The following is a 117,500-nucleotide window of genomic DNA, read 5'->3' as shown; positions in this document are numbered from 1 at the left end:
TTTCCTTGAATGGCTTGCTCCCGCGGTGTGTGTGTGTGTGTGTGTGTGTGTGTGTGTGTGTGTGTGTGTGTGTGTGTGTGTGTGTGTGTTCGCGCGTTGCCCCCGCGGCTCTGGGGGGAAGAGATCTCTGTCCGTTCTGTAATGAGTCTGAAATGGATTACTGTAAAATCGCCAAGCCATTTCCGCGGGAGGCGGCTGCTTTTGGGTCCCGTGGCTGTGACTTCTCTCGGTCTCTGTCGCCACTTAGTGGTCGGTAAAATAGATTACACACATGCTCTTGCTCCAAATAGTTATCTCGAAGATGTAAAAGGGGTTGATTGATGTCCCACCGTCAAAAAAAAAAAATGTTTATGTAAGACGAGTTAGCTCGTCCTTGGCACTTAAGCGCTGGATTATGTAAGACGAGTTAGGTCGTCTCTGGCACTTAATGTGTTAAAAAAAAACATTTTATTTTTTATTTTTATTTTTTTAAATAATCAAATAAAATATAATGGAAGTACATGCAGTTGTTTATTTTAATTATGCATCATAATACAATGCAATTCCAAATGCACTTCTTTTAGCCACACAGTGAGAAAAAAGAAAGTGAGAAAAAATAAATCATGTATTGGGGAAAAAAAGTGATGCATCGATTTAAGATGCATCGAGATGCATCGATAATCGTAATCGAATCGAATCGTAGCCCTCTGAATCGTAATCGAATCGAATCGTGAGGCCAGTGAAGATTCACAGCCCTAATATACAGTAAGACTGATATATCAGTTGGGGTAGTTTCCCAGCATTTAGCCTGTATCTTCTTTCTCCTCGGCCATAACCCCCTTCCCCCCTCCCGGTGTGTGTCCAGCATGCGGAGGTACGTCTTCACGGAGGGCACGAACATCCAGAGGACCAGACTCTTCCTGGAGAGGGAGAGCAGCCGGCTGATGGACAGACAGGCGGCTCTGCGGGTGGCCCAGGCAGCCTCCTCTCAGGACCCTGGCCACAGACAGGCAGCTCAGCGGGCAGCCCAGGCAGGCTCCTCTCAGGACCCCGGCCAGGAAGCAGGCCTGACCCAGGACATGGTGAGGAGCCTCCAGCAGGTAGGAGTAATGATGCGTTTGTTTATGACTCGGAGGTCACAAAAATTGCCACTTGCTACTAGGGCTGTCCCGAATGCCATATTTAGAGCGCCGACGCTTCGCGGAGATAAAATCGATCATAATCTAAGCTTCTACGCCGGTCTCCATCGGGGTGAGGGGGCTGGTCACACAAAAAAATAAAAACTCTGATAAGTGTTGTGCGCGTTCTCGGCTGTGGTGATCCCGCTGAGGAACAAACATGTTGTAGGCTACTCACAGAGTTGAAAGCACTCTCAGCTCAGCACTGTCCGTGGCCCCATAGTAAACTTCCTTCCAAGGGTGAAAAGGGTGACTGTCACCTAAAGGTGACTAGTTTACAAAGTGACTAACGTTATACTAACAAACACGTTCCACGTCTCATCCCAAATGACGTGCGCTCCGGCTGTATGTACATCCATGTGATAGACGGAGCCAACTCCACTTTCACTACCAGTCGGTAATAACAAATCCATGTGATAGACAGAGCACGTTCTGTGACTGCTGCTAATTCATAACATTATAAACAAATTAAACAACTTGAATTCACTTGTAACGTTACTCACACTGGGTTGGAAAGAAGTGTAGAAGTTTCGTGTTTACAACAGCTCCGCCCACACAGCTCACCATCTGTGTGGCTACTGGCTGTTGGGTGCATTTGTTTGTGCTCACGGCGCGTGCGGGTGGGAGTTCCCCGTGTTAAAAACAGTGTTGGCCCGAAGGACCCCGCCCAGCCACAAAACTAGAGACTGTCTCACAAAGTTACACCCCATGTTAGATCTTATGGAGAGAGAGGAGAGGAGGGGGAAAAACAATAACAACAAAGCGTCGATTGCTGATTTGAGCGTCGATTACCATCATGGTAACGATTGAAGCTTCCAAGCGTCAACTTTTTTTGGGGTCAGCCCTACTTGCTACTATGAGAAATCAAATAAAACGGGCATGATTTCTCAACCCCTAGTTGCTCCCAGCTCGTAATTTGACGTCATTTAAACATGGCCACCCACATCGTATGGTGAAGAAAATAAGATTGTATGAATTTATGAAACACATTTTGGTCTTTTTTTTTTTTTTACTAGGTATCTAGCGCGCTACCGAGCTGGCCCTGCAGCTCGCCGAGCTGGCCCTGCAGCTCGCATACGCAGCTCGGCCACTGCATGCCCTCGCCTGCCCTATTGGCGCACGCGGGCGTGTGTGTTTCTCACAAAATGTTATTGCCCTTAAGTTTACATGCGTGACATCACTGGTGACAACACCAATTGTAGTGATGAAATCATGAGTGATTTATGACAGACACTGATGGTGTCGTAGACAACATTGTGACATCATCAGTGATGTCATAAATCCTTCCCTGCAGAGGCTATAAATAGGAACGGTGCAACTCAAGATTTAGACATCACCCATTTTTTTGCCTCCACTCGGCTCAACGCACCCAAACATTATACATTCCGCACCATGGCTGACGCGTACATTGGAGAGCGTACCCTGACCTTGGGCAGCGATTTTGGATTTAGATGCCTGCCCGATCAACTGGTCAGTAAATTGGTTACACAGGGTTTCTCCTTCAACATCCTCTGCGTAGGAGAGACGGGTATCGGCAAGTCGACGTTAATGAACACACTCTTCAACACCACCTTCGAGCACAAAGAGGCCGATCACAACCAGAAGGTTGTCCTCCTGGAGCCGCGAACCTATGATCTGCAGGAGGGCAAAGTCCATCTCAAACTGACCATTGTAGACACTGTGGGCTTTGGCGACCAGATCAACAAAGACGACAGCTACAAGCCCATCGTCCACTACATTGACACTCAATTTGAAAACTATCTTCGGGAGGAGCTCAAGATCAAGCGCTCTCTGTTTAACTACCACGACACCAGGATACACATCTGCCTCTACTTCATTGCGCCGACAGGACAGTCGCTCAAATCCCTCGACCTTGTCACCATGCAACAACTGGACAAAAAGGTCAACATAATCCCGATCATCGCCAAAGCGGACACAATCTCGAAGAGCGAGCTTCACAAGTTCAAAGTGAATATTATCGGCGAGCTCGTGAGCAACGGCGTTCAGATCTATCAGTTTCCGACGGACGACGAAGCCGTCACCGAGATCAACGCCTCCATGAACGCCCATCTGCCCTTCGCCGTGGTGGGAAGCATGGAGGAGGTCAAAGTGGGTAACAAAAAGGTGAGGGCCAGGGAGTATCCCTGGGGCGTCGTGCAGGTCGAGAACGAGAGCCACTGCGATTTTGTCAAGCTCCGAGAGATGCTGATCAGGGTGAACATGGAGGACCTGAGGGAGCAGACCCACACCTGCCACTACGAGCTGTACAGACGCGGCAAACTGGAGGAGATGGGCTTCAAAGACACAGACGCTGACAGCCCACCGGTCAGTCTTCGGGAGAATTACGAGGTCAAGAGGAAGGAGTTCCTGTTGACTATACAGCGTGAGCAGGAGGTGAAGAAGCAGAAGTTCATGGATAAAGTGGAAGAGACAAGTGCACACCTGAAAGAGAAGGAGAAAGAGCTGCACCGCAAGTTTGAGCAGCTGAAGATGGAGCACCAGGAGAAGCAGAAGAAAGTGGACAAGAAGAGGAGAGAGCTGGAGGAGGAGATCAGAGCCTTCAACAGGTGAAAGGGGGCAAGCTCCCGTCAGGCAAGCTGCATAAAACAGCCCCAGGCACTGCTCAAAGTGCTGCTCCGGCAGCTTTTAGCGAGCCACGGACTCCAGGACCGCGGGGCAGCCTGTCACTCAAACCTGAAGGATTTTCTTTCCACCACCCGGCAGGCGCAGACAAAATATCCACAAGTCACTTGTCCTCAGGTAGTTTAGTAATCCAGTTCCTACACTCACAACATGTACATTTCAGCTGGTAGATTTGCTCCTGACCTCCAGACATGTACAGCCAGTCGCCCCCCCCGGGCAAAACAAGAGCGTGACCTAGCTCCCCTCTCTCAAGAGCGAGGTGAATCTCTCTCTCGCACCGGTGGTATGGTAAAAGCTGTGACCTCGAGCATGTTTGGCCGGAAAGGGAAACCAAATCATTATGGGGTTCATAGTTGAGTGTAACACCGGCCAGTATCCGGTTCAGGACTTGTGAAGATGATTTAATTTCCAATAATGCATTTTTCTCAGCTTTTTGGGGACAGACGGACGTTTTCAGTGAACACTACCTACATTCAAGTGTCAATAACTAAAGTACGGATTAAGGTTGAATCTAACTTTTTTTCTATGAAAGTAGATGCTCCTTTTGTCTCACTGATGATGTCATAGTGATGGCATAAGAGCAAAATCATCTTATGACATCACTGATTATGTCATAGGCACTGATGATCTTATAGTGATGTCATAGGAGCTAGGGATGGGCGGGAGTACTCCTCGTTTGTAACGTCAGTACTCGAGTAACGTTTCAGCTGTTCGGGTACTCGCCACGTGGATCTGGTGATACAGCTAGGCACCATTGCGCCGCATAAGATTAATGTTTGGAGGTATTTTGACAAACACGACGAAACAACTGCAGTGCAAGATATGCATCAACTTGTAAAACAGAGATATGCCAATTCGGTGCTTAACCACGTGCGCATAAAGCACAAGGAGAACGTCAACGGGGCAGATGAAAATCAGTCTCGCATTACCTAGTTTACTAGCAAGGGGGACACGGTGGAGCAGTGGTAGCACTGTCGCCTCACAGCTAGAAGGTCCTGGGTTCGAGTCGACACTCCCTGGGTTCGACACTGTGGGCACTGAGGGTGTGTCCCCCCCATGTCCTCAGTGCCCACTGCGCCTAGGTGGGCTATCTCGTCAAAAGGGCCTTTCTGTGTGGAGTTTGCATGTTCTTCCCATGCTCCCCTGGGGTTCCTCCATACAACATCGACATGCCCCCCCCCCTGCATGGGATAAATGCAGAGACTATATTTCACCGGCCACCATCAGCATGAGTGTGTGTGTGTGGCTGGTTGCATGCGTGTGTTGGGTTGTCGCATGACAAATGAAGACGGGTTTGTTCATCCAGTTCTTCTTCTTCTTCTTCTAGCAGTAACAAACAGCGTTGTTGTGATGCCGTCAGGGCAGAGAAGATTTCCGAGCTCATCATCAGGCAGCGCTTTTTCCATGCCAAAACGCTAATGTGCGAACAGCCCCTACACAGCAGATCACCCCTGCCCTGTCATTATTACCATTGTAATAGATATTCTTAAATGATGCATGCCCTATGCGAAACCCGCTTAAACAATGTTCATCTTGCCTTGGTGTCTGCAAACAGTTCTCTTCACAGCTGGGTTTGGGTTTGGCCAAGGTGGCGTTGCCTGGCGGAGATCTGCACTCTATACTGAGTGCACTTTTCTAGTTAAGAAGGGATGTCTACATGACTGTGAGTCAACTGCCATCACAAAGTGTTGTTTGTATTGTAATACTTATTCTGAACTTCTTAAATCTTGCCCCTAACAAATACCCCACATGTTGTAGACAAATAAAAAATAAAATAAAACAACCTCAAACAATAAAAACTCAACTGAAACGAGCAAACCCACTCTGGAAACGAACTGAAACTTAACTGAATTGAAAAACAAAACAAAAATAAAAACGAATGGAAAAATACAAAACTACAACTCTGGTGCATGTGGGGGTTAAAATATGTGAGCCCGTTTTTAAATTTTGCTGACTGTCTTTCTCCATCCACCTCCCTTCTTCCATCCCTCCATCCTTGACTCAGGAGGCCAGGAATGTGGCGGAGCTGCAGCTGACGGTTCAGAGAGGGAGCGTACTGCTGCGGAGGAAAGAGGAGCAGCTGCAGCAGCTGGAGAGCTCTATAGCCGAGGAGGTCAGCAGAAAAGATTGTCTATAGCCGAGGAGGACAGCAGAAAAGATTATCTATAGCCGAGGAGGACAGCAGAAAAGATTGTCTATAGCCGAGGAGGTCAGCAGAAAAGATTGTCTATAGCCGAGGAGGACAGCAGAAAAGATTGTCTATAGCCGAGGAGGACAGCAGAAAAGATTGTCTAAAGCCGAGGAGGACAGCAGAAAAGATTGTCTATAGCCGAGGAGGACAGCAGAAAAGATTGTCTATAGCCGAGGAGGACAGCAGAAAAGATTGTCTATAGCCGAGGAGGACAGCAGAAAAGATTGTCTATAGCCGAGGAGGTCAGCAGAAAAGATTGTCTATAGCCGAGGAGGACAGCAGAAAAGATTGTCTATAGCCGAGGAGGTCAGCAGAAAAGATTGTCTAAAGCCGAGGAGGACAGCAGAAAAGATTGTCTATAGCCGAGGAGGTCAGCAGAAAAGATTGTCTATAGCCGAGGAGGACAGCAGAAAAGATTGTCTATAGCCGAAAAGATTGTCTAAAGCCGAGGAGGACAGCAGAAAAGATTGTCTATAGCCGAGGAGGTCAGCAGAAAAGATTGTCTAAAGCCGAGGAGGTCAGCAGAAAAGATTGCCTAAAGCCGAGGAGGTCAGCAGAAAAGATTGTCTATAGCCGAGGAGGTCAGCAGAAAAGATTGTCTAAAGCCGAGGAGGACAGCAGAAAAGATTGATTATAGCCGAGGAGGACAGCAGAAAAGATTGTTTATAGCCGAGGAGGACAGCAGAAAAGATTGTCTAAAAAAGTGTATTTGTAGTCTCACGTTAAAGCATTGACTGTATCGTTAAAGTGATATCTCACTTTGGTTGGGCATGTTCTACCACCAATACTGGCTGCTCTGGGTCTAGTGTCTGAATGCAGCTGAAGTAATGTGTTCACAGGAAATGCCCAGGGCAGATAGTGTTGGAGGTCAACTGCTCCTGAGTCTCTGTGGCGATGAAGAGTAAAATGGTTATATCAACAACAAATATCACTTCAAGCCTAAAGTTGATACAGAATGTGCCATTAAATTCATATAGAATATTTGATCAACGTGAGCTGCGTTTGATTCTGTGAACGTGATTCATTCTGTCATTCCCAGTACTTTTGCAAAGACAAATCAAGTGCACCTCACATTGTGATGAATAATAAACGATAGAGGTGCTGTTAGCAGGCTGTTCTAGTGTGTCTCGTTGTTCTCTGTGCTCAGCCGCTGTTTGAGGATCTGTCTCGGCTGGCAGCAGACAGGAAGGTGACCTTCGATGTGAGCGAGTCGGACCTCAGCAGCACCGTGGACCCGCAGGATGGGACAGGTGAGACTCACTGGAATTGACCAAAACACATGGACAAATACACGGCTGTTCACAGTAGTAGAATCACCTGCTCCACGCTCTATGGTTTAACACTGGAGCCAACACACATTCCTTACAGTACTGTTATTTTTGATGATTGATTCATAACTCTAGTACATGAGAGCAAATGTTTTGGAAACTGTGGAATATCCGTTTTGGCATTAGCTACCTAATGATTAAATCCAGTAGTACTGCTTTGTTTGTTGTCTGTTAACTCATCTATTTCACTAGAGCAAGTATTTCTGTGCTTGCTTTTCATCTCCTGTCCTTCAACACCATTCCCACGCTTGTCTCTGTGCCTCCACCCCACCCCCCATCAGGAAGCCATCCTACCGTCCCAGCCAAAGTCCAGCAGCTGGCGGAGTCCCTGCAGCAGATCTCAGGTCAGCTCGGCACCGTGCTGAGCGCGTTGGGTTCTCTGGCCCAGAAGCAGGGCGCGGCCGCGCCGTACCCCGGCTTCCTTCTGCCTCTGTCTCTGGTCCACTCCATCCCGTCAGCCACCGCCTCCACCCCCACCCCCCAGAGCCAGACCTCAGGGCCCAGCGCCTCAGCCGCACCTCCCCCCCTCGGGCTCTCGGGGCTGTCCTGGGCGTGGGGGCCCCACGGAGGCTCGGCGGCCACCCCTCTCTTCGCCACCTCCATCTCTGGCGTAGCGAGGGCCTCCGAGGACCTCGCCAACAGCCGCTGGGCCCAGCTCTTCCCCGGTAATCAATAACGACCTGTGCTGTCAAACTGATCGGGGGGCTTTATTGAGTGTGTGAATAACAGTTTGTAATATTTGTTATGTTGCTATTCTCCAGGCGCCGCGATGGACCCAGTCGCCTCCAGCACCATGAGAGCCAGTTCAGCTTACTCTGCATACACTCCTGTTAGGTATCCTGCAATACGTGTTTCATGGCAGCATCGCTATAATGATGCCTTTTACATCTGCCATTGGCTCAAACCAGAGATGGGGACTTGGACTTGAGACTTGGACTTGAGTCGCACTTAAGTCTCACACACAGTGACTTGAGACTCGTCCTCAAAGACTTGAGACGTGACTTTGACTTGAGGTTCGGGACTTGTGAACAATCTTTATTTTTAATTTAATTTTGTTGGTGCATCAACATTAAGGAAATGTCTACTAATAAGAATCTCAACTAATCAATGCTGATACTGTATGTTAATAAAGGAGTGAGGAGAATACAGTACATGCTTTTAATTCCTTCGTTTTAGCTATGCAGTGTTCTAAGCACCCCAGATGGCATCCAGCAGATGATAGAATGCTCGTCCATAAGAGACTTGAGACTTGACTTGGACTTGTGACCAAAGACTTGAGACTTGACGTGGACTTGGAAAAAATGACTTGTGAACATCTCTGGCTCAAACCTACTCATAACAATCAATACTAAAGTGTGTGTGTGTGTGTGTGTGTGTGTGTGTGTGTGTGTGTGTGTGTGTGTGTGTGTGTGTGTGTGTGTGTGTGTGTGTGTGTGTGTGTGTGTGTGTGTGTGTGTGTGTGTGTGTGTCAGTGAATACACCCGTAGCCTGCAGAAGTCGGTGGAGGTGGACGGCCAGAGGCTGCAGGGGCTGATCGATGGCAACAAGAGGTGGCTGGAGATGCGCAGGAAAGACACCAGCATGTATCCTTATTATGCTGTGATCAAGCGGCGATCTCCGTCTCGAGAAAATGAAGCCAAAAACTGCCGTTCCTTGAATAGCCACTTGAGGCTGGCTCCAAAAGCGAGTCATTCCCCATCAACCCCCATTTTAAAATGCCCAACTTTACAGCCGGGTAAAATATATATATATATATATATATATATATATATATATATATATATATATATATATATATATATATATATATATATATATATATGCCCACCAGACCATGCAGGTCAAATGGGGTGGGAGTATATCAGCTCCATTTGGTGTAAGCAATGGCGTGAGGCAGGGGGGAATTTTATCTCCTATTTTATTTAATTTATATATGGATGGTTTGTCTGCTCAACTGAGAACCTGTAACACAGGATGCATGGTCGGAGAAACACTAGTAAACCATCTGATGTATGCAGATGACCTGGTGGTCCTCAGTCCCAGTAGTGCTGGTCTACAACAGCTCCTTGATATTTGCTCTAAATATGGTGTGCAACATGATATAAAATATAATGCCAGCAAAAGCGCTGTTCTATTATGTAGAACTAAAGAGGACAAACGCCTTAACTTTCCTATCTTTAAACTATCAGACAATAGTCTTGAGGTCTGGAATAAGATTAAATATCTTGGCCATTTTATTACGGATCAAATGACAGATGACGATGATATATACAGACAATGTCGGAAGCTGTATGCTCAAGCAAACACTATTGCCCGAAAGTTCTGTCATTGTTCCACTAAAGTGAAAGTGTCCTTGTTCAAGGCATATTGCACACCGCTTTATACTGCACACCTGTGGTCATGTTATAAAAAGTCTAGCATGCACAGATTGCAAGTTGCATATAATGATGCCATGAGAATACTCCTTAAACAACCCAGAGGGGGCAGTGCTAGCCAGATGTTTGTCACTGCTGGAGTGAGGACTTTTAAAGCACTCCTAAGAAATCTAATGTTTAAGTTTATGAAAAGGCTGGATGTGTCAACAAACGGTATCATTGTAGCTCTTTCAAGCCCCTCAGTGAGCTGTTCACGTTATACATCAAGTTTAAGGGTCCACTGGCTAAAATGCCTGTATGTTCTGCCTGTGCGTTAAGTTATGTATCTTTTTGTACATTCTTTTATGATTTTTATTGCCTGTTGTATCTCTTGTATGTTAACCCCGTGTATGTATCCCTATGGACCTGAGTCTGCTAATAAAGTTGAATTGAATTGAATATATGTATATATATACCGGTATATATAACTCACCCATTTATACAGTGATGGCTGCAAAAAGAAGTCTGATTGTGTAGAAGCCATATGGAGAAATGACTCTACTTCTCACTTGATTTATTCCCCAGGTAAACACTTTCTGTTATATTTTTAGAATCACCTGTCAGGATCGAAAATCTCTCTGTGACCCATCTCCTCGTCTTTATCTCCATCTCTAACTTCCTGATTGAAGTGGATTGGTCAGTCTATTTCATGGAAAACGTTATAAACGACATACCTTTCTCATGTCCTTCTAACTTGCTGTAGTTTAAACCGATATAGCTAATCCCCCCCCATCCCCATCTAATCATTGTACTGTATTAAGACTGATGCATTCATACAGTGTTGTTCATGGTCCTTAACACTGCTTGCCTAGACCTCTGTTCACTCGCTATCGGACTCCGGCCATGAACGGACTGGTCCAGCTGGGCCTGGATGACAAGAACCAGATCAAAGTCTATCATTACTGAAGACGCGACGGACCAGGCTGCACTGCAGTGCGCCGTCACTCGGAGAGATTTGGAGTCTTGTGCCCTCTTTGATTCGTTCCTTCACAAAACAGCATTGTGATTTTCAGGGAAAGTCTGACCATGCACAGTGTGATGAGGGGTTTGTTCTTTGCATGTGAGACATGTATGGATGTTTTTATGGTTTTCCCTCCTTGGATGATCGATGGGAGGGGTTTTCTACAATTCTCTAGTTGCGACAATCACAGAGAAGTAACGGGATCTTAACGTCAATTTAGGATACTTTTCTGCAGGAGGCAACAAACACTAAAGAAAAGTAGTGCTTTGCTGTTGCACAAGGGTCAGTTTCGTTTCTGACTCAACGGAAGCTCTGCCATTGGCACCGACCATTTCAGTCGGAGCGAAGGGAAACCCCTTTCCCCTCCCTGCGTGTCACCCTTTCAAATGCCTCCGCCGCTGTGAAACAACAACAACGCTAGCTAGCAACCCACATGCAGAAAATCGCAGGTTTTGACAAAGATGTGGATTGTGCAGGCCTGCTTGGTACTTTCGGTGGATGGTTATAAAGATAACGGAGCTTTTTTCCCCCCTGCTATACCAGAGTGAGAGTAAGTGGAGCCCAGCGGTGTAGTCTACGTGATACGCAGGTATACGCAGTATACCCAATAGGAAAGCTCCAGGATTTGAGTATAGCCACTTAAAAATGTGCAAGGATACGCAACAATATAGTTTTGTGACAGAATGTTCACTTGAGAGAGTTTGTTTAGCAAATACTGGGTAGATAACTGCAGGGGAAGATGATTTTGTCCAGAGTTCCATGACTATTTATATGCTAGGTAGAGAGACAACAGTGAAATCTATCAAAACAATTCATCAATTTGATGGGAGCACCTGGAAGCCCCTCGACCCCCCCGCCCCCCGTGTGGAAACATATCTCCATATCTCACTCAAGCTGAAATGTACAGTATAGCCACTACAATAAATGACACTACACCACTGGTGGCGTGAGACTCTCCTGCACTGGTACAGCGCGAAACCAAGTGCGGAGATAGTCTAGCAAGCAAGACTATCACGGCAGGTCACTTTTGCCTTCATGGAGCTGTGGGAGCTCTAGTAACAGCAAATGGCCAGTGTGTTTTGTTTTTATTCTTTGCTTCGTTTACTTTGTCACTTAGCCTGGAGGAAGATCAAATAGGAGAGATAAAACAAAGCCATGCCACTTGTGTTTTCCACCCTGAGGTTGTCATTCCCGCGTTCCCTCGTCCACTCCTCTCCACAGATCTGACAATCAATTCATTTCCATCTTAACCTTTGTACTAATCAGTCCGCCTCACCGGCAGGCGAGTGTGAGGGTAAGTGAGGACAGTTAGACAGGAACTACTGTACTTGATGGAAAGAAAATACACCAAAGTAACCACTATTGTAACAGTGAGCTGTTGCCTAGGCAGTATTTTATTATCTTAAGTAACTAGATATTTGTGCATAGATGTTTGTGTAAAAATGTACTGTATTTTTCTATTAAATATTTTAATAAATATACTTTTATATATTCCCATATTCCCTGTGTTGTGATCCTGCCATCTGTTGTAGGCTGTTACTGTGTTGTCTGCTGTCTCGTTTGTGCTTACAGACACACACACAGAATTACTCATGAGCTGGTTTTCAGGCGTTCATAGTATCAAGAAATGTGCTCATGTTAATTGACTTCATAAAGTATCAAGGGGTTTTCATCTACAGATTTACATGGAGAAAAAGAAAGTATATAGAAGATCTGCGGAAGAAAATATATATATACATATACACACATATATATACATGCACGTATATATATACACACATATAGCACCATTGCGTAGCCTACTATTATGCATGGCTGGTATAACAGCCATGTGTGTGTGTGTCCTCTCTAAAATAAATGTTTTAAGCAGAGGTGGAAAAGTAGCCTACTCAAATAGCCTACAAGTAGGCTATTCAAGTACAAGTTTACATTTTGGTTTTATTGCAATATCAAAACAGTATTTATAGGTGCACATATCCAACTCAATAAAAAAGGGATACTACAATCGATGCATTTTTGGCTGTTTTTTTGCATGCTTATTAAAACATTTATAAAATGATTAATCTTCGTCTTTATTTTTTTCTTTATTCACCTACCCTCGCTATGGTTCGCACACCGCTGAGTCCACCGGAAGTCGGATTTGTTGTGTCGTAATCGCTTGATAATTGATTACAATCACCTGTTATTTTCCTACCAATTCAATTCAAACTTTATTTCAGACACAAGCGCAGGTCCATATAAAACAAGACCAGGGCCACTGGAAAAAAATTTGGACGTTTTTTTTTTACATTTTTTTGCCATATTTAGAGGAATATCTCATTTTAAATTAACATTAGGATACTGTTGTGATGTAATTATTCAGTATTTTCTCCTTTTCTCACTCATTCAGAGCAAAGAGGGAGATATATAGCATGATGATAATGCTCTATATCTCCCTATTTGCTCTGAATACACCAGTTAACATGACACAGACTTAACATGATAGAAATATTATCAGCAAACTTAATGACTAGACTAATTATTCTGATCTGAATGGCATATATCAAGAAACATTGACTCCTCTCTTTGCTGTACAGTGGGAGGTGCATTTTTGAGTAGGCTATTAAAATAGCATGTCAAGTTCACATTTCTTTATTGCCAGATTAAACAATTCGTATTGGTTGTTGGTTGGTTCAGCACAACATGTGCGTGCATGCGCGCTTCTTCTTCTCTAGCCTACAAGCATGTAACTTCCTTGATTGTTATTGTTGATAATTCTATTTAAATAGGCTACATTTTCATTTCCCGAAACATTCTTAAACAAGAAAGGAACATAGTGCACTGCAAAATATTTATAATTACATTTGTAAAAAAAAAAAATTGGGGGAAAAAATCTAGGGGGTGCTGCAGCACCTGTATCTAACGCAATACTATCAATAGCCTATTTTGTAGGCTACATTAGTATTCAATGTTTAAGAGTTGTTAGAAGTGCAAGACTAAACTCAATAAAGCTTTGTGAATGTCAATTATAAGCCAAATACAACTCCATCCATCAATCATTGCACATGTGAGCAAATGTGAGGTGTCTCCCCTCGTTGAACGAAAACAATTCAGTGATGGTTGTGCTGTAGCTACAGTAGGCCTACAGTGTAACGCACGCACACACACACACACACACACACACACAGCCAGGCCCAGGGGATCTCACAGACAGAAATCTTAAAACATAAAGCTTCACACTTCACAAAATGTAGGTTAGCTTATAGCTACAGACTAAGCCTACATTGGCTGGGTTTCCCAAAAGCTTCTTTGCGCTAAGAAGCTAATTCAACCCTTCTTAAGGCCCCCTTAAGAAGCAAACGCGTTTCCCAATTGCTTCTTTACGAAGGCATGCGTTTCCCAAAAGCTTCTTAGCGCTAAGAAGCTTCTTTGACCCTTCTTAAGGCTCCCGTAAGAAGCCAACGAAGCCAACGCGTTTCCCGATTGCTTCTTAGCCTAAAATTATCTTCCAATTATCCTCCGTTAAGAAGGCTGCGTTTCCCAAAAGCTTCTTAGCGCTAAGATGATCTTTCGTTAAGAAGGTTTTGTAAGAAGGGTCTGGAGCCTTCTTAACACCTTCTTAATGACAAAACACTGGCAGATCCAGCCGCGTCAGGCAAAAGGAGATACTTGTGTCCACTGTTCCTCTTGTGTTTTTCCCTTTTTCCTTTCTTTCATGTACCCTTTAGTGTTTAAAATTAGGGAACACTTGAAAATCTCCCCTGTATGTATGGTTACTTGTGTTTTAAATGTTTTACCGTAGGCTATATTCCTCTAATCAGAATGGATTCCTTTTATAATGTTGTGGATTTATATAGCACCTTTCACAGAACCCAAGGTCGCTTAAATTCTGTAGTGTTTCTCTGTTTTGTTGTATGCTGTGTATATAAAGCAATTTGAACTGCAGTCCATGTCTGAAATAAATAATGTTTAATAAAGTTTAACATGACCATGATTAGGTGTTAACAGTGTTTCTCAACCACTGAGTCGTGGCCCACTGCTGGGCTCAGAGTGCCATCAAGTGAGCCGCTCCAGTTAAGATGCTTCTTAAGAGCCTTCTATTTTTTTTATTTTTCTCGACTGTTAAGAAGGCGTTTGGGAAACACTTCTTTGGAGCCTTCTTAACTCCTTAAGAAGCTTCTTAACTCCTTAAGAAGCTTCTTAACTCTTAAGAAGCTTCTTTGTTGGGAAACTCAGCCATTGTCTTTATGATTTATTTATTTCATATATTTTTTAATAGGGTTGTTGTAATGTATTGTTTTGATTGATTTCTTAAAAAAAGTTTATGAAAGGTAAACTTAGATTTATGAATGTGATTTTGAAAGTAGGCTATATGGTCAAGTTGATGATACAGTATTGATTTTATTTGGTAGAAGTGTAAGAAAAATGCAAAACACGTTTCCATGTGAGAGGGAAAATTCAGAATCAGAATGTGTTGTGTTTTGGGTGTGATGTACCAGGTTCCAGTTGGTGGAAAGATGTGACACTGAAAAGACCCGAGTATCTGAAAACAAGACCTTTATTCAGTAACCGCGCCGTTGCATTGTTGTTGTTTTTTTACATTAAAATCTTTTTTTCTTCTTTATACAATACAGTGCAAAAAATACTTAGTCAGACTTCAGGGAAGTTAAAGGAACACTGCCGATTTTCAACCAGATTTATCATTACAAAATCAGTAGTATATCCAAAAACTGTAAACAGCTTTGCAGTCATTCATTTAGTTTGACAGTTATTTAGAGTTGATTTGAGTTGAGTTGTGGACCAGTGATGTCATTTGTACATGAATGGCATCACTGGTGCACAACTTAACTCAAATTAACTCTGAATACAGTAACTGTCAAACTAAATGAATGCCTGCAAAACTGTTTACAGTTTTCGGATATACTACAGATTTTTTAATGATACGAAGCTGGTTGAAAATCAGCAAAGTGGCCCTTTAAGAAGTCGAATACAATCATCAATAGTCTCCAATGAGGAGGGGGGGGAGGGTCTGACCAATCAGAGTACAGTATCAGACTAACATGATTAGAACATTGAAGGCCACTGACAGACTGAACAGTAATATTCTCACACATTCTTTGGACACACACACCACACACACCTGTACAAACACTTGCATACACACAGCGTATAAACGTACAGCATACAAACAGCGTAATTTCAAAATGCATTGTTGACTATGTTGTAAAATGTAATGCAGACAGTATAAAATAAGTTAATTCGAACCATAGTTTTAGCGAAAGTGTACATATTTCTCTTCATCGTCAGCAATAAGTAAACATCAATTACAACAGTTATATCGATGGTGGCAGCGAGAGGACAAAAAACTTCAGCATCGCTTGAGTTTGAACTTGCTCTTGATTGGCACGTCAAGTGTCCATACAGCCGCAGAGAGGGAGGGACTACCGCCATTCCCTGGTTTGTGATTGGCTGCTAGAGGCTGAGACAAAGCCGACTGTGCAGTCCAGAAAAAAAAGCAAGAAAGAGAGATGGAGCGATAAGGCAGAGAAAGAGCTGAGCTCATCACAGAAGATCTGACGGATCTAGAAAACATAGATCTTGTCTCTCTGGACGGTGTCGAGGTCATCATCCATGGTGAGGAGGACCTAAGAGGAAACAGCAGGGGTGAGCTTGTAGATTTTATATTATATATTTTTAAGATTTGAAGTCAATAAGCCAAATCTAAACATCAACTTTGCATTGTTGTGATTGCAGTCGATTTTCAATTATATCTGCTGTCAATAGAATTTTAACCAGGAATGTAGTGGGAGTTAAACCCAGTCAAACTCAATTTACCCACTTTTTGCCCCCGTTGCATTTTTACGACCTAAATGTATAGTATAGAATAGAGATTGTAGCAAGTGGGATGAATCTGACGTAGGTGTTAGGCTATATGGAGATAGGGTGTTTGACAGGAACAAGAAAGCATGTAATTAATGCTTTTCTGAAAATAGAACAGATTTTTGTTGTTGTCTTTTGCTGGTTGACTTATGATCACTGACTGTAGGTCATAACTTTACCCACCCCATATTTACCCACTACATCACTGCTTTTAAATTGATGCAAACATGTGTAAATCTACTAGTAGAGTAGCTACAGTTAGCTGTATCCTACAACACATCTACATGGATGGCCTGTGTAACAGTTGGTACACACATTCTAAATGTCCAGAAGACTTCTCTCAAATCCTCCATTCTTAGGAAGAATTGTACTGTGCATGCTGTATGCATGTACTAACACGCACGCACGCGCACGCACGCGCGCACGCACGCGCGCACGCACGCACGCATGCACACACACACACACACACACACACACACACACGTCCGTACCAGGAAGGACCCAAACATGGCGATGGAGGAGAGGAAGTGCCAAATGTCATGGTCGTCAAAGAACGAGAGCAGGATACAGTCCCTGTTGTGTTCTCGAGACTCCGCTGGAGTTTTCTGTGATGGGGAGGCCACGCACGCACGCACGCACGCACGCACACGCGCGCACACACACACACACACACACACACACACACACACACACACACAGAGTGAACCTCACTTTGAATTTAAATATGATAAAAACGTCACGACAATAAAAACAACACACAAATTGAACAAATATATACAGTATAACTTAATCAGTGCTGTTGTCCTGTACAGGGTACATGTGAGGAGGTTTTCATCTGGTGTTATCTAAAGTGACTTTAGATCATGTGCATGATAGTATGTGAAGATGATGAGTATGGAACTGTTACTGTGCTTTTCAGGCTAGGCTAGGGCAAAATGATTCTTACATGCCAAAATGAAGGCAACTAGTCCTGGAGAGCGAATGCTCAGAGTCCTAACATTCCACCTCTGTATGTGTGTTATGTACTGACCTGCCAGGTGCTGAGGCCCTGGAAGAAGAAAAACAGTGCAAAGCCCCACACGACCGCCGTGAAGAGAATACACACCACCGGCAGACACTGGATTCGCTCACCGCTCCGCAGCTACACACAGAATACATTAGCCTTTAATATACAAACTGCTTCAGCCTTCAGACTGCTCAAATCACATTTGTTTAACTAATGTTTAAATTGCAGACGTAATCAAGGGGAGAAAAAAAATCGGACACACACCTTCATAATGATGTAGAAGGCAAAGTAGAGGAGCAGGTTGCAGATGGCGATGGCCAACAGGTAGGAGGCAAAGTCATTTGGTCTCTCTATGAGCCCATAGGCAGCTCTGAATAGAATAGAGGGAAGAGAGAGTCCTGCATGATCACAGCCACTCTCAAGTCAAACACATTCACATGAGCTCTGTATTCATATTTGGACCCAGTGTTTACTTACAGAGACCAGTTGACGATGTTCCCCATCACCAGCAAAACCATGCGGTCCTGACAGACGGATCGAGACAGATCACTTACAAACAGCAAACTAGTATAATAGCTCCAGGTGTTCTTTAAGAGCATCGATACCAAACAATATGGCAGAAATATGCAACATTTCCTGTCTGATACAGTATCAAGATATCTGTGGGCTGGAGCTGAGTTTCTGAATCAACTGGATTCATTCCATGCCAGCCCAGGTTAATGGGGGGAAATCAGGGCAAAGATCAAAATACAAATATACTGATAGATAATTATTGTGCCAGTTTGTACTCACAATGTACATGGGTCCACTGCATTGTCTTATGCAGTCTGTGTAGATGACATACACCATCCTGCGCAGGATCCCAGAGTCTGACACAAATAGACACAGACTTGAGCATGAAGATAGAACAGACACGCTAATGTACACAACACTGACACAAGACTGACTGTAAACTGGCAAGTTTAAAAATGCATAACAAGATGTCCGTGAGTGACACTTCTCTAACTGTATTAACACACGTAGCCATGAAGACTCCAGGCTAGTGGGCTTACAGTTTTGTCTCTCATGCTCTTACCAAGTCTCCATCGGCCCATATAGTAGAGCTGGGTGCTGAGGAGGAGGGTGGCAAGGATGTGGATCACTGAAAAGACGATCCAAAACACCGTGTTGCCTCTCCCAAATACCTGCAAATGATCACCACAAACATGAACAAAAAAACTCCTACAATTTGTGGTGAGGTCTTCACTTCTTTAGGGATCTTGTTCCATTCCTCTCCCCCCGTGTAGAGGAATGTACTTCTCACCACCTTGCTTTTTAGATTAGGAAGTTTCAAGTCCACTACACTAGCTCTCGTGTTCTGGCTGTGAGCGTCCCGAACAAACTGAAAATACTTATTAAAGTAATTTGGGCATAGGTCATGCACAATTTTATAGACCATTGTGAGTTTTAGCTGTTGACCTCTACTTTCAACTGGGAGCCAATTCAACTCTTTAAAATGAATTGGGCCAATGTGCGTTCTTGGACTGAGGTTAAGGATAACCCTCATTAGTTTGTTTTTAGCTTCTTGAAGCCTGTCTTTTGATCTTTTATATAAACCACTGTACCAGGAAATACAGGTGCAGTCATAGTGACATTGAATTAAGGACGTATCTAAAAGTCTCATGGTCTTCTTGTCCAGTAATTTAGATATTCTTGTGAAATACTTTGTCCTTGTGTGTCCATGTGTGTGTGTGTGTGTGTGTGTGTGTGTGTGTGTGTGTGTGTGTGTGTGCGTGTGTGTGTGTGTGCATGCGTGCATGCATGCTTACCACTCCCAGTACAGAGAAGAAGATGACAGCAGCCAGGCAGGCGTAGGCAGTGTATGCGCTGGCGTTGATGTCCGGGTGTCTCTTCTGATACAGCTTCAGCATACACAGCCCTGCTATCATGTACATGAAGGACGTGTCTGGACACAGAGAGAAACACACACCGCTGCTTTCATCTAACAAGACAATCGAGCAATGAAGAGAAACCAAACCACTGCAGATCATGCCATGACGGCCCTGGCTCGGATTCCAGGACTCCTTCTTTGTTGATGTTTTTAAGCAAAGAAAAGTTCCAAAGGGGTCAATGCTCTGGTTTGCACTACAGTTGGGCTGCTGCAGAGAGAAACATTGGAAAACCACCACCTGATGCAACAAATGCATCAAACAAATTAGAAAATTAATTATGCTATATGAGCCATTTGTATAAAAAAATATATATTAAAAAAAAAATCTGATATTCCCCAACTTCCCCAGAGATTGTATCAATTTCCCTGACTTGCCCTTTCTCAAACACACCTCTCAAAATTCAATGATATTCCAGACGGTGATGGAACGTTTAACCAACGCTCTTGTAGATGTTCTCACTGAAGTAGGAGGGAGCTGTACGACAGAGACACATTCTGCTACAAACGCTACATGGAGTCCTAATCAGAAAACAAGCAGTCTTACCGAACTGGAAGTTGGTGTAGTTGGGACAGACGTGGTAGCAGGCGCTGAGCAGTCCCTCCATCATCAGAGCTGTACCCATGGCGTAGAACAGACCAAAGTGCTTCGGGATACCGCACTCCTGAGAGGGGGGGGGGGCGGTTCGGATTGTGAGAATGAACTGATAATTGATGGATGGATCGAACGAGGCCCTGTGGTAAGTAGGGCCCATTACATGACATGCACCAGAGGATAACAACACTCCGTGTTCAGTGTTATGAGGTCAAAGGTGTATGTTTATTGGCCATTTTACGACAACTGTGATTGGAACTCAGCCAACCATAACTGAGGACTGGAACCACCAAGTTTATGATTTACTGTGAAAAACGTGACTAACTCCTGTGTGTCCTGTATGTCTGTAGGTGTGTACATCTTTGTGTGTGTGTGTGTGTGTGTGTGTGTGGGGGGGGGGGGGGGGTGTCTCACCACTGCGTTAAGGTCATTGCGGTCCTGGGCTCGGTTGTGGATGATGTCTCTCTTGAGGACAATGAGGAGGAAGAGGAGTCCCAGCAGCACGTAACCAACGTTACTGAGGATGTTGTTGAACGCACTGCACAGGACAGCGGTTAGGAGTCAGCCATGGCATACATTCACACACACGTTGTGTAAATAAAAATAAATAAATGTAAAACAGTTGGCCATGTTTTTATGCATGCAATACACACGCACACATACAACCAGTCCAGACATGACCACACACCTTAGAGCTCCCAGGGGGTGGGCACACAGGAAGTTGTAGTAGCAGATGTCCTGGTTTCCTGTGACGTTGACAACCTGAGCAAGAGTAGAGGGAGAGTTTTCACATCATGCATCCACTACATCACTGGTTCCCAAACTGTGGGCTCCGCCCGGTGGTCCGCCAGAGCATTGCAAAATAAAAACAGCAATACAACAGACAGACAACAGTTTCTACATAATACACATTAACCCCGAGGAGTAGGCTTGGGCCAATTTTCCGAAATATTGCGATGTTCAGGAAATATCACGATTTTGAAAATCTACTTTCTAGTTTTAAAGCCAGAGTGAAGTTTCTGGTATCATATGAAACTAGAAGACCTAAGGCATCAATAGTGTGCCGCAGGAATGAGTCGGATGTAGCAAATTGCCGCCATGCTGGTTCGTAAGGGGAAAAGGCTATGGGATTTTGGTTACATGCATGAAATAAGGTCTGTCGTTGACAAAAGTTTATGGGAGTGGAAATTTGTGTTCAGCAGGATAATCTTCATAAAACAAGGACCACTTTTATGACTTTTGAAGCGTAAATGCGTTTTTTGAAACGTGGCTTTCAAAAAACGCTTCAAAAGTCATAAAAGTGGTCCTCATTTGTGCAGATGATCCTTGCTGAACATAGATTTCCACTCCCATAAACTCATGTTAACCACAGACCTTATTTCATACAATTAACCGAAATCCCCATTCTAAAATACCATAGCCTTTTCCCCTTACGAACCAACATGGCGGCGATTTCTGCGTAAGCCTACAAAAATACGTCATGTGTGTGTGTGTCCATTTTGAACCAGTAGCCTTATTATGTTGTTAATTAGCCTTTCTGATGCTAACGCATGGTTAAATCAGCAAACTTTATTTTATGGGAAAAACACCATTGGTATCCACAGTGGAAGTGGTCCCTGGCATATTTGGTTTGGTACATAGTGTTAGTTGGTCTGAAAAGTTTGGATGGGAACCCCTGCACTACATGTTAGTGTGTTGCTGGTTTAACACATATGGACATAATGAATAATAATGTACTATATGTATGTAATAATAGCAACAACAACAATAAACACTCCATATTATTACAATTGACTTCTAACCAGCGTACCGTCTGATAGGTGATGACCAGTTGGATGACTGGCAAGGCGTAGAACACAGCGATGGTGGCAATGTTCCTGAGGAGAGGGAGGAGAGTATGATACACACACACACACACAGATCATTACTGTAACTCTAAATAACGGCCATTGTTCTAGTATACCACATTAAGAATGAGATCATATCTGCTCTTACTGCTGTTCTGATGAGCAGTCCTTGAATCAATTCAAGTCCTGCAATCTCAGTCTTCTTAATATAGCTGATAGTTTGCATTGCTTTGTTTCTTCATTTCACAGCTCTACAACATCTAAAGCCCCCCCCCACACATGATTCGTGGTAAAACAGCTGTGCACCCGCTGTGCTGTTGTTCTCCTATGGGGAGAGCGGTGCCTCCCAACTATGCGGCAGCGCTACCCTTGGCGTCGCGCACCGCTCGAATTTGCCACCGTGCGCTAAAGGTCAAAGTTCAAATTATTTCAACTTTGACCTACTTACCGCTGACCTTTCTCCGCTCTACCTCGCGGTGAGAGAAGACAAGATGGCTTCTCATGTGGAGGCAGCTTAATAACACATAAAAGGGCAAACCTACATGTGTATGTATGTATGTACTGTATGTACAGTATGTGTGTCTCTCTCTCTGTTGTATTTTCCTCTGACACTGTCGGCCTGACAGCATTTATATTTGGCACGGGTACCGGCAGAGGTCCTGAGCAGACGGTGACAGGGCCGGATTTTTTAATAAGGTCATTATGGCCGATTAAATGTCCAAAAACAGCCAATTATTCATAGCACTACCCACAGCAGCCAGCAGGTGACACTGACACTGACACACACACACACACACACACACACACACACACACACACACACACACACACACACACAAATCTCTCACTGTTCTGATTACAGCTTTCAAAGTCTCCACTTTGATGTCTCCATCTACAGTATTTTTGAGCACAAAATCATGATCCAACAATAACAAATTGTTCTCAAATATTTGTGGGAGTCTGTGTGGCCAATCGTGGCCTTGTTCGATTGGCCTTTGTGGTTCTCCGTCTCCTGAGAGTCCTCACCAGAAGTATATTTGGTATTTCTTGCTGAGGATCCTCTTGTCTTTGCGGGCCAGGTCAGACACACACAGGTATTTCTGTAGTGAGGACAGGAGACCATCACTGATAGTCATCATCAGGGCAAAACGTCACACATCATGACCCACAGCTTTCTCTGTAACAACGGTCTATAAGATGGTGATGCAGAGGGGGGGGGGGGGGGGGAGGCGTACTGTACCTTGGTGCGCACAATATTTTTGTCTGAGTCGATGTCAGCCAAGGTGTCGTAGTCATCCTCCTCCACGGAGCTCAGAGACTCCTGCCGGCTTCGTCCAACGCTGTCCAACGAGCGCTCTGATGGAGGGAGGGAAGGATTTAGGTCGACTCGAGGAACGATTTGAACCACTGTAGGGACGATGGAATTTTGAGGCAGAATTTCAAGGATGCCAAGGTGTTTGAGCTACTGTAATCATCGCGCCTTTTAAAATGATCAGAGAATTGCGATTTTCAAAAATGTCATTTTCCGTGCTTTGATCTGTGCAATATCCGTATTGTCTTGCCGTTCATTTCAATGTCATCAGACAAACTGGCCACTCAAAGTTCTATAGTTTGACTCGATGTTGAACCGATTCAAACGTAAAGCCCTTTGAAATGACAGCAACATCTCTAGATCTCGTTGAAGTTTGATTGACATGGTGCTGATTGGTGCAGTGAACTGATTTGGCTGATTAGAAAGCAGCGTGACGTGTCACCGATGCGGATGGCTATGTGGTGAAGGTGACTGATGAGTGATCGACGTTTGAAAGGCTCCTGTCCTGATGAACAAAAAAACACACACAGACAACCAATGAAAGACCAGAGCTGTTCGTAGGCTGCCAATCGCTGGCCAGAGTGCAGAGTGATAGTGGTGGGCCAGTAACACCATGTAGTGTGTGTGTGTGTGTGTGTGTGTGTGTGTGTATGTGTGTGTGTGTGTGCGTGCTCATACCCATGTATCCATAGTTGTTGTCAGTTGATGTGGCACTGTCAGTGACGGCCTCTGAACTCAGTGTGCTGCCATTGTCAGCTGGAGAGGAGGAAGACGATGTGATTCGATCTCTCTATGCAAAGCAAAGCCTAACCTAACCTAAACTAAAGTCAACTTCCTTCCACAGGGTTGCCACTCTTTTGTAATGATAGATTTCAAGCACTTTTCATTGGACAAATGATTTAAACTAGGCCGACCGCACCGCGGATATATTATGTGCCTCCGCCAACAAGTGAGCAGTCGACATCCATGTCTGTCCAGACTTTGACGTTTGAGCCAAATGTGAAGAAATTCCGTCAAGGTGTCACTGGGATATGGTGTTACCGAGCTTGAAAATGGCTGGTTCGTGAGGTCACAGTGACCTTGACCTTTGACCACCAAAACGTACTTAGTTCATCCTTGAGTCCAAGTCGTGGTTTGAGCCAAATTGGAAGAAATTCCTTCAAGGCGTTCCTGAGATATCGCATTAAAGATCTTGGAAATGGGGTTTGTGAGGTCACAGTGACCTTGGACTTTGCCCTTTAACCACCAAAATCTAATCACTTCATCCTTGAGTCCAAGTGGAGGTTTGAGGCAAATTTGATGAAATTCCGTAAAGGCGTTTCTCAGATATCGCGTTAATGAACATCGGATGGACATACGGACAACCCGAATCCATAATGCCTCCGCTGGCGATAGCGGAGGCATAAAAATGATGGGCCAAAGTCAGAGATGTAAGTCCTCTAATGCTAATTTCTTTCCACTCAGTCATGCTTACACATCGGAATTAATTAATCAATAACACCGAACATAAACTCAAAGCAATCTTGAAATCCTCAGGATTTCCTAAGTGCTCTCAAGACCTAGGCAACCAGCAATGACCTGCCGTGGAGAGTGATAACGTTACAGTAGATGGGAACAAAGTGTATCAAGCTTGGCCCGGCAATTTTGAGATGACGGAGCGCACGAGGCTCAAAGTCAGAGATCGTCAAGCACTTTTAAGGACCTCCTTATTAATTCAACCACTTTCACTATTATTACTGTAATTGTTATTGTTGTGCCAGCTAGATTTAGCTAGACCTATTCTCTGTGAAGCCCTCTGAGGCGCTTGCGATTTATGGCTATACAAATAAACTTGACTTGACTTTCAAGCGTTTGATTTTTTATTTTAAAATTCAAGCACTTTCCAGACGTGTGGCAACCCTGCTTCCATGCGAGAGGAAGTGACTTCAGTCGCTGAAACTCACCAAAGGAGCCGTATTCGTATGGTGAGACTGGAGTCTTTCCTGTGGACATACACATATACACGCACAGGTAAAAAATCCCAATCCAGTATCCCATAACTGAATGTATGTACAGTACATGCACAACGCACAAGTACTAGCAACACTATTAGTATCTTAACTACAACAGTATTGCAGACTGTTAGTAAGCGAGCTCAGAGAGGTAAGGGAGAGAGCATCGACACATGCAGGGGATGCCATCAGAATGCACACAAAAAGAAGGACATGATGCCTGTAGGGGAAAATCTGGACTATTTGAATGGAAGGAATTTTGATCACAGATCAATGAGAGTTGGGTGACACGGTAGCTTGGCTGAATGGGTGAAGCTGTGAGCGCTACGTTCATGTGCGGTGGTGAAACGAGCGATTTGCTGTGAAGGGTTGTGCGTGCTGCAGTGAGAGGAAATTGTTGAAAGACTATTTGTGTCTAGGGATGTCAACGGTTAACCGTTAATCGATTAACCGTCGCTAACGTCGTTGTTCGGTTATTGCTGTCGGTCTATCAGTTAATATTTAAAAAAAAAAAAAAAAAAAAAATTGGTCTATTTACTCAATGAGCTCATGCCCAAACAAGGCGTGTCTAATTAGATGCTGAAATGTTAATGCTTTTTGTGTTAGAAATTCTAACACAAAAAGAATTTGTGTTGAAATGTTGATGCTTTTTGTTAATGCTTGTTAATGCTTTTTGTGTTAGAAATTCTAACACAAAAAGCATTAACATTTCAGCATCTAAATAGACACGCCTTGTTTGGGCATGAGCTCATTGAGTAAATAGACAAAAAAAAAAAAAAAAAAAATTATATTAAAAAATTATGAATTGACCGATAGGTTAATCGATTATTAGCGTCGGTTAATCGAAAGTGAAATTAACCGAAAATTGACATCCCTATTTGTGTCCTCCAGTTTATAATCAAGTTCACGTCAGAATACACTGAAGTGAATGGCCAGTTCGGCCACAGACACAAAAACACTTCTCTCCACGTGGTAGGTTCCAATCCAAACTGGATTTTTACATTGCTCCTGAACCACATCTAAACATCGACTTTTGTGTTTTTGTTTGCCTGTCGTCATGGGGTTAGATATCGTGTCCACTGTCGATAGACATTTTTTAAAGAAATTATAACTTTGTGATGTTAACAGGAAGAAAGACAGAGTGGTAGCAATGCCAGCCCACAAGCACCCGCATGGGCTACCGTGTAGTCGTAGTAGTTCCACTATGCGAGGCATGTAAACAACTGGATAACAAACATGCTATTACCCAAATCCAAAAAAAGCCCTAAGAAAAGTACCATGTTTATGTTACTATGCAATGTTAGCAAGAATTAGGACTGTAGCCATAGCTTTAAGATTAAAGTGTGTTTAACCTTCCATTCTATGAATCCTGTGTCTATGGGGAGTGAATGATGTGCGCTAATGAACACATAGCATGACAAAAGGGGGTGATAGCGGTAACTGTCATTATACCATCCCCATTCTTACCAAGCAGAGAGGCTGTGCCACACATTTGCATGAGGGAGAGAAGGTGAAACACACATTCAATACAGACAGAATTTCTCATTTGTACATACAAAGCTTATTCATTGATTATTTTTGTCATAATGGAAACTAATGTTAATGGTGGGTTTGTTTTAACATCATACATATATTATGTTATGTACACAGTACAGGTTCAAAGAGAAAACATGGTATGCTCCATACACCCTCTAACAAAGCCCTAGTGGGCCAGTCCATTAAAGCGAGTTGCTGGGATACCTGTCTCCGCCGGCGACATGTCAGCAGGATTCAGAAGCACCTCCCTCCTCTTGTTCATTCTATAGAGAAAGACAGGGAAAGAGTCAGGCCATGTCAATCATCACCTCCCTCTTGTTCATTCTATAGAGAAACACAGGGAAAGAGTCAGGCCATGTCAATCATCGGGCCGTTAGTCATTTTTTAATATATTGGTATTGGTCCGATGAGAAAAACATATTGGCCAAAAATTTCATATTGAGAGGAAATACGTTTCGGAAATAGATAAAGACAAAATTTGATTATCATAGTTTGTTTTTTTAATTATTATTTTTCTGATTTCCCCCCCATTTTTCTCCCCAATTGTACGGGAGAGCCGTAGACTAGCACCATGCTTCCTCCGAGACATGCACAGTTGCCAGCCGCTTCTTTTCACCTGCAAGCGGGGAGCTTCACCGGCAGAACGTAGCACCTGGGAGGAACACGCTATTCCCACCAGTTCCGGCTTCCCACCCGCAGACCCAGCCAATCGTGCCTGTATGGATGCCCGACCAAACCGGAGGTAACACAGGGAACCTGTGACCCTCGTGTTGGTAGGCAGGGAATCTACTGCTACATTCCCCGGACGCCATAACAACAAGCGAACTCGGTAAAAGAAGGAAGAAGGAAGAAGGAAGAAGGAAGGAGGAGGAGGAGGAAGAGGAAGAGGAAGAGGAAGAAGAAGAAGAAGAAGAAGAAGAAGGATTTATATAGCGCCTTTCTAGATACTCAAAGGCAGCGCTCCACACATCAGGGGAGGGAGGGGGAGGGAACTCAACTCATCTACATGTACCAGCCACACTCACTCACTACTAATGAGTAACTTGACTCACAGGGACAACTAGCTTCCTCTCCAGACAGCAGTGAGCAAGGCATGGCGAATGGAGGTGGGTGTACTGACAGGCTGAGTGTTTGGTTTCTTACCGTCTGTTTTCCAGACAGGCCACCAGGAATGTGAGCAGGTACAAGGAGAGGAAGATGCCCAGACAGAACAGCATGCCCATCACGTACACCTCCGCTGTGAAGCGTGGACACAAAGAGATTTGAGCACATTCAAGTGTTTGTACTGCATAATGCAACAATACAGCAACACTACAGCTCACACCTGGGACATGTGTGCTATGCAGACTACATACAGAAATGAAATGTTCTTCACTGTTCATAATTGATCATACTTGTAATAAGAAGTTGTTATTTTCAAAATCACTAGGTCTACCAACAGCCAAACTTGACATTAATACTTGAAAACTCCATGACATTTCAAAAAGCTTTTTGGATATGTATAATTTCTTTCTGTAGGTTTTCCAGTCCTGGAGAACAAAACCTCTTTTCCACGATCTTGCGAACTCTGAGTTTTGAATCGAAATGTTGCTCTATAGCAGGGGTGTCAAACATGCGGCCCGGGGGACAGATCCAGCCCCCCAAAGGATCCAATCCGGCCCAAAGCGTGAAAATTGCACTGAGAAGTCCTTCAATCCAATGTGATGCACTTGTGAAGGCTAAGAGGTACCAGGTTTCAGGAGCAAGTTAAATATCAAGTCGCCTAGTCATGTTATCTGTATTAATCACTAAATGGTCAGCTATTTTCATGACCTTTGCTTGACTATAGAGAATTGCACAGTTGCCATCAATTGTAATCAGGGGTGTAGCGATAAATACAGAGGTGGGTAAACTATCCAAAGAGAAATTGCATTGACCCACCACTACACCCCTGATTGTAATGCACAGTACAGACAGTAGATAATGTGCTTGATGGTAGCTGAGATAACCCTACGTGTTGTAGGGTTGTACCTGTAATTCTTTACACTAAAACAAACTGGAAAATGTGTAGGTTTTGTCATTTACAGCCCTGCTCTATAGGTTATACTTAAGCAGAAATAAGACCAGTAGAAGACTGTGATCAAATCATTTATCAGACAGAAGAGACAATCTTCACAGTCTGAACTTTTCATGTTTGTATTAGGGGTGGGGGGGAAAATCGATACACCATAGTATCGCGATATTTTGCCTGACGATATTGTATCGATATTTGGACGCCAAGTATCGATATTGCAAAAAAAAAAAAGTGCAGGCAATGCCATGCCAGGCCACCGGGCATCTGCCCGAAGGTGCAGTCCACGCCTGCAGTGGGCGTATTGAGTCCAAAGAAGCTTAATAATGTAGCCTACGTGTGGGGCAAAAACAAAACAAAACAAAAAAACACTGCATGTTTTACTTCTGGTGACGTCAAGGAAAAGGTAGGAAAACGGGTTAGGAGTGACAATATATCAAAATATCGCAATATTCAATATATCGCAATATTCAATATATCGCAATATCGGCGATATCGCAATACTATCGTATCGTGACTCAAATATCGTTTTAGTATCGTATCGTGGGCATCTGGTGATTCCCACCCCTAGTTTGTATAGATGTAGTCTGACTCAAGGGAAAACTATGGTATCTCTGAACTACTGTATCTCTTTCACCAAATCACTTGTATTTAGGCTATTCTATGTGATCTCATTTTGATAACTAATGTACCGGTATAACTAATGTCATATTTTTTCACTTGCATTCACTGACGCTATGTCTACATTAGGCCGTTTTCACTTTGTTTGCGTCCAGTGCCCACACTATCTCTATTGTTTTGAGTGTTCAACATGAAGAGAAGACTCCTGTCTCCGGCGGCCGAGCCAAAATCCGGGTTGGAATGTTGATATACTGTAGACGTTTAATTTTGAAACGATGCAAGTAACCTACTTGTACAGCAGGTGGGTACGGTAGACCTTGAAGGTGTTTAGAACCCGCGAGTTGAGAGAAGAAGTGTCATTTCAACTAACGTTACACCGTTTCAACATGGATAACCAAATTCTGACCTTGGTATTTGTGATTCAAAGCATTATGGTGGCACAGAGTTCCCTGCAGCAAAGAACACAAGCCGCTATTCAAGCGTTGTGTCGCGTTGTGGCACATCGCCTTCTTCTTCTTATTTGCCTTGGCCGTAGGCGTAGTTGCTGCCCTCTCGATGTGGACTCCAGTACTACACATTGAGGCATGCGCATGCCCAGTGTACGTGACACGTCATGTAGCATGGGTCTCGCAGGAGCTATTATGGACGGAGCCTGCTCGGAGCCTGCTCTAATGTAGACTGGGAAGGCTTTAACTGCGGCGTTCTTGCAAACGTGCTAGTGAAGATGTAGCCTGAGCCTCCCCTGAAACAGTTTGGAGCCCCCCTGGGGAGGCCCGCCTCACACTTTGAAAACCTCTTGTTTAGAGAAATGCAAACAAGGCCGAGGATTTTTTCCCCTATTCACCTTATGTAGCCACGCCCATTTGACCCGGTTGTGTGGTCGTGTGACGACTTACGGCGCAAAAAAAAAGAAAAAGAAAATGGCTGGCTGCTCCAATATCATCTAACTCTGAATGAACTAATAATTTAGCCAATTGTATGTAACATACCAAATAACAGCAAACGGCAATGTCTAAGAATGCAACGCCATGTAACTGGCTCGTTAATTCTCGCATTCCAGGGAATTACGTTAACGTCTGCGGGTCTTATAGACGTAAGTGGCTCGAGCGCTCGGAGGAGAGAAAACAATCTGAAGCTTTCTTTGTTGGAGTCCAGGTATGTTTTACAAGAAAGTGCTCGTCATTGTCGACGATAACGTTATCTGACCTGGCTAACAGTGGATACTCTGCTTGCTTGCTGTGTACCGAGCTCAAAGCAGTAGGCTACGTTCTTTGTTTTACCCCCTGCACTGTCCGCCTACAAAAACAACTCTCTTCTTCTGACATTCTTTCGTATTTGCCGCCGTGACCGCCGGAAGTGTTAACACGACCCGGAAGAATTTGGCCCACCCCCGCGTCTGAACATAAGGTGAATACCAGAATGAGAGTGGGTCGAGCCAGAACTTTCTCCAGCACTGGCACAGCGCTAAGGTGGAGATGGGTCTGGTTAAGAGAGACTTGTACAGACGTGACTCACAGTTGATGGCGGGGGAGACCAGCACGTCGATGGCCTTGGTGCGGTTGCCGGCGTCAAACAGCTCATCGGGCCGGAGGGGGTAGAAGCGCAGCGGACCCCCGCATGCCTCGTCCTCCGTTTTCACCACTATCACCACGTAGAAACTGTTGCTGGGAAAGTCCTTTCTCTGGACGTCAGGGAGAGGGAGAAAGACAAGAGGACTCAACCCATGGCCTGTCCAAAGAAGCTCAAAAACATCAGCAAGATACGACTGCTTCAGAAGAACCAGTGGGCTTGTGTGGTAGAGCTGTCTGTGCTCTGAATGCTGTTTGAGAAGAACCAGCGGGCTTGTGTGGTAGAGCCGTCTGTGCTCTGAATGCTGTTTGAGAAGAACCAGTGGGCTTGTGTGGTAGAGCCGTCTGTGCTCTGAATGCTGTTTGAGAAGAACCAGTGGGCTTGTGTGGTAGAGCTGTCTGTGCTCTGAATGCTGGAAGGTTGGGAGTGTTTGTGTGTGCAACGCTACCTGCACTGTGATGGCACCTTTTGTGGTCATGGTCTGGTACATCCCAATGAAGGCCACATTGTTGTCAAGATCATACACAGGGCACTGAAACAAGAGAGTGAGAGAGTGAGAAAGTGAGTGAGTGAGTGAGAGAACGAAAGAAAGTTTATGACGGTCGTCGGTCGACTCTTCAGAACCTCATGATATTGATAAATGGTAAATGGACTGCATTTATATAGCGCTTTTATCCAAAGCGCTTCACATTCACCCATTCACACACCGAAGGCGGCAAGCTGCCACGCAGGGTGCTGGCACGGCCATCGGGAGCAATCTGGGGTTCAGCGTCTTGCCCAAGGACACTTCAGCATGCGGACTGGAGGAGCCGGGGATCGAACCACCGACCTTCCGATTAGTGGACGACCCGCTCTACCTCCTGAGCCACAGCCGCCCCACACTATTATACTATGATACTATTATACGGATTATCATCATTGTCACACAGGGACCCAACACTGCCCCCGTGTGAGCAAAGAGTGCAGCCGCATGGTGACAGCCCAGCCCGGCCAGGGGCCACTAGAGGACAGCAGCAGGCCACTAGAGGACAGCAGCAGTCTTGTTGAAGCGGGGGGAGGGTTAATCTGGGATCAATTTGTCCAGCGGCCGTACCAGGATGTCCTGGATGGACATGACAGAGCAGGGGAAGGTCATCACCGAGTTGACTTTGACGATCACCGTGTCCACCCCGTCTGGAAAGACGTAGTTGAAGTACTGCGAGGAAGAGCAGGAGGAGGAAGAGGAGAGGAGGAGGAATCAGGAAGGGGAAAATAAGAGCATGGCAGAGAAAGAGAGAGAAACTGAATTAGTGTGCAAGAAAAAAACAAATCCTACATAATAAAACGATGACAGCGATGTGGGCTCACCGTGTCGTCATGCTTCCTTTCTTTTACCTTTTTATCTGTCGTTCTGGTCGCGCCATCGGCTCCGTTCACACTGCGGAGCGCTTTCCGCTCGGAATTCACCGCATAAAAGTTGAAAATAGTTCAACTTGAGCAGATACCAGTAAGATCCGTACGGAATGTGTCACTGCTCCGCCTAGTTCATGACTTTTTTCATGAACTAGTTCAATTCACTGCAGTATACGATGATTGCAGGTGTCCAAATCAGCTCTAACGTTTGTGCTGTCTTTCTGCATTATCTAGTATAGGTCAATGTGTTTATTGCAACTAAAAAAAAGAAAAGAAAAGGAGATAATGGAACAAAAGAAGCCAATGAGACATCGCCAATAGAAACATGTTGAAGCCTTTTGTGACATCCATGACTGACTAGATGGTAAACTGGGTGTGACTGAAAAGTTTCTCCTCAAGCAACCGGTACAAAAGAGAAGCTTCTGCCTTTCGAAAGCAGAACATGTGTCATATTGATAAGCAGGACATGTGTCATATTGATAAGCAGGACATGTGTCATATTGATAGTGTTGTCAAGACAGAAACTCCCTCCATTGTGCTCTTCCTCTTCATGACATGTGCTTTCACAAACGTAGCTCTCGTTTCTCATCATCTCTGCCCCTCTCTCTCTTTCTCCATCTACTCATTTCTAATCTGAATTAGGGCTGTGACTAATGATTATTTTCATTATCAGTTTATGTGTATTTTCTCGATTAAATCGATTGAATGTCAGAAAATGGCAAAAAGTGTCATTGTTTCCCAAAGCCAAAGATGACGTGCTCAAATGTCTTGTTTTGTCGACAAAAACCCAAAGATAATTAGTTTACTCTCACAGGAGGAGTAAAGAAACCAGAAAATATTCCCATTTAAGAAGCTAGAATCAGAGAAGTTTGACTTTTTTTTTCCTTCTTAAAAAATTACTCAAACCGATTAATTTATTATAAAAAATAGTTGGCGATTAATTTAATAGTTGACAACGAATCGATTAATTCAGCATCTCTAATCTTAATACTGTATCACTCTTGGTCATTGTCTTTTTTGTTGGTGTAAGGAATTCCTTGGTGCTTATCTACCACACAACGCATGCACGTGCACGCACACACACACACACGCACGCACACACACACACGCACACACACACACACACACACACACAACGCATGCACGCACACACACACACACGCACACACACACACACACACACGCACACACACACACACACAGTTATATGATCAATCCGGTTTACCTGTGGCTGGGATGGCGAGGCAGTGAAGCTGAATTTCTTGTCTGTTCTGTAATGAAAGTGAAAATACTAAAGCAGACGCCACAGGGCACCAATATCAATTACCACAAAAGATACGCTGATAGCAAAATGTGTTAATAACAGTGTATGTCAGTGTTTCCGTTATCCGGTATTTGCCGGACTTTTAACGTTAAAATTAATCAATTTTTGGAAGTTACCGTAAATATGACCCCCTATTTTCTCCAAAAAACAACAAAATTGACTCAAGATATTTGTCCACATGATAAAGCAGATCTTTAATGTTCCAAAAATGACAAAAACTCATTGTTGACCAAAATTGAGTTATCCCCTTTTGGCTTTGCAGGGCAGTATAGCCTGCTATCAATTGTTTTTAAGCTCAATAAACACAGATGTAATATTTGACTGGAATTTATTATATTTGTCCGGGAGACTGAAATCTGGCGGACATGTTGACCGGCACCATTTTTGGTGTGTGTGTGTGTGTGTGTGTGAGAGAGAGTGAGAGAGAGAGTGTGTGTGTGTGTGTGTGTGTGTGTGTGTGTGTGTGTGTGTGTGTGTGTGTGTGTGTGTGTGTGTGTGTGTGTGTGTGTGTGTGTGTGTCTGTGTGTGAGTGAGTGAGTGAGTGAGTGAGTGAGTGAGTGAGTGAGTGAGTGTGTGTGTGTGTGTGTGTGTGTGTGTGTGTGTGTGTGTGTGTGTGTGTGTGTGTGTGCGTGCGTGCGTGCGTGTGTCAAACATCACTCACTGCAGGGTGAAGTGTTCAACACGGCTGACCCTTAGCTGATAGTGTGTGCCCAGGCTAGATAAGGTGGACACATCCACAAAGAAGTACTGGGTCTCGGAGGCCACCCGGGTCGGCGGCTGGCACAATGTCCGGCCCACGTGCGCGTATGGGTACTTCCTCTGGTACCTGAGAGAGGGAGGGAGAGGAGGAATAGTGATTGAAAGACCGACAGAAAAAAGCTAAACACAAAGCTCAAGCTGCCATTAAAGTTGCTTGAGATTCGTAATATAGTGTTCTATCATGTCTAGTTGCCTAAGTGCCATAGACTTTATTATAGTTATACTGCAACTCAGGTGGCTGGAGGGGCTCTTTTCCATCCAACAGACTATGGAGCCACTCCAGATTGTCTGACTATGTGAATCAAGTGAAAGAGAATAACTTGTTTAGGTGAGGGGATTTCACTCATGATTCAATACAACACAACAGACTGTAACAGTATTTTAACCAGGAAGTAACAGGCTACATCTTCAATAAGCTCTATGCAAAATCATAAAAAAAAACTTCAATGTTGAAAAAACTGTACACGGCTCAGCGAAGTAAAGTAGTCTTTTATGCAAGGCCCGTGCCGTGACATGTGGTGACTAGGGGAAACAGAGGTAACCATACTCTGATGACTCGGAGGTAGCTCATTTACAGTAAGCTGGACTCCTCGGATCTAGGTAACTGCAAGTGAAAGTCCAAGGTCCAGTAGTGACTTGTTGATCAAGTCAAGATTTTTTTATATAGCCCTTTCTCACAAGCATGCCGCAGAGAACTTTACAAAGGATGTGTCTAGCTAGATCTAACTAAACACAATGGCGAACAAAATTAGGACAAGCTTAGCGAAAGACACAAGGTGATAGGCAAGAGCTTTTGAGCAAGACAAAAAAATATATATATATATTCTACAGCCTAACCTGATGCATGCCTGGCCACCTGACCGCACAAGCAAGGCTCTGGCTCAGCCTTTCTGGTGTTACACAACCATATAGAGTGTAGGAGACACATATCACATATCACAGATGGGCTGTTGGCCAATGACTGATAAACAGCTGGACTTCCATCCCTTTAGGTGTAAATCATCTCATGACCTGAAGCCATAACTGTGTAATGTCTAAGGAAGGAGAACAGCACAAAGAGTCAGACACTCCCATGGAGAAGCTCTGGATCATTACTTTAACGACAATGCAAATTATGTGCTGCTGCTAGTTACAATGAGACACATAAAGGTGTCGTCTAAAACTGTCTTGAACAGGCGGCATAGGCCTATTCACTGTTCTGGATACTGCTGTTTACAGTCCAGTGAGTCCACGTGATATATTATGCTTGATTTACATAAGGACCCTATCCATTCGGAAAAGGTTTATAAGTCATGTTCTGTCTTGTACGCACAGTTGTAGATACTAAGGCAACATTTCATTGCCTGAATTCAAAATAGAGTTTGACACTCTCTTCTATCTATCCAATGGCGCACTAGAATTTACATAACAGTATTGGTTGAGACCTCAGAGGATTTAGGCGAATAGGCTGTGACTAAGTAGAGAGGGCAACCAAGCATTCTGCTGGCCATCTCACGAAGCACGCTAGAAGTGATTTTGTCCATCCACATCTGACTGAACTCTAGAAGAGCCTTGGGTGGAGGGGATTGGACAGGGTGGAAGCCCAGCATGTGGCAACTGGAAGAGAATGGGGTGGGCGTGAATTGAAGCAGGGACCAAAGTAATCTACATGAGTTCCTTTTTAGGCTGGTTGTAAGCAGTTTGGAGGCTCCAGAGGCCCCCTGCACACACTGATGTAGTGAGCGTAGTGTAGTGGGGCTACTTACAGTCCTCTCAGGATGAGTGGGACCTGGAAGGACAGCACAGCCTGCTTCTGCCGAACCACGAAAAGGATAGGACTCTCCACTCCATCTGACATCACATCCACAGTCACACGCACGCCCTCCGTCTGAGACCCAGAGACAGACAGGCGAGAGAGAAAGAGATGGATTGTCATTTGGGCACACAGTACATTTCGACAGACTGTCATAAAATAGATCCAAAGTGGTGCTAAGGTGAACTCACCTTATTCCTGGAGATGGTGTGGTTGAAAGCATAGATGGTCTGGTTGTCACTTGTAACCGTCTCATTATAAGTGACATCAAACTCTGCGTCTTTCTGGACCACCTTTTTGGCTTCCCCCACCGCCCCAGTACCGCATCCAAGGTGGGTCAGGCATAACCATAGCAGGGCTGCAAACCCGGGTCGAGTCCAACCGTGAACATGTCCAGAGCTGGTCTTGTGTCGAGATTTCCAGCAACTCCTTAACACCATTTCTTGAATCGTAACGTAATGTCTGACGTCTCCCGAAGCTGGCGACTTGTGTCTAACGTTATCCGAGCCTGTTTAGCGACCCTATCAATAACTGCACCCCATTCACAACAATTACTCGGCTAGCAAGCTGGCTACCTCATCTGTAACGCTTACCTGGACGTTACAATATAACAGCAGCTGACAAAGGCAGTGCTATGTTTATTACATAGTAGAACGGTCAACGACTTTGTTTCGCGTCTTACCGTGACAAACCCGAAGTTATAGAAAACAACTACGAATAATAATGAGTTTCGAGACACCCCTTGCTCATTTAAAACAGCAAGCTGATAGGCTGCTAGCTAGCTCGCTAACGTTACCGTTGTCGGATCGCTGGCAAGCTCCATATTTTGTTGATACCGTAACGTTATTTGGTTCCGTCTAGAAGGCATTCACAAGTGCTTTTTCCGAGTCTCTCCAATGTGAACGATTGTCATGGCGTGTAATCGCAGCGACAAGGCATTGTGCAAGTGTTATGCAAGCGTTTTCTTGTGTTTCTTGTGTTGAAAGCCAAGAGATATGTTTAGAATGGGGTGAAATCTGTGTCATTAGCGCCCCCCTCCACACTCAGACAGTAAACAAACCACAGCACGCACAACGTGATGACGTAATGACTGCTGCCTTCATGTCTATTGTAAATATTATCATTGCAATTTTCTATGACGTTTGAATTGCCAAAATGTGAGCGCAAATAATACATACAAAATAAAACAAGAGCCACCAAAATGTATTTTGTCACAGGGTCCATTTTATTATTTCTGTTCAAAAGTATAAACGAGCTTGTCTTGTCGGCTTGGTTGTGTGTGAGTCCAGTGTGTCCAGTTGTGTGTAAGTCCATTAGACTCACTTATCCAAGTTATCCAATTCAATAAACCAAATGTCAGCAGCACCACCACTACGCACCATGAAGGTGAGAATTTGCCAGTTGAAAAGCCGCACCTATGTCCGTTTGCAAAATGTGTGTCTATTTTTCTATCATATGATTGTTCGATGTGTTATTATTACTACTGTAATTTGTTACTGTTGTGTCAGCTAGGCCTCCTCTCCCTGTTCTCTCCATAGTCTCTCATACTCCCCCTGCTCTCCCTCCCCACCTCCTCCCGTTCCCGAACCCCCCCCCCCCTCCACTTTTCTAAAGCATGGCACCCATTCCATTTTAAAGCATGGCATTCTCTCCCCATCTCCTCCCTCTCCCTGCTCTCTTCTCCCCCACATCCCCCCGCCCCCCCCCCCTCCCCTCTCCTGCTCTCTCCTCTTTCCCCCTTCCACTGCTCCTATACTCCAACTTTTCCCATTCCCTCCCCACCCCATCACTCTCTCACATTCCCCCTGCTCTCCTCCCTTCTCCTGCTCTCTCCCCTGCTCTATCCTATATTTCTATATTTTCTATATTTCTCTATCAATTGTTCAATGTGTTATCTTTATTCTGTAATTTGCTACTGTTGTGTCAGCTAGAATTAGCTAGCTGTGAAGCCCTCTGGGACATGCTTGTGAATTAGGGCTATACAAATAAACTTGACTTGACCTCCGACCCTCAAACAAAGCGTTCCAGCGATACAACGTGGTTATGTGTTGGGTGACGTAAGACAAGTCGGGGTAGATTTTTCCTCGAGTTTACAAGTCGGAACTCCGACTTTGAGTCCAGTTTCCAGTGTACTTTTTCGAGTAGGAGATTAGAAAATCCCAGCGTCCGAGTTGTCTGGAATGCGCAGGTCAAACGGACAGTGTCAGTCTTTGGCTCTCAATGGACACAGGGGGCGGGGGGGGTAGAATCTGTCCATGAAGAAAAAAATATATAAAATAACACTATAGCTTACTATTGGTGACCGCTGCATTGCATATACTTCAAATTCCTCGAGTCGTTTGTAATCTAATTAGGCTACTTACTGTGGCTCCGGTGACCAGACGTCCCCGATTTTCGGGGACAGTCCCTGTTTTTGGTGACCTGTCCCCGGCTGGAGCTGTCCCTGAAAATGTCCCCGATTTTCTACTGGCGTCTGCGGCCGATATGACTCTAGCTCTAGCAGGCTCATTCTTAAATCTAGAGTGAAGATACTTAGCCTACAGGCTATGACTGTAAGACCTACAGAATCCATTGGGACCTTGTCGGGAAGGGGCTAATTCTTAATTTTGAAAAACCGGCATATATGGTCAATTTCTAAGGGGACCCTTGACCGCTCTCACCTCAATATATCTGAATGAGAATGGATTCTATGAGTCTATGTTTTGATCCAGGCATCCGATCCAACAAGTGTTTTGTTCTGCTGCAGCTCTTTCAGGAGATCTTGAACAATGAAGAAGCAATTAGGACTCCACCGAAAATACTTTTTGAGATCTAGGGCTATTCATAAAACAGGTTCAGAAGGCCAAGCCAATGCTGCTGGGGAACACATTGACATTTTGTAAAGGGGCACAGTGAATGACGTGTGTGTGTGTGTGTGTGTGTGTGTGTGTGTGTGTGTGTGTGTGTGTGTGTGTGTGTGTGTGTGTGTGTGTGTGTGTGTGTGTGTGTGTGTGTGTGGGGGGGGGGGGTTCTGGTTGGTGTCAACCAGGGTCCAGTCAACTAGTCGCCTCTTCGTGAAGCCGACACTGTTTATTACAGTAGGCCTACAACGGCCATGGACAAAGTAAATGAAACTGGAATCACATAATACATAATACAACATAATACATAGAATGCAGGAACTCTTCTCCACCATGGAGTGGCACTGTCTACAACCTTAAGTAGGCTATGACAGAAGTACAGAACAGAACAGAACAGAACAGAACAGAACACAGCAGAACAGAACAGAACACAGCAGAACAGAACAGAACAGAGCTTCAGTCTTCATTGTGCCCATACCATTTTTGATAAAAATCCTAACACACACACACGCAACACGCGTGCACGCACGCACCCGCACGCACGCACACGCGCACACACACACACACACACACACACACACACACACACACACACACACACACACACACACACACACACACACACACACACACACACACACACACACACACACACACACACACACACACACACACTATGCTCATTAGTCAGCTTAGAGTGACTATCCTATCATTATCTATAGGACGAATCAGCATGACGTCACTTAACGCGGCAGTTAATAGTATGAGTTGTGCCAAACAAACGTTATAGGCTACATCACATCGCTTATATTTTGACATTCTGAGTAGCTCAGAGTTTGATGTATAATATATGCATGTCGTGTTAAAGTTGTGTGAACTGTCGCAGTTTTAACAATGTAAACAGAGTTAACTGACTAGAGTCAGTTGGGCCACTTGGGCTCCATAGGGTTCCATTGCCACCCAGTGACGCGGTTTGTTTACCAAAATGCTGCTCGGCTGATCCCTCCGAGGGATTTTAGGAATAGCTATACGAGGGATTCCCTCATAGCTATTCCTAAAATTCTAATTATAGCCTATAGGTTTTAAAAAGTGTAATCTAATTATGATGATAAATATAGGCTACTGCTCATATTTATCAATTATCATCATGATCTGCCTTATTGTTATTCGCAGTGACTGTTCATTGATTAGATTATGGTAATTTAATTGGACTAATTAGGCTAATAAACATTGTGAAAGATTGTCATTAACGTAAATTTAGATCAGTCTATTTATTTGCTGGCTGTTGCTCAGAAGCGCGTACACGTTGCGACTACGCACGAAACACGCGTTCACGGACTCTGTGTATTCTGCATGCATTGTTTGTTTGTGTGTGTGTGTGTGTGTGTGTGTGTGTGTGTGTGTGTGTGTGTGTGTGTGTGTGTGTGTGTGTGTGTGTGTGTGTGTGTGTGTGTGTGTGTGTGTGTGTGTAAGAGAGAGAGACAGGGGAGAAAAGAAAAGATAATCCAATGGTCATTTTTCGCATGACTTCGTACAGTAGCATATGCCTGTGATGCTCTCTTCATCAAGAATATGGAATAGCTACAGAGGGGAAATTAAATAAGCAAGGAAATAAAGCTTAGAAACATCGCTGGCGCTGCTATTTGTTGAATCAAAATCTATGATATTAGAATGAATGGTAGCCGAAATGGGACATGGGGAGCCATGTGTCTTGCCGAATAGAATTGGCAGTCCAAACATTTCTCTAAATGTCAGTTACCGTATTCTGCCACCATGCAACGATGGAGTGAAAATGCTATAAGCCTACGTGATGTCTCATCAAACCATCGGTTTTAATCCCTTCCCTATATGGTTTGAAATTGAGTTTCAAAGTCGTGTATAGTATACATTTATAGCCTCGTGAAACTGTCTTATTATCATAGTGCGGCAGTTTGTGAGGAATAACCGAATCACGGGAACCAGAGTGATAATGCGCACTTCTGTGTCGCCAAGGCAACCACAATACGTTTCTGTGGATGAAGCGGATGAAGTCATTTATACGCTCATTGTTGCCATGGCTACAACCTAGAGAGGGCGCTGCGGAGGAGCGTTTCACGTAAAATGACGCAGGGCGGGGGCGTGCCCGCGATGCGCGCTGCGCAAGGCTGCTTGTTGTTCCCGCAGAGAGGCGAGAAGATGGCGGCCGTGTCAAGCGGAGGTGCAGCTGGGTCCGCTGCGGCCGGGATTACGCACCCTACCCGACCGACCCACGCAGGCATGGGCCCCCAGAACCGAGCACAGCCACCCTCCGGGATCAGCCACCCCAGTCGAACCACCCCGGCCGCTGGGTGCATCACCAATCCTGGCCACCCCTCGGCCACCAGGGCCCCCCCAGCCCGAGTGGGCTACTACGAAATCGAGCGGACCATCGGCAAGGGGAATTTCGCGGTTGTTAAACTAGCCACACACATCATTACCAAAGCAAAGGTAAGGCAACTGATGTCTGACCATTGGAGGTGATCAATTACATGTTGTCATCATTCCGTTTTCAGCCCTTTCCACCGTAGCGGCAGACCCTCAGTCATCTGCCCAGGATGACGCTGGGGCCTTCAGGCTCCGCTCCGGAGACACAACGGCCAGCCCGCTCTGATGACACCGCTGCTCGGTGCGGGGGTGTCCACTCGACACGGGGCATCAATTCCAGCCACTCGTTACAAACGTATTTTTCATCACAAGATAAATCTTATTCAAGTATGTGTTAGCTACCTTAGGTATTCGTATCAATGGAAAGCTAGAAAGGCCTGCGGTTGATGTGTGGCATAGCGCAGAGGACGGAGAGAAGGGTACTGACGGAGATGAAAAAGAGGAGAGGGGGTTCCGATTGAGTAACGAAGCTAATGTTAGCTAGCTTAGCCTACTAGCTAATTAGCTATTTGGCTAGTTTCAGATATCTTTCAGACACAAACCAACACACCAGGTTAGAGGCTAGTTAGTGCCCCACTGACTAACGTCAAATCAACAATAAACTGCCAAAGTTGTTCATTCGTTTGCCAAAGTAAAGTATTGAAAATGGTACCTACTACCTCTTTGGAATCCAACGCAATTTCGCCACGGAAAACTAGTTAAAACCACACAGCAGAGCCAGACAGACAGACTATTTTGGGTTTAGCTTAGGAAAGGATGGACGAATGGCGTTATTTTTTTTATTGTTTGTCGTTAGGAAAAAAAGCCTTAAGCCAGTACCGTCTTTGGTTGTTTCTATATGTTCTTTCTATAAGTGGTATTTCAGGTTCGTTTGACAGTTTTAGTTTTGTTATGCCACTGTTTAGATGACATTTCCATATACGTTACCCGACTAGGAGGATACATGCACAGGGTAAAATGAGTTGCTTCAAAGAATGCTATTATATGTTTAAGTGTGCGTAGATTCTTTTGCATAGAGTGGGTGTCTGTCAGTATATGCCAGAGGATTGACATATCAAGTGGCTGACACTATTGTCAATAGCTGATATTCATGCAAAACATTTCAGCACACGCAATCATTCTTCACTGGCAGTTGTGTGTTAAGGTCGTGTTTGTACCAATTCACTTCTGTATTGCAAATGAAGCACTTGGTCTATGGCAGTTCACATTCTACCTAGTCCTTTTTAGTCAGGCGTTTTTTGTTTTGGTTTCGGACATTACTTGGGAAAGGGATTACTCGGGTTTTCCAAGTTGTTTTCTTTTTCCACTGACCTATGAGATCAGGTGTGTAGCTTTTGCAGCTTCATTGCTGTCTGAGCAGGGTATCCTTATTTGCTGTCACTCCAAATATGTTGGTTGTGTCTGCCTGACTGGCGCGGCGGTGGGTGGGATTGTCCTAAAAGTGCCTAAGCGAGGGGTTGGGAGCCTCAGTGTTGTGCGTTTCAGCATTTAAAAACAGCAGCACCAGTAGGATTTTTGTTAAATTGCCAATTTGTTGACTGGTCAGTTTGAGAACCGTTTGTCTCGGATCACAAGCTGTAGTGGGTGGCATGGTGACATGGGAATGAGCCCTCTGATGATATGACTGTTGTGGTTAGTACGCACATCACAGATGGGTGCTGGGCTGAACACTCACAATAAACAGAAGTAGATCGAGCATGCATGCATGCATGCACAAACTGCTCTTATAAAACTTTTCCATTTTTTATCAAGTTTTTTCAGATCCCCCTCCCTTTCTCCACATTATTTTAACCTTTATTTATACCAGGGGAGTCTCATTGAGAGCAATGCTCTCTTTTTCAGGCATGCCCTGTTGACATTGACACACACATTCACACCTGGAAGCTGACCAGTACAACCACAGTCTGATCTGCTGGCCACTGAGCAGCTCCACTGGAGCGTTTGGGGTTAAGGGGGTTAAGGGCCTTGCTCAAGGGCACCTCAGTGGTGGTAATGAGGGAGGGGCAAGCACTGCCTTTTCACTTTCCCCAATCCCCACCCACATTTATCCTGCCGGTCCCAGGGATCGAACAGATGACCTTCTGGGCACAAGGTCACTTCTCTAACCTTTAGGACACCACTGCCCTTATTGTTGGGGATGCTCCAATCGATCGGCAAGCGATCGGAATTGGCAGATTTTCACCGGCAGAACGTACAGGGCTGGAAACGAACTTTCACCATCCTCCCAGAACTTTTTTGCGGGAATTGATTCAATTATGCGCGGTACCCGAAATCCCGTGCCAAATTTTAGGCCCTGTGTTGTCAAAGACATTTCATTTGCGTCAGTGTCATTTTCATCGGTGTTCATTGTAACGAGCAGAGCAGGTATGTGTGTGTTTTTTTTTCTCTCAACTCGTCCCAAAATTAATTTACATCCTCCCCGATTACATTTTTAATGCCCCCGGAATGACGGGAGGTCCTTAAGGTCATGCCCTGTGAACGTAGTGCATATGAGGATAATGTGCTGTATTGATCCCCGACCAAGCCGCAGGTAACACGCGAGCTCAGACCTACGACCCTCGTGTTGGTAGGCACGGTAGGGCTGTACGATTCTGGAAAAAATGAGAATCACGATTTTCTTTGTCTGAATTGAGATCACGATTCTCTTAATGATTTTTTTCAGTGTTTATTGCACTCATTTAACTGACATGGGGAAAAAAACATTTTAATTCATTATTGGCATCATCATCTACTTTTATTATTCTATTTTATTATTGAAACATATTGATGTAAATAGATTAGTCATGTTATTGTTACTGCTGTTGTTATTATTATTATTATATTCATTTTGCTAAATGGCATCGTTAAGGAGGAGGTAAGAGTGATCCTTCAGTACCTGGGCGATCGCCTGTGTGATCTTCTGGGAGAAACGCAGTCTGTGCACGAGTTTTCATGGTGAAGTCACTATCGATCAAATGGACGTCAGGCTCGCCTCATATATGCTATGGTTCCATAGTTCGGCTGGACCATAAATCTGTCATTGTCGCAACATTATATCCTCCCCGCAATTCTGTCTCCACGTTTGTGCGCTGCTGATAGTATAGACCAGGTGATGCAACGTTTGAAGTTGCGAGAGGGCGAGTAGCACTTCCTCGTTCGCAATCCCACATTTTGCAGCGTGCAGATATCAACACAAAGTAGGCTATCAGGGCTGAGAAATGAAATGCAGCAAGGTTGGTGATTCTATTCATGTGCTGATGATACGGCTCGTTTGAGAGTGAAACCTGTACTACTACTGCGTTCATTGTTACTTTAATGGGCCGTTTCTCACTGAATCACTGCGGAGGTCTGCCTGACTGACTGCCTCGCGCAGTCAGTCAGAGGCGGAGCCGTCTCTGCTGACGGCTCCGCCTCCTCACTTCGTCAAGAAAGGAGAGCGCTTGGGAAGTGCCCGAATGAAAATGCGGCAGAATCGACGTCATTTAGAAATGGGATCGGCGCTTTCTATGAATCGAGATCGCAATTTTATTTCGATTAATCGTGCAGCCCTAAGGCAGCGTATCTACCGCTGTACTACCCGGACGGCGCCATTTTGGCCCCTGAAATTCTTACACTGCACACTGAACACACACAATAAACAGAGGTAGATGGAGCATGCATACATGTACAAACTGCTCTGACAAAACCTTTCTTTTGAGCTGATGTAGGGATGGGATGGACGATGTCGGGCACAGCCGATGGTCTCAGCACCCCCACCATCGTAACATCTAGTATAAGAGCCGTGTGCGGCGCGCATTCCACAAATGCCTGGCGCACCGCGGGGGAAAGCAAGCAACGCATTTACCAACCCGTGCTGAAGCATCATTATCTACTGCTGTGCTTTATTAACTAGGGGTGCACCCATAATAATCTGCAGATTTTCGGCCTAAATATGAGATGAGAGAATTCAGATTTATGCTTTTATGTGCCGATTGCCAACGCAAAACACGCAAACTATTTTCAGTGGAGTTGCTCGCATGTAAACACAGCTGAAACCATGCTGAAACGTATCAGTGGTGTCATTAAGTGTGTGAGACAGACACAACACGTCATCTGTAATGTATGCCAGGATAAAATACCTTATGGGAAAAGCAATAATAATCCTTGCAGCAGACAGTCAAGCAGGTGATAAGCAACTCCTCATGTTTCCTTCAGAGACCCGTGCTGCACTCAGGTTAGTTAACGTTAGCTCTAGTTAGCTTGCTATTAGCCGCTTGGTAACGTTATGTTAGTTGGTTTTGCTAGTCTTTACTCTTATCCTGCTTATAACATCAGAGTGGCATGCACACCAAACGATGTAAACAATGGTACTGGAAGTTAAATGTTAGTTGCTTTGATTGAACCTTGAACTACCATGACTGGAACGGAAAGGGATAAAGTTAGCTAAGGAGGTAGAGCAGGTCGGCCAATGACTCAAGGGTTGGCGGTTCGAATCCCGCTCCCTCCCAGCTGTTGTCGTTGTGTCCTTGGGCAAGACACTTAACCCTCATTGCCTCGTATGAATGGGTATGAATGTCTATGAATGTTGGTGGTGGTCGGAGGGGCCGTAGGCGCGAAATGGCTGCCACGCTTCCGTCAGTCTTCCCCAGGGCAGCTGTGGCTACATCACCCGTAGCTTACCACCACTGGTACGAATGGTGTGAATGAATAATGATTCCTGTGAAGCGCTTTGGGTGTCTAGAAAAAGCGCTATATAAATCCAATCATTATTATTATTATTATTATTATTATTATTCCTTCGTTGGGTCAGGTTGCCAGATACAGCGATGTTTCCCGCACAAAGACTGCTCAAAAACCACCAAAATGCACCCAAAACCGCCCAAGCAAATGCAGGTCTATTGGAAACAATCTGGCAAGACAGTCTGATGCGTGTGCTACCTAAAAGCATATTGTTTTTTTGTTTTGTTTACATGGTGATGAACGTAAATATTGAGGTAGGAAAAAAAATGTTTTAACCAGGACTTTGATGGATGAAATGCATGTACACTGGAAACTGTTAGACCTATAATACTGCTATAAAAACTGATATAAGGGGGGCCGACGATAATACTGCTATAGCCTACCAGCTGCTATTAAAAAAAAAAGATCTGCATGACGACCCCGCCGCCAACAACGATGTGCAATGCATGCTTTTATGATCTGTCCCCTTAAAAAATACTTTCGACATGTTTCTCAAGGTGAAAACTAATGTGAGGTGCAGTAAGGGTCCTACGCAAGACCGACCCTCCTCTCAAAATACCCCAATCGAAAACTGAATTATTTCTCTAGGCGTATTCTACAATTATGAAATCATTTAGGTTAGTACGATCATTAGATACACTTCTTATTTTGATAATTAGGCCTACTTTGATCAATTTCAGCCAAATTATGGAAAATTCTGCAATATTCCATGTTGATTGATTCCACTTTTATTACCAAATTCCATGATTCCGTCCGTTAGTCTGCGTTCAGGCGTTCACTCAAAGCGAAGCACAGAGCCAACAAACAGTACAGTACATACAGTACCTTTTCAGACAACTATGAGGGCAGTGTAAAAAAAAGCATATAGAATAAATAATTGTTCATTAGTTAATCGTAATCGAGTGAAAAATTCTAAATAATTGTGATATTGATTTGAAGTCATTGGAGAGAGGCTTTGACTCTGATGGTACAAATAAAGGTGTGTGGGGGCAGATGACTGTGGGTGCTCCACCTCTATCTCCTTGTTGACATACACACAGACAGGCAGACACAGGTCGTTTAGCTGCTTTGCACCACATAGTCCAGACTCCAGAGAAGTCTCCATTTACTTTGATGGTGGCCTGTGAGGCCAAAATAAACTTGGGTCAGTGAGGTACCATGGAGCATCTGAACTCGCCAGCCATGTTCCTTAAGTTAAGTTATCCTTTATTTATCCCCATGGGGAAATTCATCCTCTGCATTTGACCCATCCTCTACTAGCAACCTTCCTAGAACTAGGAGCAGTGCAGCCACAGTGCAGCGCCCGGGGACCAACTCAGTACTTTTCCCACTGCCAGTGCCTTGCTCAGCGGCACTGGCCGGAGTATTAACCCTGAAAAAGACAAATATGCGCACATCCAAGAAAGAACTTACAGGTGCTGGACAAAAGGTAACTATAACAAAAAGAGAAGGTCCGCACACTGAGGCTCTTTATTGCAATGTTTCGATCTCCAGGATCTTTGTCAAGCAAAGACAAAGATCCTGGAGATCGAAACGTGAACACAATCGAAACGCAATTTGGCAGCACATTTCTTCTTCTTGGGACGCGTTTCATCCATTTTTTTCACTGCTGCGGTTGTCCACCGGGAGATTGTGCGAGTGCAGTGCCAGTGACGCAGTTACGCACTGCCTCTGGGCTGGGTTGCCAGGTACCACGACACATATCCTACAAGTCAGGGAGATTAGTGGGAGAAGTTACTAATCGGGAGCACAGCGGGAGAAAGGGTTAAAAATCGGGAGACTCCCGCCTAAATCGGGAGTGTTGGGCAGGTATGGGTCAGCGATGTGTCCAGTCCAGTGCGCAGCCTGGTGACAGTCGGTTCATTCGCTGAGACACACGCTCCACCCAGGGGGGAGAATGCATTCTAAATAGTAGATTTTAATCTGGTCGGTTAACGGTTAATGTCCGGTTAATGAGGATTGGCTGTCTGTCAGAACAAAAATAATAATCCAAATGGCCATCCCTAACTGACAGAAACGGCGTGAGAGATGGCCGACGGCAGCGAGGGCGGGGCTGAAAGAATGAAAGGGAGGCCTTGTTGTCTGTTGATGATGGTGGCCACTGACAGAACAGTCGGCTGTCCCCCTGCCTGCTCATGAATATCAGAAGAATAGGAGCCTGCTTTGACATGAAGCCTCTGGATATGAATATGGATATGGTGGCCAGTCAGACCAAATGTGCCATGGAGCCGTTTTTTATTATGGCCTAAACTTTATAATGAGCCAATGATAAATGCTGACTAGTCAAAGAAGAAGCCTAGCAACTCTCTCCATTGTTGGATGGAGCTGGATATGATCCTGCAGTGCAGTCACCCAGAAAGTAGTCTCGCTGGCCAGCCTCCTCTCCCTTCCGTCCGAGGAGTCTGGCACCGCAGGTCTCCATAACTGGGATAAACCCTCCCCTGCTCTACTCTTCTCTCCCATTGGAGACGTCTGTTTCAGTGGCAGCCGGATGTCCGCCCCCCGCTTAAGAAGCTCTGTCATTGGCTCCGACCATGTCAATCAGAGTGGCTTCCGCTCCCTCCTCCCTGTGTGTTGCTGTAAATAGTGCCCTGCCGCCTCAGGGAAAACAACAACGCTAACTAGCTAGCAAGCTAACGGCAGAAACCTACACGCTGGCTCGTTGCTACACGCTGAAAACGGCAAGTTGGATTGTTTGAAACTATTTTCCAAGGGCACTGCCTCTAAGCACGGCCCATCGCAATCCCACTATGGAGACCTGCGGCGCCAGACTCCTCGGACGGAAGGGAGAGGAGGCTGGCCAGCGAGACTACCCAGAAAGGAGACTCTGCTGTTGCTCGGTAGCTAAGAAGCCCGAAAAGGAATTGTCTCCATCGAGGCCTCATTTGCCCTCTTTGGCTTTGCGAAACGTCAAACATTCTTCTACGTTTGTTTTTATTTCCCCCCAATACATGCTACTATTTCCAATGTCTATTTGATTGATTGATTGATTTAATTTGACAAATTAAAAAATACAATACACCAACAAGCATACAGTATATTTCCCCCCCGTCAAGTGTAAGGTGGGATTGTTGGTGCATAATATGCATGGTCACACAGAGGCACACACACACACACACACACACACACACACACACACACACACACACACACACACACACACACACACACACACACACACAGAGTGACTGATGGCTGCCACTGGATGTTGTAATAGTGAAAGTTCATCTCCTCTAGACAAAGCTAGTGGAGGTCAGAGCAGGTTTGGCTGCACATTTCCCACTGACCTGATTAGCACGTTGAGTCAGTCCATATAGTTGAATGCTGGTTGTGACCCTTCAGTTATATTCTATAGGCCTGAGTTATTTTTCTTTGTTCTCTTTGATGTCTGACTGAATGTCTGAACTGCTCTTCCTAGGTGTAGGCTAATGCTTCTTTGCTGCAGGAGTTTGGGCACTGGATAGGCTAAGCGTGCGTCCACACAAAGGTGAAAAAAAACTGCACAAATGATTCGCCAAATTTGAAAAATGTCAACTCCAGCGAACCGGCGATGAGGAGAACATCGCCAATACAGTAACAATAAAGTAATTCATCGCAATACATATGACTTTTTTGTGAAGTCAACTTTCTTTTATTTTTTGAAAAATTGCAGTATAAAACTGACTTAAAGGAACAGCTCACCATAAAATCCAAAATACATATTTTTCCTCTCACCTGTAGTGCTATTCCATCTATATCGTTTTGGGATAGTTGCCTGAGTTTTGGAGATATGGGCCGCGCCGCAGAGATGTCTGCCTTCTCTTGAATACAATGGAACTGGATGGCACTCGGCTTGTGGTGCTCAAAGCACCAAAAAAATACATTTGAAAAACTCAACAGCATTGTCTCTTTCCAGAAATCATGACCCGGTTACTCAAAATAATGCACAGACTTTGTTGTGAGCACTTTCATGTAGGAAATATTTTCTTTTGCAGTCTTATGTAGAAACTAGCTAGCAGCCAGTGGGTGTAGTTCGGTCAAAAGAAAGTAGTTCCATTGTATTAGAGAGAAGGCAGAAACTCTGCGGCCGATATCTCCAAAACTCAGGCAACTGACACAAAACGATATAGATGGATAAATAGCACGACAGGTCAGAGGGAAATGTATTTTGCATTTTAGGGTGAGCTGTTCCTTTAACTGTTCATTACCACTACCTACTGGATTGTTACTGGATTGTTAAAGCTACATGTAATCCTGTAATCCAGCGAATTGATTAATTCCTTAAACATTCATTAAGGAACGGCCGGAGGGACATGAGCAGAGCCATGTAGATAGAAGAGTCCCGACATCTCCATTCACTCCAATGGACCAGTTTTTTACTCTCAAGAGTTCCAGGAAGTAAGGTCCTGGATTAAGCAGCACTGTCGAGTTGCAGCAAAATAGACAGTTTGTGTTGTACTCTGAAAGGGTTTCCCCCCCCTTGAATCAAATTGTACATTATCAGCTTTATTTTAGCATGCAAAAGTAGCGCGAGACCCATTCCTGGCTGTTCATTGGCTAATGAGTCAAGCATTTTGGTCCTCCGCTGACGCCACTCTCTCTCTAGAGGACACTAGACGTGAGGAGTGATGATTGGTTGGGGTTAGGGTCATTCAAGCATAAATTAAGATAAATAAATAAACAAACAAATACAAATATATATTAATACCTCTAATGCAATTTTAAAAAAAATTGCATGTCAGTATTATGAAGGAATAGTCGAATATTCGAGTACAGCCCTATTTGCATTCATTTTGCATGTAATCTCTTAGGGTGCGAATTTGCGAAAAATTGCCCCCCGGTGTGAAGGCCCAGTAAGACAAAACCCTCATCGTTGATTCTTTTCAATAAATGCATCAGTGTAAAATCAAGTGTCGCTGCACGAGCCGCTCATTGCGTGACATTTTCTCCAGCGTTTCAGCAAGAAGCCTTCGTCAGGGTGGTGGACATGCATATAGTTTTCAACAAACACCATTCCGACTATTTGACGACAATTCACATGCCTGTCTCTGAATGTGTGTTGCAGCAGCAGCACATAAAACATTATCAGGGGTCACATGGTCCAATGATCTTGATATGGACGCCGGCACCATATATGGAAGCAGGTAAAGAAATAGGCTTGCTGCTTCTCTGCTATCTCGCAAAGACAACGGAGGTGTTGATGAATTTGCCTGTTGCCTGAGACAGTTACTATGTGGTTGCCACACACGGCAATTTGATAGGCTATTAATTACGCCTTCTAACGGTTGGCAATGTTACAGCCTTTTTATAGCCGCTGTCAACTATTGTTGGAATCGCTTAGATTTTCTACAAGTAAACGATTCTGTTCAGCTGAGTCCGTCAAAGAAATCTTTGACAGTCCTTCTCTGTAGAAAACACCCCATCTCACCTTTGGCCTGTAGGCAGATTGTCACTGCTGCTATTTAGGTTTTATTTTTGATGAACTACATTTGAAACAAGGACATGTAATACATTAAATGCAACCAGATTGTTTTAGATTCCTCTTTGCACCAAACGACCTGAAAAAATCCATTTGACAATGATCCACATTACTGAACTCTGATCATTCAAAGATCAAATGGAATAGCCGCCCTAAGTGGCATCGTAAATCCTCCAGATTAGGCTATGCAGAAAGATTGAGTAGCTGCAGACAGTCTTATCTAGGTGGAAGACTTCAACTCAGTAGAACATTAGGCTCATATTGCTATATATATATATACTGTATATATATATATATATTTTTTTAATATATATAATATTTCTCTTAACAGTGACTACGTTTACATGGACACAATATTCCACTATTATTCGGAAAATGACAATATTCTGAATTTGATAAGGGTCATGTAAACAGCATATTCCAGTTGCATTTTCCGAATTTGCCTTTTTTCCGAAGTTAGCATTTTCCGATTAAGACATCTGGGTTATTCCAGTATTATTCGTGTTTTCGGAGTATTCTTTGATCATGTATACAGCGCATTCGGAATATGCGTCTCAATCAGGGTTTATACCGCAGTTTGCGAAGCATGTTGGCTGTTTGTGGTCAACTGATGTGTGCTAGAAAGCGCTACAACAGGCGATATAATCATAATAATCCATCTCTGGCATGCAAAAAGAAAAGCCGACATTTCTGATCGGGTAGGCTACTAGCCTACTTTTTATGAAAGACTTGGATGCGCAACACCAAACTTTTCAGCAGCAAGCTCCTGAAATGGACTAAATGATGCTCGTAAGAATAGTGCTGCTCTGTTTATTCACAACAGAAAAACTCTGCGACTCCGCCTACCTGCTTCTCTCTCTCTCCCCCCTCCCTCACGTGTCGGGGAGGGCGAGCTACGGCTGCATGTAAACTGGAATAATAGTGGATTATTCATTTAGTCGGAATATTGTCATTTTCCCGAATATGGGCAAAAAGCGGAATATTGTGTGCATGTAAACGTAGTCTGTGTGCCTGCCTGCTTGTCAGCCTGCTAGTCAGTCAGCTAACCAGCCAGCTGTTTCGGCACATTTGACTAGATATTTTGACAGGATCCCTTGAGTGTTTGTCATGTCTAATGGGCCCGTTTTGTGTGTGTGTGTGTGTGTGTGTGTGTGTGTGTGTGTGTGTGTGTGTGTGTGTGTCTACAGTGTAATGGCTTGAGAAACGATGTATGGTCCCCATACAACCTAACTAAAGTTGAAGTACAAACACTCATACATAACCCTCTGTCTTGTGCCCACAGTGAGGCGACGCGAGCATGACTGGCCTTCTCTCCTCCTCTCCTCTCCTCCTTTCCACTCCTCTCTCCTCTCCTCCACTCCCCTCTCCTCCTTTCCTCTCCTCTCCCCCTCTCCACTCTTTTCCTCCTCTCCCCTCCTCCTCTCCTCCCCTCTCCTCTCACCCTCTTCTCTCCTCTCCTCGAGTGTTTTTCAGCAAGAGAAAGATGAGGAGGATGACTGACATTAGATAATAGGCCTAATCTACTACAGAACAATTTCACTCACTCACGCAGTCACTGACTCACACAGTCACGCACAGCTCTCTTACATGCAGCCAGGGCACAAAATTAGCACCGGCCAGGCGGCCAAACGCTGGTCAAATATGCAAGTCGCTGGTAAACGTGCTTCACTCACACAAGCAAAACAACAACACTGGTAGTGGTCGTCTATTGAGTGGCTGGTCAAATGTGAACAGTCACTAGCCATTTGGCCGGTGGTGGTCGTGGACAAAACAGTCAGTTTAGCAGCCTGCATGCAGCACTCCCTCTCTGCTTCTCACAGACACACACTCGCTGTGATTTCATTTGGCTGAATTTAATGTGATAAAGACTGCGCTTCTGCCTGACTAGTCTTCCTGCCCTCTACTCTTCTTCTACTGCCTTTTCTCTAGTGTCGATCTGCAGCCAGCCAGCCAGCCTCAGAGGGGAAGTGTGTGTGTGTGTGTGTGTGTCTGTTACGTGTCTATTTGTGTGTGTGTCTGTGTGTCTGTGTACGTGTCTGTTTGTGTGTGTGTGTGTGTGTGTGTGTCTGTGTGTGCATGTGTGTGTGAGAGAGACATGACATTACACAGGTCGAGGACCTGGAGTAGGTTTCATCAGCATGGGCCTGGTCCATCCTCCATAATTTCGGCTGCCTGTGTGTGTATGTGAATGTGTGCGTGTCTGTGTGTGTTTGTGAATGTGTGCGTGCTTGTGTGTTTGTTTGTCCATGTGAATGTGTACCCCCATCATTCCCCATTGAGAATCGTTGTCCTAGGCAACCCTAGCCCCTCGACCAAAGATTATCCTGGTCGACCAGAAATCGACCACAGCTCCGACCAATCGATTGGTCGAAACGGGGTCTAATTCTTTTTTTGCAGTTTACTTTTTTGTTTATATTTTTTGCAGTGTACTTTTTTTCTTATTTTGTGCAGTGTACTACTGACTACTGCGTGCACTATACCTGATAGCTGATAATTATAAATAAAAGCTATTTGCAGCGTTGTAATGTTACCGGAATGGACAGACTGATCAGCGTGACATGCAGCACCTGGCCATATTCAGCTAATGGGAAACAGCTTTGAGTTGCGTGTGCGATGGTTATGTAACGTTGGCACACGTGGCATGGTTAATTAGTTGGCAGAAAGGACAGCTAGACAGCTTTTGCGATTTATTCCACTAACATCTTATAACAGTCTAACATTACCGGAGTTGGAGTGTATCTCTGTGGACGTCAAGTCTAACTGATGACTGTAGTCTCAACTCATAAGGTGCATACTGCGTAGTTAGCCGCTTGTTAACAGCTGATGGTGGCTGCGTGCTGAAACGTGTCCATTGTTTGCACTGAGGTTCAAGTATACATACTACTGCATGCGCTGGGTCGCGTCATCAGTGATGTTAACTGGGGTCGTGGGGTGTTTCGGGTCTGACAACATCATACACCCTCGCCCAGTAGACCCAGCCGAGGCCGATTACGACCCCGACCCGCGTCCCAGAAGCAGCCGCTCACGGATCAGCCTTCCTACTCTGTCTGCAACGTTGCCCGCGGAAGGGTTGATCACGCCCAATCCGCTGCAATAGAGTTTAGTGCTACGCCGCAGTATTGCGATACCTTCGGTGCATGGAGGTCTAAGGCTCTGTGGGGTGATTCCAGGCTGGGCACCTCCTTCGTCTCACCAGAACCTCCCGCGGAAAAAGGCAATCCTACCATGCCGTACCATGGGCAGGGAGGATGCCTCAGGGAGGCCTGTGCGCTGCACGTCATTCACCTGCGCCGAGCACCTCGCTCTAGCGTGAAGGACCCCAGGCCGTGCCGATGTTTACGCAGATTTTCAGGAGGCTGATCCGTAGCGTTTGTGGATTTCTCCCTCACGAGAGAGCCAGGCTGGGGTGCTTAAACCCATCCCGTGCCGGATGCCGTCTCTCCGACCGTCAACTGTCTCTCCAGCTTGTCACCAAACTATACTTGGTTGTCACCTAGTCTATTCCCAAGTGTCACTGGCCAGGGGGAGCCAGGGGTTTAGGTTCAAGTATACATACTACTGCATGCGCTGGGACGCGTCATCAGTGATGTTAACTGGGGTCGTGGGGTGTTTCGGGTCTGACAACATCATACACCCTCGCCTGATAGCAGAGCCATTTAATTGTTAATTCCATCGCTCTGCTGGTTGCTCTCCTTTCAGATAGCCTGCTAAGTGCTAACTATGGTTAGCCTGTCTCTCTAGCCTGGATCACTTCCTGTGTGCTTCTAGAAAAGGTCCGTGTTGCAACTTGCTTCCGCGGCACGTTACTTCGTTCCGGAAATGTAATATACTACATATTACTAGTTACTAGTTACTTTCATTTGAAAGTAATAAGTTACTTTACAATATTACTGTCTGTGTAGAGTAACTGGTTAGTTATTACAGTACTTTTGCATTACATTCACCAAAATAACAGCAGTAGCAGAATGACATCGCCGCTCCGGAACCATCCCGAAAAATTATTTCAACAGTCGGTGTAAACCGTCCAAAATTCTAAATGTTATCATTTTCCTTTTGTATTGTTATCTATAGTGGTTATTTGAATAAAAACACAATTTGATTAGGAAATGATTGTATCTTTGGGCTTTGATAATAAAAAAAAGTAGCTAGATTTGGCTTGCCGTGGTAGTAGGTGTTCCCGGTGTTACATGGTGGTGAGGCACCGATTACATAACATGCCCACCGCTAACACAGTTCAACTCCGCCCGCTCGAGACAGTTTCAGCATGCGCTCAGCTGCGCTGGTGTATATTACAAGCGCTCCCTCCTATCCTGGCTGTCTCTCTAGTTAGGCAAACCAGTCTGTAACTTAACGTTAGTTGTACATGTTGTGAACACCATCCCCCCTCATACACATGTAGGTAAGACCCTTATCTAAGCCTGTGTGTATTCTTTTGCCACTGCCATCTCTGGAAATGTGGTTTTAACAGAGCTACATCTCCGCTAGCATTGATGCTAATACCATAGGTTAGCTAAACCTCCGCTAACATTGATGGTAAATAGGTAGCATTGATGACTTAGCTGTGATAAAAGCACATGCTACTCAGCTATCGTCATTGCCTGGCTTACTGCTGCTTGTTGGTAATGTTAATCCCATGGCCAGAAGAAAATCCCCAGAGTTGTCGCTAACGACGTTAGTTTCTTTTCTCCAGGAGGAGAGTCTGTCCCCAGTGCGTAACGTTATGTGAGGCTGACAGTGTTGTGAGCGCTGAGCACAGCAGCAGGGATGGGAGGGCCCGACTGACTGGGGGAGAAAGGACTAGAGTAGCCTAATTTATAGACCGACAAACGTAACCGCTCCAAACTATTCTCTGTGGTTTACCTGACATCCCTGCCACGCTTGTATTGGTGACTATCTTGACAGGTGTGTCGGACTGAGAGCAGTTAAATTAAAAATCTGGGCCGTGAGGACTGCTGAGGAGCTCTGGAGCGTTTTTTTTTCTTTTGTCACGTGTTTATTACCCGCTGGGAAGATGTCCACCACACTGTGGCATCCCTAGCGTGATTTAGTGGAGGTAAAAGCCAAGGCGCTAGTAGGACGAGGTGAACCAAAATGCTTTCATGCTTACCACAAATAAATCCAACGAGGAGGAGCGTTTAGTACTGCCTTTGATCAGCGAGTGAGGACAGCTTGATGCAGGTGCCTGCCTGGAGGGAGAGAGAGAAGCGCACACACGCCTCTCCGCTGTCGTGAGACACCTTTTAAGCTGCATTGCTCTCTCATCAAGGCAATGTCGAGGAGATATTGCCTCATTTGTGTCCGCAAATGCAGATAGGAGCGTGCATGTTGTCTGATAGGAGCGTGCATGTTGTCTGATAGGAGCGTGCATGTTGTCTGATAGGAGCGTGCATGTTGTCTGATAGGAGCGTGCATGTTGTCTGATAGGAGCGTGCATGTTGTCTGATAGGAGCGTGCATGTTGTCTGATAGGAGCGTGCATGTTGTCTGATAGGAGCGTGCATGTTGTGGATCTTCTTGCATGTGTTTAGTGGGGGGTTCTTATATGGACGAAACCCCAGGTGAGCATGAGGAGAACATGGGGAGTATAACCCACCTAGGCACCGAAGGCATGGGGAGACAGTAACACCCCCAGTGCCAACATGACCCAGGTGGGACTCGAACCCAGGACCTTCTTGCTGTGAGGCGGCAGCGCTACCACTGCACCATACTATACAGGAAACACTATGGAACTTTTTATGCCTCTGCCGGCGATAGCCAGGCCGGAGGCATTATGGATCCGGGTTGTCCGTACGTACGTGCATACGTACGATGTTTGTTAACACGATATCTGAGGAACGCCTTGACGGAATTTCATCAAATTTGCCTCAAACATCGACTTAGACTCAAGGATGATCTGATTAGATTTTGGTGGTTAAAGGTCAAAGGTCAAGGTCACTGTGACCTCTCGAACGCCATTTTCAAGCTTGTTAACGCGATATCTCAGGAATGCCTTGACGGAATTTAATCAAACTTGTCTCAAACATCGACTTGGACTCAAGGATGAACTGATTAGATTTTGGTGGTCAAAGGTCAAAGGTCAAGGTCACTGTGACCTCTCAACCGCCATTTTCCAGCTTGTTAATGCGATATCTCATGAATGCCTTGACGGAATTTCATCAAATTTGCCTCAAACATCGACTTAGAGTCAAGGATGATCTGATTAGATTTGGGTGGTCAAAGGTCAAGGTGGGCTCTCGAACGCCATTTTCAAGCTTGTTAACGCGATATCTCAGGAACGCCTTGACGGAATTTAATCAAACTTGTCTCAAACATCGACTTGGACTCAAGGATGAACTGATTCGATTTTGGTGGTCAAAGGTCAAGGTCACTGTGACCTCTCAAACGCCATTTTCCAGCTTGTTAACGCGATATCTCACGAATGCCTTGACGGAATTTCATAAAATTTGCCTCAAACATTAAGTTGGCCTCAAGGATGAACTGATTACATTTTGGTGGTCAAACTTCAAGGTCACTGTGACCTCACGAACACCATTCCCAAGTTGGTTAACCCATTGATACCTGATGCAGCATTTGCGTGTATATCCCTCATTTGTGTGGGTATCCCTTTAAGACCGTGATCCGCGTTAACGCGGTCTTAAAGGGATACACACACAAATGCTGCATCAGGTATCAATGGGTTAGCGCAATATCTCAAGAACGGCTTGATAGAATTTCTTCTGATTTGGCTCAAACATCGACTTGGAAGCAAGGATGAACTGAAACTTCCATTTTGGTTATCAAAGGTCAAGGTCACTGTGACCTCTCAAATGCCATTTTCAAGCTTGTTAACGCGATATCTCAGGAATGTCTTGATGGAATTTCTTCGAATTTGCCTCAAGCGTCCACTTCGACTCAAGGATGAACTGATTACATTTTGGTGGTCAAAGTTCAAGGTCACTGTGACCTCACACACCCAATTTCCAAGCTCTGTAAGCTGCCTACACACTAGAGGATTTTCAAATCTTAACCGATTTTAAAAACATGAGAGACCACAGACATAAGGACAATTTCATCAGATTTTAACATTAAAATCGCCTGAACGCACACACTAGACGATTCGGCCAGACTGCGAGACCACACACCAGCCGTTTGAAGTACCGACTCACAGCGATTCCAGCAACTAGACTGTAGGCTGTTTATATCCCACAAAACCGCAATTTTTTCACACAGACAACAGCAGATGGCTCTCCAAACATGCACCGAGCGGCGGGTCCACTTCAAGCAGCGCGGACACCCTCGCGTCCTGTCTGAGAGCTCATATTACAGCATATCCACTCCCTTGAAGCAAACAAACCGCTCCGCTCGGCACATGTTTGGAGAGCCATCCGCCGCTGTCCACCCTGTTTTAAGCTGTGAGGATGCTGGGGAGAGAGGAGCTACATGGCACTGCTGTTGCCACAACTCGTAGCGCTGCATTAACATCCGGGTATGACGCGTCGACGCGTCCCGGTCTGCTCGCTCTCATTGGCTATTGCGGGTTCCGTCGGGAGACAGCCATCGTAAATATCAAACATGTTTGATATGCCCGATTCGAGATCGGGCCGGCTCCGATTCAATCAATAATTTATTGACACCAGACACTTGACAATTATTTTGACAAAAATCGGTTGAGACTAGCCTCGAATCGGGCCACGCCCCCCCGAGGGGAATCGGGCATTAAATCGGGCCTTTTATCCTCTAGTGTGTGGGAGGCATAACGCAACATCACAGGAGCGCCTTGACGGTCACGGAATTTCTTCCAATTTGCCTCAAATGGCGATTTGGACTCAAGAATGAACTAATGGCGGAGGCATAAGTCCGCGTTGCGGTCATTCTAGTTATTTTTGCATGGCTGGACACGGCTTTACGTGGCAACCTGCACTGGTTGTACATAATGCTGAATGATGTGTGCTAATTGTGTTCAGAAACAACTGGCCGTATCTTTCTAAAGCACTCAAAATCTCAATTTTTTCCTTTTACCACTGGGTCAGTACATCAAAGGACGTGTTTCAGCCACCCAGTGGTAATTATAAGGGGGAAAAAGTGAGATTTTGAGTGCTGGAAACTAGCAAAGATGATGCCTGCACTTGCACTGGGTGTAATATATGGCCCAAGCATTATAGCAGCAGAGAGGTCTTTGGCGATGTATGAGGATAAAACATCGCATTTGGAGCAAGTGAGCGAGAGAGACAGAGAGAGAGAGTGGATATGACAGAGAGATACCGACCAACAGAGAGTGCGCGGGAGGGGGGGGGGGGTGAGAGAGAGCGAGAGAGGGAGAGAGAGCTCATGGAGCAATTGGGCTGAGATCAAATTAATGTGCTACATGCAATTTAATACTGAAAAAAAAAAAGTTGCTGCCATTGCTGAGGTTGTTGCAGCCCGCCACAAAGTTTTCTATGTGTGTGGGAAACACTGCAGTACCTGTGCATGCCAGAGGGAAACACTGCAGTACCTGTGCATGCCAGAGGGGCACATATTTGCATTACGCACCAAATGCAACCAGGTGAAATTTTAACTCGCGTGCACACACACTCAATAAATAACTGCATTTTGCGACCAATCCTCTTGGTCACAGTCTGGAACCCAGTAGTGTAGTTAGTATATCCCCAGCCTTACTAGTACGCCCACCCTGACACTGACACACACACTCAACTGAGTCATTACCCCACACACACACACGCACACAAGCACAAGCACACGCTGACTCACACTGGCTGTTTTCATCAGTGTGTGTTTGTGTGCGTGTGCATAACGCAGTCATACAGTGGAAGCACTTGTGCTGACCTGCTCTGACCTTCTCTTACTGTGTGTATGACGCTGTGATGCCTTTATGACATTATGTCTGACACACACACACACACACACACATGCTAACCGCACTGCTGGCTTTGTACCAAGCAGCTTGGAGAAGGCCAGGCTATTGCAAAAATGTAGGCTTGGCTACAGATAGCTTTGATGCATCTTCTGGACCAGGACGTGTGTGTGTGTGTATAAGTATATGTACTGTATGTGTGTGTGTGTGTGTGTGTGTGTGTGTGTGTGTGTGTGTGTGTGTGTGTGTGTTAAACTCCCTCACATGCTGTGGGTTAAGCTGCGGGCATTCCGCCCCCATGGGTGCTTTAATCTGTGTCACCTGTTGATGCAAGCTAACCTCATACATTATATCACCACGCCACTGTGTGTTAGAACAGATGAGCACATCCAAGATGCACTCGTTCACCCCAGCTTCCTGCTTTAGAGCTTGTGCTTTGGGGTCCATGGTGTAACGTCTAAATTAGACGTTACACCATGGACCCAATCCCCTCTGTTTAGGTTTAGCTAAGTGTCCTCTAGAGAGAGAGTGGCGTCAGTGGAGGACCAAAATGCGTGACTCATTAGCCAATGAACAGCCACGAATGGGTCTCGCGCTACTTTTGAATGCTAAAATAAAGCTGATCATGTACAATTTGATTCAATAAAAAAAATCAAACTACAACACAAACTGTCCATTTTTCTGCAACTCGACAGTGCTGCTTAATCCAGAACCTTAATTCCTGGAACTCTTGAGAGTAAAAAACTGGTCCATTGGAGTGAATGGAGATGTCGCGACTCTTCTATATACACGACTCTGGGTTTAGCCTCATTATGTTTGAATCGTAGAAGGATGCATTTGAAAGTGAATAATGGAGAGTTATTATAAGGAAGGCTGGCTATACACAACACAAAATACACAAATCACAAAATCCTACTTGACAGTATTTCCCCCCCAGTTGTGTGTTAGACCTCGCCGTTTTTATAATACAGTTAAACATCCCGTCCTGATCTGCCTCATTAGTGATACATCAATTAACGTACAGAATGTGACTCAACTAAATGTGTGGAATGTGTGGGGCCCACATTTTCAACAGGATTATTCTTGTGACCCAAAATTTATTTCCACCTGTATTTGTGCTTTCATTGCAGGGAAGATTTTCTCTTTTCTGGCATTTCTGGCTGATTATTTCTGGAAGGATTAAATACAGTAGTCTCATAATTATTTTGGATTTTTTTTTAATTAAAATTACTGAGCCAGTAGCTTCAGAGAAAAGTGACGACTAATCACTGACTTTCGTTTGAAAAAAAAAAAAGTAAAAGAAAAGACGAATTTTTGATTGCAAATTGTCCAAAAATAATTAGGGGACTATTTAATCCTTCCCAGACCTACCTTAGGGCCCTGAAACCAGACACTCCTATAAAGCATTTTGGCACGAAACAATTATTTCCATAGCCATTTAGGCATGTACTTGTGCTACTTTTCCACTGCTGACACTAATACATGTGGCTTCAGAGTTGAAGTACTCTGTCTCATCCATGACATATCAGTATATAAAGTAACCAAACAGGCATTTATTTATATGAACCATATAAACCAGGGGTGGCCAAACTACGGCCACTGGCCACTTAAAGACGAGGGTTGATTTTCCATTTTCCATTGTAAACTAGAAAGGAGAAAACGGGTCTGTTTGTCTTTCCGTTTTAAACCAAAAACGAGAAAATGCCCCCCCCCCTTTTTTTAAGCGAAAAGGCGTTATACTTCTGTGCCCTGGCCTGGTCTATTTTGCATGTTTTTTTTAACATTTCTAATACTGATTTTTGGTTAAATTATCTCTGTCTTAACCCGTGCACAGAAATTGAAAAGATACAGAAATACTCATTGTAATAGGTGAGTAGAGAGCACATCAATAAACTACTATGTGTCATATATTTATTTAGGTAGAAAATGAATTTTTGATGGCATGGGGGTTTTCTACTCTAAAAACATTCCCCCCCCAGTCTAAACCGGTTGAAGACTCCTTATATTTTCCTGTATGTGGCCCACAACCACAACAGTTTGGCCACCCCCTGATAATAAACCAACGGTGATTGAACCCCTAGCCAGGTCATGCAAGCTGTTACATTTGCTGTTTTGAAACACCTGCTGCTGTGGCTCTTTACTGGGAACTACCCTCTCATACACGGGAAGTCATGCGTTTGAATTTTCCAGTAACGGCAGCTTGTTTGGAATAAATAGAACTGGGTAGTTAACATGAGCGGCGACGATAGCCACCATGGCTGAAGAGCCAAAAAAAGAGCGAGAGAGCGGTACTTAGAGAAACACAAACTTCATCGAGAGGAAATAGTGGGAGAAAGACGTCACGGCACCGTGGCCACACTGTTGGATTGACAGGTGATCTGTGGGCAACTGCAGTGCAAAAACAGCACAGCGATGATGACCGCTCTGCACCAAAGATGTCTCCAAAATCAACAAGACTATAGCGACCCATTTTGGGTGGTGCCACTCAAGTTCGTGGACACAGATGATGTTGGCCCTGAGATGTTTTGGAGAAAGCAGGGCTCGTCTTGTTCTTGGACGACAGAGGTTGTCCAATAGCCCCGTAGACTTCCTTGTCTATCAGCAGGTTGAGAAATGACTTGGGGGGGAGTTTTCCTTTGAACAGTCTCCTTGGCGGGTAACCAGCCATCATTCCTCCTGTTCCTCCTTACGCCTATTCTAAGACTCCAATTGGCTAATAAGATGGTGAAAGGAAAGGAAAAGGAAAGGATTTGCGGCTCTCCTCATCACTTTGTGGGACTGTTGGTGCCTTGATGCTGAATATTGCTTATGTTGTCATTCTTGCTTGCTCATTTTCTAATTGAACTAAATTGAATTCAACGCAACACATTTTGCCGAACATGTTTGTTTGAAACGGAGCTTTGTGTGGTTGAGGGTGCATTGAGGGCAAATGTTTTTTTTTTGTTTGTTTGTTTGTTTTTTACGGCTAGCTGGGAGGCTGGCGATCATTTTGGTTCTGCAATTGTGGGTTGTCTTCTGTTCCTATTCCCTGTGCCAGTTCCTGTGCCTCTCATGGTCTGAAAATCCATCTTGTAAGTGCTTGTCTCATGATGTGCCCGACCCGTTGGGCTGCACGATAAATCGTATTTTCATCGCCATCGCAATATGAACACACGTGCACCATTGCAAAGACTACCTGAAACGCTATGAATAACAAACATCATTTTATTTACATGCACCATGCATTCACACTTCGCATGCGGTGGTTTTGTCTTATGTAGTAAATCCAGCACACACCTTTCCCTGGCAGTGGTGCCCTCCGCCAAAGTCCAAACGCTGTGTAGTCTCAGCTTGAGTCGATAACAGACAGCCATGCTTGTTGTGGGCATAGGCTGCTATTCAATGGGTTGATGTTAATAAAGCAGAACGACATTGGAACTGTATAGCTAATATGCATCCTTCAATTTCACATAAAGGCCATTATGGGTTTATGATAAATCCGATGAACACGCCTCCCTTTCTGCTGAATCATCAGTTTTATTCAGTGCACGGCCCAATCTCTACGTCTACTCACGCTCTCCTGAGGTGAGTTCCCGCTATTTTACCAAAGTGCAGAATGTAAATGCGGAAATCCGATGATTGCCCGATTACCTGATCATTCTCAATGATCTGATTATTGTGTGCGCATGTAAACACACTCAATGTTCATACAGGACAGGAGGGCAAGCGTTACTTTGACATCAGCTTGTGTATAAGATCCTTACAGCTCCCAATAATCCCAGTCTGACTAGCCTCCATACAGTATACTTTGTACTTCTACATTAAGGCTGGTTTGGACTTTAGGGCCATATGATTTCAGCAAAACGGGAAAAAACGGACGGAATCACGGAATTTGGTAATAAAAATGGAATCAACTGTAAAATGTGGAATATTGCAGACTTTTCCATAATTGGCTGAAATTGATAAAAGTAGGCCTAATTATCAAAATAAGAAGTAGATCTAATGATCGTATTCACCTAAATGATTTCATAATTGTAAAATAGGCCTAGAGAAATGATTCAGTTTTTGATTGGGGTGTTTTGAGGGGGGGGGGTCGGTCTTGCGTGGGACACTTACTGCACCTCACAACTTAGTTTTCACCTTGAGAAACATGTCGAAGAGGCTGTCTGAGAGAGCCAAGTCGTCAAAAAAAGAAAAAATATCACGTCAATTAAAATTAAAACGGAATTTGGAAAAAAATAAAACAGATTTCATGGCATTGATTAGAGGGGAACAGGACAATGCAGTTATAGTCCATTTACCACTGTCTACATGCGTTGTTAAAAACGAAAAAACGTCAAACCTATCTTTTGAGGGATTATTTCCCTGTGAGACATCCTTTTCCATCTCTCTCACACACACACACACACACACACACACACACACACATGCACACAAAAGAATAGGTGCTCCAATAAAGTCTTTATGAACAATAAGGCTTCCTGACGCTTCCACCGTCCACGCCACAGTGTCAGCACAGTAACCATAACAAAGGTAGCTTGCTATGATTACAGGGAAACTTAAACAAATGCTAGCTAACACTTAGCTTCGGAAACACTTTGATTACGTAGCTAACAGGCAATCAACAAATCACAATACAAACCAAGGCCCACAATGAGAAAAGATAATAGGCGGATAATAGGCGCGGCTCCACTATCAACCTAAATGAATAGTGAAATAATGTACTCATACGTGTTAGCCGCCTCACACAAAAGGTCCTGTTATTGTTGTTACCACCATCCACAGCCTGAAGTAACTAAAGAGAAACACAATAAAGCCAAGTTAACAAGGAGCTCAGCACGTGAGAGCAATGTTTTCCATTTAGTGACATGAACTTCATCCATATGCCTTCAGCGTTGGTTCTTCTCACATTTATGCCCTCAAATTTCAACACTGCCAATGCAAGTATTGATGCTGCCATACTCCATCGCCCCATTGGTGTTTATGTGTCTGCTGCTTTGCGTATTGTTTGTCCCAACCCCCCCCCCCCCCCCCCCCCCATAAGTGGCTTGCATAAAAACATTCAAAACAGAAATGTGTTGTCTTCAGGACAATGTCCACGCACAATCATGTTTGACAAACATTAGGATTTTTGTATTGTTCTTCATCTTGATAGGATTTGAAAGATTTCTAATTTTGCTCTTAAAAGTATCTTGAATGATATTCTGACAAATTGACGCAACAATATATTCAGGGATACAGAGGAGGGAAAACGTATGAACTCAGTACAGTTTGTGCAAGAGTAAAGCCCAATTTATGCTTTGTCTGCCGACACTTTTGAAACGGTCGCCGACAGAAATGAGGACTTGAGTCGACACTTTCAAGTGTCGGCGAGCAGTGTCTGCTACCTAGTGAAATTTCTAGTGTCGCTGACTACGTCACATAATGTTGCGCAAGTCTGATTGGCTATATAGACGGGCACGCGCTTGACTTCCTTGTTTTAGTTTTCGCTGAAATGAAATGAATGAACGTGTCCCACTCCCCGCTATTTTGATCAGCCTGTCCTTGATGGATGACTTCGTGAAAATCACAAAGAACAACGTGACCAACTTCCCAGAGAGAGAGGAGGTGAGTTGTGTGGTTGTGTCGTTATATGCGGCTGCAGTTACATCTTGCCTCCGACGTGGGTTCACTGACAGCATTCCCTCTCTTGGCTGTCTGCACTAGTTCTCTGCCTCCCTCTGTCTATAGCGTCACGTGACCGTTGAGCCGAGGAGAGAAGCATAAATGCAGCAACACGAGCGACACTTTATTTTTCGTCTGCGACCATGTGCTGAGCGACACTTTCTAATAAGTATAAATTAAGCTTAACCCAGCTTTTTTAGGCTGACTTGACCCATCGATACCTGATGCAGCATTTGTGTGTGTATCCCTTTAAGACCGCGAACTGCGTGACGCGGTTCGCGGTCTTAAAGGGATACACGCACAAATGAGGGATGTATACACGCAAATGCTGCATCAGGTATCAATGGGTTCAATCTTTATGAAATAGCCTCTTCATAGGATGCATAAGTATAATTAGGGGTGTGCCCTGCCCGATCGATATATCGTTACAGTTCATTACTCCTATTGTCAAAAATTAATATCGTGATATTGTGATCATGGCAACATTCTGGCTTGTTGATGTAACTAATGACGTCACACCGTTACGCTGTGCTGTGGTACGAGGTACGCACAGCAACAACCAGCATGATGGCTGACCGCTCCACGGTGGAGGTGTTCATTCCAAAGAGGGAAGTGACTTCAGTGTGGAAGTGCTTTGGTTACAAAGAGCATGTACAACAAACCACAGTCATATTTGACCTATTTAAACTGTTAGGTTTATGCCGACATATAAAACTACAACACTTATTTTGTCGCAATTGTATGTTCTTGTCAGTGTTTTGTCATATCGTCAAGAATATCGTTACCCCAGAAATACCCAGAAATAATGCGATATTATTTTAGGGCCACCACCCCCCCCCCCCCCCCCCGAAGTATAATAATGATGATCCTATCCTATGAATGTATTTCAGAAAGTGACATGAAGGCGTGGTCTTTTGAGGAGACAGTGAAAATAATGGATTGATTGAATAGATTTGTGTTTATATTCATGTTGATCAGTGACTGGAGATCAGAATTAATTAATCGCTGACTGTGTTGTTTTGACACACAAACCATAACGCATCACAATTGTGCAGCTTGTTCGAAGGTCCCTGCTCATGTGTGCGTGCGTTATGTACAGTAAGTGGTTGTCCTGTCCAGAGTAGTACACCCCTCCGGTAGGCATCAGCTGCTCTGGCATGGTGCTGTGTTGAGGTCACCGTCTTGTGATCGGAGAGGCTATGTTACACTTGAGCTCAACACAGCCGGTCTCTCAGGAGTGTGTGTGTGTGTATATGTGTGTGCATGAGAGCATGTGTGTGTGTCTGTGTGAACTCCGATCTTTCTACGGAAAATTCCAGAGTCATGGAAGCCAGTGCCAGGCAGACAGGAGGACACCCTGAGGCAACTGACACACACACACACTCTGTCACAGCACATTTACTGTACCTCGGCCGGAGCCAAAGCTGGACACAAGTCCGCTTTACAGCAGTTCCTCCAATAGTCCAGTCCTAGAGATTTATATACACTTGTCATCTGGGTGCTTGAGGGGCACAGCTGAGTGGCTAGCATTGCTACCAGTCTGTCGGCATGCCCATCAGCATGACAAAGTTGTCAACTCTTACCATTTGAGTCTGTTGACAGCTGGGACAGACAAATATCAAACCCGTAACCAGGGTTTTTCCTGGCTCCAAAAGAGGCTTAGGTGGTGCAGCCGGTCTGGCTTTTGTCAGCCCCTGCTGTTCCACTTTCACAAGACAACCGTTTTCAAAAGGATTTGCCCACTTTGTTATTGACATGTACATTTTTTTTTAGATTGAATTATATTATGATAAATGCGACATGTACAAATCTTTTGTTTTTTCCCCTTTTTGTATTTGAATTACTTTGGAAACCATAAATAGGCTACACATTGTTTTCAGCTGTTTCATTATAACATTGTTGTCAATTGTCCAAGTTATCCATAAAGTTGCATTCCAGATCCGTCACATTGGGGTCGCGGGTAATATCATGTCCACCCGTAGCGTTTACAGCGTGGATGCAGCAGGGCGGCGACAGCCAAACGTTGAGTTTCTCTTCAGTGTTTTTGCCACTTGCTGCAGTTGGGTGCAGTGAGTGACAGGGTGAGCCATTAGGGGTGGGAATCACCAGATGCCCACGATACGATACTAAAACGATACTTGAGTCACGATACGATAGTATTGCGATATCGCCGATATTGCGATATATTGAATATTGCGATATATTGAATATTGCGATATTTCAATATATTGCGATTTCTTACTTTTTCAACTGCAAATGATGTCCCCAAAGCAAAACCTTGTCAACATCTGGTTTATATAAGAACAATTGTCCAGTCTGTACATCTGACTTCAACCATTTTATTGCAGAAACATTGTCAAGTAGACAGACCAACAACTTTCATAAAGTCATGTCATAGTTGCTTGCACCTCACAAACTGAACTGTTTGTTACAGTCTACTTACAGTCCACCTTAACTGGATGTGTGTGTGGACTACTGTACTTAGGTAGTTTTGAACAATGCAACTTCACTTCACTTGCACAAAACATCTTGTGCAGCCCATTCAGTAACTGGGGAATTTGTAAATTACTGTTATGACAAAACTGTTACTGTTAAAACAAAATGAAAATATGCTACCGTTTGTTTACTGCTGGCCTTGGAACTAAAATTTATAGCAGCCCGGTGGCCTGGCATGGCAAAATATCGATACAATATCGTCAGGCAAAATATCGCGATACTATGGTGTATCGATTTTTTCCCCCACCCCTATGAACCATGCATCACCCGGACTGTATCTTTATTTAAACCAGGGCTTCTCAAGGTGAAATGCAAAAATGGGAATAATTTATTGTCGCTATAATTCCATTCAGAAGTAACACAATGACAGAATGTATATGACTGTGTTGCTCAGGGGTTTCACACACTTTCTCTAATAAAACATCTAAAAGCAAAAATCTTATCAGATGGGGGTCCCTGCGACAAAATCTTATCAAATGGGGGTCCGTGGTCTAATTTGTGTCATCTTAGGGGTCCTCGACATGAAGAAGTTTGAGCACCACTGATTTAAACTATTATAATTGGTCTCTTCCTCCCTCACATCTTTTTCATTTCAGTCAGTGACTTCAATCAGGAAAGTGATGTGTTGGCACAATAAAGACGTTACTTTATACAGTATATGCTTTTATAGGCACAGAGCTAGCACAACAAACAAACCAGGCTACAGCACCACTTGAGGACAAAATTCTGTCAGCATTCATTCATTCAAAATGGAACATTTGTTTGATAAGTGCAAATCATTTTAGTTGGTTCTATGTCTCTATTCTATAGAGAGATAGACCTCTGAGTCAAAACAGTGATTTCCACTGAGTCATGACAAAAATAGGTCAGAAGCAGAAAATACTGCCCCGGCTCAAGTGGGGCTCCCACACCACGTCCGCACCCACCCAGTGGACACAGCAGCAGCAGCACTGAATGAAATGGCTTTGTTTTCGGCTCCGAGGCTTATGGATGTAAAAAAAAACAATCAAAAACGTGTCTGGTGTACACTCGGGTTGGGTATAAAAAACAAAACAAACCCGGTACAACTGTGGCACCGACCGGTTCCTTTACAACCGGTAGCTACCGGACCACGCATGCCAGAGCTGCTGAGTGAAATATCTGCCCTTCGGTGCTCGGAAACCTTCCACACGCGCCTTCACTAACATGATGGTTTGGAGCACACGCCTTCACTAACATGATGGTTTGGAGCACACGCCTCCACTAACATGATGGTTTGGAGCACACGCCTCCACTAACATGATGGTTTGGAGCACACGCCTTCACTAACATGATGGTTTGGAGCACACGCCTCCACTAACATGATGGTTTGGAGCACACGCCTCCACTAACATGATGGTTTGGAGCACACGCCTCCACTAACATGATGGTTTGGAGCACACGCCTCCACTAACATGATGGTTTGGAGCACACGCCTTCACTAACATGATGGTTTGGAGCACACGCCTTCACTAACATGATGGTTTGGAGCACACGCCTCCACTAACATGATGGTTTGGAGCACACGCCTTCACTAACATGATGGTTTGGAGCACACGCCTTCACTAACATGATGGTTTGGAGCACACGCCTTCACTAACATGATGGTTTGGAGCACACGCCTCCACTAACATGATGGTTTGGAGCACACGCCTCCACTAACATGATGGTTTGGAGCACACGCCTTCACTAACATGATGGTTTGGAGCACACGCCTTCACTAACATGATGGTTTGGAGCACACGCCTTCACTAACATGATGGTTTGGAGCACGGCGCTCTAAATCCTCTGTATGACGCGCCGCCACTTTCCTCTCCCATGCCACTAATAAGTATCAAATGCTGATGAAGTCAGGAGAGCAGTCATATATTACAGAGAAGCAGACATGGTTCTATTTGGGCAAAAGAACTGTTGAAGTAAAATAATTTGTAGATGAGTAGAAGTCTGCACTTGATATTTCTTTTTGCTGTTATTTATTAGTAACTCTTATTGCAACTGTTATTCACTGTTAAATTATTGTAGTTGACTCAGGTTTGATTTCTTATTTATTCGTATATTTTTCAATTTCTTTGCGTTTGCAATAATTAAAAAAAAGTGTCTTTCATGTTTTGATTGTTTTTTCTCGCTTTAAACTAAAAGTACCCTTTCAGGCACCGGTACCGAAACTTATCGTTTTAGCACCGGTAACGGAGCACGGAGCACGGAGCATGCCTTGCTCAAGGTACGCTCAAGCCGCGCTCAAGCCGCGCTCATTCAGGATTCAGTCCTATTTTCTAAGTGTGAAGCGTGAAGCTGCCAGGCATGAAGTCAATGGAAGTTGTGGGCGGGCTCAAGGCGCGCCGAGCGAGGCGCAGAGGAAAAGAGAGTGCTTCTTGTGTGACCAGTTAAGCGTGAGCTCAACTTCAGCGTGAGGCTCAACTTCAGTTCTGCGTATGTTAAGCGCCACCCAAATGTTTTACAATGCAGGAATGACTCTAGCATTAGCGTTAGTGCTGTACTATTTCACATCCCACCCAAATCAGCCATGTTTGTGTGTCTAAAAGGCAGTAAGTAAAGCAGTTGCAAAGCAAGACACTGATTAGAGCCCCGGCTGGGACTGGACCCATTTAGGTGTTCAGGCGTCAATCTAACAAGCAGCCCAACTGGAAGGTGTCTAATCAGTGTCTTGCTTGCACCTGTTTTACTTCCTGCCTTTTAGACACAAAATGTCTGATTTGGTTGTGGGATGTGAAATAGGCTAATTGAGTGACAAATGAATGATCAATCTGCTCCGTTAGGCCTGAGATCTCTGCTGCTCTGCGGTGCCACTTGCCTCCCATCTGGCCCAGCGGTGCCCCTGGTCACACAGACCTGTCGTCACAGGGTTTTATAGCTGGCCTCTGTAGCACCGTGATTTACACTCCTATTTCCCTGTTTGGATCCCATTTGCATGGAAGGACTCGTTGTCCTCAAAGTATGCGTAATGTGTGTACGCGTCGCGTGCACGGCCGCATACGTTTGCCACGTGTGTGTGTGTGTGTGTGTGATCCAGATGTCCTGCTGTTACGCTACAGCTACATGCCATGCAGAGGGAACAGATTACATCAACACAACTGGATAACTGCCAGCACCGAAAATAGATTGTAGGATCTTAAAATACCACGGAGAGACACACATTTCACACACATACGTATGTGCCCAGGGTTGGCCTGATATGGGCTTTTCAGAGCACATACAGTAGCATTCTCTTTGGAGGGAAGCTGACGTTTAAAAAATTTGCGCCGGAATTCAATATGTTGAAAAATGACATTAAATTAAATTAGATTTCAGTGTTTACTCAAGAATGTTGTTCTTGGCACTGTGCAAAACCCCTCTGAAACAAAACCACTGCAAAGGGAATTTGAGTTAAAGGTGGTTTTAGCAGCTCCATACAGTACATGATGACTATATGTACTACATGTACAAGACATTGACTGTACACACACACACACTCCCTTTCCCACAGTTCTACCACGCCTCGGACGGGAAGCCGCACTGAGCCGGGTCAAAGGTTACCGCAACGTGTGCCTCTCTCTCTGGCTCCTCGCGCTCCCAGGAGCCCCCTCGTCTTTCTCCCCCACTTCCCCATCCTGTCTCCGACAGGAAGCCAGGCCCGCTCGCGCCTCAGATGGCCTCTGCTCGTCTTCATCGGGCGTTGGAACAGGAAAAGGAGAGCCAGGGATGGCACACAGTATGCCACACGCTTGTCCATCTGGGTTCCACGGTGTGTCGTTGGCGCGCGCGCGCGCGTTAGCGAGCGCAGCGCATGCTTTTCATATTTTCACACACACACCCGCAGACACACTACACTCGCTCGTCTATTTTTGGCAGAAGCTGTGTGTTTGTGCCCTGCCAGAGCGTTAGCTCCGCTTGATTTAGTCATTAAAGGCGTCCGCTCCTTCCTAAGTGGCAGAGCAAAGCCCCCGTCACACACCATCTCCGTCCACACGGCCGGAGCCATTGTGGAGGCCGCCGGCGTTGCGTAAGAGCTCGTCCTCGGGCGGGTCAAAGGTCACGGCTCAGGTCAGGTTAGCCAAACGAGCCCAGAGAGAAAGCCCCCGTGTTTGACGGCACACAGCTTTGAGTGTTCATCGTCTGAAGAGGTGCCAGCAATCACGCTTTGTCATCAGAGTGATGTTTTCTTTTGTTTGAAACGCAACTGCTTGTCTGTGGTCATTCTGTGCTTTGGCCCCGTATTTGTTGATGGACTGGCCGTGCCAGTTTGTCCTGGATTCCTTCTGTCTGTCAAGAGTCTCGCACTCCCCCTTCCCTCTGCTCCGATTTCTTCTCTTAGCAGTAGGGCTCTGCCACTAACGATTATTTTCATAATCGATTCATCCGACGATTATTTTCTCGATTCATCGATTAGTTGTTTGGGTCTATAAAATGTCAGAAAATGGTGGCAAATGACGATCAGTGTTTCCCAAAGTCCAAGATGACGCCCTCAAACGTCTTGTTTTGTCCACAACTCAAAGATAATATCAGTTTACGGTCATACAGGAGTAAAGAAACCAGAAAATATTCACATTTAAGAAGCTGGAATCAGAGAATTTAGACCTTTTCACTTAAAATTGTACTCAAAACGATGAATCGATTATCAAAATAGTTGTCGATACATTTTCTGTCGATCGACTAATCGATTAATCGTGGCAGCTCTACTTAGCAGTTTGCTCTCCTATGATTCTTCTGTGCTCACAGGAATATTGTCACGGCAATATTCAACTGTTGCTCTTATTGTAAGCTAAAATGTTCTGTCTGTGTGTTTGCACTCGCCAGCAGAGGGACCGACCTTCAAACATCTTGCCTGCTTGAAGATAATTTATTTTGTTTTCTCTCTCTCCTCTCCTCTCTTCTCCTCCCTTGCTCTCCTTCCCTCCATCTCTTCCTCCCCTCTGTCTCAACATTCCTCTTCCTGCCCTCCCTCCCTGCTCCTCCCTTCATCTTGCCCTCTCCACTTCACCCTCTCCCTCCGTGCCTTTCTTTCTGTCTCCAGGTGGCTATAAAAATAGTGGATAAGACTCAGCTGGATGACGAGAACCTGAAAAAGATCTTCAGAGAGGTGCAGATCATGAAGATGCTGAGGCACCCCCACATCATCCGCCTCTACCAGGTACACACACACACACACACACATGCACACACACATACACACTGCTCAATGTGTACACCTGAGGCCCCAGTAGGGAACGGACACATTATGTGTTTGATGTTAAACAAGGTCCGATGCTACCAGACATGTTTTTTGGGTTTAACTGCACCAGGCAGATCTTTTGCCCCCCCCACCTGTATTTTCTCCTTAATTATATATGATAAATTTCCCCTGCAGTCCCGGCTCCACCCCCTCTGCCGATCTGGGGAGAGCCATAGACTAGCACATGCTTCCTCCAATACATAATGCAGTTGCCAGCCGCTTCTTTTCACCTGACAGCGAGGAGTTCCACCGACAGGACATAGCTCGTGGGAGGATCACCCACCCATCTGTGTGTTTTGTTTTGTTTTTCCCTGCCGTCGCCCACAGTACAGTTCAGGACACAGCGATCACACGGACGGAGGCCAGCTAGTTTCGTCTGTTGTTGTTGTTTGTTGCACTGTAAACATGAAAGCCAGATTATTGGCAATTCTGGCAGCAGCAGAGTTTGAAGATCCTCCCTGGCAGGAGAAGAGGTAGGAGGAGTGACTGACGAGCAGCGCGCTTTTCCTCCAAATGTTCAACTTTTCTCAGCTTGAGACGCCCAGAGTGCTCCGCCCAAAAAACACTAGCCGCCAAGAGCGCTTAAACGCCAGGTGCGGTCCTCGAAAGAGGAGCGGTCCTACCACGTCCTTACTACAGAGAATGAATTGCAGAAAGGCGCTGGTTTCTCAAATACACACGTCCCGTCGGAACAGCCCCTTAAACATTGAAATCCTCACGTGTTTACATTGACCAGGACACTGTACATATGAAGCTTTTGCTCCATCAACAGAGAGAACAGGACAGATAATGGAGCGGTCAGATGACGGTCAGAGCCCTGCTGAAAGCACGTAGCTGAAATGTTTGCTCCCTACTTCATCTTTTGTACAATTATATTTATTTTCTCACTTGCACCTTTAAGTTGGGCACTGCTTTAGTCATGGCCTTTCATTTGCAGTGTGCAGTATTATTTTGCCATATTTCTAGCTTTTGGTTTGTAGGCCAGACACTGTATACTTGTCTGAAAAGGCTCGTAATCAGTTTTCACTAACCTTGCGAGACAGCTGGATTCACGATCGCACGAGAATTCCATCTTGTCGCGCTCCTCGCTATCGGTTTAGCTCTGTCCAATCAGTGAGCCGGACCAATCGGTGCCCACAGGAGGCTACGGGCGGGATTTAGGTGTGACGACAGCAAGAAGCGAGAGATGGTTCATCCAATCACCTGCCAGGTATCTCTTGAAACGCGCCTGCCCCTTTCGAAGACCGGTTTCCCAGGACAAGTTCCAGAGGGTTCTGTGTAACAAACCATCCTGGCAGCGTCAGGTTAGGTCATCACTGTAGTCGCTGTCATAGGATTGACAGCAGTGTCATGGTTATTAGTGTTATTTGCTTTGTTAGGCTACACAATAAAGCAGGTATACCGCCCGTCACTAGATGTTGGCCTGATAGTAGGTCTGTTGATCTTGGCTCTTCTTGTCTGTCTGTGTCTTTAGGTGATGGAGACCGAGAGGATGATCTATCTAGTAACAGAATACGCCAGCGGTGGAGAGATCTTCGGTAAGGGACGTCCCGTCTCTCTCATCGCCTCTCCCTCTCTGTTCTTCACTTTGTGCCTCTGTTCATGTTCCTCTGTTCATGTTCCCCTTAATGGCTGGCAGTATTTTAAAGGTCCAGGAAAGAGGTACTTATGCCTGGCGTCTCAAATTATTTCAATCTCTGAGCTGTACTGCTTGCGTGTCTCGTAGACCACCTGGTGGCCCATGGGCGCATGGCGGAGAAGGACGCCAGGAAGAAGTTCAAGCAGATCGTGGCAGCGGTCCACTTCTGCCACTGTCGCAACATCGTCCACCGAGACCTGAAGGCTGAGAATCTTCTGCTGGACCACAACCTCAACATCAAGATCGCAGGTGTGTGTGTGTGTGTGTGTGGGTGTGTGTGTGTGTGTGTGTGTGTGTGTGTGTGTGTGTGGGTGTGTGTGTGGGTGTGTGTGTGTGTGTGCGCCTGAGGACATGCGTATGGGTGGGTGGGTGGGTGACTCGATTTTGTGTCTTGCTTAGGGAAGTGTCAGCGTGTGTTTTGGGAGCATTTGACTAACTTGATTGATTTAACCCAGTGGAGGAAAGTGATCCGATTGAATAAACCTTTCCTCCCCGCCTCATCTTGCAGACTTTGGCTTCAGTAACCTGTTTTCTCGAGGCCAGCTGTTGAAGACGTGGTGCGGCAGCCCTCCCTACGCTGCCCCAGAACTCTTTGAGGGCAAAGAGTACGACGGACCTAAAGTAGACATATGGGTGAGTAGACTTTTCAGGGATCATAGAGCGTCGTATATAAATAAATAATACATATCTGGACGTAGCAACGGTGACGTCACACATTGGTTTCTGGACTCGCGTTTTGCCTCGACGTTGGCATTTTCACCGTCGCCATCTTGGTTATTTGGAGACAGAAGTGTCAATTTGGACGAGCACAGCCTGCTATTGGTCCGTGATCTGCGAGCTGCGCAATCACTGGACAGGCGACCTGTCAATCACACCCCAAAACATAATTATCATCTATATTACTCTAAATGGGACCATAAAACGTGATATCAAAACGTGACAATATGTATCGTTGAGATGAAATCTCATGTCGCGAGAAAAAGAAGCTGACCATGGTGGCACTGATCTGCATCTGATTGCATGCTCGCTCTCCTTCTCATTGCTTTGTTTGAACAGACGAGGGACGTTACGTTAATGGTGAAATTACTCAAATTAGCGTGGAGGATGCCCCCTCAACTTACAAATCGATTGCAAGAAAATATTGTAAAAATATCGCATTGTTATCGTGAACCCAATATCGTATCGTGAACTGAGTGTATCGTGACGCCCCTACTAAATTAACATCATGCTGTATTGAAGAAGACTTGAAACTAGGGGGCACGGTGGCGCAGTGGCAGCGCTGTCGCCTCACAGCAAGAAGGTCCTGGGTTCAATTCCCACTGAGGGCACTGAGGGTGTGTGTCCCCATTCCCATGTCCTCAGTGACCACTGCCCAGGTGGGCTCGTCCAAAAGGGCCTTTCTGTGTGGAGTTTGCATGCTCCCCCCCTCCCCCCCCCCTCGGCTGAAAACATGCATTCATTTTCACCGGACTTCTTTATGCAGCCAGTGGGGTCGCCCCCTGCAGGCCATTGGAAAGAATGCAGGATTAAGTTACTTCCGTTGCTTACTTTCTTTTTATATTGTTGTCCTATAATATATTGTCTTCTATTATTGATGTAACCGCTACAACGACTGCATACTTGCACTAAGTCAAATTCCTCGCATGTAATCTGATTACCTACTTACTGTGGCTATTAAAGTTAATCTGAATCGAAATCTGAAAAAGAGACATTCAACAAAACATGTCACCTTTGAACACGCTGACTAATTTGTGTTATCCAACTATTTGTTGAGCAGAAATGTGTCCCCCGTATCTCATAACATAATCACTACTTTACAGTGATCTCAGCTCAGGCCAGCCAAACTGTAACCGCTCTCGTTTCATAGTGTATTCCTCACCGTCTGTCCTCTCCCTGTGCAGAGCCTGGGTGTGGTGCTGTATGTGCTGGTGTGCGGCGCCCTGCCGTTCGACGGTAGCACCCTCCAGAACCTGCGGGCGCGCGTCCTCAGCGGCAAGTTCCGCATCCCCTTCTTCATGTCCACAGGTAGGACTGCAGAGACACGCAATGCTCTCACTGCCATCTCTCACCACCTCCTCCTCCTCCAGTCCACACAGCCCCCTGAACCAGGGGGGGGTCCACACTTTTTTTTTTTGCCTCGCGAGCTACTTTCAAAATGACCAGCTCACATGATCTACCAACACAATACATTAAATACATACACATACAACAATTTATTACATTTCTGCATGGACCCTCCACAGTGCAATACATTTCAATAGATCTCAGGCTGTTTGATGGTTGTTATTATTATGCAGTGATAGGGCATTTGGCAACGAAGCCATTTGCGCACCCCACTGTTGCAGGCGCACCGTCGGTGGTGATTGACACTAACTTAGACAGACATTGGGAGCTGGGTTTTGTCAATAAAGTTTTTGAATGTCTGAAAAATGTCCCCGCCCCGAGTGTGTTCTTTCATTGGCAACAGTGTTAAAGTCGAGGTGAACCCGTTCGTCACGTGCATCTGAGTCCGTTTCAGACTGAAAACAAATGGAGAGGCGGACCATATACGGTGTTGATGATTTGATTTGACAATTCTGTCGACTGACTTTGGCATCGGCCAATCCTGGCGTGTTCCACCCCCAAATCGGGTGGGATTCAGCGTGTTGTCGTGCTACGCGAGTGGGATCCGCGGAGTACCAGGCAGCCACCGGCTTCGTGCGGAGCGAGCGGACAATCCGATGCATGGGTGCTGCCCGCCCGCCTGGAATCTCCGATAGAGACGACCCCTGACAGCCAGGGAGGCTGTCAGGCACGGAGGCGCGCGCCATTATCGTTATAAATGTAAATAATATTCCTGGAATGCGTGTTTTAACGAGCCAGTTACATTTCTTTGCATTCTTAGACATTACCGTTTGATTTAGTTTACATAATTGCTCAAGTTAGTACCGTAGTTCGTTTATGGGCTAGAAACTCTGCCAGATGACAGGCACTAGGCGCCATTTTCCCCTTCATTTGGAAGAGAAAATTATCCTGAAATGAACATTTGATTGACAGCTGCATGTCGTGAAATGATTGGTTGAAATGGGGTAGAAATTTGATAGTACTAGGTGACGTCAGCAAACTGTAAATTACTGTTATCAATGAAATCTTGAAAAATGAACTTTTGATGTGAAAAAGTGTGAAAAACTAAAGAAATAAGATCTTTGTGATTTTTTTGGCATACATTATTAAATAGGTGCACTGCATACCGAGGTATTTGAACTAAAAGAAAAGAAAAGTCATTTTTGGGTTCAGCTCGACTTTAATGTTAACAGTGAAGGCTGCTTTCTTAGATAGCGATGAACCTTTGTCAGAAAACGCACAAGAAAAATGGCAGAATGGATCAGTATTGGCTAAGTTGTCATTGTTCTTTCATGTGAACTGATTGTTGGACATATTTCCTGCTGTCTGAAGGCCTGAACAGACACAACAAGCCACTTAGGTACATTAGACATTCCAGGGAGGTCATGATGGATTGTGACAGATAGGATGCCAACGTTGGTATGGCATTTATACAACAAAGATGTTTCCATCGCCACATCATTCTTTCATCAACAAAAACTTCCCTCAAGCAAGTTCTCTTTATCCTCTATAAAAAATACTTACATGGAAAATGAAAGCGGTTTATTTTTTTGAGACCATGTTTGTCGAATGCCAGTAAAAGTAGACTTTGGCAGATAAATCGGTGAAGGTCAGTAACTTGTTGAAACGATAATGTACAGTCTCTTGTCTTTGCCAGCTCTTAAACTTTGTCCCTGTAGTCGACCACCGTACACTGACCATGAGCCAATTACGTCAAATCAAAACAATACCTCTGTGTCAAACAGGCTCCTGATTGGCTGCCTGTTATACTGGCTCTACGTAAAGTGGTAGCATCTAAACGGCTGCAAACCTTCCTCCTGTCTCTCTGCTGCCTGGATGTCTCATCTTAGTTGAAATTTGACATTATTTCCCATGAGACACTTATGATGATCATTTTTTTTAATAATCACACACTCAGTATCTTTTGAATGGTGCAGCCTGGTATAAAAATACCCCTCTGTGTGTGTTTGTTTGTGTGTGTGTGTGTGTGTGTGTGTGTGTGTGTGTGTGTGTGGCAGACTGTGAGTACCTGATCAGACACATGCTGGTGTTGGAGCCCAGCAGACGGTTGTCCATGGAGCAGATCTGTAAGAACAAGTGGATGAGGCTAGGAGACCCGGACCCAGACTTCGACAGGGTGAGGCCCCGCCCCCTCCACTTCATTTCACCACTAGTAGATATTTGCTGTTGCTAGGAAGCGGCGGAAGTATTATTATTATTGTTGTTGTTATTATTATTATATTATTATCATTGTTGTTGTTGTTATATTGTTGTCTACTAGCCACAATGGCTGTACATCTCGGCCACTTTCACGATTTATTCAACCAACATTTAAAAAATATAACAGGAGCTCAGACTTTGTTGGTTACCTGCTAGGGCTGAGTACCGCTACTCAATAGTACAACTTTAAGGTATTGACCGAAATAACCCAGTCCCAAGTAGTATCGAAACTCCTCCAGTCAAACGATGCTTTCGATCCTTTTTGTACACAGATCTAGAAAAAAAAAACTATTTGTATGGTTTTGCTCGCAGCCAATCGCCGCAAGCATTCTTCGATTTAATGCAACGTGTGATTGGCCCACTACCACAGCAGCTACAACCCATACAATCTGTGGTTGTGAAGTCGAGCGTGGTGTATTGTGATGGAGTAGGTACAGTAGTTCAGCGTGCCGAGATACCACCAAAACGTTCAAAAGTATGGCAGAAAAAAAGTATCAAATTAAATACTCTATTGGTATTGGTTTCCCTTTATGGGTACTGGTATCATCATTTTTTAAGTGATAACCAGCCAATCCATATCCAGATATTACTTGCCAAATGTGTCCAGTAAAGTATTCAGCACGTGTAAAAGATGCCTACTGCATTCTGCTGGATTTCCCTAATAGTAAATGTCGCAATACCTCCAACGATTGGAGCGCGGTATTTGGAGAACCACTTAAAACACACGTATGCCAAGTTTCTCTTGCCATCAATTCCCCTCTCTGAACTCTTCACTCGTCTCACCCCTCCTCCCATCTTCTCATCTCGCCCCTCCTCCCTCACCCCAGTTGATAGCGGAGTGTGAGCAGGTGAAGACAGAGAGAGAGACGGAGCTCATCAACGAGCAGGTGCTGATTGCCATGTCTGAGATGGGCCTGGACCGAGAACGCACACTCCAGGTGGGACAGACACACACACACACACACACACACACACACACACACACACACACACACACACACACACACACACACACACACACACCTACCTTTGACTTATGGAGTACTATGTATTTTTTCAAGTTTCATATTTGCCTGCAGTTGTAACCCTTCTGATCCTCTGACCCAAATCTGCAGTAGGTTGACATACAGGCTGAAAAATAGGCAATTAAATAAGAAGTTTGCATTTCAACTTAATTGAAGCGTATCTCCGTGGTCGTTTCTCTCTCCAGTCCCTACACACAGATGCGTATGATCACTACAGTGCCATCTACAGTCTGCTGGCCGACCGGCTCAAGAAACACAAGACCCTGCGTGTCGCCCCGCCCACACCGCGCCCCATTGGCTATCCCCTCAACCCTGTACAGGTAATCCTTCGCTGATTGGTGCTCAGAGTGGAGGCCAATTGCTTTCTTTACATTACGATTTAGCCTACACTTTTTTATCGAGTAACTGAATTGTGAACAGTAGAAAAACATATCATATGACAGATCATATGAATGACATCTATGAAATGTTCGAATTGAGTGGAATTGCCCTTTAATCCTCCATGTGCAAATCGTCTTAGTTAAGGTGGCGACATTTGGCTGAAATTGATAGGCTCTCGCCCAATCTGTCAATCACACTGCTGTAAGAAGATTGTTAGCCACTTAGCCAGGGCAATCCCCACTTGACGTGTGTGTGTGTGTGTGTGTGTGTGTGTGTGTGTGTGTGTGTGTGTGTGTGTGCGTGCGTGCGTGTGTGTGTCCAGCAGACTGATCAACAGGGTAATCCAGTTAGCATGACCGTTCCCCATGTCCAGCTCATCAACCCGGAGAACCAAATCGTTGAGGTGAGTCGCCATGACGTTTGCCCCGGCTGTTGTTACCACCACAGCGGCAGAGTTGCTGGTTTACAAGTTAACAGCTTTGTCAGTGTTACGTAACGTTATATTAGCAAGCTCACCTCATTGGCTTGACGTTGACAGAATTTGCAAAACAGCTTATCGCCTGAGTCATAAAAGTCATTAGGATACTGCTCTGCACTTGCTTTTTTGACGACGGTAAAGGAGGAGCAGCTGACGCTTCGATATTGTTGTGGTTTTGTGAAGTAGCATGGAAGCGACGTACGGCTTGTAAACACGCTGGAGCGACCCCCGGTAATCTTTCCTCTCCACAAAAAGTTCCATTCCGTGAACTCTGATTTCTATGGCTCTTGTGTTCTTTTGGTGTGGCGTTTATGGCGTTCAAACAGCGTTTAGGTGCTTTACCACCACCTTCTGGATTCAACGTATTCGTTGTGTAGTTTCACGCACCGAACTATGACGCCCATACTGTGATGTCACGGGACGAATACACGTACACCGGACATTAAAACATTTCCAGCTGGCTACTTTCTTACTGTCACAATAACCGGAATATTGCGACGCCGTGCTATAGACAAGCCAACCGCGGTGGATGCTAGCAACTGCGCCGTGTCTACGTTTTTCCTTTTTTCCCACGGCGCATCTGAGGGCATGACAAACCAAATTCAGGTCATGCAGTAATTTAGAGGTGTCGCTTCGTGAGATGGCCTCTAGCCGCCCACCCCCTGGGAACGCTGAGCGTGCAAGATGACAAGATGGCCACAAGAAGAAAATATACTGTATATCATTCTATTTTGATACATAACCCCACATACACACACTTCAAAGGGTCATCACTAAATATGTGTATTGATCGTTTAGCCGGACGGCAGCATGGCATTGGACAGCGACGAAGGGGAGGAGCCATCTCCCGAGGCCATGGCTCGCTACCTGTCAATGAGGCGGCACACTGTGGGCGTACCAGACCCCAGGTAACACACACACACACACACACACACACACCTTTCACCTGCCATCATTGATGTTTCTATCATTATTGCAGTTTCACATAATGTTTACCCCTCTCACCGTCGTCTGACCACTCCGTGATATCAGGTGACCACTATTTCTCATGTGATAGTTTCAAAGGAATCACTTCAGTATATTTAGAATTATCATACAGTACCTAACACTTTCCATGCCGCCGTCCATCACTTCTTTGTTCTTCGATTCACACCAATATACGAGCTGGCATGTTAACTAGATAGCTAGCTGTTAGCTAAGCCCGCTCCCTGCTGCTGTAAACAACCTTTGTCGGCCTCAAAACGCCACTGAATGACCAAAAAACTAGCTCCTTAACCATTTTTCAAGTCACAGTGCTTCCAATGATGCCATCAGTTTTGAAATTCGTTGCTCGGTTGTTGAGACCTCAGCAGTAATGCGGCTATTCCTTGCAGCTAAACTACGGAGGGAATACTGTTTCCGGGCCGTGTAACTTACCTTGTTTTTATTATTATTTATTTTATCTTCTTGGTGTATCTTAAGCAAATAGCATAACACAGAATCAGATGATATGCGATGAATAATGGTATCAATATTCTGTTCATGAGCTGGTGTTTTACAATAACCTGGATACGCTATTTTCCTTGCTATGAGCAACCTGGATAAGTTAGCTGAAATATACTAAACTTATACCTAAGATCTTGACTCATGTAAGGAAGTTATCCTGTTAACAGTTACAATTTAGTTTTAGGTACAGTTATTTGGTCAAAGCAAGTCAGTATGTCATAGCACCTCTAGGTCCTCTCACTTGTGGTATGAAGATATCAGATTTGAATAGTTTTTGTTATGAAATACATCAATATTCTTGGTTGTTTGGATGGGATGGCAGACGGCAACGCAATTGCATTTATTCAAGGTAGTTGCCAGAAAATATTTTTCAAATATTGGAGACGCTGGTTCAGATCAGATGTAGTTCTAGCTAGCGTAGTTCACTACTTAAATGACTGTTAGGAGATATAGGCGGATATTCTATTTATCGATTGGTACATTGATACAGGTATAGCGGAGAGTTTGTTATTAAAGCTGCATATGAATAGCCTATCCCAGATAAGACTTTACCGGGGATATGAGCTAGTATCTGGAATACACATAGCCCGTGACTCTTTCTTGCTTCATCTCTCTTCCCACCTCAGGACGGAGATGCAGGAGGAGCTCCAGAAGCTGCCGCCGGGCTTCCCTCGCGGCGCCGTGCCCCAGCCGCCCTTCCCCCCGCTGGCCCCCACCATGGGCCACATGCACACCCTCATGCCCACACAGAGCCTGCAGCCCACGCAGCAGCTGGAGTACAAGGTACAGACCGTTCAATTAGGAACCACGCTCGAAAAAGGCCACAGTTGTCTAACCATAATCACGTTTTTTTCTCAATATTGTGAAAATGTTATTAAAGTTTTTTGCCATATCCACTCAGCTTTTCTCATTAATTGATGCATTGTAATTAGAATTAAGTATACCTGGATGTGAACTGCTCGTGAGCTCCAATCTGAGATTTCCGATCTCCACTGCTCTTCCAGGAGCAGTCGTTGCTGCAGCCCCCGACTCTGCAGCTGCTCAACGGCATGGGGCCTCTGGGTCGGAGGGCCTCCGATGGGGGGGCCAACATCCAACTCCACGCACAGCTCCTCAAAAGGCCCCGGGGGCCCTCGCCGCTCGTGGCCAGCCCGGTGAGTAGTACAGTATGATACCTGGGGATCTGGGTGTCTGTAATTATGACTTTGTATTTGTTCACATTGGTAATCTTGTTTCTGCTCGCTCGCGCTCTCTCTCTCTCTCTCTCTGTCTCTCTCTCTCTCGCTCTCTGTCTCTCTCTCTCTCTCTCTCTCTCTCTCTCTCTCTCTCTCTCTCTCTCTCTGTCTCTCTCTCTCTCTCTCTCTCTGTCTCTCTCTCTCTCTCTCTCTCTCTCTCTGTCTCTCTCTCTCTCTCTCTCTCTCTGTCTCTCTCTCTCTCTCTGTCTCTCTCTCTCTCTCTCTCTCTCTCTCTCTCTGTCTCTCTCTCTCTCTCTGTCTGTCTCTCTCTCTCTCTCTCTCTCTGTCTCTCTCTCTCTCTGTCTCTCTCTCTCTCTCTGTCTCTCTCTCTCTCTCTCTCTCTCTGTCTCTCTCTCTCTCTCTCTCTCTCTCTGTCTCTCTCTCTCTCTCTCTCTCTCTGTCTCTCTCTCTCTCTCTCTCTCTCTCTCTCTGTCTCTCTCTCTCTCTCTCTCTCGCTCTCTCTCTCTCTCTCTCTCTGTCTCTGGCTCTGTCTCTCAGCACCCTATCCCTGCAGTAGCTCCGGTGGATGAGGAGGGTTCGGACGGAGAGCCAGACCAAGAGGCAGTCCAGAGGTAAACCACGGCGAACGGGGTTTTGGTGATGGGGGCATACTTTAGAGGGGTGTTGTCTAAACTGGATACTTTGGAAGGCCCAAAGCCTGTGACAGCGGAGGTCAGTGAGTTCAGTATGGAGTTTGAGGCTGTGTAAAGGCTCGGGGTTAGCTTCAGCTGTGGAAACATAAGAAGTTGCTTACAACATCAGTCCATATGATTCTTGAAAAGTTTGATATATACCTATTCTTAAACATACTTTACACATCATATCTCTAAATACAGATGCATTTGAATTTGTTCATTACACACCTAAGCCAACATTTTTACAGACACCAGGTCATTAACATACATAGTGTCAATTCTTGTACCAAATCTAGGTGACAGTGTTGCAACAGATACTACTACTACTACTACTACTACTCTAACTATGCATTGGGGGTTAATACTGTAGGTAGAACCAGTTTTGCAATGCCAAGATCGTAGCAGTGACATGTACAGAGTGGATGAGACTTCAGTGGTACTGAATGTCTGTAGAGAATGATGAGAGGATAGTTGGATTCAGGTGTAGGCTATACTGTCATAGGGAGTTGTGTGGGACCCAGAAGTCCAGGTTTGGGGCTTCCCAGGTACCCCTCTTCAGACAGCACCTCCGCGAGACGTCGCTGGTGTCCTGGGTTGCTGGGAGTGAGTGAACTGTAGGCTGCAGCTCTGCTTTTTTGCCACGGGGGGCGCCCACTCTTCCTGTGGCGCTCGGCTCCCCCTGTCTCCTCATTTCTCCCGCACACAACTGGCTTTCACACAGTTCCAATCTGAATCTGCCGCCAAACGTAGCCCCTCCTATCCTTCAGACTCGCCGGCCAACCGCTTCTATAGCTCTCTCATTTCAAACAGTGCTGAGTTATCTGCCCCTCTTCCTCACTTTCTCACACAGCTTCGCTAACTCTCAAGCTTGCAAAACAAATCAGCCCCCGCAAAAAAAAAAATCAATTCCAATCCTCAAATTGGAAGCCGGGGGGGGGGGGTGTTGTGCCATGCCAATAAGCTATAACCGATCCATCTACGCCTGTGACTTTGACTTTTAATTCTCTTCCGATTGGCTAAGATGATATGAATGATGACGCCCGTTATTTGGCAGTGGTGGGAAGGGGCGGGCCTTTCCTGTCCCCCCCCCCCAACTCCACTAGCCAATGAGGACAGAGAGCTGACCAGCGCTGCTTCCTGTCTCCCACCCACCCCCCCACCCTCCGCCCTCCCTGCGGCCCAGGTACCTGGCGAACCGCTCCAAGCGGCACACGGCGCACGCGCTCATGAGCACACCGCATGGCGATCCCTCGGCGGAGTCACAGCGGCCCCAGGGCCCCCGCCAGAGGGGGGGCTGGGCCCCCGACATGCACACCCGGTGAGGGGATAACGCCTGCTCTGAGCTGTGTCTGCACGCACACATACACACACACACACACACACACATGTACCCGAGGGGGGCGTAGCCAGGCCACGCTTAACTCACTCACTCACACACAGAGACATTGCTCATCATGTATCATCTCACCACCTTTGACCCCCACACACACATGTATAGAAAGGATATTGGGGTTGTTGTTTGTTGGCAGGGGGAAGGTGGGAGGTGGCTCATGACGGACAAGATCTCCCCGACACCGCTCACACACATTTCAAACTTAACTGTGTTCTATCCCCACAAACCTGGAAAGAGCAGGTATGTGACTGTGACGTCCCTCCCCGAGGTTTTAGCAGGAGGTTTTTGTACGGGCAACGCCACAAAGGAACTAGTCGTATTTTCCGTCCAATACAAATCGCATTTCTTGCATTTTGGTTCTCAAGTCTGAGCAACCACAGATGACTCAAACTCAATATGGCGCTGCCCATGCAATTATAACCTTTAGCACCCCCCCATGAGTATCATCTCCCTCTACCGCAACGTAGGAAGTGTTTTGAGACCTTCTGTAGATCCTCTGCAATGAGATGCAGTGGCAGGTAGAACTTCCTTCCAAGCGTCTTCTAAATGGGGCTTGACATGGGCCTGATGTTAGACACCAGGTGTTCTGTGGAGGCACATCATGGGATGTGGCAGGCTTTGTCATAGTACTGGACGTAGTACATCTGTTCATTAAGGAGTACACTGGCTTTATGATCAACTTACCATTTCGTGACGAAAAGCTTCATTAGTTTCACCTCTGTCCAGTATTTTATTTATTTATCTATCTATCTATCTATCTATCTATCTATCTATCCATTTATTCATTTACTTGGTACTATGTGTGTTGACTAGGCAGTAAAAGCTGGATTAGCATTAAGCTCAAAAGCATGATATATAGTAGGCTAAATATGGGACAGAGGTAAACGATCAGTCTTCTCATAATGATAGGATACCTTAGAAGAGCTTCCATTAATCAAAGGTATGTATTTGTCTCAGCCTTAACCTGATGATCACTTGTAATGTTTGTAAAAAACCTGAAAGGATGGCTTTACCGGTAATCAACCCACTTTGTATCGTATATAATCTCGGGAATATAAGCAGATGGGCAGTGTTTACCTTCTCTCTCCGTTTACCTCACGGAGAGAAATGCTCGCTGCTGCTGTCTGCAGAAACTCCGCCCCCACCAGCTGCAAGTCGTTAAGGCTCTCAATGCGATTCTGTGGATGCAGGCATAGTTGAAAAATAAAAATAAACCGTAACAGCCGCCCTCGGAGCAGATTCTGCCTCTCCAGCAGAACTTCGCAAGCTCCGTTGTGACGTAAAACGCATCAGAACGGAGCGCTTTGCCAGAGGAGGAAATGGGAGATCTCTGTGAGGAAAACAGAGAGAAGGTAAACACTGCCCATGTGCTTATATTACCGAGATTATTAACGACCCAAAATGGGTTGATTACCGGTAAAGCCATCCTTTAAAAGTGTGTTGAATTCCAACACAGTGTTTCTGGGGTTTCAAGGTGATATGACACATGGATAGTCACTTTGTGCAATGTACAAAATATGAGGACCACCTTCCTAACGACTTAAACCCTAACCAGTGAGTCGTTCGTTGAGGCTTAGAATTCCCTCCTTAGCCTCCTTCCCTTCATACAGTAAGTCCACCCCCACGTGGATACAGTGGGTGTAGTCATGAGAGGATAGCGGGTAGTCCTCATACTTCACACACAGTGTGTTTTCAATTCACTGGAGAGATTCTGCGTGGGTGTGGAACGCTCATGCTCTCTGCTTCTTGTCTCTCTCATCTGTGTCTGTATGACTGAATATGCGTGTGTCACCGTGTCTGTGCAACATCTGCCACTTGTGTGTCTTTGCACATGTGGGTGTGTGTGTGTGTCTGGATTTGTGTACACGTGTGTGTGTGTGTTTGTCTCCTCCCTGTGGTCCCCTCCACAGATCCAGCTATAAGGACTGTAACACGCTGCACCTCCCCATGGAGCGCTTCTCACCTGTCAGGCGATTCTCCGACGGCGCCGCCACCATCCAGGCCTTCAAGGCCCATCTGGAGAACAGCAGCCTCATTAGGCAACTGAAGCAGGTACGTCGCTCCAGCCGTCATCCAGGGATCTGTAGGGAAACGCCAAGTGAGTAGTCGCTTAATCACCAGGCCACATCCTAATGGACACCAGGGAAAATGTCTCCTACTGTATATAGAGTCGTGAGAGCAAAAGACCAAATTTCCATGGTTTAGCAATGAGACATCTGTGTTTTCATTGGTCAGAATTGCTGTCGCCTCACAGCTAGAAGGTCCTAGGTTCGATTCCCACCTGGGACGCTGTGAGCGCTGAAGGAGTGCGTGCCCGTCCGCATGTCCTGGAGTGCCCACCGCCCGGGTCAAAAGGGCCTTTCTGTGTGGAGTTTGCATGTTCTCCCCGTGCCCCCTGGGGGTTTCCTTCGTATAGGAACCCCTCACCAAAACATGCAATATCCTGGTGGCTGAAGTGGTGCCTCCTCTGGTCATTCGGGGCGCCTGTTCGGAGCGAGGGGAACTTGTTGGAATAGCGTGATCCTCCCACCTGCTATGTCAGGTGAAAAGAAGCGGCTGGCTACAGCCCATGTCTCGGAGGAAGCATGGAGCCAGTTTCGGCTCTCCCCAGATCGGCAGAGCGTGGTGCAGCAACCAGGATAAATAAATAAAAAAAATAGCACTAATGGGGGATAAAAATAGGATTTTTTTTTAAATATATATATAAAAAAAAAAAAATGACCAGTTTGGAATAGAATGATGGGCTGAGGATGAGTTGGAGTCCATTGAGCAGCGGGTACATCAGTGGACTTACTGGTGCATGTCTTTTGTGCTTAGTCACTCAGTGCAAGTGCCCAGTTGATCCCACAGGCTCTTTGACATCCGCCTCCTTCTTGCCATTAGCAAGAGTGGCCAGTTTGATGATGATTCCCTGAGCTCTCTCTATTAACTGCTGTCAGAGAGTCGTCAGGGCTCAGCTGCTTTACACTAACGAGCCCCGTTAGGTGGCCGCGGATCAGCCAGGTCAGATACTACTGAGCCACAAATTGAAAAACAGTCAATGGCTGCCATCCTGACAGGAGGTTAGCTGGATCAAGCGCGCTTGTTTTTCCACCCTGTTGTTGATACAGTATCACTGTAGCTAGGAAAGTATGAGATCGGGTCGATGGAAGAATGTTTGAGGTTGCAAGGAGTTAAGAAATTGTTATCTAGAAGAAATTCTTATCTACCTAATTTAAAGATGCATTGAGTGATTTTTTTTTTTTGCTGTTGCATAGCACAACATAAACATACCATATCTGCGGAGGTTTGAATGGGTGCTCTTTGTTTTGGAACAACTCCCTCTACATGTTCCACTGCTGTGAATGCATCGCGTCGCAACACATGTCACTCTCAAACCAAATAAGCAGCAGATATAAAAATAAAAAAAAAGCCAATATTTTGCATCTGCACGGAAGGTAGTATTGTGTAATATAAGTTTAATATAACAAATTTAGGAGAATTATCGACACGCATGAGTGAGGGGTACTATTGGCCTGGTAAAACAGCTCAAGGGGTACATAACACAAAAAAGGTTGGGAAGCACTGCTCTATAGGGAAGGAAAGTGACAAATGGACAGCGAAGCTGGTCACGCTGCCTTCTGAGAAGAGCTGCTCTCATCTTCCTGTTGAGAAATGTGAAATGTTTTCCAAGAAAAGAGACAAAGGTCAAAATGCGTTGCCAGAATGGTAATTCTTGAATATAGCTTGTGGGCATCCAAGGGTGTTATTAGACAGCGACAGTGTTGAGTTACCGCGGGTTTGACGCACACAGCAGATTACTGCAGGTGCGTGTAAACACAGCCTTTCACCTCAGACACATTAGGAGGCGTGGGCGGGGATGATGGTAATCATCATGTTAGCAGTAGGCCTTTCAGCTTGCATATATGCACCTGCTGCGGTCGGCATTAACTGTTAAGAGGGTTAATAGGTTTGGAGGAGAGATCAACGCACACATGACCCGTCGCCTGGAGAGACCTTGGATGCATCAAAACATATCTCATCTTAAAGCCCCACCTCCAGTGCATTTGGTCATTTTTAAGATATTTCATATTTTTCCAAGTCATGTCCTGACAATGTTGATTAGCCACACTGTTCGCCAAATATTTTTTGACAAACTTAATTTTGTGCTCAAGTTCACAACTGTAAGTTAGTTGCTAAAGTGGGACGATAACGCATGACTATTAGGGGATCTAAAATCATATTACCTACCTGCCTATGTCAATTCGATTCTGACTGAGGATGAGCTGGCTAGCTGTTAGCTACGCTAGCTAAGCCCGCTGCCTGCTGCTGTACTAAGCTTGTACGAGTCTTTTGATTGGGTAACCCTTTGCGGAATGCTCGGTCTGAATATATTTGATGTCCAAGCCAATAATATATGGTCGGTGCTAGAATGGATTGGTTGGAGGAGGTTGGGCTTAGGTATGAGGAGGAGTGACGATTGATTACTGTTGGGATCAAATTTCAAGCCAAGCCAATCAGAGGCAGTCGTTCCTCCAGCCCATACAACCATAATATAGATCCCGGGAAGTGGCGTCCCATCCAAAATGCATCTCATCTGCACAGTGTCAGCTGTGACCAGTCACCAGTTATGCCCAGAGTTGGTGCTTTTGTTTGTTTGTTGTTGTTTGTTTTTTGGTGGGGGAGCATTTAACCACAGTTGTTTACAATTACATTTTCTATTTGAATATCTAGAAATCTAAATGTAGTTCAGACCACCCTGTTTTTATAATACTGAACAATCACTGTTTTACCCATACTTTTTAGTGGCTGTGTATTGATTACTGTGAGTATTGTTGACAGTCATTTTCACAAAATCTCTACACTATCTTATGGGATGCTTTTCACTTCTAGAATTGAACACCTCACTCTTGTCTCCATGTTTGTTTGTTTTCTTTTTAGCGACCCCTCCTGAGCTACGTAGGCAGTGCTAATGTTGGGCTTTTGTGTGTGTGTGTGTGTGTGTGTTCCCAACAGGAGTGTGAGCAGCTCCAGAAAATGTACGCTGTGCCGCGGGACGAACGATTCTTGGAGCATACCCAGCATCAGCATGTCCTGTACCAGCAAGAGCAACAAATCCTCCACCAGCAAATCCAGGTACACACGCACGCGCACACACACACACACACACACACACTGCCTCATGTTTCATAGCATAGGTCACTGTTAGGGTGCCCACTTATGCTGGGAAACCCAGGAAATCAATAAGGGCTGGATTTCCCGCTATGGAGAATATATTGAAGTTGATGGAATAATAATATAGAAGAGAATAAAATAACATGGGTTGTTTGCACATTTTGAAAATTCCCAAAATAATTGTTTCTCATAAATCTTGGATATCCTGCACTGTGGCCTCATTTGTCTCCTCCACTTAATTCCTTTTTCTCTCTGTACACTTTGTATCAGCAGTCTCTTTCCATCTCCTGCACTAAGTCTTCCACAGTTGTACATGTGTTAGTATGGCCCAAAATAGTGACTGTTCAGTTAAACCCTTAATATAGAACTATTTTACCTTAATATAACAACTTCTGAATCATTTTGATGGTATTACACTGACTTCTAATATCATAACAATCATTCCCAATCTGCGCCCATAACGCTCGTTCCTGCACTATGTAACTTTGGTGAGCGGGACGGCGCACCCAGAGAAATAGAAGTTACCTGGATGTAACTCCATTTCCTGCTGCTGCTCCTTCATATTAAAAGCATTCTGATGACAAACTTAACAGGGTGCATTTAGTGTGAAGAACGTGTAGGAAGTGAAATGTGTTTATCGCCCTGAGTTAGCATATCTTCATTAGTGGTGCTATTCTTCAATAAGACAAGTCGACAGAACGACATTTGGATCAGTTATGCACACTGCAGAGAGGAAGAGTACAAGCAGAAACCATAAAATAAGGCTGTTATCTGAACATGCTAACTAAGGGAAGTAAATAGCATGTATTATTTAGCATCCTGTAATTGCCACTTGTGTTGCTGTATGTACTAGGGCTGTGAATCTTCACTGGCCTCATGATTCGATTCGATTACGATTCAGAGGGCTACGATTCGATTCGATTACGATTATCGATGCATCTTCAATCGATGCATCATGATTTAGTTTTTTCTCACTGTGTGGCTACTTTTAAAATAAAAGTGCATTTGGAATTGCATTGTATTATGATCCAAATAAACAACTGCATGTACTTCCATTATATTTTATTCGATTATAAAAAATAAAAATAAATAATCGATTTTTGACATTTGTGAATCGATGCAGAATCGTGCACGTCCGCATCGCGATGCATCTTATAATCGATTATTTTTGACACCCCTAGTATGTACTATGTAGCTTTCTAGAGAGTAGGGCTTTAAATGTGAATTTCTCTTCCCCCTGCAGGCCCTGTCTCTAGGCCATGGAGAGAGCCAGCCCGGTCACCTAACCCACCAGCTCCAGAGGTGACCACACACACACACACACACACACACACACACACACACACACACACACACACACACACACTATTACTCATCAGCTTTTAAACGCATGCATGTGAACTTGATACTGTGGTGCAGTGCTATTGACTGTAGTGTTCTATCATTGTCATATCTCGCTCTTCTCCTCTCCTGCATGCTCTTGTCTTGCCTCAGGTTGCGCATCCAGCCCTCCAGCCCTCCGCCTACACATCCCAGCAACCACCTCTTCAGACAGCCCGATCAGAGCCCTCCGCCCGGCTCTGCAGCCATGATGCAGGGGCATGGTCAGTAGACTCAGCCCTCAGTCTTAATCCGTTTCACTCCTGTAAGACTGAGAATATTACTATTTAAATCTTTGCATAACGTTAGGTGGCGCTGTTGGAAGCCTTGCATCGGAGAACCAATCATGAGTGCTGTGGGGCGGACCTGCTTTCTGGGGGCAGTTCTCATGCAGAACCGGGGTCTCGCAAAACATCGTCGCATTTGCGGAGAAACATATTAATCACTTAGAAACAAACATAATCTGTTAATAGGACGTGTTTCATCCGGCCCCGGCGGCTAGAGGTCTTTCCCCCAGCGATATGCCCGACTCCCGAGGCTAACGTTACAGAGCCTGCTGATGACTTCACAGTAGCAAGCGGGCCACTTCCGGGTAGGAAAAATTATTGTAAAATAAACCACAGCTATAAATTTTGTTTGGAGCATATCAGCTTCATGCTCTGTGTTAGGACTATGATAAATGGCATTGCCGCTACCAAATAAAATTCTAATAATAAATGTAGGCGTGTCTGCTGCCGGCGGTTCTCGCCGGGCTCGGAGACACAGTTTCTGACAGTGAAATTCCCAGACGTTTGGTGGCGCAGCTCACCAAACGTCTGGGAGCCGAGACTACATGGTCAGTAACAGCGTTAGAGCGTGTGTGCTTTGCTGCCTCATACCTTGTAACGGCTGAGGTTACAGTGGCACTTTAGCAGTGCACTTTCACCTTATGTGCCATTGAAAATCAGTGTAAAATGCACAATTTTAACTGGTTGATCATACTGTTACAAAATCAGTAGTCTGAACTGGCCCCCAAAAAACCTGGTATGGTGCATTCCAAATTATAATCTTATATCTTAGTCTCTGAGTGAGTAGTCCAGTCATTTTGTGTCTTTGATCAGACAGTAAGGTCGCGTTCACTTCACACCAGCCTTGTTTACTCTGGTTGAACCGAACTTTCCCCTTTGGTGTGGTCCGTTGGGTTGGAGTGAACGCTGGACTCAAACTCTGGTGCGGAACAAAACAACCGCACAGAGACCCTTCAGAAGAGGTGGTCTCGGTCCGGTCCCAAATGTTCTCAACCCAAACGGTTCGTTTGTAATGACAACGTGATCTGACCTACCTTTTTTGGATTAAACTAGCTCCCTGGTTTAAACATCTTCATACTTCACATTCACATCCTGATTTGGTGGCTGGTGTTAACAGAAGTCTCCATGATAGTATGGGCAGAAGTTGCAAGGGTTTTGTTTCATTTTTACCAAATTACAGAGCCAAATTAACGTTACTGACACACAGCAGCCCGACAATTGCAGTCGTGGGCTGACATTTTCTGTCTCTCTCTATCTCCACACTTAGTTTAGCGCTGTACCACCTCTCCTCTTGCTGGTCATAATGACATGCGCAGAGAGAGAGGGCGAGTGCACAGCACCGTGGGAAGCGAGTTTTGAATGACCGAAATCGGTAGCAGTTTGAACGAAGGAAGGCTTGCTGAGATAGCCTACATTCGGGTTTACGCTTCCCTCTCACACACACACACACCATTATGCAATGCCAAATACGCACCGGGGGTAGAAGCCTACAACGTACAATAATGCACACACATAAAATATAATAATTACTCGTTTATATCATATAATGCTATTGTAGGCGTTGCATTAGACTAGTTGACATATCGACGCGTCGATGTTACTACAGTGCCACAAGTCGACGCCTACCGGGAGACTTGAAGTCGTCGTCACATGGTTTGAGCCTGGCACTGTGCCAGGCAGCAGCCTGCCAGAGCTGCTCTTCTCATCGTGTCATTTTCATTTGATAGATTGATTGACTTTCTCTAGGTTCATTGTTCATCAAAGTAGTAAGCAGCAACGTTATTTGACTCTTCGAAAAATGTGCGCAGCCTGGACATCAAACTGTTTAATTCAGTGTTCATTAAGTTTCCGTTCACATTACATGCACACTTTGGTTTACCCAAGCCATTATGATGTCTTTAGATTCCTCCTCCTATTGGGGGGGCTTGCGTTCACTGCACCACGTGACGACTAGTTGACGCAGACTCAACTTTATTGGTAGCAAGGTCGATATTTTCCATCCCGGGTGACTACCCGAGTCTCCGGGCGATCTGGGAGGTTTGGCAGCCCTATCTGGACCGGTCTATCTGTTATGAACACGACCTAAGGCAGTGCACGGAGGTGTCATGGCGTGTGGGTATTTTTGATGAAGTGTTCTATTATCACGGTTTGCTGTGTAATCTAATATTCTCATTTCTCCTCTCCTCTCGTAGGAGGTCCATCATCGGTGCCGTACCAGCACAGTGCTCCCCCGCTCTACCAGGGTCAGAGCGGCAGCCCGCCTCCCACGGGCCTCCCCAGAGTCTCCATACCAACCAATCAGCAGGCGGGATCTGCCCGCAACACTGTCCCATTGGCCCAGGGCGTACCTCAGCAACAGCAGGTGACCGCAGGGGAATCCATCATTTTGTCAACGTCTTCGCCGACGGTCACGTTTCAGAATGTTTTCTTGTTCTGGATGAATTCCTTTCTAAACGAGCTGTATTTCGATCTCACGTATTTCATTGGCTGTTTGCCTCGCTGGCTGTGCAGGTGACCATTCAGGTGCAGGAAGTGGAGCTGGGAGGCGCGGCACAGAGGCAAGGCGGCTTCCTGGCCACGCCGTGCGGACACCGGGTCCTCGGCAAGCAGCTGAGCGCAGACAACGCCGAGACGCACAGGTGACCCCACCCACTCTGTCGCTGCATCGCCCCGATGGCTGCCAAACTATCCCAGTGGACTACCTTTTTTTTGTCTCGTCATCTTTTTTGTTGTCGTTTTCTTACTTTGCCTTAATTTCACCACTCTCTCAAACACCTCCGTGCTTTTTCCACACAGATACCTTCAAGATCTTTAGATGTTTTTCACCGTTTCACTTTTGTTTCCTTTCCATTTCCATCATGGCCACCAATAGACTTCCCCAAACTTGAAGTCATATTTTAAAACCCCAGACAGTAACGTCGTCGCACAGGTCAGGTATTTTATGTATAAGAAAGGTCAGACTGAGGACATTCACTTTCCCACCAATATAATGATAACCCCAAAGCAACGATGCTGAGATGACGACATCAACGAATCCTCCACCTCGACCTGGCTGGGTGAGTCGTTGGATGTAAGTGGTTAGGAAGTAGAGCTAGAGGGTCACAACAGTTGGATTAGTGGATTCATCGTCCGGTAGACAAGTCCTCTGTGCCCAGGACCGCCTTCACTGAGAGAGGGGGGTAACAATATTAACTCGTTGGCCTTGGAAAATACCTCCTCTCAGTGAACACTTGAACCCTGTAGCAGACCCTCAAATCTTAGCTATGTTCAGTTTGTGTGGTGATGTAATGAATGCCTGCTGTAGACTGTTGAAAAGTCATATCTCAGTGATGTATCAGCACTGGAGCATTTCTATCTTAGTGAACAGTTAGCTGACTATCCTCTCCACTCCGTCCTATCCAGTCGCAGCCTGGGCCGCTTCTCGTCGGGCTACGACCAGGCCCAGTTCAACCCCCACCTGTTCTCCACGGACGTGGCGTCGCGGGGCGCCTCCGGAGTGGTGGGCTCCTACAGCCCCTACCTGCAGGGGGCCTCCCTCAACGTGCCCGGCCTGGACGGCTACCAGAGCGGGGGCTACGGCGCCCCCACCCCGCTCCAGCAGGCCCTGCTCTCCCCCACCCCGCTGGAGTACCGCCCCCCGCAGCAGCACGTCACGCCCACCCTGCAGGGCCTGCTGTCTCCCCGTCACTCTCTAACGGGTCACGCTGACCCCAGGCTCCTCCCCCTGCAGGACCTGGGCACCCTGCTGAAGAGGCAGAGCCCCCGCACGGGCCCGCCGCCCCCCAGCCCGGTCGGCGCCGGGCCCCAGGACTATGGAGAGATGCTCCTCCTCCGCCAGCTGAGCCAGGGGGAGAGCCTGGAGCCCCCCGCCCCACAGGGAGCCGCCGGAGCGCAACACTACCACCACCTCCTCCAGATTCGAACCGCGGAAATCCAGCCGCAGCAGCAGCAGCAGCAGCATCCGCCCCAGGCGCCCTGCCCTGGCCTGCCCCACTCGGAGAGCATGGAGGAGGACGAGGCGCCGGCCGGGTACCACCACGCGCACGAGGGCCTACTGGCCAAGGCGGGGGAAGGGCACGAGATGCTGGGGCCCCCCCGAGGAGGCACCCCGCCCTACAACTCGCCGACACACAGGATCGGCTACATAAGGGGTGCTTCAGTAAGCAGAGGTAAGGCCTGGGAACAGAACTCTACTGTATGCTCTGTGGAGAGTGCAAGGTGGAGGCAGGCATTCTTCAACTTAAACGAGAAATTCACCTGACAGTGAATAGAAAGCCAGTCAGCTTCAAGAAAGACGATTCCGAGACCTGTACATTTCTCCCCCCCCATCTACCATTTACAGCAGGAAAAATGTCATTTGGATATTTGCGTCCAATTGGAAAAACTAGATTCCCTAAAGAAGGCGTCGGTCGAGCTGGCTGCCGAGCATGGTGCAAATTATTCAAAAAGATGATGATAGATTAAGAAATCTTCAACTTAATTTCAAGTAGTCCTTGTCAAGTAAAGATGTCGACCAAAACCAGTCGTAATGGATGTGTGACTATCACTTTGCTGCTTTTTCTTGTCGACTGATGTCATAAAACAGAGTCATGTCATAAAACATACTTGCATGTTGTCAAGCCAGTTTCGCTGCTTATCTTTCAAGTGGAGTGATCAAACTCATGCTTGTAAAGCGTGTCTTGTCTGTACAGGAGGTTAGAAGCCAGAGTCTATCCGGCCATTATTTTTGCTGTATAATTTGTCTTGCTGGCTGGATTGATTCAGCTTTTTCGAGTTGATTTAACCTCAGTTTAGTTGACATCAAGATTCTTTTGCCGCGTCACTTCGTTCAGGCTTTTGTGTAGAGAGTAAACGATAACGTATCCCCCCGTCTTTCTCTCTCTCCTCCCCAGACTCTGAGCATGTGGAGTGCAGGCCCCCGGGGCAGGCCATGGAGGTGCCGGATCATAATGGCGTGGGGTACACGCGAGGTGCCCAGGGTGACACCTACAGGTCCCGTGGACAGCTGCAGCGCCACCACACCATCCAGACCTGCGACGACGCCTATGTGAGTGGAACTAGTTTACACAGACCACACAGGAAAAGTCTGCCGTGAGAAACTTAGACCATGCAAGGCGAAGCCGCATTGGGGGTATGTGTCGCTGCACTAGCGCCTCCTCTGGTCGAACGGGGTGCCTGGTCGGGGTGGAAGTCGGGCAGCTGTCTGCCTTGCATGTAAGTGCAGCGCCGGACCCAGAGTTAATTTAGTAGGACTAGAAACTGCGCGCTCCTTTCTAGGCTACCGTGCCTCCTCCTCCTCATCCTTCCCCTCCTCATCGCTCATTTCTGCCGTACCTCATTGGTTTTCCCTCGAGGTCTCGCCAGACACAGCTCGGCTGCTGCGCGGCCTCGCCAATTATAGGTGTGCGATGATGACTGAAGAGAGCATCCAAATGTGTTCATGACTAAATAAAGCTAGTTTATTTTCTCGCATCAACACACTGAAATGCACCCAGAGTCATCCGAACTAAATTTTCAGTCATACAGTCATCGTCGATGCCAGAGGCTGTTCAGTGAGGACCATTGGGTTTTGTCTGTTGCTCACACACGTCGTTCAATCCACCCCATCCAGGACCAGGCAGAGCCCATGTCCGGGATGAGCCTACTGGCCGGGAAAGCACTGAGCTCCGCCCGAATGTCAGACATCCTCAGCCAGACGTCGCTGACGGGAAGCCAGCAGCTGCACCAGCGGGACGAGTCAGGTCAGTAGGCCACATTTATCTCCCTCCATACTGTAGTACGTCAGAACATTTATCCCCCTCCATACTGTAGTACATCAGAACATTTATCCCCTCCATACTGTAGTACATCAGAACATTTATCCCCCTCCATACTGTAATACGTCAGGACATTTATCCCCCTCCATACTGTAGTACGTCAGGACATTTATCCCCCTCCATACTGTAGTACATCAGGACATTTATCCCCCTCCATACTGTAGTACATCAGGACATTTATCCCCCTCCATACTGTAGTACGTCAGAACATTTATCCCCCTCCATACTGTAGTACGTCAGAACATTTATCCCCCTCCATACTGTAGTACGTCAGAACATTTATCCCCCTCCATACTGTAGTACGTCAGAACATTTATCCCCCTCCATACTGTAGTACATCAGGACATTTATCCCCCTCCATACTGTAGTACGTCAGAACATTTATCCCCTCCATACTGTAGTACGTCAGAACATTTATCCCCCTCCATACTGTAGTACGTCAGAACATTTATCCCCCTCCATACTGTAGTACATCAGGACATTTATCCCCCTCCATACTGTAGTACGTCAGGACATTTATCCCCCTCCATACTGTAGTACGTCAGGACATTTATCCCCCTCCATACTGTAGTACATCAGGACATTTATCCCCCTTCATACTGTAGTACATCAGAACATTTATCCCCCTCCATACTGTAGTACATCAGTACATTTATCCCCCTCCATACTGTAGTACATCAGGACATTTATCCCCCTCCATACTGTAGTACATCAGGACATTTATCCCCCTCCATACTGTAGTACATCAGAACATTTATCCCCCTCCATACTGTAGTACATCAGGACATTTATCCCCCTCCATACTGTAGTACATCAGGACATTTATCCCCCTCCATACTGTAGTACGTCAGGACATTTATCCCCCTCCATACTGTAGTACGTCAGGACATTTATCCCCCTCCATACTGTAGTACGTCAGGACATTTATCCCCCTCCATACTGTAGTACATCAGGACATTTATCCCCCTCCATACTGTAGTACATCAGGACATTTATCCCCCTTCATACTGTAGTACATCAGGACATTTATCCCCCTCCATACTGTAGTACATCAGGACATTTATCCCCCTTCATACTGTAGTACATCAGGACATTTATCCCCCTCCATACTGTAGTACGTCAGGACATTTATCCCCCTCCATACTGTAGTACGGTACATCAGGACATTTATCTCCCTCCATACTGTAGTACGTCAGGACATTTATCCCCCTCCATACTGTAGTACATCAGGACATTTATCCCCCTCCATACTGTAGTACATCAGGACATTTATCCCCCTCCATACTGTAGTACATCAGAACATTTATCCCCCTCCATACTGTAGTACGTCAGGACATTTATCCCCCTCCATACTGTAGTACATCAGGACATTTATCCCCCTCCATACTGTAGTACATCAGGACATTTATCCCCCTTCATACTGTAGTACATCAGGACATTTATCCCCCTCCATACTGTAGTACGTCAGGACATTTATCCCCCTCCATACTGTAGTACGTCAGGACATTTATCCCCCTCCATACTGTAGTACATCAGGACATTTATCCCCCTCCATACTGTAGTACATCAGGACATTTATCCCCCTTCATACTGTAGTACATCAGGACATTTATCTCCCTCCATACTGTAGTGCGTCAGGAACATTTATCCCCCTCCATACTGTAGTGCGTCAGGAACATTTATCCCCCTCCATACTGTAGTACGTCAGGACATTTATCCCCCTTCATACTGTAGTACGTCAGGACATTTATCCCCCTCCATACTGTAGTACGTCAGGACATTTATCCCCCTCCATACTGTAGTACGTCAGGACATTTATCCCCCTCCATACTGTAGTACATCAGGACATTTATCCCGCTCCATACTGTAGTACGTCAGGAAAATCAGTCCAAGAATTCACCTGGATGTTGTTTGCCACCTCAGTAGGCTGTGTGTGTTTGTCATGCAGTGTGCGATGTGGAAGGAGAGCTCCATGCGGCGTCCTGCTACCCCTCCTCCTGCACCAGTGACATGCTCCTCAGCTATAAGCCTCCTGACCTGCAGTACAGCATGGAGCAGGCCGGGGTCTAGCACAGGTACACACACACACACACACACACACACACATACATACATACATACATACATAAACACACACACATACACACATACATACATACATACATACGCATACACACACACGTGCACGCTTGCTGCAAAGGTTTGCTCATCAGAAGTAGTGATCACTTTCAAGGCACAGACAGCTCTGGCATCAAGCTGTATCATGAACCTTTTAACCCGATACGAGCGTGTTTGCAACCTGAGGTCCTCGGGCACATTCCTATTGGCTGCTCCAACGTGTATATTAGAAAAGAACATTCCTATTGGCTGCTCCAACGTGTATTTTAGAAAAGAACATTCCTATTGGCTGCTCCAACGTGTATATTAGAAAAGAACATTTCCTGTTCGCTGTTACAAAGTTTAGATGAAAAATGAGCTGACACTGCCTTAGAGGCATTAGGGCTCCTAGACTTTTGAACAACCTGCCTGAGGATTTGATACTGGGTAAAATGTACATGACATTTGAAATTATTTTTGTAAAACTAATTTTGATAGACTTTTGTTTTTACGTAATGATGTTGTACTAATTGCTAATTGCTTTTCACCTCCTTCTTTATTTACCTGTAATGTGTTTATTGCTTTGCTTTTGTAGTTCTTACCTTGCTTTCATCGTGTGTACTTTTCTTTTTTCCATTCAAAGTGCTGTCTAACTTAATGGCTCAGAGCCGGCTTCTGTCAGGGGAGGGAAATCTCCGAAACGAAAATCAAAATTGTAAATAAGAGTTATTTTTGATAAACTGAGCACACAGGGGTGATTTAAATACTTACTTTGACCGACTCATTTTTTTTCTCAACTTACAAAATTGCCATATTAACCCGTAACGGGGGTATAGAGCTCAAACTGCTCTCTTGATAACACTGTTGAAACTATGGCGCATTGATATGAATGGTGAACAGACCATTTGGCTGAACGACTTTACCAACTGTACATTATCACTTTTTAATGGACACTCTGCAGCCAATCAGAATCGAGTATTCACCCAGACCATGGTATAAAATAACATTTATTGTAATTATTGTAAAGGGCAGCTTGTTGAACCAGCAGCACAGACAGAGGCCCATGTGTTAGAAGAGCTGTTTGAGTGATGGATATTGAACAGTAGCAGCATCAGCTGAACACTGATGCAGGACAACAAGCATCAGCTGAACACTCTGATGCAGGACAACAAGCAGTTGTTTGCCATAATGCAGTTGTAGATGGATCCATCCGTAACAGTAACGCCAATAAACATTGAGTAGATACGTAACATCACACAATGCATAAAGCAAAGTTTGATCTGTAAACCTCTACTTCTTTTGAATGAAGTCCATCGATCTAATGCTCCATTTTTTCTTTCACCCCTCCGGTCCTCCTCTCCCTCTGTCTCCGTCTCTTCCTCTGTCTCCTCTGCCTCTGTCTCCTCTCCTCTGTCTCCTTCTCTTCCTCTGTCTCCTCTTCCTCTTGTCTCCTTCTCTTCCTCTGTCTCCTCTCCCTCTGTCTTGTCTCCTTCTCTTCCTCTGTCTCCTCTCCCTCTTGTCTCCTTCTCTTCCTCTGTCTCCTCTCCCTCTGTCTTGTCTCCTTCTCTTCCTCTGTCTCCTCTCCCTCTTGTCTCCTCTCCCTCTTGTCTCCTTCTCTTCCTCTGTCTCCTCTCCCTCTGTCTTGTCTCCTTCTCTTCCTCTGTCTCCTGTCCCTCTGACTCCTCTCCCTCTGTCTCCTCCTCTCACTATGTCTCCTCTCCCTCTGTCTCCTCTGCCTCTGTCTCCTTCTCTTCCTCTGTCTCCTCTGCCTCTGTCTCTTCTCCCTCTGTCTCCTAGGGGGTATCCTGTGTGTAGAGGTCCATATCAGCCACCCTGACTTGTGTTGACTTGAGTTGAGCAGCATCACGCCAAACCGCCATCGTCTGCCCATAGAGGGGGCGCTCTACGTCCGTCTGTCTGTCTCCATCTGTCCCCCGGGAGGTCCAGTCTGCTCGGGGGGGAGGGGGTCGGGGGTGGGGATGGGGATGGGGATGGGGGGGGTCGGGACAGAGGGGTGGGCTCACAGGTGTGGGCTCGGGGTTCAAAGGTCAAAGTGCCAGCGTTTGTATTTTGTTTTTCCCCTGCACAGCCAGCCATACAGCATCCATTGCCGTGGGTCGTCTCTCTCATTTCACATCCGACTGGGGCTCCTGCCCTGCTCTGGATCGTCTCCTCCCCGCCCACCTGAACCACCTCTTCCCCGCCCCCCCCCCCCCCCCCTCCCCAACAAGTCCTCTCTTTCGCCGTCGTCATAGTAACACATCCTCTTGTGCCTGATTGGCCCGGGGCATTCTCTCAGTCAAATGTCTCGCAGGAACATGGACAACACAAACAAGCAACACAATCGTATGTAGACGCACGCACCGCTCGCAAGCCCAAAGTATTTACATTCAGTCTGTTGGTGTGCGTGAGTGTGAGAGGGTGGCAGGGGGGGGGGTTAGGCCCGGCCCGCTCCCCCCTCTGTCCCTCGGTGGACCAGCTTCAGAGCGGAGCAGCGATCTCACCCTCTCTCCCCCCTCTGTCCCTCGGTGGACCAGCTTCAGAGCGGAGCAGCGATCTCACCCTCTCTCCGAGCAGAAGGGGCTTGGGAAGCAACCGGGTTGTTTTTTGGGGGTCGGGCTCCAAGGGGGAAGGGGGGAAATGGGGGGGCCAACAAAACCGCCCACTCTTCCCCCAAACCGGAGCTCAGTGACATCGCACAGGACAAACCAGCTCTCTCATTGTTTCTCGTTTCTTTTTCTTTTTTCTGTTCCCGGAATTCTTTTTCTTAAATTTCTTTATTTTGTTATACGGCTAATGTCCATGTAGAAATAATGGCCATTATTCTTCCTCTTATTGTTATTACTGTTTTCTGTAAAATAAGTTTTATTGTCATATTATTATTATTATTATTATTATTATTAAAGGAAAAAACAGTTCTGTGTTGCAAGAAAGCCAACATTGTTTTTTTGATTGCTTAAAGTAATTCTGCACTTTGGGTTCAAGCGATCCTCTATCTGCCCTTCTTCAGCTCCTCCCCTGCTGATCCTCTATCTGTCCTTCAGCTCCTCCCCTGTTGATCCTCTATCTGCCCTTCTTTAGCTCCTCCTCTGTTGATCCTCTATCTGTCCTTCAACTCCTCCCCTGCTGACCCTCTATCTGCCCTTCAGCTCCTCCCCTGCTGACCCTCTATCTGTCCTTCAACTCCTCCCATGCTGATCCTCTATCTGTCCTTCTTCAGCTCCTCACATGCTGATCCTCTATCTGTCCTTCAGCTCCTCACCTGCTGATCCTCTATCTGTCCTTCAGCTCCTCCCATGCTATCTGTCCTTCAGCTCCTCACCTGCTGATCCTCTATCTGTCCTTCAGCTCCTCACCTGCTGACCCTCTATCTGTCCTTCAGCTCCTCACCTGCTGATCCTCTATCTGTCCTTCAGCTCCTCACCTGCTGATCCTCTATCTGTCCTTCAGCTCCTCCCCTGCTGATCCTCTATCTGTCCTTCTTCAGCTCCTCCCATGCTGATCCTCTATCTGTCCTTCTTCAGCTCCTCCCATGCTGATCCTCTATCTGTCCTCCTTCAGCTCCTCCCATGCTGATCCTCTATCTGTCCTCCTTCAGCTCCTCCCATGCTGATCCTCTATCTGTCCTCCTTCAGCTCCTCCCATGCTGAGCCTCTATCTGTCCTCCTTCAGCTCCTCCCATGCTGTAGCCCTGTTTTTTCATTCCACCCCTTGTTTTACCCCTTTCTCCATCCTTCTCCCCCCTCTCCCATGTCAGTGACAGTGTGTTGCATTGTGGGTAGTTTTACCAGACATTTGCTCCTTTCCTTGTACAGTGATGCCATGTATAGAAGCTATTGCAATTTCTGTATCAAATCTTTACTTTTTCTTTCTTTCTTTTTTTTTTAGATGTTGGGGAGGCTTTTTTATATTCGTATTGTTTATTATTTGTATTGTTGGATGTCTTCAAAATGTTTTTTTCCCCCTCCGAATATTGAGATTTTTAGCCAAAAGAGGACCGGGAGAAGAGCGAGAGACAATTCTCTTTCCTTGTCGTAAAAAGATTGTTCTTATTTGTTTTAATATTATTATTATATCGAGACACTTGAATAAGAGAAGAGTAATTATTTTGTGTTGCTTTTTAAAGTATCATTTCAATCATTGATGTTGTGACTGTTGTCATTCTTGTTGATGGGGTAGTTGTGGCAGGCTATATACAGTAGGGTCAGGCTTTGGGCGTTGTGGTCCGGGGTTGGTTTGGGTGCTACAGAGACTTGACATTCTGAAACATGAGGGAATAACTTTGTAAAATACCTGACATATCATCCTAAAACATCACGACTGTGGAGATGGACAACAACCCCCCCCCTCCTCTTTCTCTCTCGCTCGCCCCCTTCTTATCTGCTGTGATCCTCCCTCCATCGTTGACTTGGTCGGCTTCCGATTGGATGACGGCTTTACGGACTTCCTCCCACGCTAGCGTTGTTACTACGGCAACCAAGGAGGAAACTACTACTACTCCTCCACCCCCTTCCCTCCTTCCCTCCTTTTTTTTGTTGTTGTTTATCGCCCAGCGTCTTGTTTCCGCCTGGCCTTGAAGATGGGAGGAGGCCGAAGGCTGCGGGTCCCCTCTCTGCCTGGAGTTAGATAATGGACATGCCTCCCAACCACATGAGGGAGCAATTCCAGGAGGCGGCCATGGGAATGAAATGTTGAATTGAACTGCCACAGCAGAGGAACACAAGGCTGCGGTCGGGGGTAGGATGGGCCCGCCCCTAAACATCTCTACCGGGGGGGGGGGGGGTCTGCCTGTACTTGGCGTCCCCAAAGCCGAGTGTGGGCTGCGGGATGTTGGGTGCTGCGGGAGGAAAGTGAAAAGATACAGGAGCTGTTCAACCCCAGCCAGAGACTGTCAGTGGTGCAAGCGAGCTCCGGGTCTGCCTACCTGTGCTTAATACTCTCCAAAATTTCACAATGCCTGGCTGCACGGTTTTGACATCAGCTCCCAACTCTTTATTGTGTATATCAATCTGAGAGCCGTGGATGGCGTGATGCGGCGCATGTGCTTTCCATCAAATCGCTTCCTGAACACAGACACTCCCACCTGGCGGGACGGACAAAATGAAATGAACTCGATGCATTCTGCTTTATCCCCTCCGACCTCAAAACAATGTCTGACCCGAAGATCAATTTCTCCATTTTAGTTCTTCCCTCCGGCTGTCCTTCGCTCTCCCCCGTTCAGGTCGGAGGAGGCCTGCACTCCTGTTGTCCCGCCGCCCGCCCTCGTTGTTTACACCAAGCCAAAACGGACATGTGTGACGGGGAGCGGAGTGCTGGAGGGGAAGCAGCAGCAGCTGGACTGAATGAATGGGAGCGGGAGAGGAATAGGCAGTGTTACATGAAGGTCGTTCAGGTCTCCCCCCCCGTAAAGCGCTTCATTTCCCAGTGTCCTTGTTTTCCGATTGGCCCCGCAGCTTTCAGAGGACTTTTAAAGAGGATTGTAAAACGGGGCCCAAACGAGAGCCGACGGCACACGGGGGAAGGAGCCAATGGAAAGCACTCCAGATGATTGAGAGGAGATGGGGAGGAGAGAGCTACTTCACACACACATCAGACTGACCTCTCCCTACCTCCCCCCGTTTCTTAAAGCTTCCATGATGACCCCTTCTTTCTCTCCATCCCTCTCTCGCTCCTCATCTGTAAGCCGGCTCTGCTCCGCTCCTGTATCTTAGGTTCTCTTTTTGTTTTTGTTTTTCTATTGGTTCATTTTTGTTTTGTTTTGTTTTATGTTCATTTTTGTTTTGAGTACAAAAATACTAAAGTGCAACAACAATGATTAAAAAGAATACCAACCAAACTGAGATGAATAAATAAATATATATAAATAAAGAAATAATTTAAAAAGATCTTGTGGCGTGCGTGTTTGTGCTATTACAGCTCTCCAATTGGGACTTTCTGGATTCGGGCCTAGACGTCTGTGTATGCAGGTATCATTAAATTCTGACTTGTATGTAGTCCTGTTCAGTGTTGGGCAGCAACTTACTTTAATTGTATTTCCTTTCCCCAGTAACTAGTACAGTTTGCTACACTGACGATGTCATAGGCATTGTGACATCATCAGTGATGTCATAGGCATTGTGATATCATTGGATGTCATCAGTGATGCGAAGTTGACCCGTGCTGGGCATGCCAATAGAGCAGGCAATTGTGTGCTGGGCATGCCAATAGAGCAGGCAATTGTGTGCTGGGCATGCCAATAGAGCAGGCAATTGTGTGCTGCGCATGGCAATAGGGCAGGCGAGGCCGCGCAGCAGCTGAGCTGCATGCAGCCTAGGGTATCGGCCCCATCGGGGGCCTAGTGTATGTATATATATGTATATACAGTATGTGTATACCTGTATATATGTATATATATAAGTAATGAGTAATGTAACTAATTGTATTACTTTTTAAAGGAGTAATAAGTAACTTATTACACTTCCTGAGTCACTTGCCGAACGCTAATTGGTCATGTTGTAAGTGATGTGATTGTGAAATTTAGTTTGCTACTTTAGTCTAGAAAACTGTCCCTGAAATTGGAATGGCTTGCTAATGTTATTGAGTTGGAAGACAGGTGCTCCCTGCCTGCCTGTCTGTCTCTCCAACCGGTCCTGTCAGCAGAATGGCTGAAGGCCCAGCTATCAGTTGACACATGATACTGACACAGTACCGGGTGAGTAGAGTGCAACTCTTCCTCACACCGTGAAGAGGAGAGAGGGCTGTCCTACCTGACCTTGTTCACCAGACCAAGTTATGAGGAAAAGGCTTGATTTGACTGGAGTCCTTCCTGTGTTTCCTCATGGGAACAACAGGCCCTTTCTTCTAACACTAGCTCAAATTGCGTCATTCATACCATAAAGTTCATGACACTTTGCCTTGCATTAAGGCAAATTATATCTATGTATATACAGTATATAATGTATGCATATATATGTATGTATGTATATACTGTATATAAATATATGTATATGTATGCAGTACACAATTTGCGCAATAAGCACAAAAGATCTCCACTCCATCTCTGCATGCTTTTTTTTGTCTGGGCTGCAGCGGCACTCTGCATGCCGCTGCTCTGGCCTGGCTGTCTGTACAGCTGCACTGCAGAGGCTTTCCAGTCCAGAGCAGTTGAGCTCAGACATGTGAGCCCTCAATGCACTGTGTGTAGATGGGGGGGGGGGGCTTAGTGATGGACATGACTGATGGCTGAGCGGACAAGATGTCAACCCCTTTATCACTCGCCTGACAGTTTACCCACTCCACTGTCCACTGAGCTCTCTGCCATGACCGCATGTTCAATCCCCAGACGAGCTGCTTAATGCTTGATGCATTGCGCAGATCGTCTTTGCCCCTCTTCTCCCAGAGTCTCAATCGCCTCAGGCTCTTATATTATGTGCCCTCTCCTCTCATCTCCTCTCTCTCTCTCTCTCTCTCTCTCTCTCACTCACTCCCCCACCTTCTGCCTTCTCTCCACTACTCTGCCTATTCTATCTCCCTCTGTCTCTCTGCATCCTGCCTTATCCAATTCCTGTGCTCTCCCCTCATCCTCTTTCTCTCCATCTCCTCTGCTCCCTCCCACTCCATCCCTCTCTCCAACTCCTCTCTCCCTCTCTCCTACTCCTCCCTCTCTCCCACTCCTCCCTCTCTCCAACTCCTCTCTCCCACTCCTCCCTCTCCCACTCCTCCCTCTCTCCAACTCCTCTCTCCCAATCCTCCCTCTCCCACTCCTCCCTCTCTCCAACTCCTCTCTCCCACTCCATCCCTCTCTCCAACTCCTCTCTCCCTCTCTCCTACTCCTCCCTCTCTCCCACTCCTCTCTCTCTCCAACTCCTCCCTCCCTCTCTCCCACTCCTCCCTCTCTCCAACTCCTCCCTCCCTCTCTCCCACTCCTCTCCAACTCCTCCCTCTCTCTCCCACTCCTCCTTCTCTCCAACTCCTCCCTCTCTCTCCCACTCCTCCTTCTCTCCAACTCCTCCCTCCCTCTCTCTCCCTCCCTCTCTCCCACTCCTCCCTTTCTCCAACTCCTCCATCCCTCTCTCCCACTCCTCCCTCTCTCCCACTCATCCCACTCTCCCACTCCCTCCCTCCCTCTCCTCCCTCTCTCCCACTCCCTCGCTCTCCCTCTCCTCCCTCTCTCCCACTCCCTCCCTCTCTCCCTCTCCTCCCTCTCTCCCACTCCTCCCTCCCTCTCCCTCCCACCCCTCCCTCTCCCCCACTCCTCCCTCTCTCCCACTCCCTCCCTCCCACTCCTCCCTCCCTCTCTCCCACTCCTCCCTCCCTCTCCCTCCCTCTCCCACTCCTCTCTCTCTCTCTCCCTCCCACTCCTCTCCCTCCCTCCGTTCGGAGTGGCGTCAGTGTGACTGCCTGCGTCAGCCAGCCAGCTATAGTGAAGTGAATGCTGCTCCTGGAGCTGACGTAGCCCCTGTGTGTGTGTGTGTGTGTGTGTGTAAGAGTATATGCAGAGAGTGTAAGAGTGTATGCAAATGAGAAAGCGACTGAGTTGAGGAGGGGGGCTGCCTCGCATCTTTCTGCTCTCATCATCACCATCTCCCTCTGTCTCTCCCTCCTCTCGTCCACCACCATGGAGCTCCAGCAGGCTGAATCACAACACCATCCACAGCTGAGGTAATGTAAATGGCTGCATGCAGCTCTCTACATAGAGGGAGTGTCAGTGTGTGGTACTGTGTGTGTGTGTCTGTGCATCGGTTGCCCTGATTGCACTGTGAAGCATCCTCAGCTGGAGGACCTTGCGTCCTGCTGTGCGCATGTGTTGACACAGGCTCTGCTGTCGTTAACACGGGGCGGCGTGCCTGCATGCTAGTCTGCAATGGTGTGTCTTTCCTCCCTCCATGCCTCAGTTCCTGCTTTGGTCACATGATCCAGTTATCATGATGTTGATTGCTCATGACTGCCTGCGTTGGTGGACGGCACTGTGAATAATGTCTGTATGGTCGGGAGGTGCAGCTTTGTCTACAGCATGTCTGATCAGACATGGACAGCCAGTGAATTATTCAAGAGCCAGGAGTGAGAGGAACATCACGCTCTCCGTTTGTGTCGAGTCTCGTGTGTGTGTGTGTGTGTGTGTGTGTGTGTGTGTGTGTGTGTGTGTGTGTGTGTGCGTGTGTGTGTGCGTGTGTGTTTCCCTTTGTTGTTTTGGCATGGATACTCTCGTCTCATCTTTCCCGGCTTGTGAAGCGTTCTTGCGTCGTCTCAGAGTTCAACTCTTCCTGTGCTTTCCCCTCCCAGCAGGTAGGAGGAGTGTGTGTAGTCAGTGGGCCCGGGATGGCGTGCGTGTGTCTGAGGTGGTGGGGTCTCTTGCTCCTTCACACACTGGTCTGCTGCTGCTGGACAGGTGAGGCACAGAGCCAGAATCACAACAACACCAGAAATACAGAGAATCCCCCCCCCCCCTCAAATGGACTTTTAGGATGTGGTTCTGCAGCTATATTCCTCTCAGGCAGTGCTGTTTGAACACTGCATAGGTCTTCCCTCTTGATCTCTACACAATTCATAACTCCACACTTGCAAGGCACCAACCAGCAAGACAGGCTGAAAAACTGTTAGAAATAGTCTGTCTCCTTTTGCAGAAAAACTTTTTGTGTGGAATTCCCCTTGAAAATGTGAGTACAGCTGCCTGCAAGGAGAGTTCTAGCGGATAAAAGATCATTTTTGAAATGAAAACGTGTGGAATCTGCCTCCACGCACCTCCCTCCACATTTTTTATTTCCACTTCAAAAACTGTGTTCAAAAATATCCTCATCTGGCCCACTGAGCTAAATAAATTATCATTATTATTATCTGAACAGAGAATTAAACTTAGGCCTCACATATTCTTTTTGAAGTCATACTTGTAGAGATCACGTGATTCTCCTTTAGAATTAGATTCAAGTTGAAATGTTTTGGCTCATGGTTTTTTGCCCACGTGCTCCTGTCTGATCCGGCAGGTGCAGTTGAGCCCGCGGCCCAAATCGACGGGCGGCACCGGTCGGCCCTGACGCTGCAGGAGAACACGACGCACAGGTTCAACTGCCGCTCAGACAGCTGGGATCCCCAGGCTCCGCCCCTGCTCACCTGGTACCTGAACGGGCAGCGGCAGAGCCGGCCCACGCCGGGCCGCGGGCGCCTGGTGATGACGTCGCAAGAGGAGCCGGAGGTGATGAGGCCCGGGGCCCATCACAACAGCACCTTCTCTCTGCGGGCCCGCAAGTGGGACAGGGAGCTGGTGTGTGCCGCATCCGACCCCAGGACAGGAGAGAGCCACAACGCCACTGTCACACTCAACGTCCAGTGTGAGTGTGAGTGTGTGTGTGTGTGTGTGTGTGTGTGTGTGTGTGTGTGTGTGTGTGTGTGTGTGTGTGTGTGTGTGTGTGTGCGCGCGTGTGTGCGCGCGCGTGTGTGAAACAAACAAGACACTACACTGCATTTGTGCTACTGGATCAGATTGTGTGGGAAGTCTGATAGATTGCTTTACAGCAGTGGTTCTCCATCTCAACCATTTTCAAGCCCTTATCAAGGAGCCCTAATTTAATCTCGATCAGCCACGGAGCGTTTAATGAGAACCCCTAACCTGAGAATATTTTTGTTATTGTTATTTAACAAAAATATATATAGAATAGAGAGAGAGATGGTTTTGTCTGGAATTCCATGATAACAGAGAAACTATGATCATAACAGTCATTCTAAAATGACAAAATAGTGAAGCTTAAAGGAACACTCCGCCCATTTTCAACCAGCTTTGTATCATTAGAACATCAGTAGTATATCAGAAAACTGTAAACGGTTTTGAAGTCTGTCATTTAATTTGACAGTTATTGAGTGTTAAAATGTGGACCAGTGACATCACTGGTCCACACTAACTCAAATTAATAACTCATTAACTCAAATCAACTCTCAATAACTGTCAAACTATTCATCATTCATCTAGTTTGACAGTTATTGAGAGTTGATTTGAGTTAATGAGTTATTAATTCGAGTTAGTGTGGACCAGTGATGTCACTGGTCCACACTCAATAACTGTCAAATTAAATGACAGACTTCAAAACAGTTTACAGTTTTCTGATATACTACTGATGTTCTAATGATACAAAGCTGGTTGAAAATGGGCAGAGTGTTCCTTTAACAAGTCATCAATTTACATACCCTTGTATGCTCTCAAGGGCCCCTGCTGGTCCCTGGACCCCACGCTGAGAAGCACTGCTTTAGGGCACAAATACTTCCACCATTCTACCTTAATAGTTTGAAATTGACATTCAGCCAATAAGCTGCTTGTGAGGCTTGTTTTAAAAATGCCAGATTGTGACATTTAAGTGAGACCTCCATTTTCTCTTTTCTCCTCTCCATCCCACCTTGTGTCCCAGTCCAGCCGGAGATCCTCCGACTCAAGGCTCAGTACAGTGAGACGTCAGAGCCGGGCCTCTCCCTGGTGCTCTTCGCCTTGGTGCGCTCCAACCCCCCCGCCACCATCACCTTCGTGGACCAGTCCGGCCAGCTGGTGGCCAACACCTCCGACTTCCTCATCCTGGACTCGAGGAGCTACCCCTGGCTGACCAATCACACGCTGCGGGTCACGCTCAGCAGCCTATCGGGGAACGTCTCGTTGAATGCCAGCAACAGCGTCGGAGCGGTGCAGAGCAACCTCACACTGGCAGGTCAGCGAAGGTCAGATAGTGAATAGAGAAACAGACTAGGAGAGAGGTGGAAGCACAGTATGCATGTTGAAGATGTCGAATCTATCGGCCAGACGATTCACTAACATCTCACTCTAGGCCGTCCTTACATGTATCACAACAATAATGCTTTCTTTGACAAGTGTTACGGACACCAGTCGGCGTCCATTTTGCTCTTATTTCAACCCCTCCCCTTTTCTATCTTCTTTATGAAATGATAGCAGCCATGGTGTCCATTTATTAAATGTAATGGGTGTTATGCCATTCAGGAGATCAAGGACTCCAACAACAATAATGCTTTCTTTGACAAGTGCAATTTAGCAACTATACTTTCTCTCTCCCCCCCCTCTCTCTCTCTATCTGTCTCTCTCTCTCTCTCTCTCTCTCTCTCTCTCTCTCTCTCACACTGTGTGTGTGTGAGGTTTAAAAGACAACATGGCTTCATTTGCTGTCCATTTCTTCCTTCATTGATGACATAAGCATTGTGCACTGTCCTGAATGCACCTTCTTTCTGCTCTGAAACTTCTCTATTTTTCGGGGGAAATTATCTCTCTCTGTCTCCCTCTCCCTCCCCCCCTCCCTCTGTCTCTCTATCTCTGCCCCTCTCTCTCTGTCTCTGTCTCCCTCTCCCCCCCTCCCTCTGTCTCTCTATCTCCCCCTCTCTCTCTCTGTCTCCCCCCCCTCTCCCTATGTCTCTCTATCTCCCCCTCTCGCTCTCTGTCTCCCTCCCCCCCTCTCCCTCTGTCTCTCTATCTCCCCCTCTCTCTCTCTGTCTCCCCCCCCTCTCCCTATGTCTCTCTATCTCCCCCTCTCGCTCTCTGTCTCCCTCCCCCCCTCTCCCTCTGTCTCTCTATCTCCCCCTCTCTCTCTCTGTCTCCCTCTCCCCCCCCCCCTCTCCCTATGTCTCTCTATCTCCCCCTCTCGCTCTCTGTCTCCCTCCCCCCCCTCTCCCTCTGTCTCTCTATCTCCCTCTCTCTCTCTGCAGAGTTTCTGCAGTCTCGTGTGGAGGTGCCGATGCTGGGAATAGTGACAGGAGGATCCATGGCCTTCATGGCGCTCCTCATCCTCAGTCTGATTGTGCTGTGCCTCATGCAAAAGAACAACAGCAAGTCTATTGGTGAGACTACAAGGTGTTAGGTTGTGTGTGTGTGTGTGTGTGTGTGTGTGTGTGTGTGTGTGTGTGTGTGTGTGTGTGTGTGTGTGTGTGTGTGTGTGTGTGTGTGTGTGCGAGTGAGTGTGTGTGTGCGAGTGTGTGTGTGTGTGTGTGTGTGTGTGTGTGCGAGTGTGTGTGTGTGTGTGTGTGTGTGTGTGTGTGTACACCTACAGCAATGGAAAATGTGCGAGTGCAGTATGGGTGCTAAGTGTACTGCAGTAAGAAACACTTGGCTAATACATCTGGCCAAAATGGGCAGAGCGGTTGCCGTTACACGGAAGTGCGCACCGTATCTCACATCATTGATGTGTCGTCAAGTTGTTTGTTCAATGGTTTTATGTCATTTAGATTACTGCTCTGTGGTATGGTCATCTGCATCCAATGGTCTACTCAGAAAGTTACAAGTAGCTCAAAACCAGGCTGCTAGACTAGTCCTGGGCTGCTCACCTAGGTCTAGACTTGTCCTGGGCTGCTCACCTAGGTCTAGACTAGTCCTGGGCTGCTCAGCTAGGTCTAGACTAGTACTGGGCTGCTCACCTAGGTCTAGACTAGTCCTGGGCTGCTCACCTAGGGCTAGACTAGTCCTGGGCTGCTCACCTAGGTCTAGACTAGTCCTGGGCTGCTCACCTAGGCCTAGACTAGTCCTGGGCTGCTCACCTAGGTCTAGACTAGTCCTGGGCTGCTCACCTAGGTATAGACTAGTCCTGGGCTGCTCACCTAGGTATAGACTAGTTCTGGGCTGCTCACCTAGGTCTAGACTAGTCCTGGGCTGCTCACCTAGGTCTAGACTTGTCCTGGGCTGCTCACCTAGGTCTAGACTAGTCCTGGGCTGCTCAGCTAGGTCTAGACTAGTACTGGGCTGCTCACCTAGGTCTAGACTAGTCCTGGGCTGCTCACCTAGGGCTAGACTAGTCCTGGGCTGCTCACCTAGGTCTAGACTAGTCCTGGGCTGCTCACCTAGGCCTAGACTAGTCCTGGGCTGCTCACCTAGGTCTAGACTAGTCCTGGGCTGCTCACCTAGGTATAGACTAGTCCTGGGCTGCTCACCTAGGTATAGACTAGTTCTGGGCTGCTCACCTAGGTCTAGACTAGTCCTGGGCTGCTCACCTAGGTATAGACTAGTCCTGGGCTGCTCACCTAGGCCTAGGCTAGTCCTGGGCTGCTCACCTAGGCCTAGGCTAGTCCTGGGCTGCTCACCTAGGTCTAGACTAGTCCTGGGCTGCTCACCTAGGTCTAGACTAGTCCTGGGCTGCTCACCTAGGTCTAGCATAGCGGCTATGCATGCACGTCTCACTTGGCTCAGACTATCGGTTAACTTACTTATTATTCAAGTTATTCAAACTTCTTTATAATAACATCATTTATAGCTCAAGTACTCACACATTCCACTAGAGGGGCAAGAGGTGGACAGATAACTTTACCCTGACCAAAGTCCAATTATATGAAGAGGACTGTATTATACAGGGTGATAGTATCATGGAACAGTTCATGTTCATGTTCATGTTCATCATTACATCAAAGCAAAGGCTTGTTTTAAAAGGAAACTTTTAGACTCTACCTACAGTCATACAAACAATCAAATGTTATTCCGCAGGCTAGCTTGAGTGCTTGTGCACCTTGCTACATTGCTTTATCTGGTTCTAAATTAGCTTTGATCTCTTGTTTTCTTCTCTCTTTTTTCTTATGTGATACATGTTTTTGTGATACATGTTTTTTTTGTATATTCTCTTTGTGTATTCTACCTTATGTGATACATGTTTTTGTGACGCATGTTTTTTTGTATATTCTCTTTGTGTATTCTACCTTATGTGATACATGTTTTTTGTGTATTCTATTTCATTGTCTGTTATGTAATGTATATTGTTGTCTTGGACCGCAGGAAGACTAGGTGTCGTTTAGGCGTCAGCTAATGGGGATCCTTTTTAATAAACAAATAAACATCTTCCTGTACCTCTGTTGTGTTGCAGATGAGCCGGTGGAGATTCTGATGACCAGAAAAAGGTAAATGATATAGTCAGACTGCAGCTTTATTGGGGATTTGTGTGAAGTTGCCTCTGAAAAACGCGTCTCTGCATTATCATTGTGAGAGGTGCATGGAAGCAGGTAAGGCAGAGCAACAGGTGTGGTGAATGTCCAATCGTCCAATCATGAAAGAAATAGTAGATATTTAACTGCTCATACCAGTGGTTCTCAAACCCTCTCACGTCAAGGACCCCTAAACGGACACAAATTAAATCATTCATGCTAATTGCTGATGTTTGAATACAGAAAATATATGGAACCCTTGACACAAATAGTCACACCTTCTGCCGTTACTGGAATTATAGTGAAAATAAATGATCCCCGTGCTCACCTGGTAACACGCGTACCACAGAGGCTCAGGCCTTCGCACGGCCGACGTGGGTTCGAATCCGACTCGAGGTCCTTTGCCGCATGTCATCCCCTCTCTCTCCCTCCACCCTTCCTGTCTGCCTATACTGTCCTGTCTAATAAAGGCACACAAAAAAATCCCTAAAAAAGTAAATTATTCCCCTTTTTGCTGGGACCCCCTCAAGGATGCCTGGCGGTCCCCAGACCCCCACTTTGAGAACCACTAACAAGTCATTTAACCTAGTATTGAGTGGAAATGGGCTTTGATAATTCAGTTGTTTCCAATGCAGATCAACTTGTTTCTGCCGTATTCTTCCATTCTAGGCGACACTGACCCCAGACACTGTACTTAAGCTCACACTTAACCCACATCTCCTCCAATCATTTCCCACCTGGCTGTCCATCTCAGCAGCATTAGATGATGGAAGAGAAGCACTGATGAAAGCATTTTGTGCACTTACTAGGCTCTATGTGCACCCAGCAGACCTGACTTGCATCCCCCCTCCCCTCTCACCCCCCCCCCCCTTTCTGTAATATCTGTATGCAGTTACTCAGCCAATCTGAAGATGGAGAAGGTGGATAAGGTCTACCTCCCCCGAGACAATATGTCTCTGCCTTCTAACATGCAGCTCCATGACCTCAGCACTTTGCGAAAAGGTAAGAGGGGGGCCAAATGCTTAAAGCCCCTGGCAAAGCAATTCTATGATTTTCTCTTAAATATGTAATTTGTGGTCTTGAATGCATATAAAAACTGTATACAAAATATGAAAATTAAATTATACTCCGATCTTTAAAATTAATAAATAATAATAATAAGCAATTAGCATTTTTTGTCAGGAGCAATCTCCAACCAATCATAATTAGGAGAAAGCTGGTGTCATATAGGGATGCACCATGGAGAAACACTCAGAGGGTGTTCTGTCCATGCTGCATCTAGAACTAGAACATGATGTGAGCACGCCCCCATATTCCTGAGAAATGATTGTTTTTTTACTTCTGTTTTATAATAGTTGTGAAGTTTTTTTTTTTTTTTACTCATATTTGGGGGGTAATTAATGTGATGGTCAGCTGTGATATCCTAGTATCAAGTAATCTAG

General features: G+C 45.8%; 4 protein-coding genes and 1 pseudogene across 6 annotated transcripts in view; 4 read left to right on the top strand and 1 right to left on the bottom strand.

Moving 5' to 3' along the window:
• Positions 1-12,217, top strand: part of cep164 (centrosomal protein 164) — a 32,685-nt gene extending 20,468 nt beyond the window's left edge. Inside the window, exons 23-29 of the mRNA XM_083636586.1 lie at positions 845-1,079; positions 5,806-5,913; positions 7,139-7,241; positions 7,601-7,984; positions 8,081-8,153; positions 8,792-8,902; positions 10,546-12,217. Coding sequence (XP_083492712.1) covers positions 845-1,079; positions 5,806-5,913; positions 7,139-7,241; positions 7,601-7,984; positions 8,081-8,153; positions 8,792-8,902; positions 10,546-10,639 — 1,108 coding nt within the window. The 3' untranslated portion in view covers positions 10,640-12,217. The remainder of the gene's footprint in view (positions 1-844; positions 1,080-5,805; positions 5,914-7,138; positions 7,242-7,600; positions 7,985-8,080; positions 8,154-8,791; positions 8,903-10,545) is intronic.
• On the top strand, positions 2,580-3,728 carry LOC310777599 (septin-8-A pseudogene; annotated as a pseudogene). Its single transcript has one exon. The product of its transcript is annotated as a septin-8-A pseudogene (transcript).
• A 2,996-nt stretch (positions 12,218-15,213) lies between the features above and the next one.
• Positions 15,214-37,230, bottom strand: sidt2 (SID1 transmembrane family, member 2). Of its 2 annotated transcripts, XM_083636994.1 has the most exons (26): positions 36,466-37,230; positions 36,228-36,349; positions 34,385-34,549; positions 33,625-33,670; positions 32,101-32,202; positions 31,456-31,539; positions 30,954-31,119; positions 27,911-28,004; positions 26,972-27,030; positions 26,699-26,710; positions 25,184-25,222; positions 23,919-23,996; positions 23,169-23,284; positions 22,955-23,028; positions 21,892-21,958; positions 20,770-20,843; positions 20,496-20,619; positions 20,034-20,151; positions 19,368-19,504; positions 18,635-18,743; positions 18,352-18,428; positions 18,037-18,083; positions 17,824-17,929; positions 17,584-17,694; positions 17,045-17,158; positions 15,214-16,318 (listed from the first exon to the last, which is right to left on the bottom strand). In XM_083636994.1, the coding sequence occupies exons 1-26, from the start codon at positions 36,712-36,714 to the stop codon at positions 16,256-16,258; spliced, it is 2,553 nt and encodes an 850-aa protein (XP_083493120.1). In that variant the 5' UTR covers positions 36,715-37,230; the 3' UTR covers positions 15,214-16,255. The 2 variants fall into 2 exon arrangements, with proteins under 2 accessions (XP_083493120.1, XP_083493121.1); XM_083636995.1 differs by lacking the exon at positions 26,699-26,710.
• A 4,055-nt stretch (positions 37,231-41,285) lies between these two features.
• On the top strand, positions 41,286-103,141 carry sik3 (SIK family kinase 3). Its single transcript, XM_083637767.1, has 26 exons — positions 41,286-41,580; positions 73,674-73,790; positions 75,346-75,409; positions 75,598-75,759; positions 76,019-76,143; positions 77,412-77,535; positions 79,632-79,750; positions 80,661-80,771; positions 81,044-81,178; positions 81,565-81,642; positions 82,516-82,625; positions 83,829-83,985; positions 84,207-84,356; positions 84,936-85,009; positions 86,256-86,390; positions 88,376-88,517; positions 91,461-91,580; positions 92,863-92,921; positions 93,114-93,223; positions 95,479-95,648; positions 95,798-95,925; positions 96,689-97,455; positions 98,179-98,333; positions 98,898-99,027; positions 101,051-101,177; positions 102,997-103,141. The coding sequence occupies exons 1-25, from the start codon at positions 41,290-41,292 to the stop codon at positions 101,170-101,172; spliced, it is 3,855 nt and encodes a 1,284-aa protein (XP_083493893.1). The 5' UTR covers positions 41,286-41,289; the 3' UTR covers positions 101,173-101,177; positions 102,997-103,141.
• A 7,231-nt stretch (positions 103,142-110,372) lies between these two features.
• The window catches only part of tmem25 (transmembrane protein 25), a gene marked incomplete at its 5' end in the record, with an annotated part of 8,353 nt that continues 1,225 nt past the window's right edge, over positions 110,373-117,500 (top strand). Inside the window, 6 exons of the mRNA XM_083636585.1 lie at positions 110,373-110,463; positions 111,159-111,503; positions 112,572-112,862; positions 113,866-113,997; positions 116,001-116,034; positions 116,951-117,060. Of these exons, the coding sequence (XP_083492711.1) occupies positions 110,373-110,463; positions 111,159-111,503; positions 112,572-112,862; positions 113,866-113,997; positions 116,001-116,034; positions 116,951-117,060 (1,003 nt within the window). The remainder of the gene's footprint in view (positions 110,464-111,158; positions 111,504-112,571; positions 112,863-113,865; positions 113,998-116,000; positions 116,035-116,950; positions 117,061-117,500) is intronic.

Source organism: Poromitra crassiceps, assembly GCF_964638095.1.
Source record: "Poromitra crassiceps genome assembly, chromosome: 5".
NCBI lineage: Eukaryota > Metazoa > Chordata > Actinopteri > Beryciformes > Melamphaidae > Poromitra > Poromitra crassiceps.
This window is presented reverse-complemented; position numbering and strand designations above follow the sequence as displayed.

Coding starts and splice junctions, on each gene's coding strand:
- sidt2 (XM_083636994.1), bottom strand. CDS start 36,714: ATGGTGTTAAGGAGTTGCTGGAAATCTCGACACAAGACCAGCTCTGGA. Junction 31,540..32,100: donor TGTCCATCCAGGACATCCTG/GTACGGCCGCTG, acceptor CTCTTGTTTCAG/TGCCCTGTGTATGATCTTGA. Junction 17,159..17,583: donor AGGGCCTCAGCACCTGGCAG/GTCAGTACATAA, acceptor TCCCCATCACAG/AAAACTCCAGCGGAGTCTCG.
- sik3 (XM_083637767.1), top strand. CDS start 41,290: ATGGCGGCCGTGTCAAGCGGAGGTGCAGCTGGGTCCGCTGCGGCCGGG. Junction 73,791..75,345: donor ACATCATCCGCCTCTACCAG/GTACACACACAC, acceptor CTGTGTCTTTAG/GTGATGGAGACCGAGAGGAT. Junction 79,751..80,660: donor CGGACCCAGACTTCGACAGG/GTGAGGCCCCGC, acceptor CCCTCACCCCAG/TTGATAGCGGAGTGTGAGCA.